The 135268-nt window shown below is 40.7% G+C and overlaps 1 protein-coding gene across 2 annotated transcripts; it reads left to right on the plus strand.

Annotated features, from left to right (window-relative positions):
• Positions 1-65661: 65661 nt before the first annotated feature.
• LOC133346431 (mucin-2-like) lies at positions 65662-120263 on the plus strand. Of its 2 annotated transcripts, none has more exons than XM_061557996.1 (9): positions 65662-65802; positions 66263-66479; positions 75993-78379; positions 78838-78905; positions 80810-80958; positions 82031-82057; positions 87396-87502; positions 89144-89281; positions 110731-120263. In XM_061557996.1, exons 2-9 carry the CDS (start codon positions 66404-66406, stop codon positions 110791-110793), a joined length of 3015 nt encoding a protein of 1004 aa, XP_061413980.1. In that variant the 5' UTR covers positions 65662-65802; positions 66263-66403; the 3' UTR covers positions 110794-120263. The 2 variants fall into 2 exon arrangements, with proteins under 2 accessions (XP_061413980.1, XP_061413981.1); XM_061557997.1 differs by having other exon boundaries at positions 89144-89201.
• The last annotated feature ends 15005 nt before the right edge of the window (positions 120264-135268 follow it).

The following is a 135268-nucleotide window of genomic DNA, read 5'->3' on the forward strand; positions in this document are numbered from 1 at the left end:
TAGAAAATACATTGCGGAGTGCATACTGCTATAAGGTTACTTAAAATGACATACAGCATAATAAATAACGATGCCTATTGGTAAGGGGGTTTAATACAGATTAATATGTTAGTCTATGTAATAGTACAGTGATTAGTGCACTGCAGTCTGAACTCAACAACTTGAGTTCAATTCCTGGCCACAGCTAACATCAGTAGCAAATTATATTCGAATTGGTCCTGGCCACCACCTCCACCTTTCACCAATCCGCTCTGACCTGTGCGGTGAATTCTAGATTTGAAGTTTTCGTGACTGCAAGGATTCATACTCTTTGGTTTTTTCGGTAAAGTCACGTAGGCAAAAAATTTAAATAAATTAAATCACGACGTTTCGGAAGCAACATAAGCCTCTGTCATCAGGTGTAACTGCTCCACACCTGATGACGTTTCGGAAGAAACACAAGCCTCCGTCATCAGGTGTAACCGCTCCACACCTGATGACGGAGGCTTGTGTTGCTTCCGAAACGTCGTGATTTAATTTATCTTAATGTTTTACCTACGTGACTGTGTGGTGAAGTCTAGTCAAACTCTCCTCATGACCAACAGGGTTTGGTGAGGCCTTCATCCACCAGTAGACTGAAACGGGTATGCAAATGATTATATTATTATTTAATGTACAATGCAATAGAGTGGCAACCAATTAAATATTTGATTCCATGCAGGTTTCTGTGCAGAATAATTTAAACCACAGCATTGCCCCTCCACACACCCCTGGCCTATCTGACAAAGCTGTCACTCCGGTCATCCATTAAAAAGTCACAAATACTAAGTTACCAGGACAAATAAAAAATATTTTTAACCCTTTTTCATTCAATCCACTGCTGGATGGAGACCTCCGTACACTGTGTAAATCAAGGAGTTGTTTGATCATATTTTACCCTGCTTGACATTGTGTGTTAATGAAGGGGTCAGCCAGAACCACTCCAGATATCACCCTCCGCTGATGTTGACTGTGGCTGTGAATCATACCCAAGTCGCCAGGGTCATAGGGCAGCATACTATCCAACGGCGCCACCACTTCCCTGTGAAATTAATGCCATATCGGCATTCACATTATCATATATAGATATATAAACTTACGTGCTGTACTTTCATGGCCAGTTGGACGCAAGCTCGGACATTTCACAAATTTGTCTATTGAGGATTGCCCAGATTCCTAACAGTAGCCATATAGGTTCGACCAGGCATCAAACGACCTTTGCGAGTGGACCGTGTAGCTTTATTTCAGAAGGAAGCCACGTGCTTTCACATAGGGCCACCTTCAGAACCAGCCGTGACACTGCAGAGTGAAAGTGGAGAAAGGATGCATCGGCAACGGAATTTCTCACGCAGTTAAACTTCAGAGCTGTGTGTTGTTACAAACACATGACGTACAATTATTTGTTTTAAAATAATAATGCTACGTAATGGATGGGGCGGTGGAGATGGAGTCAGCGGGGTGAAGACCACAGAGCCTCATGGCTCACACAGCATTAGGACACGACACGTATCCAAGTTAAGCTGTTCATCCTGGGCCACCAAGCCAGCTTGCCAATGGTCATGGAAACGGAGCAATCAGCTGCAGAGCTATTCGGTATTGCAGCCCCAACACGCTCTACTCGTATGTATGTTGGACTTCTTTCGCACCGTACGTAGCAAAGCCGTGTTCGTCGGAGGTGCCACCACACACAATGTTGCCAACTTCCGCTCATCCCTTTCCAATAGCTGATATAACGACTTGAATGTAATACTAAAATCACGCGTTTTAAAAAAAGATAAAAGCTACCATTATGTAAAATAAAACCCTACAATTTCAGGAAGATGGAATTTAAATTTGAGGTTGTTTTATGTTCTTGAGTTAATATACACAGGGGAGGCTTATATTTTAAAATGAAATTTTTTTAATATGTCATTAAAACAAAGTATCTCTTGGACACCCTCTCGTATTAAATACAAAAAGTGAAGACTTGCATGTTGTGTGCTATATTGCAGAGGAACCTTGGTTGTTTGAATTAAATCGCTGGATTGGATTCCCTGTTTTTTTTAAATTCCCACATGTGTGCCCTTGCCATTAGTGTGTATGTACAAGCGTACATAAAGGGTGGCCACAACAGTCCCATTCCATCAAATATTAATGTTCTTTTTATTTACCGCTTTTCCAGGTGGGGTTTGAACATGGCAGACATGAGCAAATTTAACAACAGAGGGAAGACTCGTAGCAAGTGTGTGGGTCCACGACCGTGAAACAGAGACCTAACCATAGCCCTTTGGGGAATTATCAAGGGGAATACTTCACGCTTAAGATTGACAAATATTGAGAACTCTGAACAGCTGTGTGGAACTGTTTTTGCAGTGAGCAGCCACCCACACTTGGAAGAATTTGTCCAGCTGCATGCTGGGAATGGAGGGCAGCACAGGGAGGGTGTTCGAAAAGCGGGACATTATCTTGTTTTCATGCACCGTGACTTTGTGGACACCCAATGTGTGTGTGTGGTACCACACCATCCCAGTGTGCAAAATGACTGCCTAACGGATAGAAAGCATTCGAAGAAGAAACACATTTACTTTATTTCCCAAATAATAGTGCACGGGAGTTTGCTTACACATTCCGTACAAGCCTATGCATTCCGCATGAGTCCACATGTATCTTATGCACTATTCACAAGCCTGAATGTGAAACCACTCGCTGAATCAAATAAAGTCCACATCTGGTAGTCTCAAGGACTTCTTGACAGAACAGTTCGTCTTCGCACGTTTGCGTACAACCTCCATTGTAAATGGAATCGTATTCAGCGAATGCGATTTGCTCACTCCCAAGCCACGTCAAGGCCACATCAGTTACTCGTCCTGCAGTGTTGGAGACACCGGAGCTCTGCAGGACAAATTGTTCGCTGTTTTCTTCTTGGTTCTTTCGGTATTATTTTATTATGTTAATGTTTATTATTTTATTACTTCCCTTCTACGTGACTTTACCGAAAGAACCAAGAAGATGAATCCCTGCAGTCACGAAAGCTTTAAATCGAAAATTGTTCGCTGTTGGCTTCTCCGCTTGCCGTTGTGTACACCCGCAAACAAGTTCACCTGGCCTCGAGCAGCAATGCTCTCCCATCGGGCATGGCGCTGCTGCCCATTGTCTGCCTCGTCCAGGCTCCATCCACTGCTGCACACAGCATTGGCGAGGTATGCTCACACTACGCACGGGTTGTCGTTTCGCTTGTAGCTACTTACATGGCTACTTGCCTCACTTTTGTTCACGGGAGCAAATTAATTCACTGTGCCTGTGCACGTACGCGTCAATGCATGCGCATTTCGCCGAGGATTGTTAAGCAGAATCAGAATCGGTATTTACACTGAAGGAATCCGATGAGCTATGAAGCTCTTTTTAACAGATGTCCTGTAGGGGCGGGTCAGAAAGTTGCAACAACAAACAATACAAAAACACAACGTAAGTGCAGAGTATAGGAAAGTTAAGCAAATCACAAAAAAAAAAATGTATATAGTAGTTGATGGTGTTCTGAATGAAAGTGGCAAGTGTTAATAAACTTTAGTGAATATAAATGAATGTAGTGTACTTCAATTTAAGTTGTAACAACGAAATCTGTTTTGTTAATGTAAGGTTATGGTAATATGTATGCAAATATTATTCAGAGTTGCAGCGTTGTGCACTTTGTTTAGAAATCCTATGTGAAAAGCACATTGGATTGATGCACACGTGCCCAATACAGAGCATTTGCCATACTGCATTTTAATTGTCCACACAGTGTAGGAATTGAGATTATCCACCAGTGGCGATGCCGACGTTACGACATTTGCTGCTAAAATCTGCAGTAATCCTGCACGTCGCCACTCCACATCTCCTTCTGATACCAAATTCAGACATTCAGAAGAAATTAGTCATTACAGGAGTCTGTTCACTTCCTCGCCGGAACATTCTGAGCTCGTTGCAACTCCATCTGAGTGCCCCTTTACCCCTCAAGGCCATCACCCTGGAGTGGAATGATTTCTGCACAATCAATGAATAATTGCTCCCTATAGTAGTAGCGTGATTCTCACCGCAAGCTTAAAAGCTTTGACTTAGTGACACCAGCAATATATATATATAAATGTGTTATATTCTACTACTATATATGTATTACGTAGCAGGATATAACACATGTATTATGTATGCGTAGACTGAAAGCCAGGACAGAGTCAAATACCAAATGCCAATGATGTGCAAGGCCAGGAATTGAATCAAGGATGCCACGTTAATAGCTCCTTGCACTTTCCATTTAGCACATATGTGTATATATACATATATAGTATGTGTGTATATATATGCAAGTGTATCACTCACAGACAAATAATAATTAAAAATTCCTTCTTTAGCCTCAGAGTGCAGCAGCATGTCCTATGAGATGTGGCACTTACTCAGGATACACACACACACACGACTATATGTGCTAATTTTAAATAAGTAAATTAAACTTTGCGAGTTTTTTATTTATAAAAGGAATCGAAATAAAAGCTTCAGTATTTGAGAAACACGAGTAAAGAAATGAATGGAAATTTCTCATATTTTCTGCACCAGTCCATAATTTGAATACAACAAAGATCAACAGTTTAAATACTATATTGACACGAATATTGAATTGATTCTACAATAACAGATGTGTATGCTGTACTAGTGACAAATTGGTATGTTCTTTTTACGTACTAGTTGGCTGTGTCGGGTGGTGGCAGGTTTTAACGACGCATTTATATATTTACCCGATCTAACCCAAAAAACCCTCTATTATGGATGATATTGCTCGCGAAAGCCTACGTGTTAATAGGGTTAATCTCATAAACTGCCGTCATAATGGAGATTAAATTGGGCCACTTTGCAGCTGGCCATTAGGCTGATAAGCCATTCCTAGAGCTGACCCATCACAACTTCCGAAATCTCGACTTAAATTTAGATTGAAAACGCATTCCTTTAGAACTCCGATTAGCGCGGGTGGCTACGTACGGTGCAAAAGAAGCTCTACATACATACACATGCGGCTGAGTGTGTGGCAGCCTCACTTCAGGACCAGCTTACTGAGCAAATACCCATTTGATCTCGTCAAATGAACACACTAAAAATCTCGCTATTGGTGAACTCCATTCTACAAGGTGGTACCATAATGCAAGGATATATTTCCTTTGATGAGACACTGAGGTCTTATTTATTTCGTGGAGTGTTGGACATTAATGCTGATGTCTTCGATAAAATCCAATTAGAGGTCGATAATATATTTGACCTGCAGGATACTTATCCAACTTGTTTGTCTGGTATAAACGACACAGCAACACATTGTTGAATTACCCACGACTCTATTTTTGCACAAGCTTCTACGTTTTTTTCTTCAATAAAATTTTCTGTAGATACACTCCTATTATTAATACATGTTTAGGGGGCTTAAGTTGCTGTAAAGGCAACCGATTCAGATCCTTGCGCAACATCTGCCCACTTCCACCACACGCTACATGTGTATCTGGAGGGACGGCATGCTGATACAGCATGCACCGACGGACATGAGCACAGGGCACATAGGATACGATTTCGAATGTATCATGAATGAAAAGCACGTTTTCCTGCATAAAATGTTGTATTAATCTCAGAGCATCTATCATAAATGTTTTATAGTCTAGCTGTACGGTATATATATGCTGCGTGTTGTCATATATTATTTGCGGAGGACTGAAAAGGATTTTCAGGTTGCATTTGATTGCTAATGGCACTGGACCATGACGGATGCTGTCACCGTTATTCTGCTATTACGGGCAGGTCGCAGACCACACGCTACCAATGAAATGTGCTTATTGAAGCTAATGAAATGATGCTGTGAGGGTGAACAGCTTTCTCTTAATTTATATATTTTTTATTTTGATTGTTTTGTTTGCCATCTGACCAGGACTGTGGTGTTGAGATGGGATTGCATGGAACGTTTGACATTTCAATATGACACCAATACGGGATCGCAAGTGCCCTGTGCAAATGTGTGATGATCCCGTGTTTTACAGGATAAATGGCCACCTAATGGGCTTTTATTTGGTGGGACACACCACGTGCAGTTACCCTGGCAACCAGCAGACCGGATACTGCACACTGCTTTGGTGGTAGGGGACATTAATCATTTATATATATGTGTATGTATACACACTGTGTACGTATAAACACTCTGTAAAACGGTGAGGAAATAAATGAGGAAATAAATCAGAGAACACAACACAAAAATGATTGAAGATGGCACCGCAAGCACGAACGCTGAAAAAAGGGAGGTTTATTAGTGGTCCTTCCACAATTGTTATTCCTAAGGAAGAAAAGGTGGCACCTTAACACCAATATTTAGAACCCCAAAATTAGTGGAATAAACGTATAAATGTCGAATGGGTTTTTAAAAATATATATACACAGTATATCCCGGTACTCAAATCATTTTACAGATGAATAGCAAGTAACGGTTTCCACACTTATATTGGAGACTCCCGTTCGTGGTATAAAATAAGGGAGAGCTGTGAAAATCCAGATGAAATAACTGTAGACATTACCAACATAGCAGGGCCAACCGTTGGAACAAAATAAACTGACATATTTACTAAACATTTACATCGAAATAAAATGCCTCAATTCTGGAGCGATGCCTCGATCATTCTTCTTTTCAAAAAGGCAGACAGAAGCGACGTGGACACTTACAGACCCATTAGCCTCCAAGCAGACAAATATAAATTGTTCACGATGATCATTGGGAACAAAATAATGGACAATTTAGAAGAGGACAAGCAACTGCGTGAGCAAGCTGGAATTGGAAAAAGGTTTGACTGACATTGACTGAATTCTTTTATTTTTAGAGACCGCACTTTACAATGTGGTGAAAACATTTGGACATTTTATATCAGCTAGCAGTGTCTGCATTACTCAGTGTCTGCATTAGCAGACACACACACATATATGTGCCCGTTTTCAGACACTCAGTATTACATTTTTTAAAATCGTAAATCCTTGATAAAAGCACATCAAGATGCCAGGTGACTTGGTGATCAAAGTACTGAACCACCACGCTGAATCCGGGTTTCAGGCACCTTGAACATGCCTGATGATTGTTAAACACATTCCACATAATGGAGAAAGTGCTGACTCAAATAAAGGGCACTCTACATCATTTGGGACGTACGGAGAAAAGTCCACGTTCATTTTTATCAGCGCTATGTCACTCGGGATGTGTGTAGCAAGCAACAGTCACATGCAGTATGTATTGACTAAACTTGTATATGTATGTTTATACAACGTATATACATATAACAATGACTTTATACATGCTTATATTAATTATAAGCTGTTACAAATGCATATTATAAAAACATATATTTTGGTTTCTCATTTGTGCATTCCAAAAAGATGAAAATATTCAGGGACTCTTACCTGGATGAAGGAAATAAAATGCACTCATGACCAGAAGCATGGCTACCCAGTGTTACCTTTCTGTTGATTTACTGCAATTAAGGTGGTTAAAATAATTAAAATCCTTGCAACATTTTTTGCTGAAACCACATGACATGCAGTGTCAGGGAGGTCAGGTCTACTAAATTATGCAATAGCAGTTGGGATATAAAAGCAATTGTGGCTGAATGAGTTGAATTTTAAAAAATGTTCCCTCAGAGTCCGGTATGACCGGGTTCTCAAATGTAGCAAGTTCATGGTTTTACCCTGATCACCAATGACAGTGTTGGGAAAAAATCCATCATATTACATTAGTTTTTGTGACTTAATTTGACAAAGCTTCAAAATCTGAAACTTTGTTTGCCTTCTATGGAAAGAAGATATTTATTGCAAGGTATATGGGAAGGTGCCATTTGACGTCACATGAAGGGATCTCTGAAGTAATGTATGCTGGCAATTAGCAAATTATACTACCTGCTGCGAAGCAGACGTTTTAGAATTATTCATTTTAAAAAAGCTAAAAACCTATATGGCTTTTTTTCAGAAGCGACCTGGCCACAAATGATAGCTCAACGAAGTGGCTTATCACGTGAAAATTTAATGCAGCCAAAAACTCTAAACACATTTTTCTAAATGTAGACAGAAAACCAGAGGACCCAGAATAAATCCATGCGGCCACAGGGAAAACATGCAAACTCCAAATAGAAAGGCATCAGGGTCGGGACCGAACCCACGACCTCCTGTATACCAGGCAAGGTAGCTAACATTTTGCCATCATGGCGCCCACACAGGCGAGATTAAAACAACACATCTATGAAAGAGAATTATGTTTTTTTCTGCTATCTTACGTGAATCTGCACCTCTTCATCCAACATCACCGAAAAATATTTAAAACCAAATTATGAAACACATAGCTGAATTATAAAAAGATAACTGCCCCCATATAATAGTTGGCACTTGGCATGAGAATGTGTAATTTCCACTACTAGTTCAGGGCCATAAATGGAGCTGAGCACTGTCCCATTACGATTTTGAGAAATGGGACATTTTGACACCTTGCCATGAACAAGATCTCTCTTGCAAAATAATGAATCGCAATACATTTGACGTATTAAAAAAGGTATATTACATTTGACTTGCATTGGAATAAGTGTATTAAAATAATGGCAGGTTCTCGTTACATATGGTGCAATGCTTGTTAAAATATAATTGCCTGAATTGACAGCAAGATGTACAGCTGTCAATTTCTTTGGCCCAAGGTCCTTCGTCCAGATGAAATGCAGCTCTAAATTGTCACCCTCTTCCTTATTGTCACTTGCAATCCACAATAACAGTGCATCCACACAAATAACCACATTCACTTCATTCTATTTAAAGTCAATTCCCCTTGTTGTCATGCAATTATAAAATCCCAACACCATTACTCTGAGCGGGGACCGTTATATTTCCATTTTAATAACCAAAGGGAAAATGCTTTGCTTTTCCTGAATCAATGAGTGGACTTGGACGCCCTTGGCAATTACGGCGTCAACTGTATATTATCTAGCAACGTGGAACAGTTTATTTTTGTAACCATTAATATTAATGGTTACTTCTCGTAACTTGGACAGTGCTGTGCCCCTTCATTCCAATTGCTTAACTGGTTGATGCTTCCTACAGATGTGGCTTTTTCCTGACAATTAATCTGGTCACCGCTGTAGCTGTTTGCGGTTAAACCAGGATTCCCAAAACTCCAGGTCTCGAGTCCCACGGCAGCAATCCTTCCCCCACCTATCAATCTTTTCCGTTCAAATGCAAATCAACTTGTTATACCCTTTCACGTGCCTGATGATTGCTGAACAGGTCCCACATGATGTCGAAAGAACTCGTGAAAATGAAGACCCCTCTCGAAGTCACTGGGGATCACACACACACAAGGTGTCCATATTAATATGAGCAAGCACCGTCACATGTTTTGTAATAATTCGTTGCATGAATGTACGTAACAAACTTTTTTGTTCTGAATAGAGAACATAGGTGAAAGGGAGAAGGTGTACCGCGGTGGGTCATGAAGAATGCCATAGCAGGTACACTGGGTTAATTTAACACGTCAGCTTTCGTATTCAATATTATTCATAATACAGTTTTTTGTGGTTATATTGCATAAATGTAAATGTGTCGTAAACCCACCTCCACCCGACACAGACAATGAGTAAGGTTTGTCATGTGAACAAAACGTGCCTATTAGTTACTACTTTAGCACACCGGTGTGTTGGAGAGTAAAACCACAACATTTACAATTTGAGTGCGACGTTTCGCTACTGATTACAACCAGCTTCGTCAGGCAATATCCAGAATTGCGAAGACATCTTCCTGTTTCCGGTCTTACATAGAGTAAGTTGATGTCATCACTGTGTGCCTACAAGTACGAAGAACCCAGGGAGCGTTAATATATTCATAACCTTACTCGATTGGCCGCAAAATCCTACGTGTTATGGGGGGAATATTTTTCTTAAAACCAGAAAAATTTAGACACTCTGCATTCATCAGGTAAAACTGATGTCTTCACTGGCATTCCTCAAGAGATGCAGGGATTATGATCATTAACGCCTCTGGGTTCTGAATCAGGAAGATGTCTTCACAATTCTGGCGAGCTGATTGTAATCACCAGAGAATAGTCGTACTCAAATTGTAAATGTTGTGGATTTAATCTCCAACACACCGGTGTGCTGAAGTGGTAACTAATTGGCACGTTTTGTTCACATGACAAACCTTACTAATTGGCTGTGTTGGGTGGAGGTGGGACTACGACACATTTGTAGCGACGTGAATGGAGTCACTCTGGTGTTTAGCACCAGCTACTGTCACAATAGTGGAACTGTGCATCTTGAGCCTCTCTCTGGCACCAGAGTGGACATGGCATGCAAGCGGGCCCTAAAGGGCATGGTTCTGGTGACGGTCAGAGAGAGGGCAAGTAAGGACGTGACAGTCTGGGGGGGCCCAAAAGGGGGCTCGAGGGACACGTGATGCTTGGTCGAGAACCTTCTGGCAAGAGCCAGAAGGGGACGTGGCCGAGGGCGGAGCGAGGCCACGCTCGGGAGCATAAAAGGGAAGTCCCGAGAGCGATCGCGGCTGTCTTCTGGAATCAACCCACCGGGCTACGTCTCCTCGATCTTCAGTCTTTGGTCGTCACGTTCGGTATCGTGGGTCCGGCAGGACGTTACTGGCCTGATCCGGTTATGTAGTTACCCTGTTGGGGTAGAGTTCACTATCTTTGTGCGTTATGTAGTTACCCTGTTGGGGTTGTAAAATAAACGTGTTGCCTCCAAGTTCAAGTGTGTGTCTCCGTTGAATACACCACACATTTATATTTATGTAATCCAGCCCAAAACAACGGTATTATGAACCCTGGGTTAACCTGTGCTTGCTGCACACATCAAGTCACTGGCTCTACATGGTTGGCCGTCTTTTTTAGAGGTACAGTAGAGGAATTGCATCTTCAAAGTCATAATGTTAATATCTAAAATAACATTCTATAGGGATTTTCAGTAATCCTTCTTTACTTAATTCTGCTTTGCAAAACGTAGCATAGTGCTGGACAAAGCACATTTTGATAAGGCACGTGTGTTTACAGCCTACAGGCAAAGATTTAAGATTTAATATTTTTATATTTGCTGAGTGGATATATTTCACACAATGTAATAGTGCAAGGACACAATATATATGGGAAAATCTTTTGCTTGACTACCAAATATGTGGCATGTTGCATATATGAGTTTAAAGCTAAAATGTAAACATGTAGCCTATACCACTTTGCGAGGGCATGTACATCTATAAAATGAAATTACGTTATCTACAAAAAAAATATTATTGTGGTTTCACACAATCTACATGGGCTTTCATCTTGATCAAGAAATGTAAATTCTCTTATGAATATATGCATTGCTATCCAGTGTTCTACCTGGGTCACTGCTTTTAGAGTTGTTTAAAGAATATACATTATTTCATTATATGCTTTAAAACCATTACATGTAGTTTCAGGAAGGTCAGACATACTAAATTATGCAATAGCAGGTGGGCAAAGGGATAAGACTGGCAGATAAGGAATCCTGTCTAAATTGGTTAGGTTTAGAAGAGTGTTCGAGGGGGAATATTTGTATCAAAACTGAACGTGTGAACAAATGTCGTAGCATCAATACCTTAAATTTCGATTTAAAGCTTTCGTGACTGCAGAGATTCATCAATATCTTGTCGTGTTTTTAGAATGCCATGAATATGACTGCCATTCAGTACAGGCAAGAAAACATATGACAATTAATAGCCATGTGCATCAACATACATAAATATACTATATTAACAGAAAGATCAAATTTCCTTCAGAATAATACATTAGCTATTAAAATATGCCAATGAGATTCACTTACTAATGTGTTTTACAAGTCAGTTATTGCAATACGGTTTCAATATTATGGGAGAAATTATACATCGATTAATTGATTAACATCAATACTTAAAATTGACAATACATGCTTTGAATTGCGTAGGTATAATTTGTATGTATCGTATGCATGTGCCTATTACCAATTCACGCGGAATACACTCAATTTAATGAGCACTCGGATGTGAAAAAGAGTTGTGCCCGATAGTGCTTTGGATGGGTGACCACCATCCTTAAAACGGGTTGTCATTGGTGCTGTGGGGTATGTGGTGGCCAGCAAAGTGCGGTAAAAGCGGTCCCCGCTTTAACAACACAATGCGTTCTTGGATCCCCCGTCGCAAATCAAGTCGTCGTAAATCGGACCCTATTTCCTAGTAGAAACATCACTTGCCGATGTGTTATTTATTTATTTTTTATCAGCCATATTTAACAATTTCTCCAGCCCCACCCGTCCATGCACGCCACAAACCCTCCCCCCCTCGCCCCTGTGAACTCCTACAGCCAAACGTCTTCCTCCCCCTTCCCCCCCCTCCCATGCCTATATAAAGCCACAACAGCAGATCTTTCTTTCTCACCTGAAGACGGACGCTTGTGTTGCGACCGAAACGTCGTGTTTTCTTTTATTATTGCGTCTATCTACGTGACTTTACCGAAAGAACCAGACAGTATGTTTAACAGAGTTTAATAGGTAGAAATCTACACGCACAAAAAAAACTTGACACAATCAAAAGCTTCACCACCAAGTCACATCAGAAACCAGACTCTGTGCCAATGTGTTCCGAGTTATGTTGGGAGATGCGTCGTAAATTAAGTTTCTGTGCCATAAATCGATCAATGGTGGCATTATGTAAACTTCGTAGGTTCGGATCGTCGTAAATGGTACCATCGTAACCTGGAGACTGCCTTTACATCGTTGTCCTGTACTTCTATGATCTTTTCTGCCTTCACCAACCGACACTGACTAGCATGGTGAAGTATGGTGAAATTACCCTCATGATCATCATGGCACGGGGAGGCCTTCATCCAACAGTGGATTGACAAATGGGATCATGATGATGATAATGATGTGTATGGCTTATGAAGAGCAACGTATAGAGAAGCACTTCAAAGTGATTTATCCATTCAGTCGCTTTGCCTGAGAGCGTGTTAATTGCAGATACTCCACCTATCAATTTATATATTTGGCGCTGTGCGATGTTCTTTGGTCAATGATTCGGTGTGTGTAGCCGCAGTCAGACACTGGAATCTTGGATGTTCCACTTACGCACCAGGTAATCGCATCTTCTGTGGTTTTAGCAGATCCAATGAAGCACTCCCCATTATTTCCTTGGAAGATGGAAGCCAGGCAGTGTGGTGGTGGGCTCGCTGATGAGCTGTGTAGTGTGGAAGCAGGGCAGAGTGGTGGTGGGCTTGCTGATGAGCTGTGTAGTGTGGAAGCGGGGCAGAGTGGTGGTGGGCTCGCTGATGAGCTGTGTATTGTGGAAGCTGGGCAGAGTGGTGGTGAGATCGCTGATGAGCTGTGTATTGTGGAAGTTGGGCAGAGTGGTGGTGGGCTCGCTGATGAGCTGTGTAGTGTGGAAGCTGGGCAGAGTGGTGGTGGGCTCGCTGATGAGCTGTGTATTGTGGAAGCTGGGCAGTGTGGTGGTGGGCTCGCTGATGAGCTGTGTAGTGTGGAAGCTGGGCAGAGTGGTGGTGGGCTCGCTGATGAGCTGTGTATTGTGGAAGCTGGGCAGTGTGGTGGTGGGCTCGCTGATGAGCTGTGTAGTGTGGAAGCTGGGCAGTGTGGTGGTGGGCTCGCTGATGAGCTGTGTAGTGTGGAAGCTGGGCAGAGTGGTGGTGGGCTCGCTGATGAGCTGTGTATAGTGGAAGCGGGGCAGAGTGGTGGTGGACTCGCTGATGAGCTGTGTAGTGTGGAAGCTGGGCAGAGTGGTGGTGGGCTCGCTGATGAGCTGTGTATAGTGGAAGCGGGGCAGAGTGGTGGTGGGCTCGCTGATGAGCTGTGTAGTGTGGAAGCTGGGCAGAGTGGTGGTGGGCTCGCTGATGAGCTGTGTATTGTGGAAGCGGGGCAGAGTGGTGGTGGACTCGCTGATGAGCTGTGTAGTGTGGAAGCTGGGCAGTGTGGTGGTGGGTTCGCTGATGAGCTGTGTACTGTGGAAGCTGGGCAGTGTGGTGGTGGGCTCGCTGATGAGCTGTGTATAGTGGAAGCTGGGCAGTGTGGGGGTGGGTTCGCTGATGAGCTGCGTAGTGTGGAAGCAGGGCAGTGTGGTGGTGGGTTCGCTGATGAGCTGTGTAGTGTGGAAGCTGGGCAGTGTGGTGGTGGGCTCGCTGATGAGCTGTGTACTGTGGAAGCTGGGCAGAGTGGTGGTGGGCTCGCTGATGAGCTGTGTATTGTGGAAGCTGGGCAGTGTGGTGGTGGGCTCGCTGATGAGCTGCGTAGTGTGGAAGCTGGGCAGAGTGGTGGTGAGATCGCTGATGAGCTGTGTAGTGTGGAAGCTGGGCAGAGTGGTGGTGAGATCGCTGATGAGCTGCGTAGTGTGGAAGCTGCGTAGTGTGGAAGCTGGGCAGTGTGGTGGTGGGCTCGCGGATGAGCTGTGTATTTTGGAAGCTGTGCAGTGTGGTGGTGGGCTCGCTGATGAGGCGTTTGTTGGGCACGCTGCTTGAATGCCACTAAGTGGGCCACCACGTGTTGATGCAGAAATCCGCATCACGGAGAGTCTGTGCGTGTTTCCAAAACAGCATTCTGGATCTGCGCCAAGGATGTGGGACGTTAATTAAAATGTTACTACAAATATAAATATTCCACTAAATTAGTATATTCAGTTTATACATGCCGCTTAATGTTGCGAAGATGATAGTGGACTCCAGCAGCTTCTTTTAATTTGTAAATGCGACTATGATTACCGCTGGCCCCCATAAGTATACTCCAGGTGAATATTAACGTGAAAAAAGACATCACTTTTTGGCATTTAATAATGGTCTTTGCAGTAATATTGCGGTGAACTGACCGTGTTGACCATGTCTAATCATGTGAAGAAATGACGGTCTTTTAATGGGTTGACAGCCAATTAACTTGATTATATTGTCACCCCCCCACACCCTACCCCCGCCCTGCCCCCTAGTTTTGCATACAATAATGAGTGCTTGTGATGTGTTTAAAACTCCAGGTGCTCTACACGCACCTTGCTGACCGGTACCCTAAATTCAGCCATCGCATGAACGCGGGCGTTCAATTAAAATGACGTGCGGTGATTGCTGCTGCGTTGTGCATTACTGAACGATTTATTTATATATTTTGTATCTGTCCTTGATTTAATATATACTGGGTTCAGGAATGCCAACTGTTCCTATTACTGTCGAAATTATGCGCTTATAATAATGACACACTGTATAATGTACAGCCCTCTGTCGATTCACTGCTGGGTCAGGGCCCAGTTTTGGAGGAGATTTGACCATACTTCACCATTCTGGTCGGTGCAAACTGGCGAAGGTGGGGGGCCCAGGACTGGTTCAGACATCACTCACCCACTGATGTCAGCCAAATCAAACTCTGGTCGCTGGGTTGAGAGCGCAGTGCTCTAACCACGGCATCACCACGCCCCCTCTGTGTTTATGCCTCTAAATGTACATATGGTCACATGATATATGACACGTATTGGCATGTTAAGTTCTGCAGTCAGGTGCCTAGTCAGTTTTACGTGAAATTACTCGAGTTTAAAATAGTCTGTGATGTTTATGTTAAAGACCCAGACCATTATATTCAAGTATTATCACCTAGCTATAAAACCTGGCAATTAATAGTCGATAAAAGCGTAAAAGCGAGCAATGTAATCGAATATTATATTATTATAGCACCGAAATAGAATATACATAATAAGACAAGATTGGCAACTTTTACTTTTAGAAGCTAAAGCATTTTCTCCATTTTTGTCGGAGTGGAGGGGAGGATTTTCTTGGGTTGATTGCATTGTCACCCCAACATTGGATTTATTGACCGTGTTTGCTTCCACATGCTTTCGCTAACCGAAAGTGTAAGCGATTTGTATTCCTGAGCCTTTGGCTAAAGCTTCAGGTGAAAATGTAGAAATTTTCAAAGCTTTTTATCACCATGGATTGAAAGATTTCCAATGAACCAACTGACAGAGGCTTAACACTTTGTGCATTGATCAATAGCTTTCGGTAACAGGTGTGTGAGTAGTGGCGTGGTGTGGTAAGATTACTCTGAAAGTGGAAGCTGAGGGAGTCATGGTGGAATAAAGGGAAGACGGGAGGGGTGGCTGTCAATAGCTCGGTTCTGCTCAGGAAAGGAACCGCGCATTTATCATCGCCTATTGTTCACAATGTGGGAATATTTCTCCACTGGGTTGCCTAAAACCATGACCTTTATATTATGTTCTTTCACCGGTTTATTACAGTTAACATTTCCAGGACCACAAATCAAACACACATCTTTAGATTATTACCATATTCCAGCTGTCAACATACATATTAGTTTTCATATAAATGGTGACTATTGACAACATAATCTTGATTAAATGTTTAGTATTTAGTACAATGGGGATGAGGCAATTACAAATATTTAACCTCCATGCTTTCAAAAAGTTGAGGACCTATTAAGGTGCACTGGCTTCTTTGTCAGATAAATACTTAGTTAAATAGGAACAGTTTGAACACATATGGAATTTAATTGCAGGCATTTATCAGGTGGGATTTAGGTTAAATGGCTGACTACTGGGCATGACGATACCAGCTTGTTCACATTTACAAATAATATGTATTGGATAAAGTGATGTAAATATTAGCTCTGCAAAATAGTTTGGTGGCAAATATGCTAAAGGCCACACATGATTTTGCGGTCTTCTCATGGACATTCCTAATTTAAACAATACATATTCATATATTATCCATCTTCATATACTTAGTGGTGTCGTATATTGGAAGTAATCCTTTGTTAAGGTTTGGGTCTTTAAAACCCAGCATAAAACATAAAATAAGCATACCAAATACGTGATCAAAGCAACCTCCACACTGTGGCATATTGCCTTTGAATGATGTGACCCCATGTAGAGCCTCTATTGAATACGTTAACTCATTGTTGCCTTGACTGCTGTCCCAAATTCCTTATCAATGCACACGCCCACGATCTCCTGGACAACCATAACCAGGGAAAGCTACTGTCATGTGACTTCACCCATCAACCACCTGGGAAGAACAAGGCAATCTTCCACCCAACCCCACGCCCTTGGCATCGAACCATTGAGCACGCCTACATCTTGTCTCATTCTCTTCTGAAAGGCGGTGTCAAGGCTCAGCAGGTCGTGACACCTGTCATTCAACCTGCTGTGCTGTCTTAGTGCGAGGGTGAACTTTCGCACATGCTTTGAAAAAAAAGACATCTCCCCCCTTGAATCTACATCATTTATAGTTTTTTGTCACACGTGACATCTGAAACCCATAGTCATAGCAAGCACTGGGAAACATAATTTAATAAACTGTGAGGGATTCCCACTATCCTGCTAGCATCTGCGTGTCTCTGTTGAGTTAAATAGCAGATGTTACTTTCAACTGATTATATAATGAGTGCAAATGTGAATGAATACTAATATTTTCCCACGTGTTTTTTTTTTTTTACGTGAGTATTGTTTCGTTTTCACTTGCCATCCGCTAACATGTTTTTCATGCATTTTATTTATATTTGATGAATACCCACAGTGAATTCAATACAATTCATTGATTTGTTTAGAACAGAATGGAAAATTAGATCGATATTGTTTAAGGCATATCTGCATGCAATTTGCTTGCATTTCAAGACGTTTAGGAAAAGTATTATTTTATTTCAACAAAATGCTTCGTTAACTGGAATATTATGAAGGATGTCGCTGAAATACTAAACTTTTCGATAAGCATAATCATGATACGGTTCACCCAGGTATCTTCTATAACTTCACTATTGAGCAGGTTACATTATATGTTGGATATCAGGAAATCTGGTGTATTCTCATTTAGATTTGAACTAGTTTACAAATGAAATGTAAGTCAATTTCTGACACAGAAAGAAACCATGTTTTTTATATTACCACTTAAAAATAAAAGCTATTCCAAATGTTTAATTATTTAAATCTTGTAGTATTATTATTATTTTCTATTTCTCAAAATTGCAATGCTTCAGTCTACTCTCACAAATTTACCAGCTGCTTTAAGATTTTGCCTCGCAGTAGATAATGAGCTGAACATATAATAGACAACAGTTGAATTAGAATAATAGAAGCCATGCAAATTGGCTTAGAGATAAGCGTGCTAAACAAGAAACTATCCAATTACCCTGCACGTTCACAGGATGCTGTCAATTCTATCTCAAACAAGGCATTGTATCCATCTGTTGAGGTGGCCAAGTGGCTCAGGGATCAGCCCTCCTGAGATCCTATGATTGAGTCCGGGCAGCCACCCGTGATCAAACCGTATCACGAAATAACCTTGAGCATCATTGTTGAGAATATAAGTAACAACATAGATTATGGTAATATACCATAATGCAGCCATTATGGTGTATTAATATGTCTGTATCTCCACGCAAAACATATTTCTGCACAAAAAAACTCAAGTACAAATATTTTTTTTACACAATCCAACGGCCCCACCGAGGCTTCTGTGAGAGCTGGGTTTCCCAAACGTAGCAAGTTAATGGGCTCAGCTCGGTCACTGATAACTGTGTACAAAAAAACCAACGTAAGTATATTTCGTTTTTCATTTAAATTTGTTTGGTTCGTATATGAGAATTATGAAAATGGACATGGTTGATGGATGCACACAATGAAGTACTGGAGTTCTAAGATGTTCTGTGGCTGCTCACTGGCACAGGATTATGAACTGCTAGCTGCAAGGGTTTGACATTTATTTTTCCTTACCTCATGACATGATGCCGACTGGAATATTGAAACAAAATATGGCATCAAAGTATAATAGCCAGCGTGGTAATGTATGGTCAAATAACTCCCAAATCCGCAGGCATGAGACAGCCATCATCCAGCAGCGGATTGTCCAAAGAGCTCTACACTCTGTGTATTACTGGTGCACGTTTTCAGTCAACACTTGAGTGAATACCATAACGACATTCTGTACTGTATTTCCCCCCGCAGATAAAACAGGTGTAAATCAAAAAATATTTATTGATCCAGCCAACCATAAAAAAAAATATATTGTTTCCTCTAATATTTCTGCCGGAGATCTAGTGGTCTTATCTTACTACGCGAAGACTACTACTTAATACAATTTCATTATTATTTGTTTCAACCGATACATAATTATCTGCTTCATGAGATTTATTTTCAGAAAAGGTAACAACGACAAACGCGAGGCTGTCACACGTAGCTGCTCTGCTTGACTCTCTCCGTTGTTGGCCACGACTGCCCCTTCCTTGAAACAAGGTGGCACTTCATCCTGAATGGGAAACATTCCATGAATGTCAAATACTAATTTATGTTTCCGTGTGCCGACATATCTGCTTGCCATAGGAGCGGAGGTAAAAGGTTAACATGCTCATTGCAATGACATGCAAGTCCACATCTCAATTGAAACAAAGGGATATTAATGCTTTTTCGTTAAGTGATTCGAATTGAGGGAGATATTACAAATTCCATGCCTTCGTAATGGATGTGTGTTGTTGTCGTTAACATATTTAGTTGTTAACGTACCGACTGTCCGTGAAGATATCATCAATTATTACAAAATATTTAGACAGTGCTTAAGGTAGCTCAAACCACTATACAACATGTATAGTTGCTCATGTGAAGATTTAAACAATTCGTTTCCTCTCTATAAACCTCCTCATGTCCACCCTGCCATTCGTGACAAACATCTTATTCAGACTTGAGAGTCCAAGGTCTTTGCGAACATATTATAATTAAATTTCGATTCAAAGCTTTCGTGACAGCATGGATTCATATTCTTGGTTCTTTCGGTAAAGTAACGTAGAAGGGGAAATAATAAAATAATAAAAATACAACATAATAAGATGCAATTAGTATTATGTTTTATTTATAAAATAATAAAAATAAAACATAATGAGATCACATTATTATGTTTTATTTTTTTTATTATGATTATGTTTTATTTATAAAATAATAAAAATAAAACATAATAAGATAAAATTATTATGTTTTTTTTTATTTCCCTTCTACGTGACTTTACCGAAAGAACCAAGAATATGCATATTATAATTGTTACAAATACTTTCATCATTATGTGCTGCTGAAGATTGTATGTATGTGTATGTGCCGAATTTCTTCTTGCACCGTACGTAGCCAACCGTGCAAATTTAAGGTGCGAAGATTGCTCCATCTTTTCACTTTTTGGCATAACAATTACTTCAACATTTTACTGCACAGTTCAAATTGTGATCTCATTCCAGTATCATTCTGACATAAAGATATTACAGCTTCATGAACATCGTGAGTCCTCATTATTATCACTATGAAAACATCTACGACAAAACATTTATAAATACTAAATAATGCTACAAACATTGTGAGTGCGCATGCTATTATCATTAACAACACACACACAAATATGTTTCATTGCAAAGGGTATTTTTGTCCAGCAAGGAAGATTAACATTTGAAAAAGTAACAGTAACAATACAAAGAGAGGGTTCTTGTGATGGCTAAAACGCCTACATGACACGCATGACTGTAGCTTGGCAGCAGTGAATTGAAGCCTGACATTTCCATTGTTCTGAAATGATTTATGAGCTCGTCACAACGAGTGAATTGGATGATGTTGGCCTGCTTACTAAATATTGCATGAATAAGTGTCTCTTGCGAAATGACAGGCAACTCAACGCTTGCGTCAAGGTGCTTGTGTACCACAGCCAGTGCAGTATCAACAAACAATTTGTCCCACTATATCCATATATATGAACTCTGGTTTAATATAACAATCACATACACATCGTCTCCAGTAAGCCAATGGTACTCGCAATAAGCTTAGTCACAGTATTATCAAAGACACACGAGACCAATGAGATCCAAATCATCAAAAGCTTCCATGGAAGCTTCTGACATTTGCATATGAGTGCATGCTGGGAATGCTGTAACTCCATGGCAGTATGGTGCAGGCGACGTGGAAGTTCAATATATAAAATGGCAATGAAGCATTAAAGATGTCAGCAGAAATATATCTTGGTGGGGCACGTGTGCAGGATGGAGACAGCACTCAGAGATCAGCACCTATTTCTTTAGAACTGTTTTGTTTTGTGTTGAGTTTCTTGTCTTCCCTCTGCACCTGGCGACGTACGGTGCGAAATAAGTCCAATATACATACACCAAGAACACCTGAAAGCAGTTGAAACAATATGGTCGGAGTGTATCTTGGAAGTTAACTGCAATAGCTTTAAGAGCCAATTGAAGGAAGTGATGAGTTGTGGTGCATAATGTTCATTGGCCATGTTGATCTGTGACAAATTCTGTTATATGAAACAACAATTTAAAAGGTGATAGTAGTTGTAGACTACAAACAATGTAAGTTAATTTATGGTGTATTGATTTTAACACGTCGGCTTTCGCGACCAATATCATCCATAATTCAGGTTTTTTGGGTTAGATCGCGTAAATATATAAATGTGTCGTTAAACCCGCCACCACCTGACACATTTATATATTAACGCAATCTAACCCAAAAAAACACCTGTATTGTGGTGTATTGATCTTCATATAGTCGAGCTGGATACAGTGAAACTATGCTATTCTCCTGTTTGCTGTGACTTTGGGATAGAAATCAGAGAGAAAAAGCACACATTTAGTCATGTGCTAAATTAATATTGTTATCTATGCTTTTAAATGACGATTAAGACACAAATTGGTGATTATGATGATGATATTAAACACTATGGATGCAGATGATTTCAACAATAATGATAATGAGGATAATGCGTGATGATATTTAATAACGTTGAGGATGTCACACTTGCTGCCATCTTCCAGTCAACGCGGCAGCCTTGAGGCGAACTAAACAACCCTTGTGGCAAATCCATCCCTTGGTTCGTGATTATTACGGATAACAGTTGCAGTACTGAAGTTAAGCCAGGTTTAGACTGGATAGTGCCTGGATGGGTGACCACCAGGTGTAAAAGAAAGGTGCATTGGGCATTGTGGCCAACAGAGGGCAGTGTAGCAAATTCCGTTGCTATTTTGTTCTCTCCCCCCTCCCCCTCATCTTCACCAACCCACACTGTCCAGCGTGGGAGAGCCTCTAATCTGGCAGTAGATATACGACATGTAAATCCATAAAATGTGTAATTATTGCAAATACTAGTGCTGCATAAGTGGAGTTGTAATTCACGAAAACAGGACGTAAATGCCCCTTATCCGCAAATGTGCTTATCCACAACACTTGATGGTAGATAATTGGCGTTTAACTCGATTTGATAAGGCATGAGTAGGCATCTTTCAATTCTCCAGTATAAGCACTGTGAGATAGATTTCCTATTTTATCTGAATATTACGATATGTTCATAAATACGCTATTATTATGAGAGGAAACGTCTTACCGTGCGTGCATTATTGCTACTGCCTCAATGTGTCCTAATCTGCAGGTGGCATTAACTACCTGATACCAACTGATCTCTAAAATTGCAAAAATAGAACATGTTATTTTGCATCACCAAAATTATCCACACACATGAGTGTGAAGTGTTCCACTCTGAAAAGTGCTAAAATCATGATATACGAGTTCATCGAGTAATAAAGGCAAAATATGGAAAATCAATGTCTCTGATAAAACCTCATTAACAAGTGGACCATTTGCCTCTTGAAGGCATAAGTCTGCACCACCAACCATATGTGCTGATACATTTAAAGGTCTAAAATGAAAAGAGGACCATTAGCTCCAAATTAGGCTGTTTGCTTAGTGGTGGCAGGGCTATCTTGGACAAGTAAAGTGGATTTATCTTTCCAATTAGACTTGATCTGTCATGCCGCTGACGCAATAGAAATTTACGTTCTCAACTTAAGCATGAAGTCCTCACACGCGAACCACAACCCCACCCCCCTCTAAACATGCCCAATCTGTAGGCCAGCCCCTGGGTGTCTTCTTAATGTGCCCATTAATTCTGAAAGAGCGGGACACACTGCTGGTTTCACTGCTGTTCGTGAACACGCGTCGGATTTGTCTGAAAAGCAGCCAGCATGCGTACCTCCCCGCGATAACAAAAGCGTCACCTGCAAGATGTGCGTCGCAAGCACAGGGCCAACAACCATTGCTCCACATCGAAGGGATCTGATGATTGAGGGGTGGCCAGCTGGGCTCCAGCCAATGCCCTCTGCCTCACCCCTCGTGTATTGGGCTTGGATTTGACCTTGCTGAGAAGTGCATGAGCGAGCAGCTATACTTGTACGTAAACTCTGCCATAACCCCTTGCAGATGGGCTCCATCTAGCCCTTGCTCTTTATCGGCTTTGCCATTTCCTCCGTCAGCTATTGGGGAAAAGTTTCCAAGGCTGGTGCATTTCTGGAATTGAAATAGCTGTTATCAATCACGTTGAATTGTGCATGTCATGATATTTGGAGTAGTCCAAGTGGATGTTTGTATCGATAAAAATGTCTATGAATGCTCCAATTTTTTATTATTATTTATCGAGGATGTTAATCATGTATAAAGCACTTAAGAAAAAGAAAAACACGTATTAGCATGTTTTATATATTTCTCCCTAAATTATATTTTTTTATATTTACATATGTTGTGAAGTATACTTGCTAAATCAAGTCGAGGATCGCGATTGACAGTGTCGGTGAGCGATGTGTTGCAAGTAACGCATTATGAGTAACACGTATTGTCTTGTAATCATATTACCAAAGGCGGAAACTTTATCTCATGTTACTTTGTGTTAAATGCATGATTGTATTCTTTACCATGAACTTATTCATTACAATCAGTGTATTATTACTTTTTTAAGAAATTCAAAAGGAATGTAACGTGTATTGTGCCGTCTGCATGGGTTTATGTGAGGACAAGCTATAACCATTGCATACAGATCATGAAAAACAAAGCCTACAAACACATTCCCGACGTTAACAAAGGCTAATGTATGTTATTTGAAGATAGACATAATAAAAGTAATCGAGTTATAATTTTGTGCTACTTTGAAACAACCAATTGTAGGGTTCCCATCTCAAACGCCATGTAATCAGTAATAGGAGGCTGATTACTTTTCAAAAATCGCCCTTCCAGCACTGGTGATGGACATCGATTATGATGACTTCTGCCAGGACATTCCCCGAATATCAACTAAATCAACACGGAGGACGATGGTTTCAGCTCTCAAAAACCCAACTATTTGAATAATCAATGTTATTTATTTAACCAAGGTAGGCTAACTGCGTCGAGAAGATATATATATATTTTCTCCAGAGGATAGTGTATTCTGATTCGTTATTTACGTTGCTGCCCTTGAATGACTTGCACGTGCCAATGCTGACCGAAAGGTCTTCCACCAGGTCTGGATGGACACGAGAAGGAGCTCTAGAGCGGTCGGGAACCTATGACTCACGAGCCATATATGGCTCTTCTGGTGACGGCATATGGCTCCCAGACAATTTTGAGTTGAAAAAAAAAATCCGTTTGGAACTGATTTTAAAATACTTGTGATATTGCTTAATAATACTGTGTCATTTTAAAGTAAACAGAAATTCGTTTTGAAGATAAATTTCACGGGTCACGGGGCCTCAACGCCTGCATGAAGCTCAACCTCACCACGTACGAACCAGACTACAAGGCCATCAGCAAAACCATGCAGCACCAGAAGTTGCATTAAAAGTAAGACATATTTAATTTATTATACGTAAAAAATACTCTATGACTCTCAATGCAATATATTTAGAAATATTTGGCTTTTATGGCTCTCCCAGTCAAAAAGGTTCCCGACCCCTGCTCTCGATGGACCGTCTCTCCACAGTGGTTCTCAACCAGGTGTTTTGGCTATCTTGCCTCTCGTTGAATCTTGTTTCAGCCCAGTATACCGCCTTGCACGATCCAACACGGTTCTGAGAAATACATGTATGAATAATGAACATCAATTTTTTAACCAATTGTCCATTTTGTGAGGTATCCCAACTAGCTAGTAACTGCAAGGGAATGAAAAAAAAAGCCAACAGACGTGCTGCATGCGCGCTCGCTGGTTACGCTTGGCTCGGAAACCACATTGCTTACGATCAATGAGTTTAGATGGTAAACTTAGAAATACCGAGGTGGGGTGTTGACTGTTATGTTAGCCGACTATCTGTGTTGTATTACATTATATTTCTAAGTTTACTAGGTTTTGTTTTCTCTTTCATTTGTACCTGATGATGATTGCTTGTGTTGCAATCGAAACTTCGTATGCTATTAATTAATTATTATTTTCTCTTTTTACGTGACTTTACCGAAAGAACCAAAGAGTAATTCCTGCAGTCACGAAAGCGCCAAATCAAGTTTGAGTTTAGATAGGTCTTTTCTATCGTTCTAGGTTACCATACGGATTAAAAATGTAGGTTAGTTATTTTATATTGGCAGATTCATCCATGATTATTCATCAATGACTCTCACGTACGATATAATTTCACACATTTTCAAATCACCCTCACGTACCCCCGTGGGACATTGCCTCGTACCCCCAAGGGGTCCGAGTACCCCCAGTTGAGAACCACTGTTCGAGAGGGTACTTTGGCCTACTCTTCCATTTTGGCTCGATGAAAAGGAAGCGGTGGGCGTACCCATACTTGACGCCCCTACACACAACCTGCTAATGAACCATCTGTGGTGTGACCATTTATATCTCTCGGTGGACAGAAGGGGAGTACCGAACCTCGTGACCTCTAGATTGCAAGTTCAGCGTGCTATCCATTATAACACGGCAGCCGCGTCACAGTCATGATCTCAAAGACAATATATTGTGAATTACATAAGCATGCTTTTAACAAAACTTATTTCGTAATCATTTCAAGCCAGTGATGCATCTGATAATGAAATTGTCAGATGGCACGTAAGAAATTATATGTAAATGCAAACATTGTCTAATTAATAAATAGTCAAATGCAAAAGATAAATGTGACATCCTGTAACTTGTATTGAACAAATTAATATTAGCGTTTGATTAATATGTTGATGGAAAGGCATTTTCTGATAAATGAAGATGTGTTTGGAAAATATGATATTTCGGCATTTTTTTACCCGAATGTTGGCAGAAAATGCCTATCCAGCAATATATGATTTAGGTTTAATTTACTGGTGTACCTATAGTCAATTAAATACATTTCTTAAAGATGGATCAGGATCAAAATGATTAAATAAAGAGGTAAGCAAGATCAGGATGGAGTGCTTTTGGAATACTGAAATTCATAATGAACAGAAACATACCAATGCATCAGTGTATATTTCCCACTATGACGTATCAATCAGAACCATGGACGCTGACATAGAACGATTGGACAAAAGATGAACAGCGTGACAGGAAGCATGGAGAGGTACACGCGTGGAATTACACTGAGAGACAGAACGATGAACCCATACATCAGGGAACAAACATAAATTAAATACATCACGTTGACTATTAAGAGTGGGCTCGGGCAGGAGACATCACGAGTGGAGGTGACGGCCAATGGACGAAGCTAGCCATAGAATGCCACAGAGGACGACCACTGCTAAGGTGTAGTGGATGAGCTGAGATCATACAGAGTCATCTCGGTGGATTGTTGCATTGCGAGTTCGCGAGGGATGGTGGCTTCGTGGGGAGGCTCTCATCCAGCAGTTGATAGACAACGGCTGCTGATGATGATGCTCTTCTTGATTTGAAGCTTTCGTGACTGCAGGAACCCATACTCTTTGGTTCTTTCGGTAATGTCACGTAGGTAGAAAATAAAATAAAATAGATCACGACGTTTCGGGCGCAACACAAGCGTCCGTCACCAGGTGGGAAAGCATGATGAAGGATGCTTGTGTTGCACCTGAAACGTCGTGATCTATTTTATTTTATACCTACGTGACTTTACCGAAAGAACCAAACAGTATGATGAAGCTCTTGCTTTCGATGTTAGGAAGCCACTGGAGCTATAGCACTTTTAAATTTAGATTGAGAACTCATTTCTTGAGAACTGCTCTTTGTGTTTAGTCTGTTGCCCTTCCACCGCACCTCCGATTAGCGCGGTTGGCTACGTACGGTGCGAAAGAAGTTCAACATGCATACATCATGCTTGAATTATTGCAAAGTAATACGGGTCATTTGAGGTCTTTCTCTTTTTTTTCATTCTTTCTTAAACCTCATTACACATATATTACAAACCCGGACCACTGGTGTTAAATTATGTAAAGCGTCTAACACTAGTGCCTTCCTCATCGATATCTCGGCAGCTGCCATGAAAAGAAAAACCAACCGGCTTTAGGAAGAAGTGGTAGGCTTTGATACATCGATTACACAAAGTGTAATGAGTTAAGTGTCCTTAAGGACTGCAAAAAATGTAATTCTATTCATTTAATACATTTACAATTAGTACCGTACATATTCATTGCATTTTTAAAGCAGTGTTATTTAACCAGATAGCGGCCTATTGAGATACCACATATTTATTTGGAAATGTATTCATTCTAAAATTGTGACGTACACAGTTTGTTCCGCAGATTCAGAGGCGCAGGAAACCACGGACGACTGGGAAGGCAGCCAGAATTGGTACAACAATTGCCCAAACGCTTGTGGCCTTAAATTTGAATGTGTGGCCAACTCCATGTGGCAGCAATCCGGAGTGCCCAGAGAAAACCCACGCGTGCAAGAAGGGGAGCAACACTCGATCCCCGTACAGATGGAAACAGATGGAGATTAGTCCACACTTTGATGTCCTGTTATCTTATGGCAAGCTAGGCTATATCACAATCTCAAATGCCCAAAGGATGGGAGTTTCACGACATCTGTGCGATCCTCCAAGCCTTGCCTCCACAGTGCTGAATTGCAGGTGTGCGCTACCAACCACCCGGCAAGGCGTGTTATGAAAGTCCATACAAGGAACGAGCTCGTGTCTCTTGCAGGTCAATATTGAATCACTACAGCGTCAATTTATACAGTGTACATAACGTCCTATATTATGATGCTTCACAACCAGAATGCCTTTTTTGTGTAAATGTCCACGTCAAATGCAAGTTATGCGCTTGTTTTCCATCTTCGCCAAAGTTTTAAAATTGAAGACTTCGGTACACCGCTTTTATTTTAATTTTAAGTGATCTATTCATGTCATCGGTAATAAATAAGCGATGACATTGTTCGCCCGTGAATGATTCATGAGCGCCTGCCTGCCATTCACTTCGAAGTACAAGTCGGGACAGGGTGGAGGTGGATATGCTGCTGAACAGCAATGTCACTCACGAGCTGGGTGTTAAATGGTAGGGCTCCATCTACGAGCTTATTAATATGCATTACAAGATGCATGCGTGAGGCAATGAATATTGATGATTTCACCGCGTAGAGTTTATTTTAGTTATTGATTTTTCGGATGAATTGAGTTTGCAGAAAGCATCTTTAAGACCCAATGAGCCAAAATAAGGTTGATTTAGTGTGCGCAACATTCTATGCCAAATACACAGTTGTCTGATTTAAATTATTTCCCTCATATTTAGTGAAACTATTGTTAACAAAGCATTATCTATGATAAAAGGGTGTGCATATACAATCATATAATGCAGCAAGAGTTTATACTGCAAATACTAAATCGGATGATGTTTCTTTTCTGTGCTTACTGCTGTTAGTAGCCAAATCTATTCCAAGATCAAACTTGGCAAGTAGATAAATATGAGAATTAGAATGGTGGTAATGTTGATTCATGGCATGCCTTTTAAAACAGAAACACACAATTATTGCAGCGTATTAATGATCTGTCCATTCAGCGGCATAAATGGGCACACCACTGTGGATCGGCAGGTCACACGCGTGGTAGGCACACACGTGACCTGGCCAAAACAACCATCTAGAGGCCCTCTCTAGCGCTCCCTCTAGTGGCGCTCCCTCGAGCTCCAACCACCCGCTCCACCGGTGGTCCGCGACGATCCTCCAGGTGGTCCGCGTGGCTGTGATGCAATGCAGGTTGATCCGGACATTAATGACAATAATAACTCTTTGGTTCTTTCGGTAAAGTCACATAGGTTGAAAATTAATCAAATCAAATAAAAACAAAAAATAATAAACGACCGCTTGTGTTGCGATCGAACGTCGTGATATATTATTTTTGGTTTTATTTTATTTATTTTATACCTACGTGACTTTACCGAAAGAGTATGGATTCCTGCAGTCACGAAAGCTTCAAATCAAGATTGGCAATAATAACCTTCTGTTTCAGACGAAAATTAATATTTACTCATGATGTTTAATTAAAAAAAAAATTAAGTTAGGTAAACGACCTTGATCACAACCACCCCAACCTTAAGATCTAAATGTTACCCCTAAAAAAACGTATAGCTACGTAAAAAAAACAAGTTTTATGTTCTAGTAATATGAATCATTTTGTATTTGTGGTGTGTAGAGAGAAGTGAATGCGTTTTTTCACCAGGGGTCTGAGTGGTCCGCGGGCCAACAAAAGTTTGAGAAACACCGTTCGAGTGACTCTGGAGAACTCTTCTCGTGAAAGGCCTTTCTGCCGACAGTGGTGTGATCAAGAAATCGCACGGCTGCACCTTTATCTTAGTCTTCGTAAGCTCCGATGCAGAGAAATAACACAACGCCTCTAAACGCTCTCCGACAATCCGTTGGCAAGTGCTTTTTTTTTCTCAGCAAACTGTTTTACAATGTGCGATATAATACAATTGGGATTTATGAAGCGTATATGCAGTGCCACCACGTCTCGTGACGCTGTATACAAAAACAAGACATTGCACATTGTTAGACTCTGGGGGAAGCCCAGGGGAAGCTTTGTCCTTCGAGAGGAAGCCAATTTGTTGGCATCACATTTCGCCAACCAGGTAAAATAAAGGATTAACCACACATTTACATTTCTCTTAAGTATCAACTGTGCTGTTGTCATTTTTAATTATCGAATCTCATCTACTTTTGAATATGCCACTAACTAAATTAATAGAGAACACGTCATTGTGTGTATTTCACCTCCAGAAGCAGCGCATTATATTTGTTTAAATACTGCAATTTTGATACAAGTCTCCTTCAGTTCTCTGCTGCGTGGCAGGTTCTTGGCTCAAGTTCCCTCAATCCTATCCGATGTTACGCTTTCCTCTTCATTTCGTTACAAGATCCCCCTTTCAAATAATCGAGCAGCACCTTTCCACCTCTTGACTTTTTTCCCCCCAGCATCCTCCCTTTTAGAGCCCTTTTCAGCAAACCTTCCTCTCTGACAAGTATGCCCAGACGAGATATTTTGCCTTCTCTGAAATGTTTCACGTGACTTCTCTCCTCTGTGGACACACTCGAGCTATTACTCATTGTCTATTTATTGCCAACTTCAACTGATTATACCAATTCGTCGCCACACCCACATCTCAAAATTTTCCATTGTTCTAACACAATCCTTTATAAGCATCTATACTGATGTCACATATAACACTACATTCCATAATATGTGTACACCTATTTAGGCTTGGTAATACACGTATACACTTAAAATATGTACCCATGTATATACTTTTCAAACATGTGCCTTATAGTTTGGCAACCTATTTGTATGAGGGTAGGTAGAATGCTGATTGAAAACACTACGCTCTTATGATTAACACAACAATATTATAGCAATAAAAGGTGATTGAATGAGTGCATGTAAGTGGTTAGTTATTTGATCTGTGCAGAAAAAAATTACAAATATGCATATTGTTTGATCTTTTTAACGTATACACATACACTTGCTATTTCATTGTGATACATCCATTGAGAGACAGCTTTACTCAAGTGATAAAGTATTTATATTCTCATCACTTTTTCAAATACCACAAATTTTAAGGGCACCATTTCTCGTGGAATTATGTTCAACCCTGCACCGACCAATGTGGTGAAGTATAGTCCAGCAAACCCCACGGCCGGCATGGCATGGGGAGGAGAGATTTTTATCCCGTCAGTGAATTGAGAAAGAGCTGCAAATTGCAATTACTACATATATTAAGATCTAAATACGTAAAAATCATATCTTATACAGTAGTTTGAAATTGTAGTATTGACTAATGCAAATCGTTAATATAATAGTGACAACATGTAAAAGGTAATTGTATCTACAAATTTTACTCAAATCATCATTAAAATTTCAGCTGAGCATGTGGTTATTCAATTGGCGTTATTAATTTGGGCAATTAGGCAGTTCAAATAAATATAAAACATCAGCTTAAGAATGGAGCTTGCAGGGTTAAAGTAATAAGTGACAATAAAATTCATTATATAGGAAAAAACCATGGCAATCAAAACGTCGGCTTTTTAGAATTTTGTTACATCGTGATATTGTTGCTCGTTATATTTTTGCTTTGTATTTCCTGACAACATATTTAGAAAATAAGATACATATTGATGAAAGTTTAAAACAAAGAGCTTTCATCCATTAAATGATCACTATCCAATTTTTTTTTCAGAGTTATTCATGGTAAGGAAATTATAGGACGTCATCACTTTCGTAAATCAACTATATAATTGTGTTGGTTCAATTGACAGCATGTGCTTTATAAATGTTACAGGCTTTAGAGCTGCAATTTTATAAAGACTTAAATAAGACTCATGACATGCTTGCTTGCCTTTGAGTGAACTGCAATTTAAGATATATTCCAATCCTTATTCATACACCAAAGCACAGAAACATACAGTAACAATATGAAACAACATTGCAAGGATATGGAAAACTGATATTGTGATAATCATCATATCCTGAAATTTGATATTGAATTGTGTCGTGAAATTTGACATTGCGGCGACTCAAGGAGCTCGCCAATGGGTGAACTCAGCCCCATAAAGGTTACGAACTGCCCCCTGCTGATCAACCTCCCACTCTATTGCGAGGTTCTCGCATAGGGTTACGGTGTCTGCCGAAGCATGCTTTAGGAATCAACTCAGCCAATCACCACCTCTCTGGGATCAATAAAATATGTACCATGTATTCAGGTGTCAGTAGTCATTGTATTGAAAGACGGCCGCACGCCACTGTATCAGTATGGAATTTCCACGACCAGCTCTGAGAAATTAGTGGAGATAAGCACTGCTCCAGTGATCGTTGGAACATGTTGACATATTGCCCCAATTTGGCTTCTTCAATGCAAGCCAAGTTGCTCGTAGACTTGGCTTGTCAATTAGACAATGAATAGGCATAGGCATGTTTGCCTTCAAACGGTGTTCACTTTGAGAAAAAATATATATCCTGTTCATTATTGTGATCTTTACAATCACTCCGTTTTCATCATATTTCTACTAAAATGAAAACCACATATATTGTGCTTTTATTTGCAAATGATTTATAAATAGTTTTTCCTGGACAGGAAAACTGGTTTTAATATGAGAAATTATTTGTTGTGGGAAACTGATATTTATCTTTACATAAGCTTTGCATCCCTCTTCATCATGCCTTTCAATCATTTTTTACATTTCATTTCCATTGGCATAATGACTATGTTGTCAGCAAATCTGACATGGTAAATCCTTTCCCCGTCTATATTTATTATATCTTAATTATACTTACGAGTGATTCCTTTTTTGCATTTATTAACTTTCTTTGTGTGATCTCAGCCCAACTGTTCCAACTCTATAAATGGTTTTGATTATTTAAAATTTTAATTTTTTTTATAGTTTGACCTTGATTTCACTGAATAAAATATTTGCTCATCACTTAATTTGTCGTTCCTATGATCAGGTTTAATATTTAACTAAATGTAGAAATGCATCTTGTAAATGCAGCTTGCCCATGTGATTTTTTTGATCTCTAAATTGTCAATAATTTTGTTTCCTCCGATCTATTTGAGATTTTAAGTAAAAAGACACGTTATTTAAATAATCTTATTAATAGTATATTTGTTGTTTGTCTCTTAACTGTGATTCTCATAGATGTTATTGTTAGTTTTAAATGTAGGTTAGAAACACTTAGTCTGTGCTCAACGGTTGCTTGGGTGAAATATTCTTCCCAATCTTGTTCCAGCTGACTTAAAACATAATAGACTAAACTAAAACCGAAAGACCCAAAGATTATAAACTAAACATGTGATAGGATGTAAAAGTATCTGTAATTTTTTAAATCACTTGTCTCCCTTTTCAGTAGAATGATGGTTGTTTGCATCATTCCATGGTTATATAATATCTGGGTACATATTTTTGAAATAGGTTAATTCCTTTGATGTCCACGATTATTCCATATTTTCCAGGAATATTCCTTTTTTACATACGTTCCATATGCTAAGCCAAAGCCTGTATTACCTCCAAACAATTATGACTACTATACAAAGCACAACATCTGCTACAAAATTGGAATACTATTATCATATCTACCTTACTGCACTCAATATAATTCAAACTAAAGCAGTCAGGATAATTGACGATCCAACCAACACTCACTGATTCACTTTGGTCACTTACTCACCAGCGGTTAGTAACCTCCTTATCACTTTTCTATCCCTGCCACCATCACCATTCCTGTGAACTTCACTCGTTGCGTCCAGCATGTTGAAGATTCAGTCATCCATATTGTGTTCAACGACCACATTGCAGATCTAAACAACACTGCCAGAATATGAAATTGTCTCTTTTCCAATGTTCTTAAACCTTGCCCAATTCAAGAAGCATGCTAACTCTTGTCTATTACAACCGTAATATATATGTTGCTGGTTGTTTTTGCTGCTTGAGGTGTTGGGCCTTTTATCCTGTGCTCAGTTACCGTGTGTGTGTGTGTATATAATGGAATTATTGCATTGCATTTATCATCTCTGCCATCTGCAACAAGTTTAATCTCACGGATTGAATAGCTGATCGGCAATAATACATGTTTTATCGGTTGATACTGCAGGGAATCACAGCATATGTTATTTTTATCGCATTATACGACTTCTTGCATAGGTATTATATATATAATTACACAAATTCACGTATTTTTTCATCTTATATGTCCTCTTAGAAATATATATTATTCGTGCAATGAACAATGCATACTGATTTTGGAACGTGCCCTCCTATCTATGTAACAGCATTTTATTTAATAAGTGAGACGTTACGACTACAGATAAAATATTGTAGTCATCATCAGTGTGAAATTTCACCACCATCGTGATGAACTTAAGTCAGCGCCAAGTTGGCGAGATGTTAACTACCTCGCCTGGTATGCAAGAAGTTGTGAGTTCAATCCCCATTGACGCCTGTATATTTGGAGTTTGTATGTTCTCCCCATGGTTGCATGGATTTTTCTCCGAGTCCTCCGGATTTCCCCTCCACATTTAGAAACATGCGTTTAGAGAACAGTATTTGGCTGCTATACATTTCGACATGATAAGCCACTTCGTTCAGATATCATTTGTAGCCAGGTCACTTCTGCAAAAGAATTATGCAGTGGGCTTTACGTGCTAAAATAAAAAAAAGTTAAGTTTAGACACCATTGGGAGGTGTGAGTGGGATAGCCAGTTACATGTACAGTTCAATGTACAATCTGAGACTCTATCTAAAGATGCTTGCGAATTATTATTTTTTTCAAACTTCAGTGGATGAAGTGAGATGAAGGGATAATTATGTAAGGATCGAGGTGGAGATGTGGATTGAGGGACAGGGATGTTATATGTACAAACTCGTTGCATGTGTCGGTATATGTGGGTCTATGGACGCGCGCACGGTCATCTACCTTATAAACCAGGCAGACTTGGGTTTGCTAGGCCGGGACCCACAAAGCTGTGGCCAAGGCTGAGGCCGAAAGCCACAAGGCCAAGGCTGGGAACCACAAGGTCACAGCGAGGTCAAGGCCGTGTCATGGCCAATTCAAGGCCGCATCCTCTAGACCAGGGGTTGGCAACCTTAAATAGCCGCATGTGGCTCTTTAAGGACTGCTTCGTGACGTTATTTATTCAGGACTGTCTCGTATTTACATGCATTGCGGATCTTGAAAGATTGCGTTTTTTTTTACTGAATTCGCAAGAAAAAAAAGATCTTCTTGTTCTTTTGGTTGCTTTAGACTGAGGCCAGCATCAAGGCCGGTGACTGCAAGCCAAGTCCTGCGACCGACACCAGACCCCGAGACCTGGACAAGGTCAAGGACAAAAACTGAGAGAGCGACCTTTATCTGGCCTCGGGGTCAAGGACCGATCTCAAGGAACCAAGACTGGAAGGACCCAAGCTATCAGTGGCAAGTGATATCTGAACCAATTCCTTTGCCCGCCCCTCATATGGTGAAGTGCAGTCATACAACTACCATTACTGACACAGCATGGATAAACCTTCCCCTAGGAGTATATTTATTGACGATGGACTTGCTGTTGAAACAGTGAACTTGTTATATGAAAGGCTCATGTAACCCAACGTGTTGCCATGGATATACATATTCCCAGCCTCCCTGTGTGAACAACAAAAAACTGACTGATATACTGTATCTTCAAGTAACTAAATAAATAAATAAATGCTCTAAACAAAATAAAAGACGATTATATCAACCAACGTGCATTCTGTGAAAGTAAAATTTGCTTAAAAACAAATCCCTGGTTTCGGGATCTCCGAATAATCAGCAGTGTGCAGCCCATTAAACAAACACTAATGGGCTGCATGACTGATGGCAATCGCCATCTAAATATGTCACGTGGCGTTTGCTATATTCATTCAGGAGAACGCTATATTCAGCAGAATATAGCAAAATATTGATGCACTACCTTAGCAGCCAAATAGCATGTGCTTCCACAGACACACACGACATACATTAGTGTTAGAGGGTGGGGTTTACACTCTGATAATGTGATTCATGGTGCTTTTGCAGAACATCTCATGCCCCAATCCAATGCAGTGTTAGGATTGGCTGCTGCGTGCTTATAGGTGCATCCGATTACTTTTTTCTTACATCGTTTTTCTATCTCATGCATGAAACCAAGTGTCTAAGAGTTGATCTTTTACCATTCATGCATGTATGAGTTGTCAAATTTCAGTGTCACGATTTAATTAAATCATTTCTAATTATTCATTCTGGTGAATATAGCGGCCTCTAGTGGTTGCAGGGGTCACGCATAACCATTACATACAACCTTAACAGACAAGATAATAGGTTTTTTGCCCTTCTATCTGGCAACAAAACTGACACCTTTTTACAAGGAGTCATGTTTGCATAGACCGCAATAACTGCAGTCATAATACAAACAAAAGACATAACTCTGATAATGTGCACTGTCCTTGAAGTTGATTGGTCCACACCCGAGACAGCTTTCCTTAGAGCCTAGTCTCACATGGGTTGGACCAGATGACGCCAAAAGGCGCAGACAACATCGAGCATGTGAATGTCAAAACATGAATTCATCATATTCCTGTTTTACTTGTATAGCGGCCTCTAGTGGCTGCTCTAATTATTAATGAAACTTGAGGCAGTCTTTCATGTAAATGAAAAATAATAGAACAATTTTTTTTTGTAATGAGATACTTACGTACTTCATTCTGTCAGAAACTCAAACTAAACATCTGCATCTGCCCTAGGCTAGGTGTTGACATGGTGGTGCCTCTAAAAAGGAAATGGTCCTTCGTTAGATATTAAAGTATGAATTACTCTTTCTTGTTCTTTTTCTTTGTATTCTGTCCAATTTAACGAAGCCATTTTATGAGGGATGCTGTCAAATAATGTTTTGAAAGGATATCATGGAAGTATACAGAAATGTATGATATAGATGGAGCATCATTTTAAGAAATCCAGTATTCAACAACATAAACATGTTAACGGGATTAATAGTGATTCGTGTTTCAGGCATGACGTTGTGAATACATCCAGTACAATATTGTTCTTGTGATTGTATCATTTTGGTCGCTTATGTGTAATATCGTGCACCTACAAATATGTATTAGCAGCCTACACTACACAGTTTATAAATAAACTGTACGTGACAAAATGTTATCTCAACCAAAAGTCTTTTACCAAATGCTGCTTGTGTCCTGGAAATAAAGTCGAGTGTTTGTTCACATGTGGAACTCGTTATTAACATTATACACCATTTGCCCATGTAATCTGTCTCTCTTGTGCAGACAGCCCAATTGTTTCTCTGTCATCAATACCTTTAATGGTGTTTTGCTGTGGCTTATTAAATTAGGCAACGTGCTGAGGCAAGATAGAGGGAACGGGCATTGCCTCTTGTTTGATGAATTCTTCTCGAGAGGATATGTGCATACTGCGTGATGCAACGGCATGCAGGTGTATTCCACTAACCTTGCACGCTGTTACGTCAGATGCCTGCGCAGCGCGACTCACGACCTCCTCTTGATACCAAGATCCAGGATGGTCATGTCTACGCGCCGCTTCTCGGTGGCAGCCCCAACAGTCTGGAACGATATCCCTTTGCACATTCGCAGCATCACCTCAATCGCCTCCTTCAAGAGACACTTAAAAACTCACCTCTACAATCATGCTTTTGAGCGACTCTGAGCTACGCTCCGCGCCTCTGAGTTGCGGCCACTACGTCTGCAAATTTGCGCGTGTTACAAATTGAACTATTACTATTATTATTATCATGACAGGCGATACATATTTACTTCACTATTCTAGATAATCAATGTAAACCACAATAACATCAATGCTATTGTGTAATAAAATCAATGTAAGTAAATTCCCTAAAGTCGGGAAATGGTTCAAATGAGATGGGTGTTTACACATTGGGAAAGATTTATATTCGAGTTATTTTTCAAACATCAGAAATACAGTGCAGTGCAAGATATATTCATCACTCGACCTGGATTAACATCACTCTAATTGACTTTCAATTGTTTTCTACTATTAGACACCTTGAGGAGACTGAAATACTCATGAAACACAATCAAGTACAGGGATGTTACCGTATTTCTCCTTGTTTAGGGTCAAATCAATACTTGGTGAAGCATTATCTGCATATTAAACTCTTATAAATACACAAACTCATTCTCAGGTAAATTTTTCACGCAAAAAAGAGTTCTAATTTTCAAAACAAAAGTACACATACCACAACGATATATATATGCAGTGTGTCCACGAAGAGATTAACACAATTCAAGAGCATTTTACTTTACTTCACATTACCGACTTAGGGTTTCCCTCACACAAACCATTTCAGAGGCAATGCAAAGTAACACATTAATATTGCATATCCCCCCATGCAATATTCATCGTACTGGTTACAGCCTGGGTTGACTGGCAGTGCTCGGTCAGAACTGTGCAGAAGGTCGCAATGATGGATGGGATGTGGATGGCCCAGAGCTTGCTGATATGAATCGCAGGCTGGAGAATGTTGCTTGGGAAGTGTAACAAATAGTCTCGGTGGGGCTCTTGCCAATAACAAGGAGCTCTGGGAAGTGCACTCTGTGTGGCTGCAGCTAATGGGTGGGACGGACAACCGTCAATGTGCATAAGCAGCCACAGGTCACTTGCTGCGCAGTCCCCCGTGTGGGTTCCAGTAGTGCTTGGGAAAAAAAAAATAGGAAAGATTTTCGTCCTAAAAAATGTTGAAGAAAACATCTATGAATTTAGTCGTACATTATTGTCATTTGTCAATTCCATTCAAAATGACTTCCGCAAGGCGAGACGTGTTTGTACTTCTCTACACACACGAGTATAACATCACAATGGAGAAGATTACACCACAAAGCTAAAGTATTCTCTATACAGGCCGCATTGCTTTACACGCACTGCCTGCCGTGGGTTCCATCGGCCTACCTTCAGCTCCGGGCCACGCTGGCCTTGTCGGCATGACCCATACCAAGGTCCTCATTGGCCCCAGGTCTCTGTCTTTACCTCCTGTTCACAATGCCTTTCGCCGAATTTCTGCCATTCAGCATCAACTTCCCCTTCGTTGACCTCCTTCCCAAGTGCTCTCTCTCAGAATCTAGAGCTGTGGTTGCATTTGCATGCTCAATCAAGATTGTGTTTGACAGAGAACAAATAGTATGTCAATGGGATTGCATGAAAGTTATATTTTTCCCCTTGTAACTACTGTATCTCACGTGCAAAGATTTATCTGGCGATGGATATGTCAATAGGGTGCAACATGCTTATAAAAAGATTCATAAAGAAAAGAGTTATAGCTAAAATAGGCTATATCTTCAATACTTTAAATATCTGTCTTGCACAACGTATACTTATGAGAGTGGTTGACGATGAAACTACTATATCATATTTAATTAGTCTTATAACTGAGCTAGTATGATGGGCCTATCTGTAGTGCGTTTTCCAATTGTTGCAGGGGTTCACGGTTCCGATCTAACGGCCGCCCTGATTATTACTGCGAGCGTAATAACTGTAAAAATACGCGCCGTCTGCTTCACAGCGGACGTTAAAGATCCCCTGATGTGATTCGCAAGAGCAGGCCACTATGTGTCCCTCTATGATCAAATTTGCCCGTTCAAATATGACCTGCAAATTACTCAAATGAGACTACACACAGCAATCATCGCCGCTGACTGCAGGATAACGACCCAGGTCACTTCCCTAAAGCAGACTGTTGGTTTCTTGAGTTCCCACCTGGTTAAACAAAATAAACTTGAACTTAATTCAGGTGAAAACATCGATACAATCGTCTGGTTGTGTTTTAATTGATTGAACACTTCATTGTTTATCCGCACTTGAATACTGCCCAGTATCCAAACCTAGGTTCCAAGAGGCGCTCGTTCGTGGGCATAGCATGAGCCGCTACAGCCAACCTTTAGCTTGACAAATACATATTTCAGTTAGTGCATACTGCCAACGTTGATATGTGGATCATCAACACCGCCATTGACAAAGAAAACATAGACACATCTGAAAAGTGCACAAAAGCGTGCAGAGATGTATGCCTGGAATATCGCCAAGGAACACGTGACATATATCAGAGACAATACTCTATGTTGACTTGTAACAAATGGTACTGGACTAGGACACATAACTGAAACGATAATGGCTGATGGACAAGGCTATAGTGACAGCCTGCCAGTCAATGGACCTGCAAGAGGGACCACCTTACATATGAGTACCTCCGATTAACACGGTTGGCTACATACAATGCAAAATAGGTTAAACATACATGGACTCCTCTACTTACGAACATTCGACTTACGACCTCTGAAAGATACGAATAAACCTGTCCGTAAGTCCAGTTGCCTGTTCGGACCGAGAGTCGTAAGTTCAACTGCTGCGCAATAGATGGCAGTGGTGGCATCTACATCTGTAGAACAGGAAGAACCAGTGGCATCTCCATCTACTGGAAATTATATATCTTTTAAAGCCATTTTTCCATGTTTAGTGTGCATGCCGTACAACATGCTAGGAATCGACAGGAGTAAAGTTGGACTTACGAACAAATGGACTTACCAACAGGCCTCTGGAACCTAACTCGGTCGTAACTACAGTAGTCCCTGTACATACATACAATAGAGCAATCACATAGGTTCATGTGCAAGAGTGAAACGTGTTGTAACTTCACAGGGCTATGAAAGATTTACATCTGTAAATGTGGTCTTTGTCCAGCAGTGGATAGACAAGTGGTCGTTGTTGAAAATGTTGGCAAAATTTAGAAGTGTGTAGATATTATTTTACCAAATGCATGATCCTGTGGTTTCACGACGAGATAATGTTCTTGTCTGTATCTCTTTCCAGTATCTCAATGTCGCTCTGTTGCCTCCCGTAGCCTCTTCTACTCGTGTTTCTACGATGAAAGCTCTTTGGAAATCTCGTAGATTATGCCACGTGTCTGTTGATGGACTCTTGCTGTGCATCTCTGTCTCACCATCCATATTCCGTTTCTCTGGTGATCAGCTTTTCCTCCATCCTCCGTCATACCCGACACTGCTAAACTCGGGAACTTAATATCCTTCCGTCTTTCCCTCTGATTACAGCTGGCAGTCTTAAGCCTCCTGTCAATCACCGACTACTTTAGGATCTGTGTTACTGATGGAGATTAGGTTCGCAATAGGTCCCCACCTGTTGCCACGATATTTTACTTTAAAAAGAAACCGCAGCTTTTTAAAGAATACTGTTTTGCTCTATGTATGCAATAGAATTCGTTTTTTTTAATGAAACAGAATACTGCACACTAGTCATGCAATTAATTACTTGGCACATTATAGTAAGGAAGAATAAATCATATAGTATTCATATTGTGTACGTTAGGTTCCCCATATCATAATTAACTGCAAAGTTCTAAAGTGTGTAACAAAATAAATATTCCCTATTGCCACTATGGTGTAGTGGTGTTACAGTATTGCCAGTGTTTAATGTGCTGTTAGGGGCTATGTGAAGTGTTGACGTCATGCTGTCACGAAATCATGGGGACATTTGGGGTTAACTGAGTTGATTGACACACAGATCACCTGTGGTCCCGACTGTGACACATTGCTCTGGGTTATGGGTCATGCTAAGGGTCTCTTATTGCTGGAGGGTGGCTGTCACGAGCTGCCCAGTGGCATTACAGTATTCACAAGCCTCTGTTAAGGAATCCTGGTGCCATCTGCTGACGAGTCTACTCAACTGCGGGTCTGCTTGTTTGCATAATATGTGCATTCATTGTGTAAGAATGCATTACATAGATTGCTATGGGTATATTATCTCTGTCTCAATGATTTTTTTTACGAGCTCCAAAATGAATAAAACTATATATACTTGATTTGAATTGTGATTCCAAATAAGAATGTTTTGCTAAATTGATGGGAGTGAATTTATAGATTCTTAATATGCAAGGTGATTCAAAAACATATATGGATCAGGGTGATCCATTTTTAAATACCCAACAAATAAACGGGACACAGAGAATACAACTTTTTATATTAAAGATTCTACACATCTTCCATCGAACTGAATGTTTCCTTAATCGTTTAACCGATTTCACCATAATTAGTTACTGGTTGAGATGAAAGTAATATGGTCATTAGAAATCATTTAGAAAAATTTAAATGGATCACCTGTATATTGCACTGTACTATGAGCAAGTTAAGTGGCATCTCAAAATAGAGAATGTCTGGAGTTAAAATCCCGATTAGTCATCGACTCATCATCATCATCTCTCTTGGATGGAAAAACATGGCCGCTCCTTTTTAAACAGTCAAGTTGTCTGTCCTTTGGAGAGAGAATGGTGTCCACCATGGGAATGTGGATTTTCACATTCAACTCTTTAACTTTAAGCATTCATAAATGGACACTTGGTAAAAAAATGCTGCCATTTTAATAACAAATGGCAATGCACGACCGTGTGTATTGCTCCAATGTATTTCATCCAGTTCCAGGTTCAAAGGATCAAACTAATCTATAACGTATCGTGCCATGTATGTATGACCAAAATCACCCCGTACGGTATTTCTCTAATCTAATAAGATCTCGGAAGCTGAGCCATAGTTGAACCTGATTAGTACTCGCATACGAGACTGCCTCGACTTGGGCTGTGAGGTTAATGGGTGTTGGTACATCAATTGATTCTTGAATCCATATAAGTGTTACCCCTCGTATCTGTGAGGGGGGGGGGGGGTTCTGTGATCTGTGAACCTCCCCACCCATACTAATTGGGGTTGTAGTATTCTTTATGTTCTTTCCTTAGGTCCCACTGCTCACTGTCGCGTCTTGTCCTGATAACGTCCATGTTATAAGGACAGCCTTCCCTCGCGTTATGCGGATTTGCTTTGTGCGATTTTGCGTAAAAGCAGCGAAACTATTTCAACCCAAAATTCCCCATCCATGTTGTCGTTTGAAGTCACTCACATGTGGCCGTGCGGTCGTACATAGAACGACATTGTTCGGGTACTGCATGCGCTGCTCGTCAGGCAGCTGTTTCGCGCGGGTTCGCTTTGTGCGCCCTTTTATTGGAACGCATCGACTTCCGTGTAAAGCGAGGGAAACCGTCCATCTGATGGAGCTACCCAATGCCTAATTCTTAGCCTGCCACACACCTGCAGTGCCTGCTCCACTGGGCCACAGCAGAGCAACGTCGCGCCACTGAGCTCCCCCAGCGAGCCAAGAGTGGGATCCTGCTCATTGTTGCCAATTATCTCCAGCACACAGAGGCCACTGCTGCTCCTGCTCAGCTGAAATGTGTGGGGGCCACATCGAGCTCGCACTGGCCCTCCCTTGCCACAGCGCGATGTAGGGGACCCTCATGGCAAGCTGGCAACAATCAGAACACACATGGGTGGATTAGTAGCGAAGTGGTGGCAATCATTGTCCCTACTTCCTGAATCAGTCATTGCAGCTGGACTTCACTTGAGTTGTGTTTAACTTGTATTCGATCATCGATGGTCTGCTGCTGTGGTGTAATAGCACAGTGGGGTTGTAATACAGAGGCCGCCGGTTTGTTCTCCTGGCATGGCAGTTGAAACAACGGGCAACGTTTATACTGGTAGGAACCTCCTGGTTACACCAGCCCACAGGGGATTATTGTGTCCGTCGTGCAGGGAGGGGCTGGGTGGGGAGGGAGGGGCTGGGTGGGGAGGGTGGGGCTGCGTGGGGAGGGGCTGGGTGGCGAGGGTGGGGCTGGGTGGGGAGGGGCTGGTCACCCCGTGGTGCCCTTATAAAACTCAACGTTTCACCTACTCACGCCGGCTTGTGCCCGCCCTCACAGTCGGGCATATTTGCGGAATACACCACGCCGCCGTTGACCCTGGCCATTGACCGAGCAATCCAACGTTCCTACCAGCTCCCTCCGCAGGAATGTATTTAAATCGCCCTGCTCCTGTCCACCCAGTGGTGTAAATGGGTGCACTGATGTTAGTCGATCGGCAGGTTGCGTGTGGCGGGGTAAAATGTGAGCACTCCCAACTCTTCCAAGACGTCTGACCAGCATGGAAGAGTTGGTCAAATACCCTTGAGAGGGGCTCTCTAGAGCTTCCTATAATGAGGCCCTTTTGCCAGCCGTGGCATGAGCAAGCAATTACAGAGCTGACCCTTTAATTTTTTCTACCTTACGATCACCACTGTCTGAGCCGAATCCTTAAAACTGAAATGCACTTGAATACCTGCTTGTACGTTGTGTTTGTGTTGGAGACTCAGTGGTGCAAGCCCAGTTAAAATATCCCCGCATGCGCCCCGCGTTAATCATCTGAGCCACCCAGCGACCTCTGACCTTGCAAATGTTAGTGGCAGGCAGCAGTCACCGAATACACTTGACGTTATCAGACTCCCTGGGCAAGGCACGCACAGTTATTGTGGGTGCAATTGTGGCCCTGCATTTACAGGTTGCTTGCTCGTTGTAAACACAGTTGTGCAGAGATGTATTCCTAACTTCGTGTTTTATGCTTCAAGTTATTAATTAAACAGCCTTAACTCTAGCGCCTCAGACAGCCGGGGTCAACAGAAACCTGAATCAATCATGTAGTGCAATAACATACAGTAATGGGGTAATGTAACAACAACCTCATTCAGCATCTGCTAATGGTGATGGCAATTACTATATAACTAAAAGGTAAAAGTCCAGCCCAGTAATTGCGCCACAGCAGCTAAGAGGTCTTCCACTAGAGGGGGCTCTAGAGTGTCCTTTTAGAGGGTATTTGGCCTACTTTTCCATGCTGGCCAGACATATTCGAAGAAGTGGGAGTCACCACACACACCACGTGTGATCTGCCGATCGACCGTGGCATACTAATTAATTTAGCTGGGTGGACAGAGGCGGGACCGATTTAATTAACTTGCACATTATTTCAACTGCTGCGCTGGGAGATGGAACTGGCAACCTCTGGATCGCAAGTCCAGTGCACTGCTACATCACAGCAGCATCTAGAATTATATTTATTAATTTCTATGTTTATTTACAAAGACATCGCAATATTAGGAAGCCACTGGAACTATGAACTTTGAAATCCAATTAGCACGGTTGGCTACATACGGTGCGAAATAAGTTCAACATACATACATGTATACAATCGTCAACATCGTCAACATCCATCACCTATCCACTGTTGAATAAAGGGTTCCTCGCCAGTGACGTAGGGTTACCAACAAATGTCCGTGGTGCAAATAATAAAAAAAATTAACGGCGTCCCCTGTCCACCCTCCATGCAATTCTTAGCCTGGTGCCTAAGCCGCTCCTGCTAATGGCACTCATTGCAGCTGCACTGCCTGCACACTGAGCGGCTTTACCACTGTGCCTCATGCCTTTGCCATCCCTTACCCTCTTGCAATTCCAGAATGCGCCCCTGTGGTTATCCCGCCGTGCACGTTCCCTCCTTGGGCAGCCATTCTGTCACCAGTCTCATCTCGATCCTTTATTTGTCATAATCACGAAGGTATCTTTCGTTCATATGTTCTCTAATATGTGTTCTTATTCGCCTTGGTGTAATTTCCTGCATGCATGCATCTATCCATATTATATAGTCATTTCCAGTTCTCCTTGTTCTTTGTCAGTGTCCCGTGTTGTGGTTATCACAATAATTCTGCAAAATAGTGAAATCGAATTCTACATGAATAAGGGGAAGTGTGTTTTCTATATATTGGAGGTGAAATGTGGGTTTGTGTAAATGTTAATACAACAATAATAATACAGGGTGATGTGATTTGGTTTGAAGTGGACATTGTGAACGTCCTGGAAGTGGAAGAATCATATTCGTCAAGTTAGCAACGAGCTCATTGTGAATCTAGATTTGAAGTTTTCGTGACTGCAGGGATCCATACTTTTTGGTTCTTTCGGTAAAGTCACGTAGGTGACTTGTATATGAGGCTGCAGTGAACTGAGGCAGCTGTGCTGTAAGCTGTGCTGTCTGAGTTCAGTTTGGAAAGCCGGTGGCACGACGACCGATTAATGCCAAAGCGTTTGCTGATGGCCATGCTGACCCCAAATTTTGAGACCTGCTCAGTAACTCATCGCTATTGTTAAAGCACGGCAGCTTCGTGTGCACATTCACACATTAGCCACAGGAGGGTAGTCTTGTCATCGTTATGATGTAGTTGGAGTTTCGATGCTCCTCCGCACGTGGTGCTGTTGATTTTTTTTCTCCGGGTCATCCGGTTTTCACCTCCACGTTTAGAAACATGCGTTTAGATTATTTGGGCACTATAAATTCCCGCTTCGATGAGTGATCATGCTTGGGCAGGTCGTCTCTGAAAAGGAGCAGATATCTCAGTGGGTTTACCCGGTGAAGGCAGTAATACCTCGATATACAAAGGAGATGGGTTCCTGGAGCTTTGTTCGTATATGAAAGTTTCGTATATTGAATTACTGATAACATTAGTACTATGAGGATGCGTTCCCAGCCTTCGTAACTTGCCATTTCATCTCATAATAACTTCACAACTTACCATTCATATTGTAAACAAAGACAATTTTGTAAAGAAAATAGATATGCTTAAGTGACTCGGTTGCATGTATGTTAGCTGGATGTGTTTTAATTCACAAGAGGAACTAACTTGTAATGCAATATAGGTCGAATTCCCTGTAATGGGCTATGTGTAAACGAGAGGAAGAATATTTGTTATAACACTGATAATGCCCTTTCAGATACGCTTCTGCGGCCGACCGATATTAGGAAGCCCAATTCAGTTATGCACTTTTAAATCTAGATTGAAAATTAATTCCTTTCAAACTTTCGTGACTGCAGGAATCCATACTCTTTGTTTCCTTCGGTAAAGTCACGTGAATGTATTTTATACTGCACAGTATTAAAATAAAAAAACTCACATAAAGAATAGTTCAAGTTCATTTATTAGGTATATTAGGTATAGTCCTGTGAGCCATTCAGCTCTTGAATCGGGTGCAACCGCAACAAACAAAAACGTGAACAAAAAACATCTTAAAGTGAATATGTGACTAAGTGCAAACAGAAAATCCAAGAAAAGACAGCAAAAATATTGCAGAAAAAACACCGTATACCAACGCTATAGAAACGTAGTTAACTGTAAAATATATTCACAATTCACCAGTGTAGTTTTACGTGCAGTCATGAGGTTGCATTGCCCACCAAACACCGCCGAGTCCGCGCTGGGCTTCGGTGGGAGGACGGATCTGTTGTCAGTTGAGGGGAGTGCTCTGATTGGCCGAGACGAATGTCAACAAACATTCTACGACCATCGCGATGCGCAACACTCAAGAATCCATATCCTATTTTAATCGCATTGTTTTATTTAGATAAAAACGTGCATTATTTATTTCAGTGGTTTTTTTATTTCTGTGTAAAATGATGGGAATAATCCAAAGTTCGTTTAACCGCAACTTCGTTTTGTCGGATATACACATCGAGGTATTACTGTGCAATAGTTTAGTTGTAGCTTATGTCCATTATCCACATTTTTTCAGTAACAGGTGCCACCCATAGGTGGTTGTAGTGGGTGCTAAATTATACAATTTGTGTATTTTATGTTTCATAAGAGGATAATGACGAAGATGTCAACGATGATGAATATCATAATCGTGCTGTGACTCGGGCAAATGCTGCTACTCTTGATGGCATTGCACCACGACACTACACTCTTCCACATTTCCCTTTTTGTCCATGTTCTCGGCAGATCCAAGAGGAGTAACCCCTACGAAGTTTCTGCTGGTGCTAACTTTGTCCTATTCACGTTTTTCATGGATAAGAGAAGTAACGTGGAAAATAATGTTGACTATCTAACATCGCCGCCTTGCTATTTATTACGTATTATTTCTAGATGTGAAGCTTTCGTGACTGCAAGGATTCATATTCTTAGGTTTTTTTCGGTAAAGTCACAACAAAGACTCATTTCCTGGCATTTCCTGGCCGCATCACCTCTACATAACAAAAAGGCTCAGTCCCTTTTACACGCACCTTTACATCAGCCGCACCTAGTTTTTCTCAACAAAGGCTCATTCCTAACAGCGTGCTTCAGCCGCACCGAACCTCACAATAATAATATTCAGGGCCTACCTTGGCTCCTCCCACCCTCAACCAAGGACTGTTTTTCTTGGAATCTCTCTCACTTGATACAGCAATCGTGCTGTGACGGTTCCACCTGAAGACGGAAACTTGTGTTGCCTCCGAAACGTCGTGATTTTAATTTTATTTTAATTTTACTTTCATTAATTTAAATTTTTGACTTACGTATTATTGTTAGCAGTCTTGTGGAAGAGATGGTTGGTGGATCACACAAACTTCCTTCCTGTGGGTATCAAAGTCCCATACCCTGACTCGTCAAAAGAAATCAGTACAGCAAAGTGTAGACTAATCTACATCGATTCAATCTGTACGGGATAGAGTGTTGCCCCGTCGCACACGCGGATTTTCTCCGAGCGCTCCGGTTTCCTTCGACGTGTACAAAAACGTAATAATTGGCTAAAACGAATTAATATGCACACATCGCCATGTGTGGTGGATTGTGCAGTGTTGTGAGATGCAATTTGCGAGAATGATGATCCTGTATAAAAACACTGATTATTACCCATGTTTATGCACAAGTAATTTCGCGTACCAAACAGGTCAACTATTATTTCATTTACCAGAAAATAAGCTGAGAGCTCGAAACTGTGTTGAGGTAGGGATGTTAAAGATCCCGTGATATAATTTGCAACAGCAGGCCATTGTGTGCCGGCATTATTGTCCAAACATGGCAAATTTGAAACATTACCCACAGATTATTCCATATACTGTGGCCCCCACTAAACAAAAACTTGGCAGGACCCTCATGGAAAATAGTCACGAGACTCGGTGAGGCTTTCCTGCACAAACAAACATGAACATAATAATACAAAGGGAGGGCGTTTGCGCAATTGGTAATCTTATGCTTTATGAGTACATTTTTACAGAGTGATAATAGATTCCATTCCACAAACGGCTTTACTGCTACGTCATTTACGTTTAGTTGAAACAGCAGCATTATAAAATCGCATTCAATTTAGTTGAGAAGCAATGGCACCCCAATCGACAAATAATTATTGAAATAAGTTCCGTAATTCAAGTCGCCAAGCACGAGGAGACTAAACTATGAAATATCTCCAAAGTTTAACTTTCGGCTGCAGTGCCATTCCTCCTTGACTTAAAACTGAACTATATTTAATGTAATGTTGCACTGCTGCTAATGTTTGAACTAAACTTAAACTATGCAGCATTAAAAAATAAAAATTTTAAATGAAATAATAGTTGACCTGTACGGTATGTGCTCTGATATTAATTATAGTATCACTCTATAAAAATGTACTCGTAAAACACGAGATTACAATTTGCACAAACACCCTCCCTTTGTAAGTGTTTTTTTTTATGTTTGTGCAGGAAAGATTCACTGAGTGTCGTGACTCTTTTTGCATGAGGGTCCTGCCTTTTTTTTTCAGTCGAGGTCATGATGTATATTCCAATAGAATAATCTGTGGGTAATGTTTCGAATTTGCCATATTTGGAAAATAATGCCAGCACACAATGGCCTGCTCTTGCAAATTATATCACGGGATCTTTAACATGACTCTCTCCCTCATTTTATTATTATCAAAATAAACAAATGTGCTCAGTCGTTCGGTTCTTTGCTTCGTTCGGCACTTTCTTCTAAAGACACATCGACCAGATTACAGGACATTGAGATATATGATGTTGGCACACGTTTAATATAACATTCACATGCAGGTTCACAGTATAATACATGACTGCCTTCATAGTTCCATGGGTTTAGCCAAGTTGTAAAGGCATGGTATCTGATTTGTGTGTTCAACTATATTAAAGTGCTTCCATGGTCACATACGCATTTGGCCATTATTATTTCTACTATATAATTGTCCACAGTGAGGAAGCTCTCAGCGCATGGAGAAAATCACGAGTAATCATGCTCAGCAATGAGAAGTACAACCCAAAAATGCATCAGAGAGCTGTAATGACTTCTGTTTACAGCCCAGAGTGAGCAATGGAAATTATACATTCTTATTTTGGAGAGGCCAGTCTGTGGAAAAAAACACGTGAATCCTAATTAGGTCTTTAAAATGGGCCCCACTTGGTGACTAGCAGTGTGAGTGCAATGATTACTTGAACATAGCAACAATTAGTTTCAAGTTCTTATTTATCTTCGACTAAATATTTCTCACAGCTTTACCACGAATCTTTGCCCGGCTCTCTTCAACAGTTATCTTCTAAATTGCAATGTTGAATATAATGATACCATTGGAACCTCATTTGCCAGTAAAAAATATGATAATTGGTTTTTTACCCTTCTATCTGGCAACAAACTGACACCTTTTTTTTACGAGTCATATTTGCATAGACCAGAATACCTGCAGCTATAATGCAAACAAAAAACATAACTCTGATAATATATGCACTGTCCTTGAAGTTGATTGGTCCACACCCGAGACAGCTTTCCTTTGTCTCACATGGGTTGGACCAGATGACGCCAAAAGGCGCACAACTCAAATATAATTATATTTAGGTTTCTTCATAGTTCGGAAGTTTTACTTATTTTTACGTGTTGATTTCATGACAAGATTACTGCATCATAGGGCAACAGACTTATATAAGTTCTTCTGTAACATTATTGGGTTTTTTACTGCTTTACTTGGTGGTTTCATGGAAAATGTGTCTCAGTATAGCACTGTAAATATTTGCCATACACGCACAGCGCCCGACCAGACGTTATGGCTCTGACACAAGTTGTGATAAATGAAGGAACTGGTTTTAGAGTGGTGCACAGGTACTACTCAAATAGCACTCACCACATTGATGATTAAGAATGCCTTGTCAAGAAAAAGAAATGTTATGCTGACGTTGTGGATGATGACTCTTTTTCGAAGGAAAGAGATTAACTTTTACTTGGCGATCCCACGTGGCCTAGCGGGGCCTTTAGACTACCAGAGCATATACCACTTTTTGTGGTACAATGAACCCCACCACTTTGAGAAAACATATTCCACATATTTTATGACATACAGATGTTTTATGACATACACATCGGTTTATCAGCCGCACTAAATATGTAAATGTTTCACATTTCTTCGTGAGTAATGAGACTGTGGAATTGAAGGGGCATTGTGTGTTTAGTTATCGATAGGTATGCTTAGGTGACTCGGTTGCATGTATGTTAGCTGGATGTGTTTTAATTCACAAGAGGAACTAACTTGTAATGCAATAGAGGTTTCATTCCCTGTAAGGGGCTATGTGTTAACGAGAGGAATAATGTTTGTTATAACACTGATAATGCGCTTTCAGATGCGCTTCTGCGGCCGACCGATATTAGGAAGTCAATTGAGTGATGCACTTTTAAATCTAGACTGAAAATTAATTCCTTTCAAACTGCTTTTTGTGTTTAGTTTGTTGTCCTTCTCCGCACCTCCAGTTAGCACAGTTGGCTACATACGGTGCGAAAGAAGTTCAACATTATGTACATACATACATGCAGCAAAACGAAAGCAAGCTGTTACAAGTATTGTCGATGACAAGGGCTGCAAATCAGAAGTTCACAGCAGAACATAGCGAACAAGCATTGTTGATGTCTCCATGAAGAGGAGGTGATATTTTTTTAGGTTAAGTGCAGAGGACGTAGATTGGCAGGTATCGAGAGATACTTTGTAGTGTGCACCGATTGGTAAGGCAACCAAGGAGAGAACATCAAGCTATGGGTGGGTTACTATAAAAATACACCTTGGACGGAAAGTGTCAACTCTGCAATTTGTATGGGGTCTTTCAGTAGTGAGGATCAATGGTGATGTTGTGGTGTGGCATCGGTGGCATTGGCACACGTTTGACTATCAAGTATAAAATCAAGGTGCACAACCGTTGTGGCTCATCAAAGCTCGAATATTTACAGAAGGAGTTTGGCAAGATGCACTCATTCCATGGGGAATAGACCTCGCACCCACTTTTCCAAATGGTGCCACACTGTTGCAGCATGAATCCACTCTTTGTGGAACCATTTTGCAACACATACGAATATCTACATGGATATAGCTGTAACAGAAGAATTAAAGTCCGATTAGTCATCTTTATCTTGTGTCATGATGCTGTTTTGTAAAGGGAGCCGTGGTGGCGAGATTTTAACTACCCTGACGTCTGTATATTTGGAGTTTGCATATTCTCCATGTGGTCGCGTGGATTTTCTCCCAATTCCCAGGTCTTTCCCTCCTCCACATTTAGAAACAATCGTTGAGGGTATTTGGCTGATGTAAGTTTCCGCACGATAAACCACTTTGTTGAGTTATAATTTGTGGCCAGGTCTCTTATGAAAAAGAGCTGCATAGTGCAGTGGGCCTCATCTGTTAAACAACATATATCTTTCAACTCAGAGCAGCACGGTTGGCATTTTCGGAATGGATTTGTGCATGGTTAATGTCATGTGGAGGAAGTTAAACACCTTATGATTTACTGAAAATTGGTTTCACAACACGTTTTACATGACCGAGCTTTCAGCAATGTCATATCCCCCCTAAATCATGAACTGGGCTTCGGTTTTCATTCCTATTTGAAATAGTTTAATCTCTGAATATTCCAAACCACACGTGTGATATAATCCCGGTATTTTGCTTTGTGTGTGTGTGTGTTGATGTGTATGTGTGGAGTCGGAGCCATTCCCTGTTCACCTTGGGGTGCGACAGGAATGTTGTCAGCTCCCACATTATTTAACATATTTTTTGACCACGTAGTTCGAGAAGCCTTCAGTGACTGTACTGGAGGAATCTCCATCTGGTACAGATACAATGGGAGGCTGATGGATGCCCGGATGCAGTCGAGGGATGGCTCCCTATTGGTCAACCATGTTAAGTAGTGATTGCTCCTCACTCAGAGGAGGAGTTGGAGACGCAACTGCTGAACCTGGAACGTGCCACTAAGAGGTGGTGGGGCCTTACCATCAGCCTCATCAAAACTTAGCACCTGCCTCGGTATTGTGCCATAAAACACTCCACCCCCTCAACTGCCCATTGGTGATGGAGCAGTTATGGAGAGAGTAGAGAGTTTTCCATACCTAGGCAGTGTGCTCATAACTAGCTCCGGAATCATTTTAGCAGGCATTATCTTTTCGTCAGCTACATCACGCTGTGTGAAATCTGCCTGGTCTGTCACTCCACACGAAGCTTCAGGTCTTCTCGGCCATGGTCATGCCCTCCCGTCTCTATGATTGCGAAACGTGGACCCCCCCTAAAATAACATCTTCGCCAGTGAGAAACATTCAGGCTAGCCTGCCTACGATCCATCCTGGGTTTAACCAGGCTGGATTGTGTGAGGAACTCACAAATCCTTGAAAGATCTAGACACAGTCTCATCGATGACTTCCTCCGGCAGGCAAGGCTGCATTGGCTAGGTCATGTAGACCGGATTCCCTGCCACTGCATGCCGAAATAGCTTTTGTTTGGCCGGATAGAGAGGGCTAAACTGGCGTGACACGGGATAGTGATGAGATGAAGTTACGTGGTATAAGAGGACGTGGAGCTGAGTGGACTTGCCGATGACTGGTACCAGCGGTGTGAAGATCGGCCTCAGTGGAGGAGGCTCGTGAAGGACGCTGCTACTGACCAGCTGGGAGGCAGATGCCCTCCAGCAACAACGGAGGGCAGAGGAGCGACGCTCACAACAACGAGTGGAGCGTCGGGCGGATTAAACACAACAAGTTGGCACAGTAGGGGGCACAGGTGGTGCATCGGGCCAGTCATCTCAGTCAGTCAACCTCTGGCACCTGGGTCTGTCCCATGATCTCCTGCCAGCGGGCGTTCGACACTTCACGTGGCCTTCAAGTTCACATGGCTTGGCACAAGCGCCGTGGTTGATGTCACTGCCACTTCGTGACGAAAGGCGGTTGCTGTTGTGGGGAGCAGTAGTGTGGTGGTCAGTGCACCCTTAGCAGTAGCAAATATTTTAACCTGTCCTGGGGCTCCCCTCTGTAAACTCAGATTTAAACGCGTACCTGATGTGTAAACATTAGCACTGGAGAGACAAACGTGGTCGGGTGTGGTGCTGGCCACCCACCCTTTAGTGTCCGGTGCCCGCCTGCATAGGTGCCCACGAATAGCACTTGACCCAATAGTGTTAAAGGCTATAAGGGGATCATTGTCTTCGTGTTTATGTGTATGCTTGTGCGTTTCCACAATAATCATGTTTTGACAACAGAAAAGCACGCTGCTTAATTAATATTGCGTCATGCGATAGTGTTCCACACAGCTAACTTTCATGTCATTTCACATGATATACGGCCTTTGAGTTATTCGTTTCATGTGTTTTTTATATATATAAAATGTGTTCATCATAGCCTCAACAATGTAAATGAGGGTAATATTTCCACCTAAAATATCTGACAAAAATCCAGGTTCCAAAATACATGGGCTGTTGGTGACCACAAAAAGCTACTGGGGGGAGTGAGGGGCTTTCTCGGTATTGTGCATGTAATCCGTGTTATCTGGGTTTTAATGAGACTGTCACTACTCTGCTGAACAAAGGAACTATTATAAATGCCGTGTTGTAAACATTGACAAATGCTCCGTAATAAACACGTGGTGCAACCTCCTTTGTGCGTGGGACTTTACATCCTCCGTCATTTGTGAGTCATGACATTCTTACGACCAAATTACCGGGAATACACCCAACGTCGTAAAATCGCAGAAGCTCAGCAGGTTCGAGCCTGAAGAATGCCTGCAAAGCGTTACCAACATGCGCAGGAAGTTGTTCTTCGGCTGTGGGGGCTATGTGTTGGGCAGCAGAGGAGAGTGCAGCGAAATTCACATTTGTACGGTTATTGTGGTCCCACATTCTCTGCTTCCCACCTTCACCAGCTGGCACTGACCAGCATGACCAACTATCGTAATACAAAATCCCACAACCCCAATGGCATGAGGAGTATTTTTGTTTTTACAGGTTTTTTTTTTGGTAGCGCCTTCCAATGAATGATAAACGTATTAAAACACTTTGCCAGTTATTGACATTGTTTTCCAAGTTGTCATCAGGGGCCGTCCATAATTGACGTCACGCCATTTTGCACGATTTTTGACCCCCCCCCCCCCTCGTCATACAGCGTTACAAAAAGTCAGACCCCCCTCAAATATGACGTTACAAAGCTCTGCCCCCCCCCCCCAAATCATATTTCCATTTTGAAAATAAAACATGCTTCAAATCACTTTAAACTATTGTCATTGTAGTGAGTATTCAATGTGGCGCTGCACTCTGATGTTGTAGGAGAAGACACGTATTAAAAAGGCGTTGAAAAACTGATATTTAGCATAAAATTCACTTGAAAATATTCAACGTCTAACTAAAACTGCAGATGTTCAGAATATTATTTTGAAACTCTCTTATAATTATAAAATCTTAAAAGTAATTATAACGAAAAAAAATACTTGAAACTTCGTAGTAGAACGAAGCAAAATGGAGAGTACAATTATAGCAATCACGTATTCATTCCACAGAATGAAAAGCCCTGGTAGAATAATTAAAATCAAAATGTTTAATAACAATCATTAAAAAAAAATTACAAAATTCATGATTCTCCATTATCCCATGGAGAAGCAAAATGCTCCTTCATGGAAAATTTTTAAAGTGACCTTAGTAAATTTAAATGATCAAATAGTTAATAATGAAAATTAATCAGAATTAGTGTTGTTATAACAATTCTATTGTTTATACAGTATTTATTTAAAGTTGCGCATTTTGATGTGACGTCACATTTCTCAAACACCCCCTCCCCCCCTCGTCACACATCGTCACACATCGTCACAAATGACTGACTCCCCTCCACCGAGGTGTGTGACGTCTTTTATGGACGCCCCCTTCAACCAAAAATAACCCATCTGTGGAAATCTTATTGGTTCTTTCGGTAAAGTCACGTAGAAGGAAAATAATAAAATAAAATACAACATAATAAAATAATTCTCACGACGTTTCGGCCACAACGCAAGCAGCCGTCTTCAGGTGGAGAACAGGTCTGTCGAGAAGGCAGAGTCTGATGGCTGCTTGCGGTGTGGCCGAAACGTCGTGAGAATTATTTTATGTTTTATTTTTATTATTTTCCTTTTACGTGACTTTATTGAAAGAACCAATAAGATTTCCACAGATAGGTTATTTTTGGTTGAAGGGGGCGTCCATAAAAGACGTCACACACCTCGGTGGAGGGGAGTGAGTCATTTGTGACGATGTGTGACGATGTGTGACGAGGGGGGGGGAGGGGGTGTTTGAGAAATGTGACGTCACATCCTTTTACGTAACTTTACCGAAAGAACCAAGAAGATGAATCCCTGCAGTCACGAAACCTTTAAATCGACATCTGTGGAAAGTTATATATTTGTCAATTACATGCGCATAAGTCCCCAACTTAGACTTTATTTCACAATCTGTCAACAACAACAATCAGTCGCCCATTTGTTTATATATACATATAGTGTTAATGACAACGGTAGACTCAGGACACCTGTGTGCAGATGTCATGTCAAGCACATTCAAAAATCGCTTGTCAACAATACTGCAATGATGCCTTCAGCCAATCACCTATGATAAATATGAGGCACGTAAAGATGCATCGATTGATCAATTTAAATTAATTCTCACTGAAATTGTTAAAGGTCGGCTTGTAAGTATTTTTCATGGGGTTATCCAATCATTAGATATTTTATTATTGTTGGCATATGCCAAGCTTATGGACCGAATAGTGTGGATATTGGGAATTGTGTGTATGTATGTTGAACTGCTTTCGCATCGTATGTAGCCAGTTCTTGGAGGCAGATTCTACAGCAGTGGGCATTCGTGACTATAACATGCTGATGAATCCCAATGATGATGAAACTGGTCCACACTTGTCTATCATTGCATCACTGCTGCTGTTGGTCATTTACTCAAATGCATTTGCATGATGACCTCAGAAAAGAGGATAATTCAGGAAATGCTGAGAGTTTTTGCATAATGTATAAAGGCTGTGTGCTTTTTAACACGTCTCTGTGTGTTAAATTGAGACGTGAATTAAGGAAGTACATTTATAAATGCACAACTCTTATAACCTGGATTATCACGAGTGGCCGAAAAAACACACATAGAAATAGAGGAATAGACATGTAAAGAAAACGTTTTCTCACTGAGAAAGGAAGGCAACTGCCATGCTGTAATGGTTAACACGCTCGACTTGAAATCCCAGAGGTCGTTGGTTCGAATCTATCTCCCAGTGCAACAGATGAAATGATCGGGAAAGTTTATTAAATCCGCCGCCCGCATCTCTGCACTCAGCAGTATAAATGAATACACTGCAGTGAATCCATTGCGAGGTCACGTGTTGGTGGGGTAAATTGTGGGTACGCCCACCTCTCCCAAGACATTTGGGCAATGTCAAGTGGGAGAGAAAGACTCGAGAGGTACCTCTAGTGGACGTCCTTCCACCAGCAGTGGCACGAGCAAAGGACTTGCAGGGCTGCACCCTAACCTTTACGATGGGAAGCGAGGGGTAAATGTACAACGCGGTGACTTGAGTCACCGCACCGTTTATATGTCTGGCGCGCCAATCGGTGCACCCATTACTGAAATGACTTTCAGAACCGGTAATCAATTCTAAAAATAGTTACTCATTTACCAGTTGTTGTTTAACAACCTTAATTATTAATCATTATATACATGTACTGCATAACATTGTGCACTGCGAATATGTTTACGATTCATGCAAATTATGTTGTACATGATATGAGTTCATAATACAAGTTTTTGGGTTAGATCGCATAAGTATCAATGTGACATAAAAACAAAAAATCAGAGTAAGATTTGTCACGGTACACAAAATAAAAAAAACTAGTATCTTGTACAAATGATGAATTGCCTAAGTTATCAACAGAAGGTGTGTATCGGATTCATTGCTTATGTGGCAGATGCTATCTTGGACAGATGGGATGTAACATTAGCGTAAGACTTAAAGAACACCAAAGAAATATGAAATACTCTCAAACACAACTGTCGGCAGTTGCAGAACATGCTTGCCAACAAGGACACTCAATTATGATAACGTTGAAGTGTTGTGTAAAACTAATTATTATTGGCCGACACTAATTCGAGAATCCATTAAAAATTTGAGAAATACAAATAACTTTTACCGCTCTGACAGCTACATGCTTAGTGCGGCCTGGAGGCGTATTATTAAGTAAATCACCTTAGACCTGTATTCCTTATAGAGCATGGGTGGGGAACCTTTTTAGTGCCAAGGGCCATTTGGATATTGATAACATCATTCGCGGGCCATACAAAATTATCAAATAAAAAATTAGCCTATTATATTTGGTCAAACATTTCATTAACTTACCCATAATGTGATGGCTGGAACTGCTTCTCTTTGGCGAGGCGTGTGGTGTAAACTGGTATTGATGATGTTGCTACTCGCAACTGCTTTTCCAGGTTTGCCCCTAGATTTATTGAATTTCGAGTCCCACCTGCAGTTGCCTTGGCAGGGCCACACCAAATGATTTCGCGGGCCGGACGTTCCCCACCCCTGTTATAGAGGAAACGCATGCTAATTAACTGATTAGTAATCTATTATATAATTACAATAACCCCCCTCTGCCTCTGATCTCTGCACCTGATGGGTTCACAACGATGACGTCATCTTGCTCTATTTAAGACATCAAGCAGGTAGATTGCTTCACTATTCTGGCATATTGCCCGATGGTTTATGTAATTACCAGCGAAACGTCGTACTCAAATGGTAAATGTTGTGGATTTACAATCCAACACATTGGTGGGCTGAAGTAGTAACTAATTGCCCGATGGTTTATGTAATTACCAGCGAAACGTCGTACTCAAATGGTAAATGTTGTGGATTTACAATCCAACACATTGGTGGGCTGAAGTAGTAACTAATTGCCGCGTTGTTTACGTGACAAACCTTACAGGCTGTGTCGGGTGGTGGAGGGTTACGACACATTTATACTTACGCGATCTAACCCAAAAACCTTCATTATGAATAACATTGGTCGCGAATGCCTAGGTGCTAAACTGATGATACGCGTTATCTTCCATTTAAAAAATAGAGTGAACACAAACTATACAATTTAAACGTGTCAAATGTGAAACAAAAAAAATATTGTTAAATATAATCACGACCCCCAAAAGGTGACACGTAATTGAATTGCTGGGAGGGGGGGATGTTTGCATGCCTAGGAAACATAACAAATATTCACGTCATTTTCAAAAGTGAGTGTTTCATACTAAGCAGAAAGTTACAGTCCTTTGTCAATCCACTGCTGAACAAAAGCATCCTCATGCCGTGTCGGTGATGGTGGTTGTCAAGTTTAGCACGTAGGCTTTTGCGACCAATATCCATAATAGGTGTTTTTTTGGGTTAGATCGCGTAAATATAAATGTGTCGGTAAATGCTGATGAAACAGGAGGAGGATTTCTCCACAACTCTGGCTGTCGCCTGATGAGGCTGGTTGTAATTACCGGCCAAACGTTGTACTCAAATTGCAAATGTTGTTGGTTTATTCTCCAACATACCAGTGTGCTGAACTAGTAAATAATTGACATCTTTCGTTTATCTTCTTGGTTCTTTCAGTAAAGTCACGTAGAATTGAAATAATAAAAATAAAAAATAATAAAATATTTCAATTCTACGTGACTTTACCGAAAGAACCAAGAAGATGAATCCCTGCAGTCACGAAAGCTTTAAATCGAAATCTTTTGTTTACTGACAAACCTTATAAATTGGCCCCGCCTGCGGCAATATAAGCGGAGATGGACTCGGGGTCGGTGTGTGGAGTCTTGGGTCCTGACTGCGTCGCTGCTCGCCGTTATCCTCTCTCCGTCGTTCGGCCACGTGGCGGATCTCCTGCCGAGTTACACCGCCCTCCCCGTCACGCCGTCAGCCAGCGGCAGAGCCCACCGTGTGATCAACCATGTGTGTAGTCTGTAGAATGTTAATATATAAAGTGTTTACTTGGAAGAGGAAGAAGATAACGTTGACCTGTGCTGTGCCCGTACGTGAAATAAAGAAGAGTACCCTCAATACGACTTGTCGCGGAAGTCGCTCATTACATATGTAATTACAGGGATGGGGAATATTACATCAAGTGACACAAAATGTCAGTGAATTAGCACTTTTTTGCAAGAATAATGATGGCATGTTTTGACATCCACTGAAATGTACAAGCCAGTTAACCTGTACATATTTTAAAGGTATAAACTCTAGAGGGTGACCTTGAAAACAGTTTTAGCTAAACAGAAACACTGCCCCAAGGACACCTGTTATTACCAAAGCTGGTTGTAAAAAATGTAGACAGCTGAAGGAAAAAATATAAATATGAAGAATTGTGTTTATTGATGCAAATTACGTTTAAGCATATATATTTGTGAAGCTCAAGAGATCTTTAAATATTCTTAGGTTAAAAATGTCAATAGTTTGTCAATTTTTCACCAATATTGTCTCATTTTTTCGCATCATATCCTGAGATAAAAATGTCCATTCAAACCCCTCGCAGAGCAGTAGATCACCCTGTATTAGAGAACAACAGGTGATATCCCAGAACCATGGGGACTTTTGATATCCCTTTGAAGTTAGGGGCCGTCCATAAATGACGTCACGCGATTTTCGACGATTTTTGCTCCCTCCCCCCCATCGTCACACGGCGTCACAAAAAGCCAGACCCCCCCTCAAATATGCCGTCACAAAGTTCTGCCCCCTCCACCCCCCCCAAAAATAAAACATGCTTCAAATCGCTTTCAACTATTGCCATTGTAGTGCGTATTTAATGTGGCGCTGCACTCTGATGTTGTAGGAGAAAACATTTATTGAAAAGTCTATTTAATTAAGTAGAACGTGTTGTCTATATTTATTTAAAGTTGCGCATTTTGATGTGACGTCACATTTCTCAACCCCCCCCCCCTCCCCTCGTCACACATCGTCACAAATATCTGACCCCCCCCCGCCCCCTAGGTGCGTGACGTCATTTATGGACGGCCCCTTACCTCTATGCTCGAGTTGCTGAACTTCTCATGCAATCTGCTATACCGATGTTTATCTCAGGGCAGTGAAATCATATAGTTAGAATTTAATGTAATCACTGAGTTAGAATTAAAAAAGTGAATTGTAAATAAAATAAAAGAATTGAATTCGATTTTCTTGCATACCCATTAGTGACCAGGCTGACAGTGTCAACTCACGCTACAGGACTTAAAAGCCCAGTCTAACTAAAGATGGCTGCTTAGATTTGAACCCCGGCCTCTCAGCTAGGCCAGCTCAGCGCTGTAACCCCTGAGTCACCCTCGGGTTGATTATTTCATGCCCATGACTCAGAGGAAGTATCAAAGTAACTGCCTTGTTACATTCTTTATATGACGCATTGGAATCAGGCTGGCTACACTGATTTTAATTAACCGAATTCACATTGGCATGGAAACATGTTTGGGGGGGGAGGCACGTTGCCCCTCAAAACTCTTAGACAGGAGAGAAAGCCAAATGCTGTGCTTAAAGTCCTCCAAAATCCACAACCACCATGACAACAACATCTCAAAAACTACCACAACGACAGAACAACCACCATTACTACTACCATCATCACCACCATCAACAAATAAACATAACATGAAATCAACTACCACCACAACCACCATCACCACAAATACAACAAAAACTACTAAAATTGCAACATAATCACAACCACCATCAAATTACCAATACTGTCATCACCACCTCCAAGAGCACCATTAACACAAGTGAAACCACAACTGCTACTGCCATCAATGATCGGTATTAGGAAGGTAAATATAATGAGCGCCGGGTTTAATTCAATGAGGCCCTCTCAACAGCCTTCATGGATGGACACTCTTGCCCCCCCCCTCCCCCCAGAGATACTGCCCCCTAGTCTTCAAAACAATTCTCACAACCCTGCTTGCTCCCGCACAAAAGAAAACTCGTCTATTGGCTCCATCTTTGCAGTTTTCATGCTACCAGAATGTCTTTGTCGCTCGTCCTGACCATTGGCCATCATTTCAACAAAACTATAAACTATTTTTATTTTACCAGATCAGGCCCACTAACCGATATAGCTCTCTTTGTCAGAAGCGACCTGGCCGCAAGTGATAGCTCAACAAAGTGGCTAATCACGTGGAAATGTAGAGCAGCAAAATACTCGAAACGCATGTTTTTAAATGTGGAGGGGAAAACCGGAGGACCCGGAGAATAATCCACGCGACCACGGGGAGAACATGCAAACGCCAAATATACAGGAGTCAGGGACATTCTGTATACCAGGTGAGGTAGCTAACATCTCGCCAGCGTGACGCCCCCTGTGATTACTGCTGCCCACACCCACTCCACAGTATGATGGCTGTCTTCCAAGTGCTCTTCGTTCTGTTGTTCTGGCTCTAATCTCGCGTTAGAATTATTTAAACGTATCCATATTGATTGTCTATACATCAAACCTGGCAGTATGCCATGATTAGAAACTGTCTACAGACACATTAGTGTGGGTTCTTGTTCAATGTAAAATTATCTCATACACATCACAAAATAGAAATAATCGTTCTAGAATTGTCGTGCAGAATATAAGTCAAGATAAGCAGACAACATGCTTCCTCCGCATATTAAAGAGAGGTTCTTTGCCTGTAACGTTTGGAAATTCATCAGCATTGATTCAAGCAAGCCTAACTCTGCTGATTCAACACTGCATGTCGAAACCAGTGGGGAGTATGCGTGTACTGAATCAATGCTGAAGAAGGCCATGGTGCCAATGGGTTGATGTGTAAAAATACTTTACATTCTATGTGGAGAGACAAAATATATGAAGCAGAAATACTGTCTGGCTCATGTACATTATTAGCCATGGATGTATATGAAACTGCTTGAAGTGAAATGTGTCCATTACATGTTAATTATTAATGTTCATAAAGCGTTTTATTTTATAGAGCCAAGTCACCTGGAAGTCACCTGAAAGATCACAGACTGTACATTTTATTGCATTGTACGACATTACAGTAAACAATATTACAATAAGTTGAACACTAACAGTGCCTTAAATAGATTTGCAATCGCTCTTTTTCGCAGCCAATAGAGAGGCCAGATAGGCAGCTGCATATCGCATACTTTTTATTATTATAATTATTAACGCAGTGCAGCCGCGGTGGCCCACTTTACTCCAGTGATCCGGGTGCTGCTGCGGGGTCGACTTTCTGTGATAAAATGTACACTTGTATGATTTATATTACTATATTAATTAATCTAATGTTTCTGTTAATTTTACATTGTTTTTCTTTTCTTGCAATACCTTCTAAAAACATGTTTTTGCTGTTTAAATATTTCGTAAAGGATTAAGGTGCGGTCCTGAAATTGCTTGCCCACGTCACTGCTGGCAGAAGGGCCTCCACTAAAGGGAGCTCTCAAGAGCTTACGTCTTGGAAGTGGTGGGATTTACCCACCCCATGCCTCACCAAATGTGACCTGCCGATCAACTGTTGTGTGAACCATTAATACTTCTGGCTTCTGGGTGGACAGAAGGCCATCGTTTAACATGCTACGCAAGGAGATCGGAACGGCAACCTCTGAGTTGCAAGTCCAGTGTGCGAAACATCACACCACGATAGTGTATTGCAAGTTAAATTACATGTTGCTGGACTGTCACAGTTCTGAAGAATCCTATTGTAATGCTTGGAACTTTAGACCCAGACCTGTGCAGTATGAACATTATTAACCCAAAGCAATTTTTTTCTCAGCGTTAACTAAGTTGCATAGAAATGTGCAGCTATTGTTGTGTTATAAACACCGGTGGTAAAAGTTACACGCTAAAACTAGGGCAGTGTAAAATCAAAGCGAGGCCAGGTGGCACTAAAGTTAGTGCTCCGTTCACAATTGGTAGAAGGTTGCAAGTTCAAAATCTTTGTTTGCGATAATGTGGATCATAATCCGACCACTGTCCATAAAATTATTACAAGTTTGTGAGAAGTCAACAGCAGATCATCTGCAGCCTTTGGATAATCGGAGTTGCAGGATGAGAGGAGTTCACTTTCAGAGGGGTTTACCTTGCAGTTGTCATTCATCCCAAGCTCTCGTCTCTTCCAAAATATCTCAACGCTCCGGGGCTTCATGCCTCCTTCTGCTCAACATCTCCAACATCTGCCATTTCTCATCCCAGTAGAGAGCCATTGTCCATGCCTACATCAAATTCTGACTGAATGAACGCAACTCTCTGCCCACATCCCTCACTTCCAACTCCAGATGTCTCAAAATTAGTCAGACATCTGACCCACGCCTCTAATTCAAACCACATAACCCCTATCATTCAATCCCTCCACTGGCTCCCAATACAATCTTGGATCAATTTCAAGATCGCATTGACTCACCATCTTCAACGTCCTTCATGGACTCTTGCCTGCATACCTATCCCCCTCACCTGGCTCTGCTGACATCAGCACGCTCGCCCTACCAACAGACCGAGCTAACCTACCAGGCTCTGTCATCTCACACCATGCGTGGGATTGTTGCCGTATAAGCCAAGTGCATAATTGTAGCGCTAATCCAAATATTGCTGAGCGCAATTTAACAATGATGACAATGCATATGATGTTAACGGTGAGGCAGTGGCATGGTCTGCTGTGTACTGTGCTTTAGGGATGGTTGGATCAATAATAATACTTTGCCCTAACAGTCTATAAAAGGCGATGTGGGGGATCATTATTCTAGCGTATTTTCTCTATGCATGTCGAGTACATTATGTGCAAGAGTTTTATATCCACTTGTAATACTGCACGTACGTGTCTATTTATGCGTGAAATTGTATGTATTTGTGTTTTAGTCACGTCTTATATACTCCATCTACATGTATTAATTGTTCATGTATATTATCAACAGTGGTTCTCTGGCCCTCATCGTAAGAACGTGGAATTCTCCCATTACCAACGGAGATGATGAGTAGCCTGGTGCAAAGGAGGTGGTGGGTTCGCTCCCGATCCCAACCCCGACGCCTGTATATTTGGAGTGTGTACCCCTCTCTCCCCGTGGACGCGGGGATTTCTTCCGGGTCCTCTGGTTTTTTTCCCTCCACATTTACAATCAACATGCATTCAAGAGTATTTGGCTGCTATACATTTCCACATGATAAGCCACTCATTTGTGGCCAGATCGCTTCTGAAAAAAATTGCTGTATAGTTCAGTGGGTCTTACCTGGTAAATAAAATTTTTGTTATACTTGTCTTTATAAATCTACACGTTGAAGGCCTAATGCGGTAAATGTGCAGCCCTGAAGTTGCTCGTTCACGCCACTGCTGGTGGAAAGGTGTCCACTGGAAGGAGTTCCAGAGAGCCTCCTCTACAGAGTGATGCGACCTACCGACCGACTTCACCACTGCGGAGTGGCAGCCGAGGTGAAAGCCAACAAACTCACCCCTCCGTGCAATCGTTTCAACTGGAGATAGAATGAACCAAAAAAAAAAACGGGCGACCCCTGGATTCCAAGATCAATAATAATGATCACACCGCGGCACAATGCAATAGGTCTCTCGAATTTGTCTCGGTAATCGGCGCGCGTTAACAATGTCCCGGTGCCATTGTCACCGGGGCATTGTCATCTTCACAGCACGAATGGGCAGTGTGGGACTGTGGGTCCCGTGCGGCAATGGGGACTGCGTAAACTGAGCCGCAGTGTGCGCGCGGCAGTGGGCGGAGCTATTCCTTTTGTTTGCGATGCGGGGTGCTGCGAGGGGCGGGGCTATTCCTTTTGTTTGCGATGCGGGGGGGGGCAGGGGGGCGATAGGCGGAGTCGCCCCCCCATCTCTCTCTCTGACCCGCTCCACCCACACCCCCCCCCCCCCGTTTCTCCCCCAGTGATGCTGGCCCCGTCGTATATTTGTTCGTCGTCTCCCTCCACACATTGCGCAGTCTGGGCTGCTGTATGTTGCACACACACAGACACAGACGACGAAGACGACTCTTGTCATATTGGTGATATTTAGATCCTTGCACAAGATCTGCCCGGCGGGGGGCGGGGGGGTGGCTGGGATACTGAAGAATTGCATTGGGCGTAGAGGTGCGTTGGGTTTTTTTGTTTGCTGTATTTGATCGTTTCTCTCTGTGGAAGCGAAGTAATTGATCGGCTCTTCTGCACGCTGCTGTTGGTTGCTCCATGCGAGCGAACGGTATTGGTCGGTGTCACCTGTTGCTGCTGACTGAAGTGCATTGTCAGCATTAAAGGGGGAAGCGGAGGCTTATATCAGCCGTTCTATTCTATTGGTTGATAGGTAATATGAATCCGTGGACGTTACAAGCCATTCAAATAGGATTTCCCCGACAGAGTCGTGCGTATCCGTGTCTGCGCACGAGTGTTACGTGCTGGCTGTAACGTGACCCACAGGGCCGTGACAGGTGGCAGCCCTCCTCCTCCACCGTCAGATTCTCTTTGGACTCCACCCCCCCCCACCGATACCTGCCCCATAGAAGCCGAGGCCGTGGCTTGTCTCATCTGAAAGGACGTGTGTCTCTCTCCGCAGAACCCCACTCACCGGCACCTGGCAAGAGGGCGTTGGCATTCGCCAAATTAGATTTTTTTTTTCGGGGGGTTTTGCTCGGCGGCGGCATCTTGAGCCGTGGCCACCGTTCATCCGGGGGGCAGCTTCGGAGGTTCTTCTGCCATGGGGGGCCTTCATGTGCGCTCCCGCATCCCACCTGGAGCAGCCTGGCTTCTGATGTTCGTCGTCGTCATGCTCGGTGAGTGAGGGGCCGGAGCCAAATAATGGCGAGAATGTTTATATTTTGTGGGAGGGCTTTTTTACATCACATGCAAAATGGTAAATACATTTTCAGCAGTAGTCTGTGGTAGGGAAGTAACGACGACGTATTCTGAGAGATTCAATGGTGTGGGTTACCCTGTCGTTTTTTAATCATATTTGTGAAAAGGCAAAAGACTCCTATTTCAAAATCCTTTTTAACATTTTCTACGATAACGTAATCAATATGATATTATCTCTGAACTCGGCTAGTTCCGTTATTTAGTTTACACCACCTCGCCGGTTATTGTAGGTGATCGCAGATGCCCATTTCGTACCAAACAACAATTATGCGGGTGGAGAGGTGGCGTAGTGGTACCTGGGTCACGACTGACATCAGCGGCGAGTGATTCTACCGCCCCCCAACCCCTCTCTACTTCACCAACCCTCACTGTGACCAGCACGATGAAGCCAAGGAAAACAACCCTCCGTGACCATCACGACAGAGTGGGATGGCTGGGGATTTATCCAGCAAAAAGATTGACAGAGCTGTAAAAAAAGAATGATAATAGGCTTACATATGGATAAATTGGATGCATTTTAAATCGGACTAGCCTCGCAGACAATAGGAGTTGTAGGATCAAGGGCCAGAGATAGGAGCTTTTCACGCCACCGTATTGCCGAGTAAAATGCACCTTCATGATCCTCTTTATGCTTTGAGGCAGCCCTCAGACGCTGAGAAACATTGATTATCGGGTTTTCACATTCATCGATATATCTTCATTAAAAAACGAAGACTGCAACGTTGGGTTCAGGATAATTAAGAGCAAAACAAAGGTCACGCACGACAAATTTGGAAAATATTTGGAGATGTCTACCAGTGGGATGCAACTGGAGGATATGTGCCTGGGGCATTTATTGAAGTGAACCGGGGTTAAAATCATGATACAAAGAGGTGGACAGAGAGCTGGTTGGAGTGCTATTGGAAACCTGAACCTGATCATGAAAAGCAATGTACCTAAAGAATAACGTAATGAGTCAACGGATACTACCTGCTATGATGCGCATCAGAAACGTGGACATTAACGAAGAAAATTGAATAACATGAAGCATGGAGAGATACACACTTAGGGTTAAAACTTAAGAGGTAGCAAGATGAGCATATGGTTTAGATAACATTACTAGTTGCCTGTGTTTCGGGTGGTGGCGGGTTTTAATGACACATTAATATATTTATGCGATCTAACCCAAAAAACCTCTATTATGGATAACATACGGAGGTTAGATGCATCATCCATAATATGGATATTGGTCGCGGAAGCCTACGTGTTAAACTAGTCGCATCATATTAAGCGAAGTAAAGTGGTAACGCGCATTGCGAATGAAGAAACCTACCCGAGTATACGACCACGGCAGAGATCGAGCGATGAAATAATCTCATTTAGAGGTTATTGGTGAATTACTGTGCCAGTCATAGAACCGTACGAGATGGCAACATCTACGGGAGGCTTTCATCCGTCAGCGATTATGATAATTGAAAAGGTCTAAGTAAAACTAAATGTCCAGTGTGAAGGAATATTTATTCGGATGTACCATGTGAATAATGAGCACTAATGCCTGATGGTGTTTTCGGCTGACCAATCGCATAAGAACGGGCCATACAGTATGAAGGGTTGACACGTACACAATCAGTGACTTTGTTACTAAAATGTAACAGGGTTATATTATTAAGTCCATAATTTTGAAATTGATTACCAAGTCCGAATGATTTATATTCGCTAAAGAACACCATTTGCATTTATTGGACGTGCACATTTTTGGGCGGGCCTCCGTCCTTCATTTGGCCGTCGGTTTGTACCGCCCGGCTTTTTAGTCCGTCCCTGACGCCAAGGTGAGATTTTTAAATAAAAAATGAAAACAGACATTTTTTGTTATTACATTAACCTAATATTACAATAAGTCCGTAATTTAACGGAGAGCTTCTTTGTACTATTAGTGACATAAATCATGTAATAACAACGATGAGGATATATTAAATGCCCTCGTGCAATTAGTTTTATAATACTGATGTTGACATTTAAATTGTATTGCTAGATAGCTTGCTAGGTATCAATACAATTTCGCACCTCCGACGAGCACGATTGGCTACGTATGGTGAGAGAGAAGTTCAACATACATACATTGAAAGCCTGCAGTGCATCGTGATCTGTTCACACATACACAGCAAGCTGTAGATGTGGCGCATGCCGATCAGTCAGCACTGTACAGGCTAGGGTTGGCGAATCGCTTAAATGGTGTAAATCTCTCTTCTCGTGGGCGTCGAGGTTCCTTCCATACCCTACCTGGCCAAGAGAAGGCATCGCCATCTGTTTCCATCTGTATGGAGTGTTGCCTCCTCGCATGTGTGGGTTTTCTCTGGGCGCTGCGGTTTCTTCCCACTTATACAAACACTCATTAAGTAGGTGAAAACATTTTTAAATTAAAACCCCAACGCAAGACCCTACTGAAAAAAAGTCAGACTCAGTGTGGCTTCCTGGATAAGTAAGTAATTAAACAGTCAGGAGATTGTATTGTTGCTTAGAATGCTGTTGTTGCCCCATATGTTCTCTTGCACACGTGGTGTCTTTATAATAAAGCCGTAATGTTGATGACAAATGAATCAATAACTTTGTCACCTAACATTTAACTACAGAGTTATAATATTTGCTAAATATTTTTTAAGTTTTACCTGCTTGCAACAGTTAAGACTACTGTAGTGTCAGCATATGTTACTTAATCGGTCGTAGCATGCAATCAGGCCAGCCAGCAGTGTTGTCTATGTCAACGGCTCAAAACAAAGTGGTATCAAATAGCACAAAACGGTGCTACACTGCTGAGATCTGGCGGATCTGGATCTGTAGACCCCGATCCACTGTAATCCAGTGGTAATATGTGGCCATGAGAAGGTATGTGAACGTAAGAGGAAAATGATGGAGGGGGGGAGGTCAGAGGGCAAGGGCATGACGAGAAGAACATATGTGTCTGGTCTATAGGGGGAGTGACACGGGAGGGGCAGTCGCTGCTGTGCCAAGGTGGTAATCACGTGTAAATACACGCATGTGTATATTTTATATTGTGCTGGGACCTCAGGGACAATGGTGTGGAATTCTACAGTGTTGACCCTTCTTCCCTGATGTGCAGGGAATATATGGGGAGACGTATGTATTGTACTTAGCCTCCAAACCTGAAATATTTGTCCCACATCTGACACACACTCATTCCCTGCACACACAAACAGCAACACACAAATACATACACAAATACACACATTAACAAAGCACACAAAAGCAAGTGCAGTTGGCCTGAGACTCGCTCATTTTAACTACACACCCTGCCAAGGGAGCTTACTCAAATTCAGGTCGGGCTTCTAGGCGAGAGCCTGAGTGCAGCGAGTATAGGCCAGGGCATAAGCTATACATACGAACAAATGGATGAGCAAATGTGTGTCCAAGCTTCAAGCCTTGTGAGGAAATGTTTTTTTCATATAATCTGCCTATTTCAGCCAGGCTGAAGTTTGCGTGAGAGCGAACAAACTAATCAGTAAATCAACTGAATGTTATTCCCCAGTTCCAATTGTCCAATTTTCTGTCATCGTGGGACACACTGTCGCTGTAAACTGCCTGAGTGTCGTCTCACCGCGTCAGATTTCAGATCCAAAACAGCAATTAAATACACCAAGGCTAAAATAATTCCATCAGCAGAATCAACACAACAAATGAATAGACAATTGTTCCGCCAGCGAAACCAACAATGGGAAAAAAAACGACCACAAAATTGCAGCAGAAAAACAACAATGAAATCAAATAGTTGCAAGAATATTAGATAACTAATTGAACAGCTAAAGAAGCACAGCATTATAATAGAGTATACACAAACGTAACTAATCAAAGACGTAGTAACAGCAGACAATATAACACGTTAAATCAAGACTCGTGAAATATAGTGGACAGCATTGAAAGACAATGTAATTAAACAAAAGGGCACGGCTTTTTGTATTCAATAGAGGTCAAGGTTATAACGATTGTGCTGCCAGATGATGAATGCTATACAGTGAAGGTGTATTTAGCAAACTTCCCGCCTATGACGCCAGCCCCAACACTGAACATGGCAAATATGTGGTTTGATTTAAAATAACGTTTTGAATTACGATTAAAAGAAAAAAAATATTCAACAAAACGTGTGTGTGTGTTACCTGCAACATTAGCTGTTGTTGTTACTCACCATTACCTGCTGTTTTGTCAATTTTAACACAAGTGTGGCAGTGTTGTGATTGGCAAAACGCAGCGTTGCATTTGTAGATTACATTGTTTTAGACTGTTTCTTTCATTAAGTAACGTAAAGGTAAGATTGTTGCGAATAAAAAAAACCCCAGCAGAGTGTTGGGTGGAGGTTTATATTATGGATTTTATAATGTTTATGAGCTTAGGCCAAAATTATATTTGTACACTTTACGTGTAAATGGCTTAGCCTTTTATTGACTAAAATTAGATCTTTTGACCACAGCATCGATTTGAAATCCCCCAACTGTTGTGACTGGCACAAACCCCATCCATTGAAGGGAGAGCGGGGAACAGGATGAGCATTCATCAACGCTTATCACTAAACAAGCATTAGCATCGTTGTGGAGACGATCAGTAGCAAAATAAAAAAAGCAGCCAATATGCCTCCTGCGCATCTGTGTCCCTCCACATTACACGTTGTATCAGCCACATGGCCTTCTGGTAGGGCATCATTTCAGCAACGTTGGTTCAACACGAATCAACTCTGGCCCGGTTTCGACGTGTCTCAACAGTCAGGCTTGCTTGGACCAATACTGCTGAGCTGCCAAATGTTTATTTGCAACGGACCCATTCTGATCAAATAACTCACCGCACTCCAGACACATGTCCGGAGATAATCAATGTGAGGCAGCATTCGCAAAGCTAAGGTGGGGAAAGGGTGGCAAAGAGTGTGGACTGAGAATCAGAGTTGATGTATTCGCAAGCACGCGCGCGTGTGTGTGTGTGGTCCCTTGATCAACCCTCATCAGCCAGCATCAGCGGCACCCACTTCGTAGCAGATATTTCCACAGATTCTGGCACATATGCATATACATCAAGACAAAATGTGTACTTTGAAATACAACAACTCTAAATTTCAATTCACGCGACCACATTCCCGTGAGGCACAACGCTTTACACTATATCACACACATTACCCGACAACGCTACCTCGTGGAGAAAGTTATCCACAGTTATCCTGGATAAGCCACTTTCCTGTACCACATGCTACATCCATTCCATTGTCTGTGATTAACAAAGGTGACATTCACAGATAAAAGGAGTATATTTTTTGTGAACAATACGATGAAAACTGACGTGCGAAAATGTGTGTGCATTATTTTTAGTCATGAATATTCTGTTGTTTATTGGCATTTATTGAATAATTATAGTAGTAATACTTTAGGACACATAGAGTTCATTGTCAGATGAAAGCCTACCCACTCTATGTTGGTCATGGAGGTTTTTTGACTATACTTCACCGTACTGGTGAGTTTAGGTTGGTGAATCAGTTTCAGTTTTTATATCTTTCGCCACTGATATTAGCCATGACCACGAATTGAACTCAGATTATTGAATTCAATGCACAGTCCACGAACCACTGAACCACCAGTCCACCCCATGCATGTATTACTTGGTTGTTTGTTATATTTAATACTTTGATAACTACTGTATCCTGTGAATGTGTGCGAGGGATAACCTGCTGTGAGAATTCACAACCTTTTGATGTTGTTATACAATCCGGATTTGGATAAGGCTGACTGCAGATTTGATCTGGATTTAGCTCCGATGGAAATGTCACATTATAGTTCGATGATATGTAATTGAAATTTTTGTATGTGCGACATAGGAAAATGACCATTACTCTATATGTAAATTAAAACATTATTATTGTTACATTATTTGTAAAACAAAAAGTCATTGTCACCATAGGTCAAGCAGCATTTTGCAGTGATGTCTCCATGAGTGACACGGAACCAGTGGGGAAGTCCACATTCCTACTATGGGACCAGTCTCTCCATATGATAACGACTGTTAACAACATTTGTACTGTATCTCTTGTATTGATCCCAGAGGCATAACAGACTCAGTGGAATTTTTACTCAAACACTTGCATATTCTCATTCTTGAAATTCTGTATATTTAGAGAGGAAGTCTAAGATTTATTTTACGTATGTTTTATACTTCCTGATTAGAAAAAAAGTCATTTTGACAAGCAGACACGTTTCATTGAAACATTGGTAGAACACCGTTTCCAGACTGTCAATCTTTGTGCATCATCATGGTCATCACGATCCATGGGCAGATAGCCCATTTGGTGTCCACTGCACATTTAGTCATTTGTTTACACTTTGCTTTGTCTTGTGCCAATATGTCCAAGTAGTGCATATCTTTCTGGCACCAATCTATTGTCGTCACGTCAATCTCTTTGTGCTTAAAAAATGTATATTCTATGCTCACTGCATAAACATTAGTAATGAGCCCATGATATTTCCAATCCTATGTTAAACTGAGCCCACACCCTGTATCTTGGTAATTCATTTCTATACTTCAAGCATGTCTTTTTCCTTAAACATATCAGCAGCAAAACCCCACACTCTTAAAGGATTGCCACATTTTTGCCATTTTACTTCTGTTTAAATGTATTCTATGTTCTCCAGCTCGTCATTAATTTCTGCCATTTTTAAACACATTCCTGCGGAAGAAGCTGGTAGGAACGTTGGGTGTTCGGTCAATGGCCAGGGTCAACGGCAGCGTGGTGTATTCCGCAAAAATGCCCGGCTGTGAGGGCGGGCACAAGCCGGCGTGAGCAGGTTAAACGTTGAGTTTTATAAGGGCACCACGGGGTGACCAGCCCCTCCCCACCCAGCCCCACCCCACCCCTCCCACCCCCCACCCAGCCCCTACCCACCCAGCCCCTTCCCACCCTCCCCTCCCCACCCAGTCCCTCCCTCCCCACCCAGCCCCTCCCTGCACGACGGACGGACGGACACAATAATCCCCTGTGGGCTGGTGTAGCCAGGAGGTTCCAACCAATATAAAGTGTGCTCTCTCGACAATTATCAGCGATTATAATGGATATTGTAGCTCCTTGTTCAGTTTCCTGCTAAATCAGTTGCACCGCATCCACGAAACGTTGTTCTTCTCCGAAAATCCTGTAGCACTGCCATCCCGTATAGGTATTGAACTTGTATGTTGTGAACGATCACCACTAAGTCTGTTAACAATATAAAATTACATCTTGCCGTCCCCATTTTTGTTTTAAAGTTCATCCACTTGCTACTGTGAATAAAGTCATCAGTTCTGTCAAACCAAATCGTGTTTAATTTTCCTAATCTTATTTATGGCTCGTCCAGTTTGAACGCAATGATTTTTCTTCCCTAATTTTCTGCACTTCTGCCACCTGCCTTTCCACCAATCACAGATATTTTAATCATCCCCACAGTGTCCCTGGTTCTGATGATCACTTTATATATGGTCTGCAGAAGCTGTAAACCTTTCCCCAATGTATACTTGTGGAATCTTAAACATGTAGAAAAAATGTCCTTATTTACATCCCAGTATCACTTTTAATAGGGGTTGAGCTAATGCTCACTGGTGCTTACACTGCGCATAGAAAGAGTTCACAAGAGTGAGATTCCTGGCCATGGCTGACAAGTGTGGTGAAGTATGGTAAAACAACTCCCACAACTAACACAGAGTTGGGAGACTTTCATCCAGCAGTGGATTGACAAAGGGTTATAATATTAACCCCAATTAATTCACGCTCTCTGGATCGAAGTACATGGGATTATCAATACCCTTGCACTGGTGCATACGCCGACAGATTTCGCGATCAGACTGTGACCAATAGTGCAAAAGTGAGAATACTTGGGATCTATGGATGTGCGATATGAATAGACACAACTTTTCCCCGAGTAAGTCTGCGATTTCGTTTTGCTATTTTTAAGTTGCTTTATAATGATAATTAATTACATTTATGAAGTGCCTTCCTACAAAATACTCAAGGTGCTGTACATCACGCAAATAAATACATGAAAAATTAAGAAGTATAGGCGTTGCATTATACCCAATACTATGTAAATACACAGTACACAGGATGGTGACATGACCTAGTGGTAATGCGTTCGTTGTAGAGGTTCGTGGTTCGAATCCAGTGGTCGTCCTGATTAATACTGCAGGTGTGTTAACCATACAAACATTGGCCGTCTGCTTCACAGTGGACATTAAAGATCCTGTAATGTCATTCGCAAAGAGTATGCCATTGTGTGTGCTGGAGACAAGGTACAAATTTGCCAAATGTGAAAAAAATGCAGTTTACTCAATTGGAATATACATACAAATTATCGGCCCTACTGTGAAAACTTGGCAGGATCCTCCTGAAAAAGAGTCATGAGACTCAGTGAGGTTGGCTTTCCTGGGTTAACAAAAGTTAATTAATATAATTACAGTATGCACATTACCGTGTCCTCTACGATCCCCACAATTATATTTGTTGCTGACACCTGCTGATAAAGATACAGAAACCTCTCACCTAACCACTCCCATTAATGACACTGCCAAAATACTAGCTGAAAACCAGCATCACCTGCATACCAAAACTCATTTTAATCTTGTATCCTTAGACCTTCTGTTTCTACGAACTATTCCTGCGACCTGCTATGCGACCCATTGGTCTGCTGCCACCTTCTCACTCCGTTCCTCATCAGCTAAAGGCCTCTTTCCTTATCCTGTCAGCCCAACCACTCTCTGTGCCCTGTCAGTGTACCACCTACACAATAAGCCTCATTGTATTCATGAAAGGGGCCATATTCTTACGATTGGCAAAAGTACCCCCTTGCATTCGTGTGAATAGCTGAAGTGTGCCTATATTTTATCATGAGGCCTCCTTTGCCAGTACCAAAATACACTAATAGGGTTTTCCCCCTTTTTTATGGCAACAAAACTGACACCTTTTGCAAGGAATCATGTTTACATTAACCACAATACTTGCAATCAAATGCAAACAAAAAACAATACTCTGATAATGTATTCATTGTCCTTGAAACTGATTGGTCCACACCAGAGACAGCTTTTCTTCGAGCCTAGTCTCATATGGTGTTCGACCAGATGACGCTAAAAGGTGCACGTGCCTATATTGTTACCGCAGTTTAAACTTGCGCTTCAGGCCAAGTTTAAACTGGCACTTGAGGCCAAGATCACAGTTGAAAGCTTTCTGATTACAGTGCCTATGAAGGTGCAGACGTGTCAGTATATGTGCCTGTAACTGAATATATTATCATCCCCATGTGAAAATACGTTGAAAGATGTCTATATATAGCCATTATATTTTCCATCGGATGTCATATCAGTGGTCACTAAGAGATTTAAATGGTAGTTGATTAGAGATATATGGATGTCATATTAACTATAGTACTTTGTTCATCTGTTTTCAGCCAAGACGCCACGTTTAGCTGCACAGTCTACAACAAGCATAAGCCACGCGACTGAGTCAAATACTGTGGAGTCTACAGCAGCGTCAAATGTGTCAACATCCATGACAGATACAAATAGTACTGCTCCTAGCACAACTACATTTGCAACCACACCCATCCAGCAAACATCTTCCAACACTGGGACACAAACCCACCAAGTTGTAGCTACATCATCATCAAGTTTAGATCAAACAACCACATCCGTGAACGTAACATCTCATGCCACGGTTTCATCGCAGATGCTCACATCTGCTACAGGCCTCCCAGGATCAGTGAGTACAGTGTCAATTGTGACTGACACCACAGCCATTTCATCTGCCACTCCACATCAGACTTCTCCAGAACCATCAGCAGTTTCACCAATTGTTACCGCAGAATCTAATGGTACATCAACGATTGAAACCACCATAGCAGCCAGCCCCAATGCTACTACCGATAGAGCAACTGTGTCTACCACAACATCGCATAGCGTTGTAACTTCCACTTCGGTTAATGAAACTACCTTGACAGAGAGCACTCAAGGGCCATCAGTGACCGGGCCTATTTCAGCTGTAACCCCAGAAACAAGCACGCAATATACAGCAAATGTGACTGGGTCGTCCACCAGCATGCCCCTCAATACCTCTATGACGCCAGAGCCACCGTTTTTATCAACAACTCCGAGTGAAAACTCAACAGTCACGATGTCAATAACAACTGGCATTGTAAATCATACCTCATCTTTCGTGTCAACTGGTGGGTCTCATCTCACTACTGCATCTCAAAATAACGAGACTGAGACCAGTACCCATTCTTTAACATCATTTCAAACACCGGAGGATAACTCTACTTCCAGTCCCACAACAGAGACATCAGTAATGTCTGAAACCACAGTACAATTGAACAACACCACATCTGCTTTGAACATAAGTGCAACGACATTTCCATCACATGAGACTACCAATACTGTAACAGAGGGCACACTTAAAACAACTGTAAATGCGAGTACAGCATCATCGAACACTCCCACCCAATCAACAAATGCAAGCACATCAACAGACTCAAACAATGCTACAAGCACTTCCTCACACACCGCCATTAATACAACTGCAATACCGGATACATCATCGCAACCGAGCAGTGTTACCAGCACTCAATTCGAGACCACTATGAATACAACTATGATGCCTGAGACTACGATGCTCCTCCACAACAGCACGACTCATGCGACATCTGGAACAGTAGAATCGTCGAATAGCACCACGCAGTCAACAAGCGTGAGCGCGCTAACACAGCCGATCAATGCTACGAGCGCTGCAACACCTGATATGTCATCGCAAGCAAGCAGTGTCACCAGCTCGCCCGCAGTCACATCGATGAATACAACTATGATGGCTGAGACCACGGATTCAAGGAACAACACCACATCTCACACGACCTCTGGGACAACAGACTCGTGGAACAACACCACTCCCGCCACGACGATGAGTCCATCGTCACCATCAAACTCCACTGCCAGTCAAGTAACAGGAACGACATCAAATACTACCACAATGATGTCCCTGACCACAGAATCGTGGGCCACCACCACACCTACAGTAAATATAAGTACAGCCACATCCCAATCAAATCTCACGGCAAGCACGTTGATGTCTGAGACGACAATGTCCTGGAATAATGCCACGTCCAGTATCAATGTCACCCAAGCAACAACACAACTGTCCACAAGCCACGCAGGATCTGCCTCCACCAGCCATCCAGATAATACGACGGCGTTTTCTTCCACAGAAGGGTCTTCAGTTACTTCTCCTCACAATGTGTCAACTCCAAATGTTCCGACATCTTCCACTAATGACACATCCACTGCGGTTGCAACTCCATCTCAGGGTACGAGCACAACACATGTTTCGACAACCAGCTCTGGCATCAATGAGAGTACCACTACTGCCTCACTCAGTAGCAGTACTGTGGTTCCAGTCAATTCCACCACAATGGCTGTGACCACATCTCCAGGGTCAGAAAATTCTACAGTGACAACTGCTTCAGCGACCACAGCCACAGAAACATTTCATACGGCAAGTGGCAGTGCTCCTACCTCATCTACAACAATGTCCATGAACGCGACCAGCCCTTCTACGAACGTGACCAGTTCGTCTTCCGCTACGATGTCAGCAGCAACTCCGAATGGAACTGCAAGCTCAGCATCGACCGGAGTCTCAACAAATGTGCCCAGCATGTCAACACTGGCACCACCAACATTGCCGACGTTTAACCTTACATTTAAGATTACGAACGATCAATTTAACGAATCCTTAAACGACAAGACATCCAATGATTTTCAGATTTTGTCAAAAGAAATCATCATTGAGGTAATGTATTTTCTCAGTAAATTTATAACAGTAATTATGACATTTGTACATTGTGTATATTTTGCTCTTTGAGGTGTTTTAGGGTTGCTTCAGGTGTTGTTCAGCATGATTTCTGACGTTTCGATGCACTTACTTGGAGCTTCTTCAAAAACTATTTGATTCAATTCCATACCGAACAACATGCTGCACAACCCAAAAACACATCAGAGAATTGCATAGCATTGCCACAAAAGCCTATGTAATAGCATTGTGTAGATTTTGTGCGTTCAAATAAGGATCATTCATGAATCAAGGGTCCCAAATGAAATGTTTGTTGCAGTGTAATGTTGTATTCTTAAAAAAAAACATTTAAGACGAATCTTTTGAAATGCATTGTGTAAAGTGGACCCTACTATGAAATACACTGTATTTTCAAAAGGCCCTTTTCTGACAAAATAATGAAACGTTATGCTTTGCAGATAGGAAATATCTACAAAAGCAGCTCTTTAAAGGATTCATACAGGAGCACGACAGTGGAGCGATTTTCGTAAGTGCATACAACATACACACATCTAACACTACACTATGTATGATTATAACAACAAAGTAAACATGCCAATAGTTTGTAATTCAGAGAATATGTTGCATATTAACATAGTTCGTACCTCCCATTAGCATAGTCGGCTATGTACAGTGCGAAATAAGTTCAACACACATGCATACATAGTAACGTATTGATACATATTAATGCAATCCTAAAATTCCAAGCTCGTGAGCATTTAACTGAAAGATCAAAAGAGGAGCACACGAACATTTCAAATAAGCAACAGCAAAGTGACTGTGAAGAAAAGTAATTGGGTTTTTGGGGTAGGACACACACCACTAATAACAAGACTAGTGATGGAATGGCAGCTGAAGGAGGGAATGTGTCCGAGAGGACAATCATTGTGGAGATGGAGCAATGAGAGCAGTTCATGTGCAGGAGTAAAATTAATCATACGGGGTGGTGGCAGCATGGGGGGGCCTTCATGCAGCAGGAGATGGACAGTGGCTGATGACAGTGATGATTGCTAAATTTGGAATTACAACGGAACATGTACTGCATGTCACTGTATTCAACCGGTGCTGGTTTTGGTGATAAATTCACTGCCTCCAATCTCAGATAAAACATGTATCCTCTATTACTATCCAAGGCTTCTTGTCAATTATTTTTCCAAATGCACAATTTGTACGAAGTTATTAACACTAAGAGGCATTTACCGTATTGTATTTGTCGTCTCCCATGATTATTTGATGGTCAAGTGTCTTATTTATCCAAGGTTCAAACGTGCGTGATGCAAGTCAGTACATACTATGAACTAGGCTCCGTGTTTCCCACATCTTTGCACAACCTCTGAAAAATAGAAATGCTGGTAATCGACCCTAAGCAATGTATATGTTTTATTCACACCTCTGATTGCCATTAAACACTGTAGAATTTACGGAAATATGTAATTTCTAGAATGTGTGATATTTTGTAAAGTGGCTGTGAAATATGATGATTTACAGATAAGAGGAATTTTTATCCTGTAATTTGCGTCAATTCCTCTTTTATACAAAACTACAATTTAACAACGATCGTTATCTATTGTATTGGATGATGGCTAACAGTAACACCTTAAATGTATTTTTTTTATGTCCATTTAGTTATGACATGAGAAAAACACTTTCCCATCTTTTTCTGGACAGAACATTAGCATTGACCTTAACCCATTCTATGGGTCTTTCGGTAAAGCCACGTAGATAGAAAAATTATAAAAAATATCACGACGTTTCAATCGCAACACAAGCAATCAGATTCCTGCAGTCACGAAAGCTTTAAGTCAAGACCTTAACCTAGTTATCCACACTTCATATGGCTAATGTTTAAGGCAGAGTCGACCTAGGGGAGGCCCAGAACTGTTTTAGATATTCACAACTGATGCTAGCCATGGGGTGGGGGGGGGGATTAAACTCAGGTTCCCGCTTTCATAGCACAGTGCACTAACCACTGCGCCACCACTCCCCCAGCACACATATCTGTGCACACACACCCTATCAGAAATGCTCAATTTGTACCGTACTTAGCCAACCGTGCTAATATCAGAGGTGTAATGTGGTATCTCAAACTCGAAGTCAGACAGTCCTATTTGGCTGTCTCTCTGTGCTGCTATGAATTTGGACATTTCCAAACCTACCATAAATGTTTTCTGTTAGAAAGCATTGTTAATGCTTAATGTGGTATATTTTATTTGTGAAATGTACCTGCACATTATACCACTACCAGTGCAGTCCCTTTTATATTTTCTCTACATCTGCACAGATCTTTATTGCAAAAGAAGACCCTCAATGCTCTCCTGGCTGGTTTTAGAGGGCATGAATGTATATACATATATACTGTATGTGTATTAATGCTTGAATGTCTTTTTTTAGGAAAGGATCAATTGATACAGAAACCAGGGTGGTGTTTTCCAACAACCCAGTTGTCAATAGTATGGGAGTTCTAGACACATTTAAGCAAGGACTAGAAGTCGATCAGCTTGGTCGTTTGAAAGTCAACCTCGATAGCATCAAAGTGACTGGTGAGAATTTTTTATTTATGTGTACACTATAGGCCTAAGTTCAGCTATTTACATGTGCAATGTTAACCGCTATAGTGTATCCTGTTTTTGCAAATGCACCATTTGTCTTATAAAAATATACGTTTGTTATACTTTCCAAATTTTTTTTTACATATATATACGATTTTTCTTTCACAAAACAAATGTGCCCCATAGTATGAACTGAACAAAAACAAACTTGTCCTTAATAGGTGGCCATTTTAAGCCACTTTAGAGTTACAGTAAACATCGCAGTGTGATCCGTAGGCATGTACTGTAGTTCCAGAAGGCAACAAATATCATAAAAGCATTTGACGCAGGTCTAGAGCTCTACCTGACAGAAGGATATCAGTACATGTAAGCATTGATCTGGATATATACTCATGAAGGTCTGGCAAGAATGCAGACTAAGTTAACAGAGCACAGGCATCAGGTTAGAGAGAGACAAATTTAGACATTGTGTCACTTTGGTTATGAATTCGATGGAATACTTTCTGCAAGAGGTTATTGTGACTGGAAATTTCCACCCCCATTACCTTTCACCCAATTCATGAATCACATATCTGCACTGTAACAAAGTAACGAGAAGAACATATTCTGGCCATTGAATAGAGTTCTATGCAGAAAATGCTAATAATTTGAAAGAAAAATGCACCAAGGGCAGACCTCAGTGACAGTTGCAGGATCTGGCATGAGAAAGGAAGTGATGGTGAGGTGTGGCAGCATCAGGGCTTTTGGCCATGATGATCTTTTGATTTGTATCATTACTTTGACAAACATCACAAATAAGAGTGTGAACACTGCACTTTTTTTATATAAACTGTGTTTTTCCTATTTTACATGAACCTTATTAATTTGGTTCATCCACTTAATATTGTGTAATGTTAAATACATGGTCATGCTAAACAAACGTTTCAGTAATAGCATATTAATTTGGTTCAGGAATGTTTTTCATAGCCTTGTTATCCATCGGTATTATTATTATCATTGCTATTTTTGCTATATTATGAGCCTAAAATATGCGTGTGTATGTCTGTGCTTCAAATGTCTATAGATGTAAATTCTGGGACGCAAACGACAAGTAAGTCACAAAGCACCCCCATCCATGCTTTCAATGGGTTCTCACAGGCTTTACACAGAGGCTTTCCCTGATTGACATTGGTTGCCTGGGTTTCGATTCCACTTCAACCTGCCTGGGTGTCATTTCAGATGCATACACTTAGTATGCAGGAGAGACTGTCTTCCCAATGGCTATTCCACGTGAAATCAACACAAACAATAAAAATGTTCGTGACCTCTGTAATAAAAAAAAATTTGACAATTATGCTTTTCTAAAGAAACCCTTCAATGCTATCAACTATTTTTGTCATTTAATATTTAGACAGGCAATGCAACTTACTTACATTTTTATATCCACAAATTTTGATCAGCATTTCGTTTTTTTTTACATTTGACCATGTATTCTACGAACAATTGACAATTAATGTGTATATGTAACGTTAAAGATGCCCCTGGGACTTCACGTAATTTTATTACACTTGGCAGGTAACAAGTATGTTGATTCCGTACAGCAGGACACCACTATGAAATATCCAAAATGTAGTAACATCAAAAAACATGTTCTCAATTTAAGCATCTGGTTACATTTGAAGTGTTATCTTTATTTATGGTTGCCTTTTGGTTGTTATTACAATAATCTCGTCTTTGGTTGTTCAAAAATGTGTTACAGGCTACTTCGTTCTTCATTGGTTGATTGTCATTGGTTGTTGAGTTGTTTCCTTGATTGCTGTTTCGTGCAGCAAGTCGTTATTGTCACCTGATTGCGTTTGTGGGTTATTGAATTGCTGTTGGGTAGGATGCTGTTGAGTACGTGTATATTTTCTTCAATTGCAGTTTTATTGTTGTTATAGATTTTTTTTTCAGGCGGTTGTTGTGCCAGTTGTTCGATGATAATATTGTTTCATTATGTAGTTGTTAATTAGTTATTGTTGCTTGTTGAATTGTTGATTTTTTTTGAATTGCTTGGCAGGGTAAAGCCCATGGTACTGTATGGTAGAGAGAGCAACACTGCGTGAATGTTTCATATCCTCTGCCTCTTTTGATTGACGTGGCTTTTTTCAACAAAAAGCCTTATCCATCACTCTTGAATCCTAATGAACGTACACATAGTACACATTGACCCATATAGTTAATATGGTTCTAGTATAGTATAATAGTAATGCCCTTTGTTAATTCAGATAAGCCTCACCGAGTCTCAAGGCTATTACTCAGGAGGATCATGTCTAGGGATGTTTGTCAAATTGAAAGCAATATCTTAATATAGGAAATGGTAAACTTGATTATATTCACCTTGGTGTTATACTAATATAGCTAAAATATTTCAGACAGTAAAGTAATGCCTTATTGGGTTGTGTCAGTGTATGTGCACAAACCTGTGCAATTCATGATACATTAAACATGTTACACATTAATGGTTAAAGAGCATGTCTCAGTAGAATATATGAACACCCTTTTGAAGTGATCCGCGCTGCGCATTAAAAAAGGCATCAAATCATAAAGTTCCCTCTTTATTGCAATTTTATGCCATTTACGATTTTTTTAAAGAAAATCTGGTAAATACCAAAAGAAAACCTGTTTGATACGAAATTGCACCATCCGTCTAAAACATATTCCCATTCCAAAAAATGTATCTGCTATAGGAATTGAAGGCCGTTTTGGGAATATTTTTCTTAATTTGAACTGTTATAAACTCATTAAACTTTCCCATATTGTGCTTTATATAATAACCAGTCCAGGTTGTTTCTATTTCCAAAGGTTGTTATTTCCATCTAACTGCACACATGCTGGAATTCCATTCTACAAGTTCTAAGGCAGTCAGATTACTTTACTGATAATTCCATAACTTTGCAATATTCTGCAAACAAAATGATATGCTATTTTAAGGTCTTGGTAATGCATCTTTAGATATTCCCAGCTCTTCTTTATTCGCTGCAAACAGTAAACACAGTATATCTCCAGGCTAATCTGGTCTTCCATGAAGCGAGCTTACATTTGCTTATATTCAAAACACCGGTAAACACCTTACCTGGATTAATCAACAATCTTTTCCCTCTGGAGTTACTCCCATTTTTTATGTATCCTCTCTTTGTAATGATATGATAACATTTGTTCAGGTCTGTGTTATCTGCCTCCTACTTCTCAGTGGCGAGATGTTAACTACCTCGCGTGATGTAGAGGAGGTCGTGGGTTCAATCCTGAGCCTGACGCCTGCTGCTGTACATTTGGAGTTTGCATGTTCTCCCCGTGGTCGTGTGGATTTGTTCTCTGGGTCCTCCACCATTTCGAAACATGCATTCAGAGTATTTGGCTTCTACACATTTCCACGTGATGATACACTTCGTTGAGCTATCATTTGTGGTTAGGTGGCTTCTCAGTGGGCCGTACCTGGTCAAATAAAAACATGTTTGTTTAGTTTATGCAGTTCCACCATGTTTCATCATCAGTTTCTTCTAGATCTCACACCTGCTGTCCCAGTAGAGTTGCTCACTTTTTTCAACTTCCTGTGCCCCACATGCCCTTAAATGGTTTAAAACTTAGGAGGAGGGGGGGAGTGAAATTCCAAGTCATAGTTTTCTGATTGTACATCGAAACGTCTAAAGTCTCCCTTGGATTTTTCCAAAATACAAGATATGAAGCTATACATTTCTTTCAGTGAAAAACAAAAATAAACTGATGACATAACTTTTTATATATAAAATATACATTTGTCAATGTATGTTTTAAGCAAACCTACTTAATATATACCATATTACATTCCCACACAATAAATGTACGTAACCCATTAATACGCCCACAAATTATTGTACAAAGACATAAATGGCAGAAATGCATGCCTACATACACAAAGACAAATACCCCCATATAGCCTTAACAGAATGGTGGGGCAAATACTGTTAGCGAGTATCTATGAAAGCCGGCATGGCACATGAGGGGGTGGGTGGCCAACACCACACTTGTGGCGATGTTTACACATCGCATAAGGTACTCATATGAGGCCGAGTCGACCTAGGGGATGCCCAGAACCGGTTTAGATAATCGTCACTGGTGTTGACAGTGAGCGGGAATCGAACTCGGGTGGCCGGCTTCGTAGTGCTACGCTACCACTCCCCATACACACATACATACACACCTACACGTACACACCTACACGTACACACAAAAACAACATCCGCCTTTCACCACAAAGAGGAGGAGGTGATGTCACCACAGCACTCTGTCAGACTCGGTGTATTTTGAGGCCATATGACGGGGCGAAGTCTATCTGGCAGGAGGTCATGGGACAGGCCCAGATGTTACAAGTTAACTGACTGGGTTGACTCGCTGAGAGCACCACCCACACTCCCAATATTTAGTTTGCCATCAATAGATTTGACGTCGTGAAGGCTAAATCTTGTCACTATTATAGGGTAGGGTTATTGTCGAAGTGCCTACCATTATCACTCTTATCATTGCAATAACCAAGTTATTGTTTCTACACCCGGATTTAAAAAAGGACTGTGCTCTTCATCGGTCACAGTGCAATCTGAGTATCAATTGCAGCATGTGATTATATCTGTCATTTTCAGTTATTATTTTATGTTGGAACTGGGTATTGCATGTCAGGGATCACATCCTTCACAGATGGGATCAGATCACGAATTTTATGTATTGTTTTGAATAGAACTTGGATCGTGTGTTTGCTCATGATTTTGGAATTTTTTTAGTGACCCCTGCTATGTATGGCAAGATTATGGTTTTGATTGGGTCCTCAGATGGTTCTTTCCCAACGGTTGGGTGTTCCAGTTCACTGGCTAGGTGATGACTGTCAGAAATACATCGAGCTCTATGGTGTAGAGTTTTGATGAGGGAATTCTTCTGTGATGGATGGTGGTGGGAGTCAGATTTTAGGTAGGCATCCATATGGGTGGCTTTCCTGTAGATAGTGTCCCATTGAGCCATCTGGTCTCTTTTCAATTAAACATCCATGAATGGTATTTGCCATCCTTTTCCACCTCCATGGTGAATTTGATGGCTGGGTGTATGGAATTGATGTGGTTGAGGAATTGGTTCTTCCAACCTATCTACGTGACTTTACCGAAAGGCCCAAGAATATGTCTTCTTGTTCTTTGCCATGCTGGATAAGCACATGCCCGTGTTTGTCATACTTAGGGCCCACTTGTGTATTGACAACATTATGCTTTGGAGTTGTATCCAACAAAAATTGTATTCGGTCATACAAGTTCTGTATGGATTCATCTTCTACAGCCTCATTTGGTGCATAGGCTTCGGCTACAGTCATATCACAATGTCTAACATCATAGTTACATTAAAATAAAATAAAAACCTGGCAACATACTTTCACAATGTTCTTGCTAATGATGGTTCACTTGCCCACTATTCTTGCCTCATCTGCTTGGTAGAAAGTAGGGAAATGCCCGTTGCGCTATACTCACTTGGACCTTAAAGTTAATCCAGGAAACAAAAAAAATGTATTTTAATTTAAATAGCCTCTTTTCACCCTGCCCCAATTACTCAGCTGAAGAGACCAGATCGGCTAACCCTCTTTTTACAGCCACCACAGTGCACACCATGTAAATGCAGGCATCTGACCTAACAGGGGATATTTTGTTGTGTCTCATGTTTTACTCGCGTTTTACTCACGTTCCTCATGTGGATGTCATTGGTCTATTGAAGGCTCAACTGGTTGACTAGGGTTTCACGACCTTGTGGGTTCCTAGCCTATTGAGCTCATAATACAGGAGGTCGTGGGTTCGATCCCGACCCTGACGCCTGTACATTTGGAGTTTGTATGTCTCTCTCCATGTGGTCGCGTGGATTTTTCTCCGGGTCCCCCAGTTTTTACCTTCCACGTAATAGAAACATGCATTGAAAGTATTTGGCTGCTCTCCATTTCCAGGTGATAAGCCACTATCATTAGTGGCCAGGTCGCTTCTGAAAAAGAGCCACATAGCTTAGTGGGTCTTATTTGGTATAATAATAAAAAAAATGTATATATACCAGGTTCCAGCTACTCATGAAGTGGTGAAACCTTTTCATTTGAAAATATGTGGGTGATAAAAATGCTACCATCATGATATGACACTAATTCAAGAACTGTATATGGATACAGTACTTTTATATATTTAAATAAATAGTGTTCCATGTAACATACTTGGGTTGACTATAGGGTTGTTTTCTTTAAATCGGTCACTTTTTATCCCATAAATTACCAATGCATGAAATTAAACAATGTACAGGTATAGTGGTACAATAATGCCTGATAATTAATAGAATGTCTCAATTTGTGCATTTACAATATCTTATTTTTGCCCGCAAGCCCACACTAAAACTAAAAATGTATGTTTTATTTTTTTGTCAAGGCACAACAACGACAAGCGCTCCGAACTTGTTCCCAGACTGGGGCATCGCTCTCATCGTCATGACGAGTCTGATCCTCTTCATCAACATATTCCTTTTCATCGGCTGTGTAAGCCTGGGCGCACTCATTGCTCTCATTTTACTCTTTATTGTGATCACTATTCAGTACTCTCGCCATTGTAATTATATAATGAAGAGTGAGCAAGTTAACTGTTGTTTAGCCATGTACAGGTTAATATTTGTGAAATGTCTTAAAGCTGCTGAAATCCTGGTTTCAAATTGATGTCAGGTAAAAGTATGTGCTCATGTGTGGTTAATTGATTGTCTCCGCCTATTTACTGAGGCATACACAAATGACGATGTAAATGTTGGCTTTAAATTAATTCAGCTTCACCCAGCTCGGAAAACAAATCGTATTTTACGGAGAGTCGCAGGGCAGACTACTCACTTGCATTTGCAGCTGAATGGAGCAGAGTGCAGTGATTGTCCAAGGTGGACCCTTAAAGAGCACGATATAAAGACTTGTGATGTCACTTCTTGGGAGTTCTCAAATAAGCCACATGACACCATTCACAGGATATTATGGGATATAAAATTTGCACATTTGGTTGCACATGCCACGAGCACATCTAATAATATTTGGCCCGGAATGAGTGAACTTACGTCAAATTTGTATCATATTCTGCAAGGGTTAGTCTTCAAAGAATGTATTAATCTTTTTTTAAATATAGACGAAGGCCTACGACAGTTTGTACTGGTGGGTTTTCCAGGCTGCTTAGCAGATGTTAAATCCTAAAAATAAAACTGTTGATTGGAAGACAAATTTTCAGATTTTTTTTTTCTTTAACCTAGGTCTATAAAATGTTGTATCTGGATACAAAATATTTTTAATAACTACATTTTCCAATTACTTTTTCATAAAGTGTGTTGCTGACACCAGCAGATAGCAGGCCAATTCCGCTCTACCATATTGTCATATTGGTGGGGAAACACGCAACACATTGTTTATTTATTTCAGATTCTTACCAAGTTATATACTTGTATTTCATAAAAAAATATTATTATTTATTGCAAATTGAAACCCATTTTCTTGTTTTAAGTAGCCAGGAGAACACGATTGCTCATTACCTCTCTATAAATGTATTTGTATTACCTGGCGAAAGCCTGAATAAAATACTATTACAATATGTAGGATCTAAAACGTGCATGCGATAATTGGATGCCAACTGTTGGTCCAAACAAAACACGAATTAACTTTCATTGAGGTTCTTAAAATGACAAGGGAATTGGTTGTCTTTTTAATTCATTACAGATCAATCTATTCACTGTTACAAAACAGAGACAACAATAAAAGTTTAACCTCAATGTAATGAGGTTTTTTTCCCAAAACATATCATTAACAAGTTGACTGTGCCATAGTTTAGACATTTTCAATACGGGATTATCAGAATCAGAATCTTTATTTAGACTGGAGGAATCCAATGAGCTATGAGGCTCTTTTTCACAGATGTCCAGTAGGAGCGGGTCAGCAAGTAACACCACCAACAACAACAACAAAATGTAGATTGTCTCCAAACATCCCAGGGTTTTGTGATATCTGCTACGAACCAGTCTATCTTAGTAAGTTCAAAATAACAAAGCCTATATGTTAACTAGACATTTTTAACAACACATTATGCGTTGATAATACAGTATATGTTTTGTATGTTTTGAATGATAACTCACAAATTTTTATTTTGCTTTCCTACAGATGATCTACTTTTGCCGGCGCTGTAAATGTTTTGGCCGGAACAGCAGCTACTGTCCAAGTGAGCAACAAAACTCATTCCCCATGTATCATTCCCATTCCACCTTCGCCCACTCCAGAAAGCAGCACAGCTTGCCCGAGGTATGTCACCTACGGGCTTCCATCGTACCCATTGCATGGCATGACATTGAGCATGTTCCTGAGGATACATCATAAGTCCCTGGCTACATTGATACATCAATGTGCAGTATACAGTACACATACAGCTACCGTGTAAATGGTAAAGAAAGTTAAAGGTGCATCCTTGCAATTGCTTGCTCATGCCACTGCCGGACAAAGGGCTTCCATATGGTGGAGCTCTATAAAGCCCCTGCAGTGGGTATTTTGCCTTATTCTTCCATGCTGAATAGATATATTAAAAGAGGTGGGACTACCCACGCTTTACTATGTGACCTGCCAATTGATTAGTTGTGGTGTGTACCACTTATACTGCTGAGTGGACATATGGGAGTGGATTTAAGAAACTTGCCCATTGTTTCAACTGTCACACCATGTATGATTATTTTTTGTTCACGCAGGAATGTTTCACTGAATCTCAAGGCTCTTATTCATGTGTGTCCTGATAAGCGTTAGCTGTACCAGCAACGATTAATATGCAATTAAGTATCTTGAAAGCCATTTTTTTTTTACAATTTTGATCATGATGCTGGCACACATGGCCAACCATTTGTTTTAATATCACAGGCTCGTTAATGCCCACTTTGAATGTGTGTACTGTATGTTGCACTTCATTCGTGATAGTCAGACGTGCGGGATGGCACGCATTGTTTACAATTAATACACCTATAGAATTAGCCAGAGAAGCCATGGGCTCGAACTGCAGAATGGCAAATGTGTTTCTGCTGGCCCATCTATTTACCAGGCCTGTAACGTTCTCTTGATTCATAGATTAAAATAGATGTGTACGCTTAGAATACACGCATTAAATCACAAATCACAATTGTAAGATGTAAAATGGACACAACATGGAAATGTATCTTGAGGATATACGAGAACAGAGGAAGCTGACAATACAAACAAGACACAGTTTCAGTGAGACAGACAATTTGCCCTGGAAACAGCCAAGAGCATTGGGACAGGCAGCGCAGTACAGATAGTATTGTAGTCACTGTTAAAAATATGCGTCATCCGCTTCACAGTTGATGTTCGAGATCCTGTGACATCATATGGAAAAGGGTAGGCCATTGTGTCCTGGGGTCGTGTTCCAAATTTTCCAAATTTCAAAATCACCTGCAAATTACTGTACTCAAGCGGGATTGCACGTAGCAACATGGCCACCTACTCTAAAACTGTTGCGAACTGTGTCTGTGAACCAAGCACATTTGTTAGAGCCTTGCCCTGTAAGAATGGCATAAAAAAACTAATGCGATAAATAATTATCAATTATTAGTGCAAAGGCTGCAATGGATAAATAACATTATAAAAAAAAGTGTTGCTGAGTCGAATTGCAACTCAAAATTGTGACAATTAATTGAATTTCTGGTATGTGCATCGTTACTTACATATCTCATACATGCTATTTAACATGTGTCTTTTATGAGCGTATGTATTCTACTATACTGTATATACCACAATCTACCATATCTATGGGTGCTATTTTTAATCCATAGTTCCCACCTCGTAAATTCAGTCAGTCAGAATAGACTTGAGGAATCCAATGAGCTGTGAAGTGCCTCTTCACAGATTACCAATAATCACGCCTCAGGTGATCGATAATTGATTTATGAATTTGTTTATATTACCCTTCACTTTTTAAGTAAATATATATACAAAAGACTGAGAAGCACATTTTATATTTGATGTCCATACTCGTATTGTAACGTAATACAGACCTTTGATAAAAACTCAAACATATTTAGCGTAGTAGCTTTCATCAGACTCTTAGATTCTTTCGGTAAAGTCACGTAGATAGAAAAATAAATCAATAATAGATCACGACGTTTCGATCGCAACAACAAGCGATCACCTGAGGACGATCGCTTGTTGTTGCGATGGAAACGTAGTGATCTATTATTTCTTTATTTTCCTATCTACGTGACTTTACCGAAAGAACCTGAGAGTCTGAAATCCAGCAGTCACGAAAGCTTCTAGTCAGCTTTAGTCAGGTTAAGGCCTCTTCATATAATAATTCGAAAGCATGGGATGTCTGGAGAACTAATATATAAAACTCTAATCTCAGTGATGTAAATTAAGCATGTTAACGATACGATAAATTATGAATCCATAATTTGTATCTGAGTGCCAGCTGTTTACTGCATTTAGAGCAAACGTACAGATTCTGGCTGTGGGAGTGAACAGCTCTGATAAATATTCATATTCTTGGTTCTTTCGGTAAAGTCACGTAGAAGAGAAATACGAACCAAGAATATGAATCCCTGCAGTCACGAAAGCTTCAAATCGAAAGCTCTAATGAATGTTTCAATTCCATGAGAACAGTTTTCTGAACGATCAAGTTGAATTCTCCAATTTCAAGCGTGAATACATGTTTAATCCTTGTATGTGTGTGTGTATATATGCACTGCACCGTTACACAACAAACGCTGTTTTTTTGCCACCGGATCCTAATGAATACTGAGTTCTCATTATTGTGGCTAAATTTAGACGTTTGCTAACGAGCGCCCAAGTGCGTGGATACCTGAAGTGTCCACGTGCCAGTCGCCTGACCGCACCGGTCTCCAAGAGGCCCAGGGAATGGCAGTAACATTATCCGAACAAAGTAAATGATTAATTCAGGGAACAAGGAGCAGGTGCGTTACATGATTGATTTTCAGGCAGCGCCACAGGTACAGACACTGCAAATGCACGTACTGTATATGTGCTCGTTTAGCTTTATTTAAAAGCTAAAACATTACCACGTTGTCCGTCTCGTGCACTGTCAATGCAAACACCCATTCGAAATACCTTACCACCCCGTTGTCATTACATACAATGGATTCTGCTGTGGCCCTTTTAAATCCTCCTACAGTCGTCTTTGTGTAGGATTTGTGTTTGCAAATTAGATTGTGTGCTTACTCCATGCTCATCTTTACGTTCTGATCGTGCCTTAGAGGGGGGGGGTGGGGTGAACCCATATCGTTTGGAAACTTGCGCAGGCTTTTATTGTGCGCTTGTGGCAACCGGTTAGCACCGGCGGCTGGCATGGCGGAGATGGTTGTGGTACAGGATTACACGCAGGATGGGGTACTGTTAAGGGAGTTACGTTGCCTGGGGGGGAGGGGGCTGATGGTGGAGAGATATGGAGAAGGATTCCACGCACAAAATGCATATGAGGCAAAGAGAAATAATGCTCCACTGTCCGCGCCTGCAACAGTGAAGTCCAAATCCCCAGTGTTTTCTTTCAAAATCAACAATTGGGGAATGTAAGGGAATCCCATTGACCATTCACAAGCGTATTTTATTTTACTCGGTTTAGTATTTCAAGTATGTAAATGTATGTGCATACATCATTTCTAAATGTAATCACCATCAGCCATTGGCTACCCGCTGCTGGGTAAAACATTTCCAATGCCTTTGCTATCCAGTGATATTACATTCTGCGATTTCACCGTCCATCTTGCCTTCTACACACGAATCGACTCATCGGTTCATCTTCACAATCGTCGGCCCTCTTGGTTGCGTTCTGTCCTTTGGCTGCCACCTTCATCACCAATCTTGCCCATCAATCATCATCCCTTCTCACAATGTGTCCTGCCCAAGCCCACTTAATTTCACAAGTAAAATGAAATACAGTCCTCTAATTAGAGTATTCTATGTTAAAAAATCCATACTTTTCACGAATCAAAAATGCTAAAAGGCCCAAGTTAGATTTTATTTTTACACTCCAATGTATACTACACACATTCTTTATTCATATATACACTTTTGCATTCTTTATTAAATTACATTCCAACACTTATTTAAGTGAAAAGTTCATCTCTGCTACCTATATGCCAGACTCGTAGCAATGCATAGATACATATTGTATTCTTAAATTGAGGTGAAGGCAGGCGTAAGGGTCTCGGCAGCATGTGTGGCAAGGAAGTGGAGGGTATGGGAGATGTTGCGCAGGTAAAGGTAGGAGGTTCCGCACAGATACATTATATTGGAAGCGAATAAGAGCTTAGGATAAATAACGTCTCCAAGATTGCACACACTGATGTTGGAGAGTAGGTCGGGAATGCTCGAATTGAAAATTTGGTCCCAGAACAAATTGCTGGATGTACAACAAAGAGCAACCAATTTACAGCCTAACATGAACAGCCAAGAATAGTAACATGGGAATCAGAGAGGTATCATCTAAACAGAGGCTAAAACTAATACTTGAAAGTTCACAAGGATCTGAAGATATACCAGGAGATTGAACCATAAGGTCCATAGTGCCAAATGCAGCTGCAAGATGGAGCTTGAGCAAAGATGGCTCACTGCTACCTATATGTCGAATTCAAAAGAGATCAATCAGACAATATGTCTATAGACAACATGTCTTTTGATAGGTCCATTGCACTGATTCGATGATGATGAAATGACACACTCCCAGAAGGCAGTGCGGCCATTGGGCGATGTAAGAAAATCTTGTTATTTTTACGTGGAGAGACATACATATATGAAGATGTTAATCTATTTTGTTACACTCCTTATGAATATTATTTGTGAGTGAATGAACTAATGTGTATATTGTTAATTCTTATTAACAAGTTAGAGATATTCATTTGTTTTGGTTGCCCACATTACTACTCAATTGTAAGTTAGTCAGGTAACACAGGCCATAGATAATTTAGTTTTTAGATGCTCTAGATGCAACTCATATTTGCATTCTGTTTTCCATGAGCACATTTATGCCAAATGAGCTTGACGGTATACAAGCACAATAACTACTAAGGACAATTATTTTTTATCATAGCTTAATATCATGTACGTGTTTCCCCTTAATAACATTATTCATAATTGTCTTCACTGTCATTTGAATGGTAGCAGCATCATTGGTTTGAGAGTAAGAGACTATGCACCATTTCAGGCTGTAGATTAGTTTGATTTGAAAATGTGGAAAGTTAAGATGAAGATATAATTTACTTAATTTAAAAGTATTGTTCATTTTAGGACAGGCTTACAGTGATGACATCACCTTTACCCCTCTATATAAGACTGAAACAGGAAGAATTCTCCACAATTCAGGCTATCGCCTGATGAAGCTCGTTGTAATTACCAGCAGGACATTGTACTTGAATTGTAAATGCTGTGGGTTTACTCTCCCAACACACCGGTGTGCTGAACTCGTAACTAATTGGCACGTTTTGTTTACGTGACAAACCTTAATAATTGGCTGTCAGGTGGTCCCGAGTTTCACGAAACACTTATATTTACGCAATCTAATCCAAAACAAGTTTATTATGGATGAAAGAGACATGTTGTCTGCATATTTATATTGTAGACAGTGGTTAGTTGCACATGGGCTGGATGGTGGCAAGAAGTGCTGGCAGTCCAAAGTCAGTGTCCAATTAGAAAATCAAAACCAAGGTAATGAGATGCTGTAAGAACCGTCATTGGAGCTTGGGTGACTGACGCGCAGCATGTGTTTGCAAAAGGAAGGAAATATCGTGAGGTAGGGTGACATGGGTGGCACGATAACTTACATAGAAGGTCATACGTGTATATTGCATTCAACAGCAGAGTGGTGGCACGGTCGTTTGTGCACTGGCCTACAATCTCAGAGACCCGAGTTTGATTCCCACCAAGGCTAATGTTTGTTGAACTTCATATGTATGTTGAACTTCTTTCGCACCGTACGTAGCCAACCGTGCTAATGAAAGGTGCGGGGGAATGACAACAAACTAAACACAAAAAGCAGTTCTACAGAAATTAGTTTTCAATTTAGATTTAAAAGTGCATAGCTCCAGGGGCTTCTTAATATCGGAAGGAAGTGCATTACAGACGGCTACATAAGCGCACCTAAAAGTGCACGAAGCGGTGACCATCTTTGTTCGATGGTTCGCCAAAAACCGCTCCTATGAGGATGACTGGAGTCCGTGTGACGATTTTTGCTTCTTGACAAGATCAGGATGGTATTGTGGTTCATTTGTGGCAAGCAGTGATAGGCGATATCTGAAATAGTCCCCATCACCCCCTGGCCCAACTTCACTGCACCGTACTGACCAGTGTGATTAAGTATGATCAAACAACCTCCATGATTGATGGTTTGAAGATGCCTTCATTCAGCAGTGGATTAGCAAATGGTTGAAATGTTGTTAGGAGTATTATTGTATTGAACAGATAGGTATGCAACGTATGCGTACATATAATTGCTTACGGTGGCATATGTTTGTCCTGTCGATGATGAGTTTCGGGTTAAAACATTTTGGGTTTCAAATATAATAAGACATTTTTTGATCTTCGAATTTACATTCTGTTATATATTTATCTGTTGTACTGTCACACAAGCGATGTCACGCGACACCACGTGACAACGTTTTTGGCAGGAAAGCAGCATAAATAACTCCACATGAGTGATCTCACGTCCCTTTATCGCAATACTGTGCTGTGATCTAAACCAATGTATTTTGGGTCGTTAAAAGTTTTGCATGTACGTCTGATTTTCATGTGTTTTTTCTGTTTGATATGGAAATTGGGAGCACAAGCCTAGTCTGCACGTAATTGTGAATGCACTTACACACATCAGTATGCATTTACTATTGAAGTGCAATTGGTGTGACTTTGGCACGGGAACGTGAGAGTATGAGCACAGCTGTGTGCAAATGTTACAGCCTGCAGAACAGGTTCTGCATATTGTACAATCAATACACTGCAATTTGGATTCATATAGCGTCTAAATTCAGCCGCAAACCAGGACTTTTAATGTGCCGAGAAGACTTGCAGATTTCCCAGGACAACTAGCTCAAAAAGATGATCCTAGGAAAACCAGGACAGCTGGAAACCTGTGTCAAAGATTCAGTTGCGCGTAGCATTTTTACAAGGCATTGTTACAAGTCGGCACGTACAGGTCGTTTTGGAAAATGTCAAAGCCATATCACTGTTGACTTATAAGTTTAAAGCATTCCTTTGGCATGCGCTCCCTTTCACACACGTCACAGGTTTCGCATAGTGGATTTATATACTTAACGTGCAGTTGTCCCAGGCTAAGGCCATATACGCACATTTAATCTCCCATAGTCACGAGAGGCATATTTGTTCTGTTCGTTTTTTCTGTCCAACTTTGGGCGTTACAGTAACCCACGTGGCTGTGCCTGGTCGAGATATTTTTTGGTATTTTATCGGTTTCAATCATTAAAAGTTGTGTCCTAATTTAAATAATTATAATAACGTACAGCCCTTTTTCATTCCACTGCTGGATGAACGCGTTGGCATGCTCTGTCGGTCATGGAGGTTGTTTTGACCATACTTCTCCACGCTGGTCAGTGCAGATTGCCAAAGGGACAGCCTGGGACTGGTTTACATATCACAAGCTACAAATGTTAGCTATTACCTACTATAATCACCCATAAATGTCTGTCCGTCCCGCGCATGACGTCACCCCCCCCCCTTATTAATATTCATGAGTGGGTGGATTTTTACACTAACTCAGAGGAAGGTCGAGCAGAATTAAATAATTTATTACGCAAAGTCGCTTCAAATATGACGTTTATTTACAGAAAGTGATGGTAGAAAATAAATCTACGCAGCACAGTGCTACATCCGTGCGTGACGTCACTCCAAAAGAGCCCCCCCCCCCCCTTCATTAATATTCATGTCCGCGTGGAAATTACACGAACGCACAAGAAGGTCACGCACTCCACATGCCGCACCCCTCCCTCATTAATAATCATGAGCGGTTGACGTCACTCCACATGCCGCACCCCTCCCCAATAACCATTAGCGGGTGACGTCACTCCACACGGGGCAACCCCCCCCCCCCCCCCTCATTAATAATCATGAGCTGAACAATTTTTATATTGAATTTTTCAGATTGATTGCAATATACACCCGTTCTTGGACGGGCAAAAAAGCTAGTAGCTGAGAATTGAATTCAGGTCACTGAGTTCAGAACACAGTGTGCTAACCACTCGACTCTATCGTCCTGATTACAATTAAATGAATGCAAACTATTCGGTGCTTTCTTCCACGTTGTTTAGTTGCAGATGATTGAGTGTAATTATTCTCTTGCGTATGGCAATATGTTTAGGATCTAAATAGCAATGAGAGGGTTTCAGGAGAAAGCTTGCGTATTTTTAAATCCTTTATATTAAGTTCACGTGCTTGCGTGCTTGCTTGCTTAGGACCGTGCAAACCTTTCGGTCGTTTTTTAACCCACTTCCCGTGATCCAATCGAGCTGACATTCTGCACACAGACTCGTTGTGCGTGACAATTAATGTTCGTGAAATTTTTTTTCCAAAATTTTACACTGTTTAGGGAAAACAAATTAAATATTTAATTACCAATTGCTTAATACTGGCAGACAATCATCTGACCCATAGGTGGCAGCCATCTCAAGCCAGAGGACGAGAGGACTCTAGCCGCCACGCATATAAAGGATTTAGAGTGAAAAACTTTGTTTTTACGGGTTATACTTATTACACGCTTTTTATTAACTCACTCTGTTGTTGTCGTTGTTGTATCCTCAAATCTTGTAACTCAATTTTAACCCACTTCCCAATGTGGTATCGACAACAAACTTTGTATACTTATGTCATACTGATGGCAATACTATATTATATCATTAAAAATAAAATTACATATTTTTTTAAACCTTATTTTTCAAATGTTATGTTTCGGCTTGGGTCTAATTGTCCACGCTCAACTCACGTTGGCTGTAATTGGCCACGGTCCCGTACGTTATGGCAAGCTTCGTGGCCACTTCCTGGAGTCGTGGAGTTCTGCCATTACTCATACATTTCATAAAAGCGTGTTTAAAAAAAAGTTTTTGTTTAATATTACTTTTTGCTGTTCTTCCTCCATTGGAGGAGCCCATACTACGAATGTCAGGTCCACCGTTTGGGTTGCATTGCCATAATCGCACTACTGGGGCTTGTGTCTTTAACTTCCCATTCAAAAATATGTGTGCTTCGGCCTGTTGATGTTCTGATGCAGTTGATAGTATGTACACCAGGGTCTTCAAGAAATGTCAAAGCCAAGAGGTGCGATGTTTGGGTCTTGAAAGGGGTGCTTATTCTGGGCATTCATGTTGCACCACTGTAATTACTAAAGCTATGCTTTATGACATTATCCTTTGCATTTAGACTTATATAAGAAACTCAACTATGTAGAACTTTGGATATCATGCTCAGCAGATGCAAAATTTACAGTGTGGATGAGCCTGTTTTAGAGGTGACATTTTAAAAGGACGAGTACACTTTAAAAAGGTCAGTTTTCTGTATTAAACGATCCAGATGCTGGGGTAAATAAATAAAACACTACCCTTTGAAGATGTCCGTTTGAAGATGTTCAAATAGAAAAATTATATTTTAAAACAGCATTATTCATAAAACATTGAACACAGGTGGACATGTTATATATATATACATCACCATTAGAATCTCTAAAAGGATAACTTAAAATTAAATCAATTTCTAATGAATTGACAGAACTACAAAATAGATACATATGCAAGTAGCTAGCATACTTCACAGTATATATTCATCAATTTGATTCCCATTCACTTGACAAAATTTAATAAATTCTATGTTGTGACATTAAAGACCATCATGTGCAAGTCATAGATTAGTATGTCTTAGACTAGATCCCTCCTTGAACATTTTCCTGAACTAAACTGGTGTAAATGTACGCCACGAACGACAGTTATTCATGTCTGTTTAACACGTAGGCTTTCGCGACCAATATTATTCATAATCAACGTTTTTGGGTCAGATCGCGTTATTTATAAATGTGTCGTAACCCTCCACCACCCGACACTGCCAATCAGCAAAAAAGTGTGACGTTAAATGATGACGTCATCCTGCTGCTGCTCTATTTAAGACCGGGAGCCAGAGCAGAGCCTCACCATTCTGGCGAATTTCCCGACGACGCTGGATGCAATTACCAGCAAAACGTCGTACTACTCAAAAATGTTAAATGTTGTGGTTTCACTTTTCAACACACCGGTGGGATAAAGTAGTGAACTATTTGTCTTTTGTCAACGTGACACTTTTTTGCTGATTGGCCGTGTCGGGTGGTGGAGGGTTACGACACATAAATAACGCGATCTAACCCAAAAACGTTTATTATGAATATTCATGTCTGCTTTGCAGAAATTATTAATGAAAATCGTATCACTGGCCTTGAGGGTTTATAGAAGGAAATGGATATGAACACATCTTGTCACAACAACTGACAATTAGGAGTGCAAAAGCAACCACCAGTTGTATACATATGATCTCGTATTCAGTTTCTACAATAACCTATATATCGGACGAGGAAGTCTAATGAGTGATCAATCTTCGTTGTGTGCCTTGTGAAGGGGTAGTTTCACAATGCATGAGTGCAAAACTATTGAATCTTTAGGTTCTGTGAGATCTGTTTTGACACCTGGTTATGGCAAGGCGACATCCAGTGGTATCTGAAGCAGTTATGTTCATATTATATTTATACAGTGCTGTGGTGAAGCTCCTGTCATTTATGGTAGACCTGGGAGACCCCTTTGGATGAGTAAACCTTACTCTAGACGTATTATTTGCAGTATCATGGATAATCAGATTAATTTGTTTGGTAATATTTCTTATCCATAATAGAGTAAAAATAGGACAACATATACAAGCAGGCTGTGAAAAGAGCATTGCATTTAATTATGGCACTGTACACTACCTCCCAGAAGTGTGAAAATGTGTTAATGAGCAAATCAAGAATAGCAGATTGCATTCAATGCTCAAGCTCTCTTCTCCATTAAAAGTTGAATCAGAGTCTTCACATTAACCATCATATTCATTCTGTCTGTCGCCATCTTCCAAATATTTGAAATATACGTGGGTGATAAAAAGAGCCGATTTACAGATGGGGTGATCCTCACCTTCCGGTGAAACAGAAATTACTTAAAATGGCCATTGTCTTCAAAGGTTGATCAGCCAACCCGATGTTACTCAGCAAATACGAACAATGGACACAAGATCTAAGCAATTGATTATATGGGAAACGAAATGCCAATGAGTAATCTAATCTTCCCAGTTGAAATGCCCATTGATTAGCATCAATCAGTTGAATCGCGCTTTCAAACCTATTGTTTTAAAAACAATACTACAATTAAACTATTCGCATTGCCTTGGGGGTGTTATTCAAGAAGCAGCGAGCTGCCAATACCACTGGTGCTATCCCTATAGATCACTGAGGCATAAATAGCTGAAGTAATAATTTCTGTTCAAACTTTGTCAAGCAAGGGCGTTTTTCTATTTGTCTTTCCTCCAGTTTCAACCTTGTACTTGGGTATTTGCATCAGCTCGTCTTTATAACCAAAAAGCAGCACATTTTTATAAAATCTCCTCCTTAGCATTTCATATGGATGGCAGGTTCATCATTTGTATAAATCTAGCAAAACTGCTCTTATCCACGAGGTGATGTCTGGAGCTCTATTCGTGGTTCCTATTCGAATTTATATATAAAAATTGCCCCTGTTCATCTTCTTGGTTCTTTCGGTAAAGTCACGTAGAAGGGAAATAATACGACGGTGCTGTCTTTCCGACAGCTCTGTTTCTTCACCTGAGGACGGCTGCTTGTGTTGTGGCCGAAACGTCGTGAGAATTTAATTTTATTATGTTTAAATTGTATTATTTTATTATTTCCCTTCTACGTGACTTTACCGAAAGAACCAAGAAGATACAGTATTGCAATTAATACATACAGTATATAGTTTATACAGTACGGTACTGTAAATTGCTCTGTTTTGTTAAATTATCACCATTCTTTAAGACTCCTGGGTAGGCTAGGCCATCTTCGACTTACGATATTTTTGACTTACGATGGAGTCGTCGTAACGCATCTCCATCGTAAGTAGAGGACTACCTGTATAGACAACGTTACATTTAAGATATAGATGAAGGCAGAAATAATGTCTCTTTTATTGTGCTCGTCAGAAAGCTGGACTTTAACAACAAATATAAGGCATCTGAAGTCCCTCAGTTGCCAGTGCACACTTCAGAATGGCAAAGTCACTGAACTGTATTAGTGGTGGACTGTTGAAGGTGGGAGGTGATGATATAAGTCGAGGATTGCATGAAGTGCCACCTGCTGTCATCTGGAGCCTCGACAGTTAGGTTTCACATCTACAACGTCAAAAAACAGATGAAATATTGATAATCGTATCCTTGATGAGCTTAATTGCAAGTTATATCAGAAGCTGCTTGTCGTCTATGTTGATCAGTCGAGGGCATTTGATTTTGTACTTAGAGGGACACCACTTTGATAGGTCCTGTGACTGCATAATCTCTTCCAAATGTTTTGGTTTGATGATTAGCATGTGCTTTCAGACTAAAACTACATGGTTAAGTGTAGTGATTGTACATTTCTCAAAAAATGCTGGACCAGGGAAGAAGTACATGTTTGCCCTGAACTCGGATATGCGTGCGATGACTGAGTGTTTGGTTAGGTCGTAGATTAAAGTGTTCGCTGTCTATATGTTGCTGTGGGTCACTGACCTTGACCATGTTGATGAAGTGAGTATTTGCAATCTTAACTTTGGAGCTTTCGTTCACAATGATGATGAATCTCCTGGTTTCAAGCTAACGTTCACGGTTTTCAGTGCCGTTGCATGATGTTATCCAGGCTGTCTGCCTATGTGACGTAAATATAGAAGTCTTGAATAGATTCATATACCATGGAATCTCACAACCAGAGTGTTGGATGCTGCTGTCATCTCAACTGAAATACAAATATATGCGTTTTAAAGTAATTGTGCTTATTAACTTACAGTGTGAAGTAGAGGCTTGGATGCTGATATCTTCACTGAGAACACAACCAAATGAATGTGTCACCAAGTCCCTTTAGAGAACCTTGGAATATAAATGGGATGCTATTTTGTCGAACCAGAGACTCGTCTGGCAGAGTAAGGTGCAACCCTGCCACCAAAAGTGGTATTTTTGCGTCTGTGTTACTTTGACCATCCTTACCAGGTTCCATCTGCTCCAGTAGCTGATAGAAAAAGGGGGAAGTGGTGGCACAGTCGACTCAGCCTCAAATTAATACCTGGTGCGGTGTGTAAACATTGCCACTCAGGAGACAAAGGCAGCCAGGCGTGGTGCTAGCCACCCACCCCTTTCGTGTGCTGTGCCGGCCTTCATAGTTGCTTGCTAACAGTACTTTCCCCAAAATTCTGTTATGGCTATATGGGGGATCTTTGTTTTTGATGGAAAAAAGAGGCCAAGGCAGTGAATACAGGTGTCTTGGCTGTAGCAGATTGGTTACTTTTGTTGAGAGCTAAGAATAGGAATGGAGGTTGCTTCGGGGATGGCCAAATGGGACCTCTTGAGTTGACATCCATCGTTGAATGCTTTAACACTCATATTCTGTTCAAGGCAGATGATTGACTTGGTTATTTGTGTAAACGGTTGTTTGATGGTGAAAATCTATCTGTTTAAATTAACTTACTAATTATCATGTTACCCACAGAATATGGAAACACAATGTTAGATAACAGCGAAAAAAATATATTGTACAAACAGATAAAAAATATATGTGGCTGCAGTGACAATGAAGAAAAACGCAAATACATATAAAAAGCTCACCATATCTTCCATAAATGCTTCCTTTACACACATTTCAAGTTTGAGACCTTAAAAGTAGAGAGAATGCGGAGGGATTATAGTTGGAAATTTCATTTTACAGATTTAATGTTTTGAAGAAACTTGACATTAACTGTTTTAATTAACACATGAACAAGTTTCCATCGGTAGATATTGGCACGTGTGAGAATTCAAAAATATTAAGCGTAATCATTCCATGTATGATTCTCATGCAGACAGCATTGAGTGTGTTTTTTTCTCTCACGAAGACATCGATTAACTCCCTGTTTAAACTTGTATGTTACAAAATACGACCATCAGTGTTGTCTCTGAAATGGGACCCTTGTAATCGCCTCAGCTGTCACGCCAGCCTTTACACGTTTCATTTGTAGAATAGCGATGTGTACAGAGTAGACGCAATATGTTCAACTCATCATCAGCATAGAGTTGTTTTGTTTTATAAATTTGCCAGCAAAACAGGGTATGCATATCTGAAATACGATTGGGGTCATTGCATACAATTCAGTGGAAAAAAAACTATTCAAGTAAACTATAGTAATTATTGTATTGTTATTCAGTGTCGTGTGATGTTGTCCCACTGTACCGGTAAGCATGTGAACGCACAGCAATGGATAGTAGAACTCCTCTAATCCACCTTCCTCTTGACCCTGAATCGTAGAATTTGCTGTGCACCCACGGTCCGCGATAACTCCTACATGAATGTTATCGCGGACCGGAGAAGTCGCAAGTAGGTGAGGGAAGGGTACATACACACATGCATACATATAATATATACACATACTATACTTATATATATAGACTAGCTGTACTACCCGGCTTCGCCCAGGACTTGTATCCACCACGCCCGGCCGCCTTTGTCTCCCCAGTGGCGATGTTAATACGCCACACCAGTTACTCGTTTTGAGGCTGAGTCCCTCCCTCACCACTCTCCCTCCCTCACCACTCTCCCTCCCTCACCACTCTCCCTCCCTCACCACTCTCCCTCCCTCACCACTCTCCCTCCCTCAGCACTCTCCCTCCCTCAGCACTCTCCCTCCCTCACCACTCTCCCTCCCTCACCACTCTCCCTCCCTCACCACTCTCCCTCCCTCAGCACTCTCCCTCCCTCACCACTCTCCCTCCCTCACCACTCTCCCTCCCTCAGCACTCTCCCTCCCTCACCACTCTCCCTCCCTCACCACTCTCCCTCCCTCACCACTCTCCCTCCCTCACCACTCTCCCTCCCTCACCACTCTCCCTCCCTCACCACTCTGTAGAGGACGTGAAACTTTGATTAATTTACCTCAGAGTCGCGTGGTGGGTGTCGAGGCCTAGCACCGTGCAGAGCCTCCGGCCTCGCCTGATTTTCCCACCCGGCTGACGCTGGGTACGGGTGCCGTTCCCCCCCCCCCCCCCCCCCCCGCGCTACAATAATACTGTCTAATCGCTATAATTTTATAATCGACCGACCCTATAATAGTAATTGCACACATTGTGGTGGGGGGGGGGGGAGTGAAGAGGACGTGAAACTTTGATGAATTTACCTCAGTCGCGTGTTAATGCGTGCGCCTATTTTTAACGGGAATTAAAAATGGCGTCCACCCTGCGGCGAAGGCGTCGCTACCCGTTGCCAGGGGCAACCGCCGTCCAATGAAAGCGGCGAAGGCGTCGCTACCCGTTGCCAGGGGCAACCGCCGTCCAATGAAACTGCGTATGGTCCGATACACAGACACACAGACAGACAGACAGATTCGCGATTTTATATATATAGATTGTATACACAGGTGTATACATATTTACACCTACGTATGGATACATACAATATAAATATGAACATGTCCAAATGGATGCATACATACATTCAAACATAGAAAATATGTATATTATGGGCAATATAGGTGGGGCCAACGCCAAATAGACCGACACTAAAATCCACATTTTTTTGGGATTTGAGGGGTCACGTGGTTAAAACTCATCTATTCTACGATATTCTGTGAATTCATTTCACGGCGGAAAGAAGTTTTACTCGCGGCGTATCGCGGATGAGGCTCCACGAATATTGTCCCACACATCAATACAGATTAGGAGAGTTTTACTCATACATTTTAGAATGTATATTTTTGCCATGTTTGTGTGTAATTGGCATGGGTGACCATTTTGCTCGGGGAACAAGTGTGGATATTGTCTTAAGCCTCACCTTACCATATTAATAAAAAAAGTGTGCCGTTCCTGGCCCTTCCCCCCCTCAACCATTAGATATACGGGGTAGTAGTTCTTGTGATCTCTCATTTACTTGATACAGCTGTCGTGGCTGTGACGGTTCCACCTGAAGACGGAGGCTTGTGTTGCTTCCGAAACGTCGTGATTTTTTAATTTGTTTTATTTTACTTTTATTAATTTAATTTTTTTACCTACGTGACTTTACCGAAAAAACCTCAGAGTATGAATCCTTGCAGTCACGAAAGCTTCAAATCTAGAATGGATATTGTCTGTCAAGACGTTTAGCGGAGGGAAGACGTTCAGTGCTATCCTGCCTCGTTTATTCGACGATGAGAATTCCATGGTTATCATATTACCGTGTTAAGAATAAGAATTGTTTAAAAATGTTGATTTTACACAGCTTGCACATAATTGTTAAATAAGAAATCTACACGGTATATTGCCTGTAGCTGTCAACTTAAAGAAAATTATTGAATATCTTTGTGTATTGTCCACATGCAGTAGATTCCACATTGTTTCACATATATTGTCTGGATACCTCAGTAAATATATCATAAAATGTAATTAGCTGAACAATGCAGACATCCTGGTCTATTGACATGTCTAAATCATGTCTCCCTGTCACCTGGAACTAACTTTTATTGTTCATAATGTGACATTATAGTCAGTCCTCTACTTACGAACACTCGACCTTACGAACCAGCTTCCATGAAATATTAGTTTTTTTTTACATTGACTTGCGAATTGAACCGCGGCACTATTTTGTTCAGCTGAGCGAGCCTCGTGCTGGGAGTGAGTGATTGTGTGTGTGGGGGGGGGGGGCATTTAAATACAGTAGATTACTATATTCCGACTTACGAACCGCTCGACTTACGAACGGGTCTCAGGAACGAATTGCTTTCGTGAGTCGAGGACCGTCCGTCTAATCCGAGTGCTTTATTGCCTAATCCTTGAAGAGCTCCAGCACCTCAAAATTGGCATTTTACATTTGAATGCATTGACATTTTTTTTTAACATCACATTGCTACCATCGGTTGTCACTACAAAAGTTGCAGTGAGATCAATTGGAATTCATCGCCTTATTAAAGGAGGCGTTCTGTTTCCATGTCACTGGTCAGAGTGGGCCGTAATTACTGAGGTCGCTCGACCCACCCAGAATATGGAACACTCCTGTGTGTTGTGAAAACCTCTGGGGCATTCATCCAAAGAGGCATGTGTTGGAGTTAACCCACAATCCAACTCTGTACGTGTGGGAGGCGCGTGTGTCTAATTAAGTGCAAATATCTCTCTGCGTGGTAGCGCTGAATGGGGAGTAAATAAATAATACTTAAGAGCTAATCCAATTTGCACTGACCTGTTTAAGAATATATACAACACCAAACAACGCAAATAACACGAATGAAAAAGATGGAGTGTCTACTCACATTTCACAGGAAACTTTATTTAATTCACGTATCTTTAAAACACAGTATTGTCAGTTCTAAACATTACATCCAAGAGGGCCAGTTATTTGTAAGATTTAATTTTCATTCCAAAGTTTAAGAAGTTCCAATTCGATGTAGATGTAGTACTGTGATAGCTGTTAAAGTGTTGATTCTCCCTTGCGTATATCGATTCAGTTACATCTCACAAGAGTCAGCTTGCACTACTTGTTGTATATTGTGTGAGATAAGTTAAAAATAGTAAACTCGAAATACTTGATTCAGACCACTCTTTCTCCACACCAGACTATATTCATATAGTGTACACCCTACACATTACACATAAAGTCTAACGTTGAAAAAGAATAACAATGATCATATCTTTGTTTATTGAAAGCAAACTATTCATGATTACAAATACAGTACAGCACATTACAAATAGTGGAAATGTGCAAACATGATAAAAGATGTTAATATCTCATAATTTGTGTATGTAAATGCAGTGTAAAGGTGTACATACACAACCATGAATGCTTATAATCATAATCACTATTCTCATGTTGGATGAGACATTAACACAAACACTCCACCCCATAATCATCTCCATTACAAACAACTTGTGTTTTGTTAGGGTGGGATACCAAATTCCAGATGAAGGCCTCCCCACGCCAATACTTTACCTCTGGTTGGTGAACGTGGAGGAGTATAGACGTGGGAGCATACATAAGTATTGTACAACAATGGCTTTTTTGCAATGCTGCTCTCCTGCACACTATGCAGCCCAGCAGCCGATACTAACAATCTGTAGCAAATTGTGATTGCCAACCCTAGCACTTCTCAGGCTCAAACCTGCTTAGCTTTTGAGACCTGATGTCATCAGGTGCATTCTGGGTGATTTAGTCATGGGCAGTGGGGTGGAACCCATTGACACTTCACGAGGCCAACTTTAGAACCATCGATGTGCTGCATGTTTTGTACTGGCATGTATAGCAAGCAAACATGTTTTTTTCCCTTAGCATTGTTTTGACATTGAAATATATCAAATGGGAAACAACTCACCAAGTTAAAGCTTATGTAAGTTTAATTTACTCCAAAGACATCGTTGGAGTAGTGTGTAATATCACTGGCAGGGTGTGTTTAAACAGGCACACAGTCCATTGAGAAATCTAGCTTCTTTTTTTATTTTATTTTGTATCTATGTAGTCACCAGTGTGGGTGCAATTTTCTGTACACGGAGATTGTGGCACTCTTGGGAAATCAATGTTGTAAACTTAAAATTGCACACGTTTGCTTGGTGACATTTATACAGTTACAAGTACTCTGGTCAAAATTGTAACATCTTGAGTGGTCGAATTTAAACTTGAAAAAATGTGTCTATGGTGTAACTAATATATATACAATACTCCCGCTCATTCAGGCTGCAATGTGTGACGAGTCATTGTTGGTTAAGCATAACGACAAATGTTTAGAAATTAATAAAATATTCGCTAATGTTGTGATTTCAAATGTATTCATTGTGTTGGATATTTTTTCCGAGTAAAAATGTTACCGTGTTTTGTTAATATATGTTGAATTTAATAGTTTTTGCTGTTAATTTAAAGAAACCACGCCGTTCCTTCTGTCTGCTCTCAATGTGCTGTGAACTGGTTATGAAGGTCTACTACTAATAGCTAAATGGCCAACAACTTGGCTTTTGATAAGAAATGATTTAGGAATTTAATTAGTGATCATTAAATTAAACCCTCAAGCCCTTCTTGTTTAGAGAGATCACATCGAGATAAGCCGAGTGACACTTGGTATGCTACTGCCACCATTCTGCCAAAATACTTTTTTTGGAATATGAGTAATGAACAGATTAATGAATCAGTGAATGAATAACCATTGGTGGCTAGGCGACTGTCAGGTTTTAATCCATGTTTCGGGTCAATGCCCATCTGACCTGCACCACGTGGAACATTACATACCTCAGCTGCGTAGAACCTCGACAATTCTGCACAACCCCGTGGGCTTCAAGTCATATTACTGAAGCAATTTTTTTTTAGTAGGGCGTTATTGAACAACAACAAAAATCTACAACTGAAGTTACACATTGTAATTTATTGCACATACCTGTGACAAAGATTGCACAACAGTCTCGGTTAAATAATGAACTATAATTTTGCTGCGCATGTATTGCCACATCATTGCATGTTATTGAGCTATTGCAGTCAATTACAGTATCGCCCATATCTTTAATGACACAGGAGAGGTCCAGAACCCTATTTTCCTCTCTTACCTGCTTAGGTGGTCACCCAATTGAGACAGGGCATCTAACATGATATGCGTGGCCTACTCAGGCTATGAAAAAATAGATTAAAGCAGCGTAGAAAAAGTAAAATAAAATTTGAAAAATATCCCAAGAATGAATGTGTTATTTACCTTTACAATTTTAATCAATTCGTATGTATTTTTTTATTTGACATCCGCAAGCCTGTACGCATACAAATTTGACACATTTGTTTTGTTGTGGAGAATTGCCATGATGACCCTTGTCAAACCCCACGTGGCATCATCCAACCAATCACAGTGCTGGTTCATGGGCACATTTTTTTTTTTACAAAATAATATTAAATTTGAACATGTCAAGATTAAGCACAAGAGACGGTGCATTGTTGCTGGACTACATGAACCACTGTTGAGGAGTGGAGAGCTCAACATTACCATGAGGATATTACTTGTCAAAGGCAGGCAGGGAGTAACAACTGTGTTACTAATACAGATCAGAGTCTGATTCGCAAGCCATTTGAAACGGAAGATTGTTTATTGCCTGCTGATACAGGTGCGTGTGAAGAATGCTAGGAATTTCATTGTAGGATAGGGTCAGCACTCGAAGGATTGACATAAAAAAAATCTGATCTAATTGAAATAGGTAACAAATAATATGGGTGTGATCTTAAGAAAAAAATGTGGTGATACCTTGATTTAAAGCTTTCGTGACTGCAGGAATCCATACTCTTTGGTTATTTCGGTAAAGTCACGTAGGTAGAAATAAAATAAATTAAAACAAATCACGACGTTTCGATCGCAACACAAGCAATCCTCATCGGGTGGAACAACCACAGCAAGAAAAAATGCTGAAGTCGATATTACGCACAGCTGTAGTGGGTAGTTTTATGTTAGTGTGTGTAATTCGACATGGTAATCTTTTCCTAACATCTGTTATATCTAAACTTAATAGATTCTACTACCGCTAAAAACCTCACGCTTGCATGAAATGGGCCTGAATAGTACCAATATGGCAATGTTGGTCCAGTGTGTAAAATTAACTAAAATGTAAACAATTTAAGTTCGAGTACAAAAATCATAAACAGGTTGTTATTGCAGCACCTCGTGTATTATTACACCATAACCATAAAATCGTGATTAGCATCGCCTGATTTACTTCAACTGATCACTCTGTGTCATCTCACATCGTTATTTGGATAGAGTTGTGCACATAGGACGGGCAGGTTCAGTGGTTGGTGCACTCCACTTTGAACCCAGAAATCTCGGTTCAGCCACCCTCCAAGCCCCCCTTTAGCAATCTGCACCGACCAGCACGGAGAAGTATTTTGACCATTGACCCTCGTGACCCGACATGGTATGAGAGGTGTGGGCAGATCTTCATTTAGCAGTGGACTGACAAATAGCTGTAAATTATTACTGCTATCTTAAGTATGACAACATCAGCTTTCGTAATTACATTGCAGGGTTAGTAACACGACTACCTCGATTAATGTTGACACATAATTCGCTGAAAGGGTAAATATTGACAAACCATCTTTTTGCAATTATGTAGCTTAATGAATGGCGGGGGGGGGGGGGCGCATTTTTCGTTTATATATTAAAGGTAAACAAGCATTGTTGTTCAGGTCGTGTCCTACCAACACCGTGACTATTTTGTGGGCTGAATTACCACCCATCCTCAGCGCTCAGTTGTCAAATTCGATGTTTGTATTTGGCTGTCCCTTCATTTATCTTCCATCTTCAAGAGCCCGATCTCCTACAGACACGAATCTGTCTGGTCTTTTTTTACGTGTGTGTTAGGCGTGCCTTCATTTACAACAGTGTGGCTATCGCTATGGTTACTCCCTACATGACACACTGGTTTCCCAGCAACGCCCGTGGGTCGTATGTGCAACAGCGGTGACTGTGGAATGATATGTTGACTCTCTCCTCTGTTGTCTTCTCCCCCCACAGCTTTGTGAAAATGGGACGACTGGCCTCTACTATTCCAACTTGAACGGAGATTCTACACTTTGAAATGTTATCTCCGCAAACGACGTTGGGCGAGCCGGAATGTATAACGAGCCCCTGATGCTTTGGCAGATGTGGGGGAGGGCACAGAATTAAATGGATGGATTTCACAATGTTGTGACAATCCATGAATGTTTATTTTTTATGATTATGGAAATACAACGTGTAACTACTGTAGTATAGCAATGTATATGTGCACATTTTTAAATACAGTATCACAGCTGGTAAATTAGATCAATGACAGTTAAATCATAATCGTTTATAGGTATTGTGATTAAATTGTATTAACATTTTTATTTCAATCATCTCTTGTGTATTTCTGCTTGTACTTCTCACAGTATGTCGACTGCAGAAGTTGATTAAGTAAAGTATATTGACTGCACTCCAATAACAAACATGGTATATTCCAACATTCACTTGTCAACGTATAACGTTTTCCAGTGGACGGCAAAGATGTGACCACTATATAGTTATGGGCCCAGATTAAGAAATTATTTAAAATATATATCATGACATTAATTTGCAAGCAAAGCTCTTTCCGAAACATATTTTCTAAGGGAAATGCCTTCCAAAAAGACAAGAAAATTGTACACATTTTATACGAATACAGGGTATATTGTTAATAATTTAACAATAAGAATGTTGAACGAATGTGTATTTAGCATTGTAATAAATTGGTAGTAACTAATCATAATCTGATCAGGGAATATACAACTTTACATAACTGTACAAAACTATCTAAAATTACGTATTAGAAATGGTTATACTATTTATACATTGTTTCGAATTAAGTTCTATTGTGAACCACATCTTTCCCCCATTTAGTCGATATGGTCTGTTGCCGTGACAGATTCATTCAGTGCTGGGCACCATAACAAATACATGGCAAGTGTATCCTGGAAATTTTGTATTTTATTTTAATCTTTAGATTTCAGTTCTTTTTTTATTATATTTTCATACCTTGCTCAAGCTTGTACTGCTTCTAAAATACTTTTTTTTAAGAATAAATGGCAGTGGGATTCAAGTAGAGTCGAGACGCACGAATGCTACGTCTGTGTCAGGGTTCTGAGCCCAGCCTCGCTGAGATCCACCATTCAAATTCTGAGACTGCACCCACTGTGTAGGGAGATTAAGTCTCATCCCAGACACCAATGACTGCACACAAATACCCAACTGTAAAATATGCTTTGCTTGTACAGTGATTGCGGTAAAGCTTAGAGCTGAGGGCTCAATAAGTAGCTGAATTATGGAGCACAAAATATATTGATTGGATCAGATAGATCCATGAAGGGCAGTGGCCAAAGACCTGTGATGTCACTTCCTGATCATTGCATAATGTTCATTCCGTTTATTACGATTTTGAGCACAATGGTCAGGATTGGACAACGTGGCTTATTGCTCTACTTCTGCAGTAAAATTCAAATAATATTCGCTATAGGTGTGCATGCCATTGCCTTCATCGTGCATATATGAATACATTTAAAAATAATCAACCATTACTTCTTATTTAAGATGTGAAAATCTGACCAATTTGGGAGAAATCATTACAGGATATGTGGTCCATCTGATTCTGTAGTATTTGTGTTAATTTGGCTCATTACAAAACCTTTACAAAATAACTGAAATTTAAAACAGGTTTTCATATTCTTCACATATGTATTGCAATTTTGTGACAAGAATATTAACTTTTCCAGCCGATTGTACAGAATTCGCAATTGCTTCAGACACAACCTCTGTAAATAATGGGAAGAAATTTTACGTAACATAAAAAAAAACATTGCAACATAATCATACACCAGGACGAAATTATTCTCAGATATTCCATTTAAATGTTTCCCTGTATTTATAGAAATAAATAGCGTTTGCCTGAAAAGAGTAACTAGTGGTAGTAGGATATTTATAAGGGATTAGGTGGCTTAAGCAACGCAGCAACTTCCCTCTTTACCCTTTACTCATAAGAAGAGAGCAATGATTCCATTGCACCCCTCCGATAGATATGTGTTTTTATCGCTTTAATATACACAATAGTGATCATACTATGGAGAGGGCTGGCTCCTGCCATAGAAATGTGGAATTGAGACCCTTTCTTCAGTGTCGCAATGGAGACACTTTCATTTTAACATGCTAGTAAAATGTGAGAAAAGCGGTCTTGTTTCTAAAGTGATTTTCTATTAAATTCACCCAACTTGCAATGTGATGTATAATTCCCTTTAAACACACATTTTTCACTAAAATGTAACATAGATGTGTTGTGAACACATTCGCTCGAAATCTGATACATTAAATGTTTAAAATCCCATTTAATAAATATATTTATGCAGCAGCTTCACACCCCAATGCCATGTTGCATAAATGGACATTTAACAAAAATAGCTTCCATACGAATGCATATATTTAATCGCTCAATATCAAATGTGTCCTCATTACACATGGTTTGCAGATGGGTTTATTGCACTCTTCCTCTGGTGGTCACCACAGAAACACAAACAATGTATCTAATTTACAACACAAACAAGGCTCACAATGCTATATAAATTAATATAACGATGAAAATGACCTAAAACTAATTAATTTCAAGCTTGATAATACTAAATTAATTTAACAGCGAACATTTGACAACATCATTTATAACAATGCTGACAATGCAATATGAATTAATTCAACATTGTAAATACTACCTAGATTTAATAACAATGTTGGCAATATTTGTTTTATGAATATAGCAGTGAAGATATGACCTAAAACTGATTCATAACAAGGCTGATAATACTCTTACTAATTAAGATAGTGAAGATATCACCTAATATCAAAAAAGTTATTCCAGTCCTAAAATGTATAACCACTAATATTACAAATAAGAGTTTTAAATTAATAAACCTATTATTTACTACATTGGGGTGGTTTTAGAAGTCACAACTTATACAATATTACAATTATAATCATAACGTTTAAAGTGATAATCATACTATTTTTGTAATTAGTACCATATTAAACGAGGGGTACACTGTTTGGTCTGATGGGACCTAATCACATGAGGCCCAGTCCCGCACCTCCGATTAGCACGGCTGTCTACGTATGGTGCAAAAGAAGTTCAACATACAGACAGTCGGATTCATGTTTTCATTGGATATCTTCTGTTTGCGGCAAAATCCAGCTGAGCGCGATCATATTTGATCGATTGTTTAACAATGTATGACAAAATACTGTACTGCATTACTATACAAGCAACAAAACGTATGCTTAGCTTCATTTATGTTGTTTTTCGAGCAAAAAGGTTAGTTACTGAGAAGAATATATTAGGTCATTTTATACTCAAAGCAGCATCGCCAGGACAAGACATGGAGTGAGATAATACGGGTTCTTACTCGAGACGCAAAAAACATGGGTTCGATTCCCAGCTAGGGTATGATTTTAGGGGGTTTGCTTTTATTTTGTAAATACTCACCACACACACCAATATTTAAAAGTGGCAATTGACCCTTCAAATAAATATGCAATTGTTCCCCCATGCCTAGAGATGTCCCCCCGGTTCTGTCACCTCGGCTGCAGCATATTCCAGAGGAAAACGAATCTTTATATTAGTCGTGCATACTATAAAATAAATCAATAGTAAAGCTTATGTTTTGACACAAATGCTCTTTGCTCTTGAAATAAATTAATAAATAATGGCTCCTGCTGATTAGCTGAATCAACATAGTCCTATCAACAGAAAATGTGTTAATTTATCTTAATTGGGTCACATTCTTGCACAGTTGTTTGGATCGTACAATTCAAATTCAAATTTTTACCCAAAGTTGAAAAATATCAAGTTCTGAACTCATCACGCAAAAATGTCATACATTTGTTTACATTATTTTCACAACTTGACACATATTTGCATGCCAGAATTCATATTTTCTAAATTACTATTCCACATTATTATCCTGCATATTCTCCCTTTATATGCGCCTTGTCTTGGTTCGGTTCAAAGCCAAATTTATGTAAATTTAACACTTTCTTTTTACTTAAATAATGTCAAATACATCCTTTCCACTGTACAACCGAGCTGGGCTGATGCCCTGCCGAACCAGCGCTGTGCGGCTCAAGAGGCACCGTTTTGTTTTTCCACTGCAGAATCCGAGCCGTGCTGCCATAGTCGCATGCATTGCACACGTTTAGGCGCATGTAAACAACGTGGCCGCCTTTGAGTTTAAAATGGGCGATTCATCTTCCTCACAGTTTTCTGAGCGGTGTCACACTCCTTTGGCCCCGAATGGCCCTGAGCCAGATTCAGATGCGTTGTTTGGTTTCGGATTGGCTCTGCAAATAGCCAGTGGGGAAACCACCCAACTGGCTGAACTCAAATTTGCCAGCGGAAAAGGGGTAAAAATGGGTCCTAAAAATAAATTGTGTTTCACCTGCAAGGGGCCAAGTAAACATTTTAGCTTTCTCTTTAGTTTCGTGCAACACCTTTACACTTGAATAATCATGAGGTTAAAGAACAGGGAAATACCCTTAAGGTGTTTATGCGACTAATCACAATCTTTAAATCTAATCTGTATCTACATATAAATCTGGGTGAGTTGTGTTTCAATGCCTATGTCGGAATACTGAGTGAGCATTGTTAAAATCCTAAGTTCTAATCTCTGGCTTTCACTCTTTTTAACAAATTCTGATTGTCTTACCTCGATAACAACCGGTGGAATTGGAAAAAAATGTCAAATGTTTTCGCACGAAGCAGCCAGATAAGATAGAGACTAAATAACTCAGTTTTCTACACAGATGAAGTTGAGTGCTGTTTGGTCGTCGTGTAAAACAGATCGTGGAATAATGTCAAACGCTTGTTATGTCACTTGTGGGTTGCAACTCCCAGATGGGACGTGAGACTGCTGTTCTAATGTATTTCAAAACCAAATGTGATTTTTCCATTCGCATAAACGTCAGCAGAATACTGAAGATGTACTGGATACAAGTCTATATACGGTAGACTCGATTATCTGAGCTAATGACTGGGAGGACGGCGGTGGATAATGAAAATTCGCGGATATTCCCAAAATATATATTTCCGTCAATCTCAAGGACCAAACACAACTAATATAGGTATAAATTATGTATAAGTTAAGAAAATGTAGTTTGTTAAAGAGCAAACTCAAATTTGATGTGAAGAATCGACCGATTGATGCGTTGTGCCCACTAAGTGGACAGCAGAGCCACGCCAATCAACATCATTCAAACTCCACCCACTGTTGTAAAGATATACAACTACTGTACTGTAGATGCGGTCACGTAGATTTCGGATTAACCGGAGCACATATTTGTTCGGTTTAAGCGCGTAACTTGTAATAAACATTTCAAAAAATAAAAATGTTTAACTGTTTTCAGCTTATTAATTTGGGCTCAAGGGACAATCCATCAGTTATTATTTTATGTCAAAATCTCAGGTGCGTGGTTAATCTGCAAATCGCATACACCACACGCAGATAATCGACATTCTACTGTATATATTCTGACTCTAAATTGAATATCTAGTGGATGCATGTTCCCTGAGTATAAAATGTGCATAAACATGTACAAGGCATAGACCGAATTGATGACAATCTATTTTGAACACGTTAACAGTAGGACATGCACCTGCATGAATATCATTAGGTTATGTTTTAGTCATGTCTCCACATAATTCCAAATAAATTGGGAATTATATTCTCGTGTCAGACTGCTGCCCCTATTGCCTGTCCTTTTACGTCAGTACGTACCCTTAATTATGTTACGTTAAACAACATTACTACAATTATCTCCATATTAAACACATTTCCCTCATCGCTTACGGCCTGCCCACCCTACATCTAATATGTTACAATGTATAATTTTATATAGTACTTAGCTCTTAATACCGTTTCTGTCACTTGCATTCTGGATTTTTTTTTAAAACGCAACACTGTGCCCCTACATCCATGCAAGTTTGTGTCCTATATCCAACCTCCATTTTGTCAAAAAATTATTAAAAAGAAGATATTTTCCCATTTCTCCAAATATCTCTTCCATCATGGTGTCTCTGATCCAAATGATTACTTGCCAGATAGGTATAGAGTCTATGCTATAGACTAACCACTTCGTTGTTTGTCTTCCACCAAGGCCATTCTGCTCAAATTATTGTCTTATGAGTGCTAAATGCCCTTCTCTCATCACACATTGCATCACTATCATCATGAGCCCTCCTCGTAATATATTGACTTTTGACACCATAGACCACTTCATAATCCTTAACTATTTCAATACTACATAAGAATTTCTGGAACACTTATCTGCTGGATCTGCTCTCATCTCACAAACCCCTCCTAATGTTTCCATATGAGGTGTGTCTTCCTATCAGAAACCACCGTGTTATGGTATCCCACAAGGCTCCATTCTCAACCCCCTGTTCTCAATATATCACACCTCCACTTTGCAAATTCATCCATAGATTTAATATGTACCATCATTGCAATGCTGATGACACCCAGCTCTACATCACCATTAGCTCCATAAACCTGACATCCCTGTCCACTCTCACATCCAGCCTTTAGACTGGTTCTAATTTCATCCAGCTAAATGTTGCCAAACGAATTTACTCCTCACGAAAAGTGTGAAACTCCCTTTCCCCTGCCATCCATGCTGTTGACTCCCTGTCCCTGTTCAAGTACAGGCTCAAGACCTTCTTTTTCTCCTCTGCCTATGACTGCCTCTTTATAAAATCAATAAGCCCATTGTTTTTCCATAGCATCTTGAGACGCAGTCATAATTAAATGCGTCATGAATCTAAATTGTATTGTATTTATGCATGTTTTTTGGCATAATGGAAATTGATAGATATTTTTTGTACATACCATGTGCATTGTTTTAAACATGGGACGTTATTATTTTTATTTTGTATTATTTGATCTGTCTACGTGGCTTTACCAAAAGACCAAAAGAATATGGGACATTAACCAACTCATTCCATTGTATAGTCTACATAAGGTTGCAAACTCCAATTAAAAACGTGTTTGAATGTTATAGATGTGGGCTATCTGATTAATTCAGAAATCTTTAACTGGTGATGGGATAAATCACCCAACTAATCGGATGAACACATTTTAATCTCGGTTTCCCATGCTTTGCCACTGAGGTTATGGGCAGGGCTTGGTGACATTGGCACCATCAGCTGCGTTGGTAATGCTGGGCATGGCCTACATCTCCCACCATCCGAAGAAGGATGTGGGGGTGAACCCAACTAACCCACCGAAAAAACGAGTAATTTACAATGATAAATCTTAGTCCATTAATCCTCTTTCCAAACCACTGGAGGTCAAAATGTATCCTGAGTTCCAGTACTCATTTCCATGAAGGTCCTGCTTGTGGTATGTTTGGTCACTTTCTTTTTTGAGCTTTCTTGTTGCATGTGGAAGGAAACTCACGCTCAAACATACTTGCTTTCCTGCACTCCACAAGAACTTAATTTCCTCAATTCGTCAAAGGTGGGTGTCTCATTTCCATGCAGACATCCACAAATGTAATGGATTAAAGGCTGCGTCCATCACACCAGGATAATATGCAGTTGACTGCTTGTTTGACTTTTCCTTAACCCTTCTGCATTGCCCAATGTAGTTTTGCTATGAGAGCGATGGCATCCAAAAGCTGAAACTTAACTGTGGGGAGGTTTTTGCAAGTAATGAATTTTCTTAATATGATTATTTATTTTGGGGGAAATTCAGTAATGTCATAATTATTAACGTAAAGGAACAGTGTTATAAAAAAAATATGAAAACTGAGCTTTTTCACAGATTACGATCGGCCACATGTGATCATTTGTCCACCATAGATGTGGCATACCACCAGAACTTAGTTTTTTTACCAAGATAAGACTTTCACTCAATAGCTGGGAAATTACCTATTAAGCTACAGTGCTAGCTTAAGGATGCTATCACATTTGTTTTCTGAATTGTCAGCATCAAACATTTATATTTAGAAAAACAAACATATTTAATTGCAAATATGGATTAACTTAGACATTTTTGTTAAAAATCAAGAATAGTTAACTTCGTTGGTAACACTGACTAAAAATCCTCACCACCAGTGATATTAACACTACGTAAAAAAAAATAAGTAAATATATTTCATGTCAATGTTTGATACAATGACCATGCTTCACAGCACACGCAAAGGACACTCAGAACACTTTGACTGACGTAGGAGGAGAGTGCATTATACATTGCGTTGTTTCAATATTGTTGCTTTCAAAAACGCTACACAAATAATAAGACAGGAGCCAATACCATTTCCTTTCACTGGACCTAAACATTACTACCGCCTGCCAATGGAAGGACAAGAGACAGGGCTTCAATTGTATTAGCATAAGACTCATCAAATCTCGCTGCAACCATCTCCAAAGAACCACCTCTACATCTTGCATAACTGTTGATGCACACCTTTATATGAGACACCAGTAATGCCAGCTGACACTTTTGTGATGAATGTATTTATTGTGTCCAATTAGCCTACCTTAAAGACAGTCTAAATCAGTCACTGCCAGCGATGGTCATGGTCCGAACTACATGTCTAGGTGAAGTCAATATATTGTTTGGTGGAAATACGCTATTAAGGAGAGCTGGGAGCTTGTTTCCAAGCAAGATGCTGACTACCTTGCAATGTTGAACAAAAAAATTACGTTTACGTAAAACAATCAGCAACAGTGTTTAATAATGCCCATTTATATCCTCAATTATAAAAATATGGGTAGAAAATGTTGCATTCTTCGCATGAATGTGCAAGGTTATGCTGACATTTTTTTAGTTTAATTCCAATCACCACATTCACAATACAAGCCACCCATCTAGCTTATACAATCCTCAAATATCAATGACTGTATTTCAATTGCCCATTTTTTGCCAGACACTATATACCAAAAAATATTTTTCAAACGTCACTAAAAATGTTCTGGCTATTATCACTCATATAATAATAGTCCATTGCATAAGATATCAAAGGGGTTTTTCGGATAAAGACAATGTTACCTTTTTCGGTGGTGAGGTTTTTCTCTCTCTGTTGAAGTCCATTGTTTTAATTACACCACATTGTAAAATGTAAAAAGTGTGTTATGTTCACAGTGAAGAAAGGAAGTCATAATATAAATTGCCATTTTGACCCTCATTTATGTTGTATACCTTTGCTTCATAGCACATGTACAGAATATTTGTAAATTTAATTTTGGCTGTCCTGTTGATGAACAAATGAAGCATTTCTCTTGATGCTGAACGTGTGTACTAGATCACGTGTTCGAAGGGGATTAGTCATCGACCTTTGGCTGATTTGTGGTTGGTGGAACGAGGTGAATGGGGGCCAAAGTTAAGAAAAGTCTTCTCTTATTTCAAAAAGGTGAAGTGAAATATAATCAATATACACAATATTGTCCAGCATTTGTGTATGTGTAAAGGTTTGAGCTTGATATTTCATAATTGCTTATACATTTGTAACCAATAAAGTCCTGTTGCTCTCGCTTCTTGCAAGTCGGGCTGATTTTTTTTATAGAAATGTGAATGTGAAGTCTTGAAATGTGTACTGGTTTATGCATTTAGCCAAATACTGCCATGAAACATTTTCTTAATTGTAGATGAGATGGACACACAACAGCAAAATAGCTTACTGGTTATGTTTACAATCAATATAGTCAGTCATTAACCTTATCATCTTTGCTATCATCGCCATCAATATGATTATCATTATCTTCAACATTACCGTACTCATTATTGCCCTTATCATCAACATGACTAACTTTATCATCAACACAATTATCGTACATTTCGATTTAATACTTTTCTAACTGCAGGGATTCATATTCTTGGTTCTTTTGGTAAAGTCACGTAGAAGGGAAATAATAAAATAAGAAACACAAAACATTAATTTTATTTTATTATTTCCCTTCTACGTGACTTTACCAAAATAACGAAGAAGAAAATTAAAAAATAAAATTCTCACGACGTTTCGGGCGCAACACAAGCACCCGTTAGGTTGCACTCATTCGTCGAGGAGGCCGCTCTCCTAGCGTACAGTTACATTCTATTTTCTCATATTAACATCATGCTAATCCCTCCCATTAACATAGCCACTTCCATGCCCTCGTCGAGGAGGCCGCTCTCCTCCTATCTTACATTGACATGCTAATTTCTCACATTAACATCACTAGCCCCGCCCACTTCTTTATGACCCTTGGGCTACACCCATTTCAAGCCTTTTAAAACAGTCTGCCTCAGCAGCAGACCATGCTTTCCTACCTGATGACGGACGCTTGTGTTGCGCCCGAAACGTCGTGAGAATTTTATTGTTTCATTTGTATTATTTTATTATTTCCCTTCTACGTGACTTTACCGATAGAACTAAGAATACAATTATCATACTCCATTTTAATCTTCACAGGGACCCAGTGAATGATCCACTGTGCTATGAACGTAGTATTCTGAGTTTCATTCTCAGTCATGGTTAACATCGGTGGCGAGCGACATCTGAACTGGTCTGGCTAACACTCTTCACGAACCTCTCTCTGACCATTGTGGTGAATTATGGTTAAATAACTCCAAATATTAGTGTAAGGAAGCCTGTCATACATCACGTAAACTTCACTTTCAATTTTCAAAGTATTGCTACAACCGAACCAATACAATGAAATGTGTTGCACCCTCGAGATTTGTTCCTACAGCCTTCTCTAAGCATAGCGGTACGATGGGTAAAATCATGTTAACATGCTAAACTTTTTGTTCGGGAGGGGGTGGATGTTTTGGTGCCATGCTTAAATGCCTGGTGGTTTGATTCCCAGAAATGAAAATTCTATTATGGCAGTGAGGGTAGTCACATTGGTTTGTTCTCTGGGAATATCATGTACTGGTAGGAACCTCCTGGTTACACCAGCCCACAGGGGATTATTGTGTCTGTCCGTCCGCCCGTAGTGCATCCAAAAATGGGAGGGGTGGGGCTGGGTGCAGAAGAGAGGGTGGGGAGGGTCTGGGTGTGGAGGGGCCGGGTGGGGAGGGGCTGGGTGGAGGGTGGGAGGGGTGGGGCTGGGTGGGGAGGGGCTGGGAGGTTGGGGCTGGGTGGGGAGGGGCTGGCCACCCCGTGGTGCCCTTATAAAACTCAACGTTTAACCTACTCACGCCGGCTTGTGCCCGCCCTCACAGTCGGCCATATTTGCGGAATACACCACGCCACCGTTGACCCTGGCCATTGACCGAGCAACCCAATGTTCCTACCAGCTCCCTCCGCAGGAATGTGTTAGGAGTAGAATTTGTGCATGTTCCGGCGTTACAAAAAAATAATTAACATCACCTTCACAGGAGGCTTGGACAAGTGGTTGGCAGGATCGTGTGTGGGGCTCAAGGCTGCATTGTTCTGAGCTGATGTGACACTTGATGACAATCACATCCTCTGTGAAGGGTAGGCGGGGGAGGGGACATCAGCACCTAAATCGTCAGCGCCTAAATAAAGCAACTTGTTCCCACCTTTAGTTACAACCAAATATCACGTGCAGTTCTCATCAGACACTGTTACTGTAATGCAATCACGTACAAGTGGGGTTTGTGAAGTCTGCAATGCAATGGAAGAGATGGCAATGGTGTATACTACACAACATAAAACATTTAATGATAGAAAAACTATATATTGCTACAGAAGGATACTGCATCTGAACTAGATGCTAAGAGTGACCAACACAGAAGTAATACAATGAGTGCACATAGAAGAAGACTTGATGAAGGCAGTGGTGAGACGGAAACTGACACTATTTGGACACATGTAGAATGGACAACAACAAGATATTTTTAAGTGTGTTGTTTGGAAAAATGGTAAGATCCAGAAAAAGAGGGAGACCTAACAGAGAATGGCTTGGCGACATTAGAGATTGTGCAATGGAGATGTGGCACTACTTGAGCATAATGGCACGAGACAGAGGAAAGTGGAAACAACTGAAAAAATGTGTAGTGGACACCGACGGTTTATCTACCCATGGATCCTGGTGGTGATGATGATGTGTAGGGGCGGTGGGGACAGTGGTACTGTGTGTTATGCATTCCAATCCTGAGTATGGCTAAAATTCGATTGTGTGATATTAATGAGTGTTTTATGAACCACTGTACCTATGAAAGAAACTGTTTAATCAGTGTGCATTACTTGCTATGACATACGGATCAGATACATGGACATCGATAAGGAAATGGAATACATCTACAAAATGTGCATATGAATCATGTTTGGAATTGTACTAATAGAGACAGTTGAATGGACATATGGATTAGAGACCATATGCAAGTTGAAGACATCATATTGACTTTGTAAAAGTAAGTGGGCTTGGGCACGACACATCACTCGAAGGAATTGTGGCCGATGTTCGTTAAAAAAAAAGAGAGCACAAGCCCGAGAACACGTGCTACGCAGGTTTGTGAGCAATGAAATCAGCTCGTGTGCAGGTGCTAGAGGATTTGTATGCATCGTGAGATGATGACGGCTTGGGAAGCCGTCATCCAGCAGTGGACTGATGACAGCTGATGATGATGATGACTCATTAAACTAAATTTGTTACAAATTTTCCAACGGGGGATGTGCAGTGTCATTTCACATCCATCCAGAAAGCCAATCATAATTTAGGAAAGGGACAATGGCATTCTGCTGCAGGAAAGTATAAGCACACAAAGCTTCTTCAAATAGAAAGGGCAAGTAGATTTCATTTGACCCTGATGCAAACTGATTGTCAATCATAATACAATACTGACAATACTTTATGATTATTATGTATATATTTCATTTGTACTTTTTTTTGGTCAATTGCAATCTACGATTTCTGCCGATGTTTTCACGTATTTATATCCCAAGATCTCCTTTACAAAATTTACTTTGGTCTCATCCATCTCACTGGTACAAGGTCACTGACTTATGGAGTCATTTACATTGCACTATTCATGCAGCTTGTAGTTGCGTTTAGCAAACTGATGAGACGTAGGAGGGAAAAACACATTTGTGTCATCAATGCTCGGGCCTTTCTTGAAGGTGCTTTGGCGAAACGACAGATAAAAGTTAAAACCTGTACATTTTTTACGTGTATGTTGAATAAACGTCACTGCAAATGCTATTAGCATGATGTTTTACTGTTGTGTTTTGCTGTAACTTTTAGGGGCCCCATGACACGGTCTGGTAAATTATGCAGTCTGGCTTGACAAGGCATGCTCATAAACTTTTATGATAGTGAAATGAACCAATATCTCCAATGCTGCAGGCTGCTGAATTCCATTTTGGAGACTGTTGTTTTTTTAATGTTTAATTTTTAAAAAAACTTTCATGTTAATTATTCAAACTAGAACAGAATACCATTTCTTGCTATCATGTGTGTATACATAATGAATATATAGAATGGTGTGTTAATATATTTTGTATTTATCTGGTAAATATTTACATACAATATGTTTGTATGTAAACAGTATGTATATATACAGTATATATATATCAATCTTTGTAAAACAAAAAAGTAAAGTAGCCACTGTGTTCTGAATTGGAGACGAGGAATTCTGATCAAAGTATCCACTCAAACAGAAAATAATGTTTGAAGATTAAATTTCCAAAATTATTTGCATTAATCTAAGCTCACTAAATTGTACAACAAAGCGTTTTAATGTGTAAATGTTCTATATAACACGTCCATGTTGCAAGACAACTTTAAACATAAGAGCATTAATGCGGAAAACAATAACTTTAAAATGCCAACTGTTTAATTCAAGTAGGAAATATGTTTTTGTTATGATTATTGGCTAAATGTGTTTTATGGGGTTTAAATGTGGCAAAGAATGTCGTCTATGAAATAAACACGTCCCTCGAAGTATTGACCATTATCTAGAACAAAGTTTTATTAAAATAGGCAATAGTCCACGTACTCTTTGGTTCTTTCGTTAAAGTGACTTTACCGAAAGAACCAAAGAGTAATTCCTGCAGTCACGAAAGCTCCAAATTAAATAGTCCACTTCTATTAGACGAAGCAATGCAAGAAAATGGTTAAACAAATTTCGCTATGTTAAAATGATGTTACGTATAAAAGTGCATTAACCTCTATCCGCATACCTTTCAACATGCCCAAATGAATTTAATAATCATTGCTCATTCAACTTCCAACCATTCTCACACTCATCTCCTTATCTTTGCACCTCAGTTACTTTTTGTGCCTGACCACAATGGCTAGTTCATGGATTCATGAAAGCATAGCCACTGCAATCCATTACACTGAAGCTTTATGATGAAGAGTTGCCTATTAAATGAACCTTCACGAATGCCTTAACGTGAGATGTGTGCGAAAGTTAAAAGCTTTATGACGAATAAAAAGGGAATATTGATTTTAAATATATCAAAACAATTATTGTTGGGTTTATTATTACTTTTTTAAACACTACTTTATTATAAAACTACGTTATAAAATAGATTTAGTTTCCTTGAGACTTTCAAGGTTATCCAGGCTCTCGTGTCATAGCTTTGAGAGGAGACGCTATGCCCATTAAAATACTGATGCTTACACTCGCAACCACAATATTGCAGTATATTCCAGCTAAAACCAACATTGTCAACTGTAATAAATGTTTTAAAAGTGCCATTTCTGTTTTACAGTTAAAATAAATATTTTAATTCTCATTTTAAAAAAAAGTGTGAATTTTTTATTTTCGTGAAAACACATTGGTTTTAGCTTTCGTCCAGCGGTAGACTGGCAAAAGGCTGAATAATATTATTCAATTTGTGTTCGACAAGGCACAATTGCATACCGAAAATAATATTTTTTTAAAGAATGTCAACATTATTCCCAATACCTTACATTTGGCCTGGTTTTAACTGACATGAATTAGTTTTGTTTTTCTTTTTGCATTATAATAATGCGTTGCAGAACAGTATGTTGAAAGCCCATTGGTCCGATGTATTTAACTGCTTTGAAGAAACTTTATTATATGATGTCGATATTTCAATCACGTATTTGCAAATGAAGTCTGGGACTTGTACATCATGTCTACACTTACGAATGAAATTATTCCACTTCCAAAAGGTAGAATGTTGTCAACTTTGCATGAATCCCATGCCAATTCTTAAGCAAGACTTCTATTACAGTGGAGAATATGGCATCACTGCTGTGTTTGCAAACTCAAGCACAAATCAATAATACGAATTTATGCTTTTAGAATTAAAAGGCGCAAGTCTGCAATCGCTTCCTCGTGCCACTGCTTGCTGAAGGGCCTCCTCCACTAGAGGGAACTTAGGGAACTCCCCCCCCACCCCTAGCAGGGTATTTTGGCCTACTTTTCCCCAATGGAATGGCTTATTAAAAGTGGTTCTGAGTACCCACACTGAACCCCACCACACGCTGCCTACATTGTGGAGTAACCGTATACACGGGTATATTGAATCAAACTGGCACCCTCTCGATTGCAAGTCAAGTGCGTTATCACGCCATGGCATTCGGTAATCGGTGGTGTGAATTTGAAAGGGCTCGTGTTGATACGTCTTGTACACAACATGCTCTGTGTGCTTAAGTTCTCAGTCAGGCTTGGCTAGCAATGGCAGGCTCTGCTTGCAATGGAACGGTTTGTGAAAAGTGCATTGTGTGTCGTAATCTCTGTAAATGTTTCTTGATGACACAACACAAATACTCCTCTTCTTGGTTCTTTCGGTAAAGTCACGTAGAAGGGAAGTAATAAAATAATAAAAATAAAACATAATAAAACAATTCTCACGACGTTTCGGCCACAACGCAAGCAGCCGTCCTCAGGTGAAAAAACCAGGTCCGTCGAGGCGACAGAGTCTGAATGAAACAGCACACGAGCTTGGAGCATATATATAAGCTGGGCGCCTTGACAAAGGAATTTGCATATCAAGAGGAATTTAGCATATTTATGGGAAATGCAGGAATGTGATTAGTACTACATATGCATGTGCATTATGCAGGATTAACAGCATCAAAGGGAGCTGCAGGTACTGCTGCTGCTGCAGTTGCTGCTGCTGCTGCTGTTTCTGCTGCTACTGCAGTTTCTGCTGCTGCTGCAGTTTCTGGTGCTGCTGCAGTTTCTGCTGCTGCTGCAGTTTCTGCTGCTGCTGCAGTTGCTGCTGCTGCTGCTGCAGTTGCTGCCTTATCCATTTTTAATATAACACTATGTATTATTTTACCCACCCTAATGTGTATCACACTGCTATATATTTACTATATAATTACGACACCATACATTACTCTGCACACTGCACCATGCCAGTGAGTGGAACGCGGTCTGAAAGTCACCGTAAACGTGAACCCAGTCAGTTAAGATCCGAAATGGTTTATTACGTCCTTCCAATGATTGCTAAGCCAGAATCCATCTTCTCGGTTAAAATTGTCTCTGTGTTTGTATATGTGGATCGCCTCATGAACGAATCTTTCATGATAGCCAGATGGCTTGCAGAGAACCTCTGTCTTGGAGAAGTCAATGTCATGTGAGCCCACTGAATTGTAACAGTGATCTGCCACGGCTGAGGTGTTTGTCCTACCGTGTTTCAGGTCTGCTTTGTGTTCACGGATGCGGTCCGAGACATGTCGTTTGGTTTCCCCAATGTAACTGCTACCACAGAGGCAACTTAGTTTGTAGACGCCAGGGTACTGTATGTCTGGAACCACATATTTTACAGACGGTACCAGATCACGGATTTTATGTACTGTGTTGAATCGGACCTGGATCTTGTGTTTAATCAGGATTTTGGAGATCTTTTTTGTGACCCCAGCAATGTAGGGTAAGGTGATGGTCTTGAAAGGCTCCTCAACAGGATCCTTCTTGATGGTTGGAGTGATGGCTTTGCGGATTGTGTAGTCGGAGTAACCATTAGCCTTAAGAGCTTGGCGTACGTGTTTGAGTTCACTGCCAATGTGTTCCTGGTCGGAAATGCATTGGGCTCTATGATATAGAGTCTTGATGAGGGAATTCTTCTGGGATGGATGGTGGTGGGAATCCGATCCACATATACAAACACAGAGACAATTTTAACCGAGAAGATGGATTCTGGCTTAGCAATCATTGGAAGGACGTAATAAACCATTTCGGATCTTAACTGACTGGGTTCACGTTTACGGTGACTTTCAGACCGCGTTCCACTCACTGGCATGGTGCAGTGTGCAGAGTAATGTATGGTGTCGTAATTATATAGTAAATATATAGCAGTGTGATACACATTAGGGTGGGTAAAATAATACATAGTGTTATATTACAAATGGATAAGGCAGCAACTGCAGCAGCAACAGCAGCAACTGCAGCAGCAGCAGAAACTGCAGCAGCAGCAGAAACTGCAGCAGCAGCAGAAACAGCAGCAGCAGCAGCAACTGCAGCAGCAGCAGTACCTGCAGCTCCCTTTGATGCTGTTAATCCTGCATAATGCACATGCATATGTAGTACTAATCACATTCCTGCATTTCCCATAAATATGCTAAATTCCTCTTGATATGCAAATTCCTTTGTCAAGGCGCCCAGCTTATATATATGCTCCAAACTCGTGTGCTGTTTCGTTCAGTCGCCTCGACGGACCTGGTTTTTTCACCTGAGGACGGCTGCTTGCGTTGTGGCCGAAACGTCGTGAGAATTGTTTTATTATGTTTTATTTTTATTATTTTATTACTTCCCTTCTACGTGACTTTACCGAAAGAACCAAGAAGATGAATCCCTGCAGTCACGAAAGCTTTAAATCGAAATACAAATACTCCTGTTATTCGTTGGTTATTGGGCCTGTTGGTCTGCGCTTGATACTTTCCAAGCTTTGGTTTTCTGGAATCGTTCTACTTACAGTATTTCAGTGGCAAGTCTGTACATAAGTTGTCACATTTCTCACCCCCCCCCCCCTCGTCACACATCGTCACAAATGTCTGACCCCCCCCCCCTAAGTGCGTGACGTAATTTATGGACGGCCCCTATGAAGGCCAGCATGCCCACCCACCCCCAAAAAATAAAACATGCTTCAAATCTCTTTAAACTATTGTCACTGTAGTGCGTAATTAATGTGGCGCTGCACTCTGATGTTGTAGGAGAAAACATTTATTAAAAAGTCTATTTAATTAAGTACAACATGTTGTCTATATTTATTTAAAGTTACGCATTTTGATGTGACGTCACATTTATCACCCCCCCCCCCCCTCGTCACACATCGTCACAAATGTCTGACCCCCCCCGTGCGTGACGTCATTTATGGACGGCCCCTATTATATCGACTCTATTCATGACCTTTAAAAGAGGTATTTTCAGAAAGGTGTCCAGTTTGCTTTATCAACAAACATTTGTGCGTCTCCGTGTCCACATGCTATCTCTCACGTTACAATGTATTTTGTAATCTTATCACGCTCGTGATGCACTGTAAAACATCTAAGTATGAATAACCGCAAAACAAACACATATCGCAAGCATGTCACGAAGCTTAAAGTAACTATATTCAACAAATGATTGTCACACAATTAAAATAAACTATATATTTCTGAAATGTTTAACAGGTCATATTGAAAAACAAGAACCAGGGGCCCTGCAAATTCGTTTCTTTTTGTATTGGAGCCAGGAATTGTCCTCAACGTGACCTTCAACCCTGGAAAAAAACATTCCTGCGTGGAACTGAATTCTCACATTAGCATATCGCATAAACGTTATATATATTTTTCAAAGTAATCCAAGGTGAAGCCAAATGTATTCACCCACATCAATGCGTTGTTTGTACCGTTTGTGACAATGACACTCATGCCCTGCAGGCAACTTTTATACCAAACTGCTGTTAATAATTATTCGCAGCGCACGGATACACCTAGATCTGCAAAGAAGTTTATACTTCATACCGATGTAATGCCATAATATAAGCTTAAAGGTGGCGCAAAATTCTGCTCAATAACATCCTATCTTGATTTGAACATATTGTGAACCACGAATAACATATACAACAAGGAATGTGTACGTGTGTGTATAGTCATTATCGTCAATGGGCTGGTGAATTGCGTGCTGTTCCTTTTTATCTTTCAAGGTGAAATGCCTCGACAAGAGGCATTATGTTACAGCACTATGCAGAGTGGCAGTAAAAGTAACTACTGAATGGTATCGCTTATCACTCAGGGCACGCAATTATTGGAGGTATGCAGCGTTCTGGGCCCAGTCGGACACAAGGGGGCCCAGAATCAACAGATAAACAAGTACATGTCAAGAAAAAATATTCAAAATATGTATTAATTTAACAAAAAATTACCGGCGGTCTACCATGGGCCAAGCCCGATGAACGCATCTGGCTATTATGTAAAATAGAGCAGCATTAAGTTACGCGATCTCCGACTCACTTTGAGGAAATCCTAGACCGATGGGGCCAGCATGAAAGCAAGACGCATGCTAACTTGTGAGTAGTGTACCTTTAATTTGTTTTTATTAATACTGCCACTGTGAGACTGTCTTCCTCTAAACCCAATACACGGTGTAATTAAAATAATGTATATAGTTATAGCCTACATATTAGTGTATAAGTGTGAAAAACATCCGTAGCTATTTCAGTAAAAGTGAGTTGGGAGAAAGGAGGGGGGCACAGTCGTATCCTGCATACCCCCGTTGAAATATTACTGTGCCGTGTTGCAGTGTTAAACATTATTCTGGCGACCTATTTCATTTTCAGTTAACGAGACCAAGTTTTCATTAATAAATAATCATACATTTATTGCTTTTATATTTTTTTATCCATTAAACTGCTAAAAAAATTGCAGATTTAATTGAGAGGTTGTATATTATTATCATTGTTATTTAAAATCCACAGTTTAAAAGAATTAGAAGTACATTAAACCGTAAATTATTCAACAAAAAGGTAATGAACACAAGTGTTCAAAGATGTCATGAATCCGCATAGCGCAGCTGAGAACATCAATAGTCATTACGATAACATCGGGCACTCTGTCGCTTCTTCCTTTTGCCCTCAACGTGTTCTGTGCCTACACAATCGTGGGGAAATTTTCAGGCTGATAAAAGTTACGATCTCCTCGCCTATAGTTGAAATATCTTGTTTTTCAAAAAAGGTTGATGTGCCTGGTTTTATTATGAGTCAACAAATGTCGATATGTCTTATATGGAATGCAGGTTTTTTTGCTTGGGTTAACACATTCCTGCGGAGGGAGCTGGTAGTAACGTTGGGTTGCTCGGTCAATGGCCAGGAACAACGGCGGCGTGGTGTATTCCGCAAATATGCCCGACTGTGAGGGCGGGCACAAGCCGGCGTGAGTAGGTTAAACGTTGAGTTTTATAAGGGCGCCACGGGGTTACCAGCCCCTCCCCACCCAGCCCCTCCCCACCCAGCCCCTCCCCACCCTCCCCACTCAGCCCCTCCCCTTCCTCCCCTCTCCACCCAGCTCCACCCCTCCCATTTTTGGATGCACGACGGACGGAGGGACAGAATAATCCCCTGTGGGCTGGTGTAACCAGGAGGTTACTACCAGTATAAGAGATTAATGAACTATGCGTTGCTAGTTGCTGGAGAGACTGACTCTTGCAGATAAGCAATGACATGCATCCTGCAAATCGGCAATAAATGAGAAAGTGGAATCAGGAGAACATTTTGTGTGATGAAGTAACATCCATGAAATGGCTTCTAGTCTCTAAACGAGTGGACTTTAAGATCACGTTGCTTAATTTAAGACCTTACAACGGCGAGCTCCACTAGATATTCAGGAGCTAATTCAATGTTATACCCCTTCAAGGTATTTAATATCTGCCGATGGTGCCCTTTCATGCATATCTCGACTGTGTTCTTGGAGTGATCGGGCATTTACTCTGGTGCCCCCCCCTGATTGTGGAACTCCCTTCCATTGGAAATCAGGCTATCCAACTGTTGATATTCTTAAGTCCCGACTCAAAGCAACTTTGTGAAAGGCACCTATCAAGTACAAATTATTACAATGAATAATAATATGGTCATTATGAGGAGATCTAGTTCTACGGAAGGCGTTATCACAGTGGGATTTATGGACTAAAAATAAACTCCTTAAAAAAAAATTTAAACGGTTTTATTAACAACTTCATTTAACTCATGGTCAAGAAGTACGTCAATGGCGCCTGAGACACGCGGCGCCTGCTTTTTGTGCGAACCGATTCCACAGTTTAGGGACCGCGGCGTTTTTTACCTACACAAATATACAATTAATAAGCCGTCCACACAAAAATTGTAATTGCTTGAAACGAGGCAATTAATTGATTAATTGATGCCGCTTTTGATACAGACATGCACTGTCATCAGATCTGAGTACGTGTGCAAAATTTGGAATTGATTGGACAATAGGAAGTAGACGAAATTTTGATTACAAGATTTGACCACGACACAGGAATCAAGTTACGTAAAACGATTGAATAAAACCGTTGAAAAAAACATTGTGGAAGAGCAGAGACATCAACTTTAGCATTAAAATGATGGCTATGTGAGGCAGAATTACATTTGTGTTCCAGTGAGAAATCTGGATTCAAACAAAAGACTTAGAAAAAAATAAGATTCAGGACTTTGAATGTAGATGCATGCACAAAGAGCTACAAATTGCAAGGCAGGACAGGGTAAGCAACTTGGAACTTTAGAATAGAACATGCAAATAAAGGAGTACAGGTTACAGAGATAGGCACCGAACTTAGGTCTTAAGGGACGGAACTTAGGGTAAGACCTAAAACCATGCGGCCAGAACCCTTTATGCTAAACTATAAAGGTCGAATCGCGACATAGGGGCACCACGAAAGCGATACAAAGACTCCCTGAAGAAGTCCCTCACTGCTTGCAGCATCGATCACCGTCAGTGGGCAACACAAGCAGCTGATCGCAACTCCTGGAGGCACACAGTCCACCAGGCCACCTCCTTCTTCGAAGGGCCCGTATGGAGGACAAAAGGAGAAGAATGAAGAACCCTGATCCCTCAGCACCCATCCCAGATCAGACCTAGACTTGCAGCTGTTGTGGCAGGACCTGCTTGTCCCGCATAGGCCTCTTCAGCCACCAGCGTGCCTGCAGAAGACGTGGATGTCCTTCCTAGATCTCGTTCGCGAAGCCAAGCCACGCAAAGGTCGAATGCACCAATTATGACAGCTGTGAAATGTACTATGAGATTGGAATAGCGAAGTGTTTTTGTATCAATATGATTGGTTACCATGACCTCTTCACCTTGGCAGCGATCAAATGAGTTACCAAAACCACAAAGGATATAGAGAAAATGCGACCGTGCACCACAGGGGAAGTGTGTGTTGCAAAGCTGAGGTGTTACTTTCACCTCCCAAATTCAGACAGCATTTCTGTGAATGAAGTACACATTAAAAAAAAAGTAATGAATAACATAGATATGTGTGAAGACATTCTGCCACGGTTTGTGTCAGTTATTGCACTGGATGATGAAAAAATAAGAATAGGCTTTACCTTTTCTGATACCTATTTCAAGGCATCAAGTCTGAATTAGCTACACATGCATGTGGCAAAACATGCAAACAAACATACTCTGATAATATATGCATTCTCTTTGAAACTGATTGGCCTACACCATGGCCTTGTCTCACCAGTGCTAGACCAGAGAACGCCAAAAGGTGAACAGCACACATGCAATGCAAGTATCAAAGTATGAATAGCTGGGGTTATTTGAACATCTTAACACCTATATATATTTTTTTTCATTTTGATACTGGAAAAAATGTCCCATAAATATTACACCGGACTTGTAGGGGTCCCGTCGGCCACAAAAGGGGGGCCCCGAATCAACAGACAAACAAGTAAAAAAATGTCAGAATTATTTTTTCCTGAAAAATATTACAACAATTAACCACGACTACCAAAAACCTTGTTAGAAATTAAAACATAATATTTCTAAAAAATACATAGCGTAAAATATAGTAGCACTCTTGGTGTTTGTGACTGAACTCCAGGCTTTATGGGCTACTCACATGCACATTAATGCAAGACGCGTAGAAGAGTAGGCCAAATCATATCTCGAATGGACTCTGTTGAAGGCCTTTCTGCCAGCAGCAGTGTGAATAAGGAATTGCAGGGTTGTATCTTTACCTTTAATCACACAAATATTCCATCAAATGGACTCGTTTTGTATTGGAAGGACTGCACTTGACCTTTCAATCATGGGCGGAGTTTGGGGGGGGGCACGGGGGTGCAACGTCCCCCAAAACTGGACACCTTAATTAATTTATTTCAGTAGTTTACAATTAAGATTTTTTTAAATGCCCTGGTATATCTATATACACGGGTGCATGTGGAAAAGTGTGCCCCCTAGTGTGACATTGAAATGGTTCTATCGTCCCTCCAAGGATTGTTCTCTAACACATAGGATGATACAATACTCGTCGTGAGCTTCAAATATATCCTTCCTGGTATGACGCCAAAAGTATACAATTGGAATATATTCATGAAAAAGACGGATATCTCAGAAATACTCCTGAGATGTCGCACTATAGAGAATGTTCATCGCATGGCAGTCAACCCAGAGATTTATTTTTATAAGATTCGAAATAAATAAAAACAATCATTTAATGTGATGTTGTGCAGTCCTTGCTGTCCAGGCTGAAACCATCAACTCAGTGATGTGGGCTTAGTTCTCTGACCTTTGATTCATCCGGAAACCCTGATTTGATATTGTACTATGACCACATATGTCTTATATCACATGCCATCTAGACTGACATTAAGACTGCCCTGGATGCTTACCGCCTCATCCATGGCTGCCAAGAAAGCGATACGGCCCGGAAGAAGTGGAGCACGGTGACCCTTAGGTAGAGTAAATGTCATCAGTCAAAATTCGACAGAATGAAAGCAGAAGTGTTGTTTAATGAACCGGACTCGAGTGAACTTGAGCAGTATCAACTGGTATGGGGCAGAGCACATTGGCGTTCTGACATATCAAGCGGCAGGATATCGCTGGCTCAGGGCGGCACCATACCAAGCGGTGAGTAAATGTTGGTTGCACTCCCATAGCAATGACCCCTGCACTTTGAGCAATAAATAATCGCGGCACGCCGTGGCTTAAGAGGGCAATGTGCGGTGACGTCACGCACAGAGGAGCGTGACATTTCTGTGACACCCGTGACTCGCTGTCGTGGTTACACCGTTGGCAGGATTGTTAATCGCAAAATAGCATTTTCTGCTCATCATTCATGGCATCTTACTCCCAGCGGCACGCATGGAAGGGTGGGGGAGTTGGGAGAGATGAGGCCTGAGTAGTGTATGGTTTTTTGATTAAAATTGTAACTTTTTTTTTACTAAGTCCAATTGCTCATTAGGCACGTAACAATCCACTCCTTAGCAATTCCTATCACGCCTCAGTGATTCCACATTTAATTTCTCAGCGGTTCCATAAATTGTCAGCTTTCGGCATTATGATTAAATTGCACAATTGGTTTTCACTTTTTATTGTTTTTTTCTGTCACTGTTCCTTCCTCGTTCAGTCCATTGGCCTAAATGTAACATTAACATATAGTTTGCATATGTTGTAAAT

Source organism: Lethenteron reissneri, chromosome 24 (genome assembly GCF_015708825.2).
Source record: "Lethenteron reissneri isolate LAM-NWPU_2019-01 chromosome 24, ASM1570882v1, whole genome shotgun sequence".
In the NCBI taxonomy this organism is placed as follows: Eukaryota; Metazoa; Chordata; class Hyperoartia; order Petromyzontiformes; family Petromyzontidae; genus Lethenteron; species Lethenteron reissneri.

What these genes read in the sequence shown, in the direction of transcription:
- LOC133346431 (XM_061557996.1), top strand. Translation starts at nt 66,404, where the DNA reads ATGGGGGGCCTTCATGTGCGCTCCCGCATCCCACCTGGAGCAGCCTGG. An exon ending in GTTCGTCGTCGTCATGCTCG is followed by an intron (nt 66,480 to 75,992) that starts GTGAGTGAGGGG and finishes ATCTGTTTTCAG; the next exon opens with CCAAGACGCCACGTTTAGCT. An exon ending in AGCAGCACAGCTTGCCCGAG is followed by an intron (nt 89,282 to 110,730) that starts GTATGTCACCTA and finishes CTCCCCCCACAG; the next exon opens with CTTTGTGAAAATGGGACGAC.